We start from the raw sequence: 144,179 nt of genomic DNA, 5'->3' as shown, positions 1-144,179 counted from the left end.
CCTTGCTACAGTCCTCTGAGGCTATTTAAGCCATCCCCCACGGAAACTAGCCGTTAGAGACCTTTTTCTGCCCGTTCTGCACACTCTGCACAACCTGACAATATGTCCGTTGGTGGGTCGGAGTCGACTCGCGCGATCAGGAGTCGACTCGGCTGTAGCAGGAGTCGACTCAAGCTTTTCTGGAGTCGACTCGGCAACTGTTCCGGATTTGAATTAAAGTAGCCTCTTCGACTGGGAGTCGACTCGCCAACTTCTGGAGCTGACTTGGCTTTTTCGGAGTCGGCTCATCCCATGAAGTCCGTGGATCTATTTTTGAATTTGGTCCACTCGAGTCGACTCGACAATCCTGGGAGTCGACTCGGCGCTCAGAGCCCGAACTCCCGATCTACTGTCTTTTGGCTCGTCCAGTCTTGGAGTCGACTCGAACTGTTCCGGAGTCGACTCGGCTCTCAGTTTCCGAAACTTAGTCTTCTGTGTTTTTAGTGAAGCGCTGCCTTGGAGTCGACTTGAGCTGTCTGGGAGTCGACTCGAATATCAGAGACAGCAAATTGGTCTTCTGTCTTCTTTGGGGTCGCGGTGTCTCGGAGTCGACTCGTGCAATGCGGGAGTCGACTCGAATCTCAGAGTCCAAAAACTGTCCTCTGACTTTTTCTTTGTGTACCGCTGAGAGTCGACTCTCGCTTTCTTTGGAGTCGACCTGCCAATCCTTGGAGTCGACTCGCGTTCCACAGGAGTCGACTCGAATCTCAGGGTCGAAAACCGCTCTCTGACTTTTCTGCTTGTAACTCCTTGGAGTCGACTCATACTTCTCCGGAGTCGACTCGGTAAACATCGGAGTCGACTCGCGCACTTCAGGAGTCGACTCGCTGACAGGTTTTAAGTTGATTCCTTCTGTCTGTCTGTCTGTTCTCAGTCGGAGTCGACTCATAATGATCCGGAGTCGACTCGAGCCCGTGCCAGTGATCCTGATACGCTTGGAGTCGACTCGTAATATCCTGGAGTCGACTCGAGTCTCAGACTTTGGTTCAAACTGACTTCTTAACTTATCCAAAATATCTTGAACCAAGTCTAGAGACACTTAGACAAGATTTTCACTGAAACACTCAATTGAATTCATTAGTAGACAAAAGATATACTCAAATGCTTTGAGCTCATCAAAATCAAATAGGGTTTTAATCAATCACTCCACAATCTCCCCCTTTTTGATGATGACAAAACATTGAGTATATGTAAAGTGAATTGCTCAATAAACAAGGAAATAAAATCCATAAATGAATTCAAATGTCTGGTAATTTAATTTATCCGAGCTTGAAAGGTGTGAAACAGTAAATTTTGGAGTTAAAGCACTCCCTTTCATTTGGAATTATATAAGCCTTCATATCATTCAATCAATTGTTTGGCTTATATATAATTAATGATTTAGCTTTCTTAAAAATTCAGATTCTTCCCCTCAACATATGCATTCTACTATGTTTTGATTCTCTGAATTTCCTTTTGGTATATTGAAGTTTTTGAATTTTAAATTTTGGTATTTAGAGGGAAAATCTGTCAATTTGTTCTTGATTTGGATTCAGCTAATCTCCGAATATCCCTTGAATAGATTCTGGAGATTACTCCATTAGGAGCCCCAACAGAGAGATAATGAGCCTCGAGGTACCAAATCTACTAAGAACAAATGTTTGTGTGTTTTTTAAAATTTTTTTTTCTTTTTAATGATTTTCATTGATTCCTTTTACATATTTTATACATATTTCTCTCCCTTTTTGTCATCGTATCAAAAAAAGGAGGTAAGCAGAACATACAATCAATCATAAATCAAATTGCACAGAAATGAAGATAAGATGTCTACTCATTGTATTGATGTGGATGTGAATACATTTGAGAATACAATAAGTAAAGCAAAACAGTACATGTCAAAATAAAATACAAAAAGCAGCTACGGTCTCCTCGAGGATGTAGCTCCTCCTCTCGAGGATGTGGCTCCCCCTCTCGAGGATGTATCTCCTCCTCTCGAGGATGTATCTCCTCCTCTCGAGGATGTGGCTCCCCGAGGCATGCGCTCCACGAGTGATTGGACCGCATTGGTGACGTTCTCTAACTGACGAATGATGGCCTGGATGGCCCTGCTCTGTGTCGTATCGAGCTCGATCACCGACTTCTGCAGTTGGTCCAGCTTGTCGATGAGCACATTCGACAAGCGCTCGGCCCCCTCGGTAGTGGTGTGCATGTCACGTCCTATGTCATCCCGCATCTGTCGAGTGGTGCTCGTGACCTCACTCATGCTATGGAACTGGGCCTGGATCAAGGTCCTCATGTTGTAGATCTCTTCCCGCACATGAGCCGTCATGTCAGTCACGGCCGTCAGGGAAGGGACCAACGCTGAAGATGGAGCGGGAGAGGGAGCAGGCACTGAACCTCGGAGCTCCCGAAGCAGATCCTCTCGCAGGTCTCTAACAATCTCCTGCCGCAACTTCCGGAGCTGCTCAGGAGCGATGCGGACCTCCATGGGTGGTGGAGCTGAGGAGGAGGGTCCGGCTGAGGTGGTAGGAGCAGAGGTGAAGGGAATGTCAGGGTAGTCAGAATCTGGCTCTGGACTGGAGGAAGGTCTGGTGGTATGTGTGGAGGTGGAAGACTTCCTAACCCATGTCCCCGCTACTTTCCGAAACCCCATCCTGTGTAGGGTCCCCACTCGCATGCGATCTGTCCATCGCAATACCTTAGAGGGTTCCCCCTCAGGAATGGGAATCTCGTACTCCCTAAACAAAAGAGTGAATAACATGCCGTATGGGAGAGTGAGCCTAGGTCTATCTAGGGGCTCACACAGATACCTATACATCATCTTGGGAAAGTTGATTGGGGTATCCTGGAGAATGTAGAACATGAGAGCTAGGTCTCTCTCATTTACAAAATCAAATCTCCCTGTCTTAGGGAACAAGGACCTAGACAGAATGCTCAGGAGGATCCGCACCTCAACTGGAAGTGAGCTAGCGGAAACCTCGTCTAAGGGGGACTGAGGAGGATAACCTAGTATGGCCATAAGGGCCTCAGTCCTATCCTCGGGGTGTGTGGGAGCCACCCCGACTTGTGGTAGATGGAGGATGTGGGCAATGATATCCTCCGAAATAAACAATGGGACACCGGCTACCGTGCCCTCGATACCCCCATCTCCCCTATGGACGGTACCGTAAAACTCTCTAATAAGGCCTGGGTATGTGGGGAGATCTAAAGTGAGGAAATACTCTAAGCCCTGGACACGCAATCTCTCACCTATGGTGAAGCCCTCCCGGGAGAGATAGTCGAAATCGACGTATCTCTCGGTGGAGACCGCCTTCCCGGCGCACGGCCTCGCGGGAACCGCCCTTGGCGGGGAACGAGCCGGAGGTTGTGGCCTCGCGGGATCGTGCCGAGCCTTGGAACGCCTCTCGGGACCGGCCTCGGGTCGGGACCTCTTCCGGACAACAGCTTTACGAGGCATAGTGACCTAGAATGGGGAAAATCCCTAATGGACGGTGAAAGATCGATGGAAAAGGCTTGGGGACGACCGGGGACGACCTAGGAGTCGGCTCTAGGGCTTGTGAACAGTGGCGACGGAGAATAGAAATGTTTTCGAAACGACGAAGTTAGGGTTAAAAAGTCGGATCCCGACTGCGAGTCGACTCCTCTGAGTCGCGAGTCGACTCGACCTCGAGTCGACTCCAAAGTATGCGCGAGTCGACTCCCCCTTACGAGCCGACTCTAAAACTTACTCGAGTCGTCTCGAACTTTGGCACGCACCTAAAAATCATGCTATGTTCGTGCCGAATGAGGGAAAATCACTAACTTATGATCTGATTTGATGATCATTGTAAAGATATTCTATATTAACCACAATCTAATCATCAAAATCAATGAACTAGTGGAAAATACCACTAGGATGGATCAATCACTCCTAATCCCCTCCTAAGCACACTAAATCTCTCTTCACTTAGGGGTTTTGTAAAAATGTCAGCTAATTGATCATCAGTGCAAACAAATTGTAGTGTCACATCACCATTCAGTACATGATCTCTTATGAAGTGATGTCTTATCTCAATATGTTTGGTTCTTGAATGCTGAATTAGATTTTTAGTTAGATTAATGGCACTTGTATTATCACAATTAATGGGTATTTTATCTTGTTTAATGCCATAATCTTCTAATTGTTGTTTGATCCATAAGATTTGAGCACAACAACTCCCGGCTGCAACATATTCAGCTTCAGCAGTAGATAATGCAACCGAGTTTTGTTTCTTGCTAAACCATGAGATTAAGTTTTCACCTAGAAATTGACAAGACCCGCTGGTGCTTTTTCTATCAAGTTTACATCCAGCAAAGTCTGAATCTGTGTATCCTATTAAGTTTAGGCTAGATTCTTTAGAATACCATAACCCTATATTCTTTGTTCCTATTAGGTATTTAAAGATTCTCTTTACTGCAATTAGATGTGATTCCTTAGGATTAGCCTGATATCTAGCACACACGCAAACACTAAACATGATATCAGGTCTACTTGCAGTAAGATACAATAAAGATCCTATCATACCTCTATATAGTTTCTGATCTACAGATTTACCTGATTCATCTTGGTCTAATTTGCATGATGAGCTCATGGGGGTGCTGATTGACTTGTTTCCCTCCATATCAAACTTCTTGAGCATCTCCTTGATATATTTGGCTTGATTGATGAAGATGCCTCCTTCAGACTGTTTGATTTGAAGCCCGAGGAAGTAGTTTAGCTCTCCCATCATGCTCATCTCAAATTCACTCTGCATCAAATCAGCAAATTCTTCGCAGAGGCGATTGTTAGTAGCACCGAAAATGATATCATCAACATAAATCTGTACTAATAGCATATCTTGGTTTTTCTTCTTTAGAAACAGTGTTGTATCTACATTTCCCCTAGAAAACTCATGTTCTAATAGAAATTTGCTAAGCCTCTCATACCATGCTCTTGGTGCTTGTTTCAAACCATAAAGTGCTTTGTTCAATTTATAAACATGATTAGGGTATTGATGATTTTCAAAACCAGAAGGTTGTTCTACATATACCTCCTCATTAATATACCCATTTAAAAATGCACTTTTTACATCCATTTGAAATAATTTGAAGTCCTTAGAGCATGCAAATGCTAGCAAAAGTCTAATTGCTTCAAGTCTAGCTACCGGGGCAAAGGTTTCATCAAAATCTATACCTTCTTCTTGATTATAACCCTTTGCTACTAATCTAGCCTTATTCCTTATTACAGTACCATTTTCATCAAGTTTATTTTTATAAATCCATTTGGTACCTATAATTGAATATTCAGTAGGTCTTTCAACTAGATTCCATACTTTGTTTCTAGTAAATTGGTTTAATTCTTCTTGCATTGCATTTATCCAATTTACATCTTTTTCAGCTTCTTCTATGTGTTTGGGCTCAAAATGAGAAACAAAAGCTAGATGATTATTTAAGTTCCTAAGGGATGCCCTAGTCCTAATAGGTTGAGATGGATCATCTAGAATTAATTCCTTAGGATGCCCGTGAGCATACCTCCAAGCTTTAGTTAGTCCATGATCCACAATAGCCTCTTGGCTTGATGATGCACCTTCAATTAATTTTTGATTATCATCTTGTAATGTCATCTCATCTATCTTTTCTTCAAGAATTTCAGCATCATCATCAAAATTAACTCTCTTGCTAGAAGAGATGTCACTAGAATCATCAAATACAACATGTATAGATTCTTCTATAACTAGGGTTCTTTTATTAAAGACTCTATAGGCTTTACTAGTTGTAGAGTAACCTAAGAATATGCCCTCATCAGATTTAGAGTCAAATTTACCTAGATTATCTTTTCCATTGTTATGAACAAAACACCTACATCCAAAAACATGAAAGTAGTTTACCTTTGGTTTTCTGTTTTTTCAAAGTTCATAAGGTGTTTTCTTTATAATGGGTCTCAATAGAACTCTATTTAATATATGACAAGAAGTATTAATGGCTTCTCCCCAAAAGTATTTAGGGAGGTTACTTTCACATAACATAGTTCTAGCCATTTCCTCTAGAGTTCTATTTTTCCTCTCCACAACTCCATTTTGTTGTGGTGTCCTAGGTGCAGAGAAATTATGGGTTATCCCCTTTTTACTACAAAACTCATCAAATAACTGATTTTCAAATTCAGTTCCATGGTCACTTCTAATGGCTATGACTGAAGAATCTCTAGCATTTGTTACTTCCTTATGGAACTTTCTAAAAACTGAAAAAGCTTGATCTTTATGTGCTAGGAACATAACCCATGTGTATCTAGAATAATCATCTACAATGACTAGACCATATTTATTTCCACCTAGACTAGTGGTTCTAGTTGGTCCAAATAGGTCCATGTGTAGTAGTTCTAGAGGTCTAGAGGTAGAGACACACTTTATAGATTTAAATGAGTTCCTAGATTGTTTGCCAAATTGACATGCTTCACATATTTTATTCTTTTCAAATTTTAATTTTGGCAAACCTATCACGGAATCTCTTTTAACTAGTTTGGTTATTGTGTCCATGCTTGCATGACCTAACTTACGGTGCCATAACCAACTAGCATCATTATCCTTAGTTTCATTAACAACTAAACATTGGTTATGTTTGGCAAGAGCTTCAAGGTCTACAACATACACATTCCCACGTCTAATTCCTTTAAAAACTAAACTATTGTCATTTGGGTTTGTTATAATGCATAGTGATGGTTTAAACATAACATCATAACCTTTATCACATAATTGACTAATGCTTAATAAGTTATGCTTAAGACCATCAACATATCTAACATTATCAATAAAAGTAGAAGGGATAATTTGAACTTTACCAATACCAATGATGTGACCTTGGTTGTTGTCTCCAAAAGTCACAGCACCTCCCTTCTTAGCTTCAAGGGTGAAAAATTGATCCTTGTCACCCGTCATGTGCCTTGAGCAGCCACTATCCAAGTACCAGCAATTTTTGTTGACCTTGGCTGCAAGACACTCCTACACAAGCAGATCATATAATCTTAGGTACCCAAGTTTTCTTGGGTCCTTCATGGTTAGTCATATTGGTTCCTTTTGGAACCCATACCTTTTTAATTTTTCTTTTAGTTTTCCTTTTCCTATAGTTAAATACATTTGCCTTATGTCCTACAGTTCCACAACAAAAGCAGATTACTTTCTTAGTTTTGCTTTCTCCAGCTTTAACAAAAGAGTTACTAAGAAGTTTTTGCTTATTTTTAGGTTTATATCCTAAACCCGCTCTATTCAATACCGCTCGTTGACTATTAAGTATCATATTCAATTTTTCTGAACTATATGTAAATTTTTCAACCAAAGGTTTGTATTTTTCAAGTTCTTTAGTTAGTGTTTGATTTTCTGCTTTTAGATCATTTAGTTCTTTTGTGAGATCCTTGTTTAAGATTTGTTTATGTTTTTTAGGTTCTAATGTTTCTTTATTCAGCCTTTCATTTTCTTTAGTTAAGGTATTAGTCTTTTGAGTTAAAAGTTGGTTGCTTGTCTTAAGTTCTATATTTTCTTTGGTGATTAATTCCTTATCCTTAACTAATTTATCGTATTTATGTAGGTATGATTGATTAGCTATTTTTAGTTCTTTATTCTTAAGATTTATGGCCTTATATTCTATCATTAATTCATTAAATGCATCATAAAGTTCATCAAATGTAAAATCTAGATGCGATTCGGACGTTACCTCATTTTCATTGGCCATGAAGCAGAGATTGGCCTTTTCTTCTTGTTCATCATCCGATGATGATGATGATGAGTCCGAGTCCGATAGGGTGGTGACGAGAGCTTTCTTCTTCTTGTATTTGCTCCCTTTCTTTAGTAAGGGAAACTCAGCTCGAATGTGCCCCGGTTTCTTGCACTCATAACACCCAATCCCCTCACTTTCCCTTTCCTTACCTTTATCCTTGCGGTAGGAATTTGAGGGGCCTCTCCTTTGATGATAGGACTTCTTGTGGTTGATGAATTTTCTGAACTTGCGCACAAGAAGAGCCTCACCATCATCTCCCTCAAGCTCTTCTTCTTCACTGCTGCTGCTGCAAGACAAGTCTTTGTTAGATGAAGTAGATTTAAGAGCTATTACCTTTTTCTTATGGGAGGACTCTTCTTTGCTGTGCTGCTTCATTGTTAGCTCGTGGGTCATTAGGGATCCAAGGAGCTCTTCAAGTGGAAGCTTGTTCAAGTCCTTAGCTTCTTGGATTGCCGTCACCTTGGCTTCCCATGACCTTGGTAGACAGCGAAGAATTTTCCTGACAAGATCACTGTTAGTATAATTTTTGCCAAGGCTTTTTAGGCCATTGACAATGTCAGTAAACCTAGTGAACATGCATGTGATTGTTTCATTAGAATCCATTTTAAATAGTTCATACTTATGAACCAAAATATTTATTTTGGATTCTTTGACTTGATTCGTGCCCTCATGGGTCACTTCAAGTCTGTCCCAAATCTCTTTTGCAGAATTGCAAGTTGAGACCCTATTGAATTCATTTCTATCTAAGGCACAGTAAAGCACATTCATAGCTTTAGAATTTAGTTGTGCCTTTCTCATGTCATGCTCATCCCAATCCTTTTCTAGTTTGGGTACAGTGACACCCTCTACATATATGGATGGGATGTATGGCCCATTTACTACAATGGTCCACATCTCATAATCTTGGGCTTGGATGAATATTCTCATCCTAGCCTTCCAATATGAGTAGTCGGATCCATTAAAGAATGGGGGTCTTTGGGTGGACTGACCCTCAATGTGGAAAGATCCAAATGGGGTTGTCATTTTGATCTTTGACTCTTAGGGTAGAAGAGTTTAGGCTCTGATACCACTTGTTACCCAGATAGACAACCCAAGAGGGGGGGGGGGGGGGGTGAATTGGGTTTTAAAAGAATTTAGCTATTTAAAACGTTGTGGATGACTAATTAATGCTTTACCCAGATGATTAATTAATTGCTATGTGCTGTGAATGAAATGAGAGTAAAGGAAAGAGACAAACAATCACAAACACAAGGATTTTATAGTGGTTCGGAGCTAATCCTTGCTCCTACGTCCACTCCCCAAGTCTCACTTGGGAATTCACTATAACCCCTTGGATTACAGCCGGTTGTTTTACAAGCTCACAACCAAACTTGTTGTTTTACGAGCTCACAACGAACTCGGTCGGTTTTTCCAGGCTCACCGACTAGAACCACCCCGATTGTTTTCCTGAGATCACAATCGAACCCTTACACACGTTGGTTTTACACTCGGCTCACCAACCAACCTCAAGACTCTTGATTCAATCCCCCGATTGAATCAAGCAAAGACAAGTTGTAAATAAAAGGGACAAACAGAAAACAAAGCTTCTCAAAAGCAGATAAGCAACAATATAAACAGAAGAGAAGTTAGAAGCCCTCAAACACGTTTGAGTTGGAGTTGAGTAGGGCTTCTCGAACTTCGGGTCTCCTCTTGAATGTGTGATCGACTTGAATGCAGGAGGAGGCTTCCTTAAATGCTGGGAAGAGGAAGTTGGATGGAGTTAATGTCGCTCTTCCCTCTTTTCCGTTGAAGAACAGGTTGCAGAGATTGAATGCTTGATTTCTTTGAGTGGAATCGTTGTTCTCTGCCTTGCTACAGTCCTCTGAGGCTATTTAAGCCATCCCCCACGAAAACTAGCCGTTAGAGACCTTTTTCTGCCCGTTCTGCACACTCTGCACAACCTGACAATATGTCCGTTGGTGGGTCGGAGTCGACTCGCGCGATCAGGAGTCGACTCGGCTGTAGCAGGAGTCGACTCAAGCTTTTCTAGAGTCGACTCGGCAACTGTTCCGGATTTGAATTAAAGTAGCCTCTTCGACTGGGAGTCGACTCGACTTGTCCCGGAGTCGACTCGCCAACTTCTGGAGCTGACTTGGCTTTTTCGGAGTCGGCTCATCCCATGAAGTCCGTGGATCTATTTTTGAATTTGGTCCACTCGAGTCGACTCGACAATCCTGGGAGTCGACTCGACAATTCTGGGAGTCGACTCGGCGCTCAGAGCCCGAACTCCCGATCTACTGTCTTTTGGCTCGTCTAGTCTTGGAGTCGACTTGAACTGTTCCGGAGTCGACTCGGCTCTCAGTTTCCGAAACTTAGTCTTCTATGTTTTTAGTGAAGCGCTGCCTTGGAGTCGACTCGAGCTGTCTGGGAGTCGACTCGAATCTCAGAGACAGCGAATTGGTCTTCTGTCTTCTTTGGGGTCGCGGTGTCTCGGAGTCGACTCGTGCAATGCGGGAGTCGACTCGAATCTCAGAGTCCAAAAACTGCCCTCTGACTTTTTCTTTGTGTACCGCTGAGAGTCGACTCTCGCTTTCTTTGGAGTCGACCTGCCAATCCTTGGAGTCGACTCGCGTTTCCACAGGAGTCGACTCGAATCTCAGGGTTGAAAACCGCTCTCTGACTTTTCTGCCTGTAACTCCTTGGAGTCGACTCATACTTCTCCGGAGTCGACTCGGTAAACATCGGAGTCGACTCGCGCACTTCAGGAGTCGACTCGCTGACAGGTTTTAGGTTGATTCCTTCTGTCTGTCTGTCTGTTCTCAGTCGGAGTCGACTCATAATGATCCGGAGTCGACTCGAGCCCGTGCCAGTGATCCTGATACGCTTGGAGTCGACTCGTAATATCCTGGAGTCGACTCGAGTCTCAGACTTTGGTTCAAACTGACTTCTTCACTTATCCAAAATATCTTAAACCAAGTCTAGAGACACTTAGACAAGATTTTTACTGAAACACTCAATTGAATTCATTAGTAGACAAAAGATATACTCAAATGCTTTGAGCTCATCAAAATCAAATAGGGTTTTAATCAATCACTCCACAGAAAGGGTAAAATTTTCATTGCTCCATCTATTTTTATAGAAAATGTCTTATTAGTTAAGGGTTTGAAACATAACCTTCTTAGTATAAGTCAATTTTGTGATAAAGGGTTTAAAGTTACATTTGAAGCATCCGTATGCATAATCACTAATCCTAAAGATAATAGCATTGTACTTGTAGGACAAAGGCAAAGAAATATTTACTTAGTAGATCTTCATGAGTTAGGCAGGAAAAATGGTTTATGCTTAATTACTAATGAAGAAAAGAAAAATGAAACTAGTTGGCTTTGGCATCGAAGATTAGGACATGCTAGTATGGAATTAATATCAAAACTAGTTAAGAAGGAATTAATAAAAGATGTGCCAAAATTGATCTTTGAAAAGGACAAAATATATGGACCATGTTCATTGGGAAAAACAAACTAAATCATCTTTCAAATCGAAGAATGTAGTATCAACAACTAGACCATTTGAACTCATACACATGGATTTATTTGGACCTACTAGAACTACAAGTCTAGGAGGGAAGAAATATGGACTAGTTATTGTTGATGATTTTTCAAGGTATACATGGGTTTCATTTTTGGCACATAAGAATGAAGCATTTTCAGAATTTTTGAAACTATATAATAATATCATAAATGAAAAGAAACTCACCTTAGTAGCAATTCGAAGTGATCATGGTACGGAATTTGAAAATCAACACTTTGAAGAATTTTACACTAAAAATGGAATATCACATCAATTTTCAGCACCTAGAACGCCTCAACAAAATGGGGTTGTTGAAAGAAAAAATAGGACATTGGCAGAAATGGCACGCACAATGTTGTGTGAATCAAATCTTCCAAAGTACTTTTGGGCTGAAGCTATAAACACTGCTTGCCATATTCTAAATCGAGTTTTAATACGACCTATAACCAAGAAAACTCCTTATGAACTCTGGAAGAATAAGAAACCAACTGCTAAATATCTTAAAGTTTTTGGATGTAGATGTTTCATCTTAAACAATGGCAAGGAGGATCTAAGTAAATTTGATGCCAAGTCAGATGAAGGTATCTTCTTAGGATACTCCACATCTAGCAGGGCATACAGAGTATTCAATAAAAGAACCTTAGTAGTGGAAGAGTCAGTCAATATCATATTTGATGAGTCTGATAGTGAGTCTGCTAGGAAAGAAAATATTGTTGATGATGATACAGGAATTATCGACTTTGAAAAGTTGAATATTGATGACGTGCCAAATCAAGATAAGGGAGATGATAGCGTGCCACCACAATCCCAAAACTTGCCAAAGGAATGGAGGTATGCATATGGACATCCTAAAGACTTATTCATTGGTGATCCATCTCAAGGGGTAAGAACTCGATCATCTCTTAGGAATTTAAATGATTATCTTGCTTTCGTTTCACAATTAGAACCTAAGACTTATGAAGAAACTGAAAAAGATACTAACTGGATAAATGCCATGCAAGAAGAATTAAATCAATTCAAAAGAAGTAATGTATGGACATTAACTGAAAGACCAAAGCATAATTCAGTAATTGGAACAAAATGGATATTTAGAAATAAATTAGATGAAAATGGATTAGTTATAAGAAATAAGGCTAGACTTGTAGCTAAGGAATACAATCAAGAAGAAGGAATAGATTTTGATGAGACATTTGCTCCTGTAGCTAGATTAGAGGCTATTAGATTACTTCTAGCATTTGCATGTTTCATGGATTTCAAATTATATCAAATGGATGTGAAGAGTGCATTCTTAAATGGTTTTATTGAGGAGGAAGTATATGTAGAACAACCTCCAGGTTTTGAGAATCATGAATTGCCAAATCATGTCTTTAAACTACATAAGGCATTATATGGATTAAAGCAAGCACCTAGGGCTTGGTATGATCGATTAAGCAAATTTCTGCTTAATAATGACTTTAGTAGAGGAAATGTAGATAAAACTCTATTTCTCAAAAGAAAGGACAAAAATCTATTAGTGGTACAAATATATATAGATGACATAATCTTTGGTGCCACAAATGATACTCTTTGCAAAGAATTTGCTGATTTAATGCATGGAGAATTTGAAATGAGTTTGATGGGAGAACTAAGCTTCTTTCTAGGATTACAAATCAAACAAACTAAAGAAGGCATTTTCATTCATCAAACTAAGTATACAAAGGAAATACTAAAGAAGTTTGGGAATGAAAATCATAAGGGAGTAGGCACTCCAATGAATCCTACTAGCAAGCTAGACAAGGATGAAAAAGGGAAGAGTATTGATATCAAGCTCTATAGAAGACTAATTGGATCCTTGCTCTATCTTACTGCTAGTAGACCCAACATCGTATTTAGTGTAGGAATATGTGCTAGATACCAATCGGATCCTAAGGAGTCATATTTAAGTGCTGTTAAGAGAATCCTTAGATATTTAAGAGGAACTACCAATATAGGGCTATGGTACTCAAGGGACTCCTGTCTAAATTTGCTTGCGTATTCAGATGCTGATTTTGCCGGATGCAAATTAGATAGGAAGAGCACAAGTAGCACATGTCAATTCTTAGGAAATAATTTAGTATCATGGTTTAGCAAAAAGCAGAATTCAGTGGCACTGTCCACAGCTGAAGCTGAATATATAGCTGCTGGTAGTTGTTGTGCTCAAGTATTATGGCTTAAGCAACAACTAGAGGACTATGGAGTTAAACTAGATAATATTCCTATTAAGTGTGATAATACTAGTGCCATCAATCTTACTAAAAATCCAGTTCAGCACTCTAAAGCCAAACACATAGAAATAAGGTACCATTTTATTAGGGATCATGTGCAAAATGGAAATATATGTATTGAGCATATATGCACTGAAAAACAATTAGCCGACATATTTACGAAACCATTGAGTGAAGATAGATTCTGCATGCTAAGGAGGGAATTAGGCATATGTGATCCTTTTTATTGAAGAAATATAAAAGGGAGCTAGTAGTCTCATGATAGATTCTTCCAATTTCTAAAATCCCATGAAACATGAGTCAAATTTGTTATCAAGAGATTCCTTACTCATGTATCATTGTCCCATAAAGAGTTTATAAGGATTGGAAGCAAGAAAAATTCTTAGAAGCAAAAAGAAAGAGAAAAGAAAAAATTCTGCACTTGGATCGACCCAACCCAGAATAGGGTCGACCCAACGTTGAGTCGACCCAACGTCGGGACCCCACTGTTAAAAGGGGACCCGAGAGCATTGTTAGGGCACTGTTTGCCCTTGTCCTCTTCTGAATACTCTAATCCCCACTCTCCAAACTCCTCCAAACTCCTCCAAACAGTAGATTACCTTGAGATCTTAGAGAAATGGGACCCAAAAGAGCCGTAGCCAAGAGATCCGGAAGAGTCACACGGATCCAACGGGAGGAAAGGCAACCTACGGAGCCATCTACCGTGTCTCCACGACGTGAGGCACGTGCGGAGGCCCCTTCTCCTCCTTCCCCCTCAGTGATACTTGCAAGATTTGCGGGGAGACCGGTTACAACGAGGAGAAGGATCCATTCCGAGTTCTTTGATCAAGAAGGGTTTCGGTTGAGGGAATGGATCCAAAGGCAAGGTTGGGAGTATCTTTGCTCCCTAGACGTGATGATCTACCCCGGATTGGTTCAGGAGTTCTATGCCTTCCTCAAAACTGGTATGGGAGGGCTTGTTTCGGAAGTTCGAGGGGTTCGAGTTCGAGTTTCCGAGGAGAGCTTGAGTGAGCTACTTCATCTACCCTGCGTAGGAGCCACTCCGGAAAAGCCTGAAAACAAAATGAGAGCTCTACAGTTGATCATGGAAAATGAGAACTTCGACTTTTCCGCGAAGGTAATAGCTAGTTCTTTTACTGCTGAAATGAGATTACTGCTCAGTATAATAAATAGAATCTTATTTCCAAAGACCGGGAGATTCGATCTCATCACAGAGCGAGATCTAGCAGTGATGGAGTGTATGATTCAGGGGATTCCCCTAAATCTTCCGGCCATGATACTGAGACAGATGAGGAAGGTGATGTGCAACTCCAGGGTATCACTACCTTATGGTATGATACTCACCTTGATTTTTCGACAGCACGGTTTAGCTCTCGAGGAGGAGGCATCCAAGAGTCTGCATCATACTGACACATACACTGCACGGACACTTATACGCATGGGATATGAGAAAGTGAACGGGCAGTGGATTCACACTGGAGCAGGCATTCAGGGTGAGGCACCAGAGGGAGATGCACCAGAGGATGAGGATGAGGAGCATATGGATCATCCTACTGCACCTTCAGAGGCTGGACCATCATCATCCGTTCCTCCGAGAGATACGGATGAGTTCTGGAGCAGGATGACTGAGCTCATGTCAGCTCAGGCGAGGACTATCACTGACGGGCTGACGAGCCGATTGGACGCCCGATTGGACGTCATGTCTGCTGAGATCAGTGATCTGAGGCAACAGATAGGAGCACTCCGGAGAGAGAGAGACCCATGGACCATCTGTGCCACAGGCTGCTGAGTCAGAGATTTCGGCACAGAGTCATCCAGCTCGTCGTGCTCCACGCCAGACACAGTTCACCAGGCTCGACCTCCCCTCGCCACGTACACTAGGAGGATGAGGACTAGATCCCAGCTGTTAGAGTCTCCCTAGGCTGATCTTAGCATCTATGTTTAGAGCCTAGGCTAGATATATAGTTCTCATATGTATTTTGCTTTTATCATGTATCTTTAAACTTTGATTCAGGAACATTGTATCTGTTTTTGTTTTTGGCATGAATGTATGAAAATGTTCCCGTTTTGATCAATGAAGTTTGAAGTTTGGTATTTATTGCATCTTTTCCATGTATCTTTTTGATGATAACAAAAAGGGGGAGAAGTAAAGAAAGAGTATTTATTTTAGGAGAAGTAAAGATCTCAGGGAAGAAGTAAAGATATTGTTTAGAGTAAATAAAGTAACAAAAAGGGGAGAACTAAAGATATCTTTAGAGTAAGTAAAGAAAGAATAATAAGAGCAAAAGTAAAGAAAGTTAAAGAAAGGAGAAGTAAAGAAAAAGAAATAAGAAGTTATGTAAAGAAAGAGAAATAAGAACTTATGCAAGAAAAGAGAAATAATTGGGCAAACAAATTGAAAATCATATAAGAAAGCTTATACATCTAAGGGGGAGCAATTTGTAACAATGAAAATCATCAAATCAAAAATTTCTATCAAGTTTCAGAATTTGGCACATATAATTTCAGAATTTGGCACGCACCTCTTGCACCCCGATACATAATCTGAAACTCATATTTTATCTCAAATTTTTGAAGTTTCATCGTTAATGAATTATAAATGAAAGGGGGAGCAATTCAAAAAGTCAAATTGGCAACATTTAAATGAAATAGGGGGGGATTTCACTCTTATATATGAAAAGCTGAAATTCAGCAAGTTAAGCCCTTTCAAAAACTGATCTTAAAGACAAGTATCAATGGGCTCATACTCTTTATTTTGTAATCATCAAAAAGGGGAAGATTGAGGATGATAGTGTTATTTTGATGATTAACAAGCAATTATCTAGAGTATGTTATAAGTTAAATTGATACTTCATTTATAAGACTATTACTCTCAGGATATTTGTATAAATTGATATAGATACATTTCATTGTTTATTTAAATGAATCTAACCTTGAGATGCAGCAAAGTGTGGATTGAGTCGACCCAAAGGATGATTGGGTCGACCCCGGCACATCAAGAAATCATTTGGCACACTTCTGCAAAAATGGCACAGATGAACAGTGAGTTGGGTCGACCCAAGGAAAGCATGAGTCGACCCAAACATCAAGATCCTCAAAACAAGACAGAACAATGGTTCTCTGGATTCACTGAGAGGGTCGACCCAAGAAGTAGTTGAGTCGACCCAAGCTTGAGTCGACCCAAATCCTGAGAGGGTCGACCCAAAGGCAAGACAGAAAAGAAGACAGAAAATGGTTCTCTGGAATTACTGAGAGGGTCGACCCAAGAAGAAGTTGAGTCGACCCAAGTGAACTTTGAGTCGACCCAAAGAATGGTTGGGTCGACCCAAGGAAAGGAAGGCTGAATTTCAAGTTTCTGTGTTTTCTGAGAGGGTCGACCCAAGGAATGTTTGAGTCGACCCAAGTGAAAGTTGGGTCGACCCAAGAACAGGTTGAGCCGACCCAAACACGGGCTGAAGCATAACGGCTAGTTCTGCAGATGTACTTTTTGTCCTTCCCAAAGTCAGTAACGGCTAGTTTTTGAATTCTAACCATTGGGGCTTGTCCAATGGATGTAGGAGACTATTTAAAGTGGCACTATTCATCAGATAGAACAACTTTTGAATGGAATATCAAAGAGTACACAAGAAAACAAAAGTGCCCTAATCTTCTTCATCCAAGTGCTTCATTCAAGAATCAAAGAAAGGGGTTGAGCAGATTCAAAGAGTCATCAAGAGCTCCATCCTCCCTTGTAGAGTGAAGCATCCTTGACAAAGAAGAGAGAAGCCACTTCAAAGCGATAAATATTTTCTATACTCTTCTTTGTAGTTTATATTGTTTCATTTGCTCATTTAGGAGTTTAAATCTTCTTTCTTTATTTGTTAAACAACTTGTAAAGGTTGGTTGGTGAGCCCGGAAAACCAACGGAGTAGGTTGATTGGTGAACCCGGAAAACCAATTGTAAAGGTTCGTTGGTGAGCCCGTAAAACCAACAAAGGTTTTTGGTGAACCCGAAAAACCAAAGTGTAAAGGTTCGTTGGTGAGCCCGTAAAACCAACAAAGATTTTTGGATTGTGAGCCCGGAAAACAATCCAACTGTAATCCGCAAGATTATAGTGAATTTCCAAGGGGTCGCTTGGGGAGTGGACGTAGGTGCTAAGGAGAGCACCGAACCACTATACTTTGTGTTGTTTGTGTTGTGATTTGCTTTAGCTTACTAACCATCCATTTGACTTGAGTAAGATAGTTTAAATTTAAAAGAAACCAATTCACCCCCCCCTCTTGGCTTGTCACCTTGGGCAACACGGAGGTTGGATCGGTTGGGCGGATCGCGGAAGGGAGGCGCGGACTTCCTTCTTTGGGCCATGGATGCGGGATCCCGGGAGGAGAATCAAGAGCGGTGGGGACTCGCTGAAATGGAAGATGCCACGATATGCTATGGCGTTGATCACGGAAGATGAGGACGTGCGGACGGCTGTGAGTCGGGCATTGCTGGGATCATGAAAGAGGGAAGTCATCCGGGATCTTTGCTGGGAGGAGCCGTGGAGGAGATGGACGCATTGATACTGGGAATCCGAAAAAGGGTGGAGCCAAATGCGTCATGGACAACGGGTGGCTGAGATGCTGATCTGGTGCGGTTTCTTGATGGCGAGAATTGGAAGAAATGAAGGCCTGCGAGATCGCTGGGAGCGTGATCGACGGGGTGACTTGCTGGCACGGTGGCTGGCACGGATGCGGGACCACCGGGATCACGAAAGAGTTGGGGTGCTCGAGGACTCGTTGACGGCTTGCTGGAAATCACGCCTTGCTGGTTGCTTCCTTCACGGATGGCTGGAAGATGAAGAGGATGGCTGGATTATGGGGAGGCTGATTCGGGAAGGGAGCTTGGATCAAGATGTGCTGATTTTCTTCTTCTCGGAAAACAGGATCATGGCTTGATCGTTGGGAGGAATGCATGGATGCTGGGATGGATTGCTTGCGGAAGGAAGGAGGCGCTCGGATGCTTCACAGGCGTGGGAGCTTGATCTGATCACGAGATGGACGACTGTGATGACGGCGTGATCCGTGGGATGCTAGGAGGGCTCGTTGACGATGCGGACGGAGTGGATTTATTTGGGATGTTGATGATTGGCTGGGCAGATGGCCGAGAAGAAAATGATCGCGGGGCCTTGATGCGGGACTGATTTGGTAGGTGACCTGATGGACGGCGCAGGATTTCATGCTTGCATGGCAGCTGGGGAATTTGTTGAGCTCGAGCTGCCGGGCATTGGGCTCAAACCCAATGTTATTCGGTCTCTTGGACTCCTTGCACTCAAACACAAATACAATGTTAATTAATTAATTTTATCATTAAGAATTAACTATAATACTAATTAAGGTGGTACGATGATTGCACTTTTGTGCTCTCATCACACCTCCCCAACTAGCTTATTGCTAGTCTCTAGCAATTTAGTGCGAAAATGATAAAAGTGCAAAAGTGTTATTTATTATATAAATATACTAAGATAAATACTCACTTTCGTAGAGCATTACGATTGCACTTAGCACGTGCAACAAGCCGTTAAACTCCTAGGTTACCCTAGTGGACGAGTGTTGTCTCGTGAGGGTTTGCAAAGAAGCTACCCACAAACTTCATTAGTTAGGGATTTCCAAATTTTAACTCAAAATTTGAACAAGTATTATTGTATGAAACTAGAATTGCAAGGACAATAAAGACTTAGAGCTATCATATTTAAGCAGACTTTAACTCAAGTTTCATTACACCCCATCTATCTGCTAACAAGTCAAGAATGTAGTGAGGTGCAAGATAGTATCATATAAATGAGTGGCTTTCACTTACTTCCAACATGATCACTCCAATTTTCAAGACTTTCTAGAGTTAAATGGTAATGAACACCCCGGATTTATTTATTTATTTATTTATTTTTTCATTAGACTGAATGCTAAGAAGAATGACGTGTGCAATATTTAGCCTTATTAAGCTTTCTAGCTAACCCATGTAGCGAGTGTTAGGCCAATGACTCCCGATCCAGATGGCTCAGGGCACTAGGTGTAGAGACACCCCAACAGGCTTAATAACTCAAGTTAACTAGGCTTCAAGGCCAAATTAGTCACTCAGAGTTTAATCTCAATCATCCTCACCTTTTTACGCGAACACTCGCTGCTTGCCAGGCAAGAGGCCCGGTTACTCAGTGAGAAGACTTAAATTAAACTCATTATTTTATTTTATTTTATTTCTTTTTATTTCTTTTTTTTCTTTTTTTGATTAGGGTGTTCATCACACATATAACTTTAAATTATTCCGAAGATTAAAAGTATTCATATTAGTCGTAAGTTTACATACCCCACTATTCATGTGCTTACGTGTAGGTGCTAACTCATCTTGTACCATGTTAGCAGAAGATAGGTAGGACGAAAATTCAAGCTAGAACTGCTATTATATTACTTAACTCAGCTATTGTCAAAGCAATTCCTAGTTTGTACAGTCAAAAAGAATAGAGTTTGAGTTAAAAATTTGAAATCCCTCTTTTTTTTTCTTTTTTTAAATTTTAATTTAATTGCATAAAAAAATTAAAAATATTTTCTCCCCCATACCTAAATCTAACATTGTCCTCAATGTTAAAGAAAATTTAAAGCAGTAATAGGATAAAGGAGAAGTTACCTGATATGGGTGGGTAAAGTGACAATAGGGACAAACCTGCATTTTTTTTTGCATAAAAATATTTACATGTTGGGTTGCCTCCCAAGAGCGCTAAGTTTTATGTCTTCAGTCAGACAATTATAATTCATTCATGATAGACAGGGTCGGTCAGAAGTGTCTCCTCGACTTCTGGACTCAGATACTCAAGGTATGGTTTTAAACGATGTCCATTGACTTGAAATGACCTACCATCCTTAGTATTGCATATTTCTACCGCACCATGCGGATGCACTTTCTCTACCGTGTATGGGCCAGTCCAGCGAGATTTAAGTTTTTCAGGGAATAGATGTAATCGAGAATCATATAAAAGAACTTTTTGTCCTTGGTGAAACTCTTTACGAGTAATCATTTTATCATGCATGACTTTCATGCGATTCTTGTACTTCTTAACACACTCGTGAGCATCGTTTCTAATTTCTTCAAGCTCGTCGAGCTGTAGCTTTCTATGTTCTCCTGCCTTGTCGAGATCGAAATTTAGGCGTTTAATTGCCCAATAGGCCTTGTGTTCTAACTCGACAGGTAAATGGCAAGCCTTGCCATAGACAATCCTATATGGGGACATTCCAATTGGTGTTTTGTAGGCCGTTCAATATGCCCACAATGCATCTGTTAACCTAAGGGACCAATCCTTTCGAGATGGGTTGATAGTTTTTTTCAAGGATGGTCTTGATTTCTCTATTGGAAATCTCAACTTGTCAACTCGTTAGTGGATGATATGGTGTACCGACCTTGTGGGTGATGCTGTACTTCCTAGCAAGGGCTTTAAAAATTCTATTGCAAAAATGTTTCCCCCCATCACTAATGATAGCACGAGGGGTGCCAAAGCGAGCGAAGACAGACTCCTTAAGAAACTTGATCACTACTTTGTGATCATTGGTCTTACATGCGATAACCTCAATCCACTTAGATACATAGTCAACAGCTAGGAGTATGTACTGGTGCCCAAATGACATAGGAAAAGGACCCATAAAATCAATACCCCAAATATCAAATATTTCTACAATTAAGATTGGGTTTAGGGGCATCTCATTTTTTCTTGAAATTTTTCCTAGTCTTTGACATCGGTCACATGCTTTATAATACTCGTGTGAGTCATGAAATAGTGTGGGCCAATAGAATCCGCACTGCAAAACCTTTGCAGCCATCTTTTTACCACTGAAATGACCACCACAAGGGTCATGACAAAAGGAAAGGACTTTCCTTTGTTCGTATTCAGGGATACACCGTCGGATGATCTGAACAGGGCAATATTTAAATAGGTATGGTTCATCCCAGAAATACCACTTCACACGAGCTAGGAAGCGAAATTGCTCCTGTTTGGTCCAAGAGCTGGGCATTTGTTCAGTAACGAGATAGTTGACTATGTGAGCATACCATGGAACATTGGTATGGGAAATCATCATTAGTTGTTCATCCGGAAAAGTTTCTGATACAGGTAAGGATTCTGCAGATGACTCAACAATCAATCTAGACAAGTGGTCAGCTACTACATCTTCAGATCCCTTTTTATCTCGAATTTCGAGATCAAATTCCTGGAGCAATAGGATCCAACGAATGAGCCTTGCCTTAGCATCCTTCTTTGTGAGAAGGTACTTAAGGGTGGCATGATCGGAATAAACAAGGACCTTAGATCCTATCAGGTAGGGATAAAATTTATCTAGGGCAAAAACAACTGCCAACAATTCTTTTTCAGTGGTGAAATAGTTGAGTTGGGCGTCATTCAGAGTTTTGCTCGCATAATGAATAACATGGGGAAGCTTCTCTACTCGCTGACCTAAGACAGCACCTATGGCATAATCGGATGCATCACACATGATTTTAAAAGGACGACTCCAATCAGAACACCTTATGATGGGTGCTGAAGTCAATTCAGACTTCAGTCTTTTGAAAGTAGTTACACAAGTTGGTGAAAAATTGAAAACAGTATCTTTGGCCAACAAATCACATAAGGGTTTTGATATTTTGCTAAAATCCTTGATAAAGCGGCGGTAAAAACCCGCATGCCCTAAAAATGATTGAATTTTTCTAATAGTCTTAGGAGGTGGCAATTTAGCAATTAATTCTACTTTGGCCTTATCCACCTCAATTTCCCTTTGCGACACAATGTGTCCTAAAACAATACCTGATTTTACCATGAAATGACACTTCTCCCAGTTAAGAACTAAGTTTTTCTCTTTACAGCGTTCTACAACAAGTGTCAAGTGGTGCAGACATTCATCAAAATTGGATCCAAATACAGAAAAATCATCCATGAAAACTTCTAAAAATTTCTCCACCATGTCGGAGAAAATACTCATCATACACCGTTGGAATGTAGCTGGTGCATTGCATAGCCCAAAAGGCATGCGACAATAGGCAAAAGTGCCATAAGGACAGGTGAATGTGGTTTTCTCTTGATCCTCACGTGCGATAGGGACTTGGTTATATCCAGAATAACCATCGAGGAAACAGTAATGGGAGTGGCCAGCTAGCCGTTCTAGCATTTGATCGATGAAGGGTAGAGGAAAATGGTCTTTCCTAGTCATGGCATTAAGCTTCCTATAGTCGATGCATACTCGCCATCCCGTTTGGACTCGAGTAGGAACTAACTCATTGTGATCATTTTTCACCACAGTGATGCCAGACTTTTTAGGTACGACTTGAACTAGGCTTACCCACTGACTATCAGAAATAGGATATATAATCCCTGCATCTAAAAGCTTGATGACCTCGGCTCGAACTACGTCCTTCATGATTGGATTAAGTCGCCTTTGTGGTTCTCTAGAGATTTTTGCATCTTCTTCTAGATGGATTTTATGTTGGACCACAGAAGGACTAATCCCCTTAATATCAGCTATAGACCAACTGATAGCTTCCTAATTCTTCCGAAGGATACTTAACAGCTTCTCTTCCTGTTCTTTAGTTAGATTCGATGCAATTATAACAGGTAAGATCTTGTTTTCTCCAAGAAATGCATACTTCAAGTTTTCGGAAAGGCCTTTAAGTTCTAGTTGTGGAGGTTTGACATTGGATGGCACTAGCTGGATTCCGAAACAGGCAATGATTCAAACTTGGTGGCCCATCTGCTAGTATCCATCACAGGAATGGAATCTAACAATGCATTAACCTCTTGACTTGACTCACAATCTTGACCAAAATTAGCCAAACATCTTTCTAATGGGTCAGAATAACTCGACTCTTCAAAAGAACTGCTAATTATGTTCTCAATCATGTGAATTTCTTCCAAATCGTCCATCTCAGTTGACTGACTACTACTATGAAAAATATTGAGCTGGACAGTCATGTTCCCAAAGGCTAGAGTCATTATTCCATTTCGGCAACTAATCACAGCATTTGAAGTGGCCAAAAATGGTCTACCTAGGATCACCGGGATGTAAATTTCTGAATTTTTTACTGGTTCAGTTTCAAGGACTACAAAATCCACAGGGTAGTAGAATTCATTAACTTTTACAATCACATCCTCCACAATTCCTTTGGGATACTTCACAGTCCTATCTGCTAATGACAAAGTAATGTTTGTGGGCTTTAATTCCTCCAAACCTAGTTCGGTGTAGACAAAATAGGGTAATAGGTTTACACTTGCTCTTAAGTCTAATAGGGCTCTCCGAATGATGGTTTCTCCTATTTTAATTTCAACAGTGGGGCAACCAGGGTCCTTGTATTTTGGGGCAATCTGTTGTTGAATAAGAGATGAGGCTTGTGCCGCCATCACAGCTTGCCTAGAAATACTGGTTTTTCTTTTCACCGTGGTTAGGTCTTTTAAGAATTTTGTATAGGAGGGGATCTGTCTGATGGCATCTAGGAAGGGTAAATTTATTTGAACATTTTTAAAGACTTTCATGATTTCATCGTACTGAGATTTTTTCTTTGAGTCTTGTAGTCTACTAGGAAAGGGAGCCTTGGGTGTGTACGTCTCTATTGGTTTCTCCTCTATTCCTTGGGTTCCCTGTTCTTGTGCCTTTTTCTGGGTGGGGTTTGGTTCATGCTTTTCTTCTTTTTCTTGCACAGGAAGTTGGACTTTGTTGTCCACTTGCTTGCCAGACCGTAAAGTGGTAATTGTCTGGACTTCATGGGTAGGGTTTCCATTAGAATCAATCTGAAACTGGCCTCTCGGCCCTTGATTTTGTTGCCTACTAGGGTTAGGCACTGGCTGACTAGGCAATTCACCTCTCTTCCTATCCCCTAGAGAGTTAGCTATTTGGCTCAAACTAACCTCAAGTTTTGCAATCGCTTGCGCATGGAATTGGTTAGTCTGGGTTTGAGCCATGTTGGTCTATTGTTGTTGTTGGATGAAGTCTTGTTGCTGCTTCATCATGTTAGCCATTATGGCTTCCAATGATGTAGTTTGCTGAGGGATAGGGGCACTATAAGTAGGAATAGGTGGAGCCAATGATTAGTTTATTTGTGATGGACCTATCCTGAAAAAATTCTTCTGAAAACTTGGTGGACCACCTTAATGCTGAATAGGTTCATTTTGCTTGTATGAGAAATTTGGGTGGAACCTATTATCAGGGTGGTAGACTGGGCTGAATGAATTGGGAGTGGGCTTCTTGAAGGCACTATATGAGTTTAGAGCATTTGCCTGCTCAGCCTTAATGTTGGATAAACTAGGACAACACTCCACTAGATGCTCAGAACTGTTACACAAGATACATAAACTTTGTGACTCGTGATCCACTTTCATGATGGGATTTAACTCTTTTTATGAACTTGAGCTAGTGGAAACAGTGAAAGCATAAAACTTTTTGCTTAAGTTGTTCATTCCAGTCACCAGATTGGACATGACATTTTTTTAGTTCTGGGTTTGCTTTCATTTCATAATTGCCTGGTTTTCTAGATCCGAACTCATCTCTATTTACTTCCTCACCATAGCTACTCCAATTTTGGGCGTTCTCGGCTAAGTCAACAAGAAATTCATAGGCTCGATCCGGGGTTTGGTTCATGAACCTACCTTTGTGCATGGACTCGATCATGTTTCTATGTGCCGGAGGTAATCCTTTGTAAAAGAAATGTACTAGATTAGTCTTGTCAAGCCCATGGTGCGGGCACTTGACCAAAAGATCATGGAATCTTTTCCAAAGTTGGAAAAATTTCTCTTCAGATTTTCCTCTAAAAGTTCTGACGGCATCCTTAATTTTTCATTTTTTACCATGGGATAGAACTTAGCCATGAACTTTCTAGATAGTTTTTCCCATGATGTGATGAAATTAGAAGCAAGAGAATACAGCCATGCAGCGGCACGATTCTCTAAAGTCATGGGAAACAACCTTAATTTAATACCCTCTTCATCTAAGTTTTGATTTCTAAATGTTTGACAGATTGTCAAAAATTTGTTTAGATGAATGTAGGGTTGTTCACTCTCGAACCCATGAAACTTGGGTAACATGTTTATTGTTGTAGCCCGAATCTCGAATTGGGCTGCATTATTAATTGGTAATACTATGCAAGTAGGGGGACTAACAGATGCGGGTGCAAACAACTCATTCAAAGTTCTGATATATCCACCCATTGTAGAGATTGACGGTTGGTTTACAGTTCGCAGGTTGTGATGAAAAGTTCTGTCAATCTCAGGATCAAATAGGGTTAACTTATCCCTTAATGACCTTCTACCATGCATACATTATCAACAATTCATTAGATTTGACTCCTAAAATAAACAAAATCCTAAGAGAAGAGAAGGGCTAGACACAGATGACCACAAACAACACCACACAACAATTTGACCCTATTAGTCATAGAATTAAGTGAGGTTTAGTAGCTTCTTAAATCTAGTTGCACAGAGATTTATCAGGTTAAAAAATTTCTGAAATTCTCTCCTAGATTAGACAGCTCCTAATCTCCCTTTCAGATTAAGCTTGAGCTTACCAGTTAAGCGATCCAGTAACCAGTGACCAGAAAAGTCCCAGGGTGTGTGATGGTGCCAGAAGGGATACACCAATACCACAATACCCGTAACAGTTCTCACTGTTGTAAAACTTTTCTAGACATCACAAATTACTAAATTCTCACTAGAGTGGCTTTCAGCCGCTTCTTTCTAAGAGCCTAATTGAGCTCGAAAATCCTAAAGCCAACGTCTAATTTGATTTTAATTTAATTTGGCTTAGGATAAGTATGCAAGGTGGTGATTTTTGGGCTAAGGACAGGTAATGACTTCCCGACCTTATCTTTTTAATGGGTTTTGCCCTTAAATTCTTTTATGCAAATGCTTAATACTAAATGCAGCAAATATTCAATGATTTTTTTAAAATTTATGCAATGTCATTAGGTTGTACTGATTAAATGAACAAGAAATTTTTTTTTTATACTATTTTTTTTATTATTTTTTTATATAGCAATAACTTGAATGTAAACTAAACACAATCCTTATGTGTCAGTCAATCTCCGAATGCCCGTTGAATAAGCTCTGGAGATTACTCCGTAAGGAGCCCCAATAGAGGTATGATAACCTCGGCAGATTGCACCCTATCAATTACTAGCAATAATAATAATTTTTTTTAATAATTTTTTTTTGATTTAATTTTTTAATTTAAATTTCAAATTTCGAATCTCAGAATTCAAATAATTTTTTAATAATAATTTTTTTAATTTATTTTTTTTGAATTTTTGAATTTTGGAATTTTTTTTTTAATTTTAGTTTTTTTTGAATTTTAGATTTCGAATTTCAAAATTCAGAATTTAATAACTACGAAATTATTAACTAGAATTATCAAAATAAGAAAAATTAATAAAAATAAAAATAAAAACTTACTACCGGAGTGCGTTCACTCCGGACATCCAAAATTCGATTTGATCTTTGTGATCGTTCTTGCTTCTCGATTTGCCTCCCCGGCAACGGCGCCAAAATTTTGTTCGTCCTTTCCTATCTAACTAAAAATTATGCTAAACAGATCGTTGTTAGAACCGACAAACAAAGTTTAAATTAATTTAACTCTTACCTGTTCTACTCGAAGAATAGCAGTTGTAAGAGGTCGATCCACAGGAAGACGATTGGAGTTGCATAAAAATTAAGACGTTCACTCGGATTTGAAATCGATTTTTTTTAATGATAAAAGAAAAACATTACGTTGGAGATGTGGAATGATTTTTAACTTGAAATTAACGGAAAGACAGTTACTTAAATTCGAAAAGCATTTATATATTTAATGGAAAAGAAAAGCCTTGGCATAATTTAAAATGAATGAAAAACAGTGCTAAGAAGATCAAAAACCTAGAACATAAATTGCATAAAAGAAAATTTAATATATTGCATCAAAGAAGAATTAAAAGATTGCAAAAAAAACGAAAATTAAACTGAACCTAGAACAAGAATTTCATAAAAGAATATTGATGGATTTCATAAAAAGAAAACTGATTACAAATAAAAATGGCAAATAGAGACCTAATACTCCTTCTACTTTGCAAATAAAATAAAGAAAATAAAACAAAAACAAATCTCTTCTCTCTCTCTCTCCCACGGTGGAAAATACTAATCCCCTCTTCTTCTTTTTTTTTTCTTTCTTCTTCCCAAAAGAAACAGAGTACTCCCCTGTTCCCTCTCCTTTGAACCAGCCGAGCCCTCTCCTCTCTTGGCCTCCACCCCCAACCGAGCTCTCCCCTCTTTGTTTCTCCTCCCCTCTTCTTATAGGCCCTTGGAGATGCGGTAGAGGCTGGATCAGCTCCGGAAGAGACGCGGACGGCTGACAATACGCGGAGGTTGGATCGGTTGGGCGGATCGCGGAAGGGAGGCGCGGACTTCCTTCTTTGGGCCACGGATGCGGGATCCTGGGAGGAGAATCAAGAGCGGTGGGGACTCGCTGAAATGGAAGATGTCACGGTATGCTATGGCATTGATCACGGAAGATGAGGACGTGCGGACGGCTGTGAGTCGGGCGTTGCTGTGAGTCGTGCACTGCACCGTCGAAAATACTTCTCTGTCTTTTTCTGTTGGAGTCGGTTCGAGCTATCTAGAAGTCGACTCGGGCATTGCACCGTCAAAAATACTTCTCTGTCTTTTTCTATTGGAGTCGGCTCGCTCTATCTAGGAGTCGACTCGCTCTATCTAGGAGTCGACTTGGGCACTGTCGTGTTGAAAACACTTCTCTGTCTTTTTCTGTGGGAGTCGGCTCACGCTATCTGGGAGTCGACTCGAGGATGTGCCAGTCAACAAATTTGCCAGAGATGTCTCGTGAATAGTAGGAGACGACTCGAGTGCAGACCAAAGATAAAAATGGTTCCAACACAAGGAAAAACAAGTCTTAAGGTCCTTAAACTATTTTCTAATGAATCTCTTTCAATTCTAATAGTATTTATGCCTGTAATACTCACTTGAATTCATTAGTACAATAAGAAGTATACTCATGTGTTTTGGGCTCATCAAAATCAAATAAGGAATCAACAATAATATTATGTTGATATTATATATTATGTTAATGATATATATTATATTATAATATATTACTAATTATATTATTATCATATTATTATTGAAGGATAATTTTAAATTATAGTAGAAATATATCTTTATATTTTGTATTTATATAATAAAATATTTAATATATTACTCCTATTTACCTTATTTTTCTAATCAAAATAATTATTAGTATTAAAAAAGTCTATTATAAGTATAAATAAAAATATTAATTCTATAATGAAAAATAACAAATTTTTATAAGATTAATAATTTGTAGGAGTAATAAATATATTTTTACAGAATATATTAATAATTAATATATTGATAAATATATTAATATTTTATTATAATATATTTTATATGATTAATAAATATATGATAAGGGATACTAAAAGTAGAATATGTGACAAAATTATGGAGCTATTATAGAAATTAGCATATTGACTTACATTTTTTATTCATAAGAATCAAAAACACATAAAAAATCTATCTAAGATATATTAAGGGTATTTATGGTATTATGTGGTCGGTGATCTTGGATCTCCGTACCATACCAAACAAGTTACTCATGGATATCCAAAGATTTTTAATCACTGGACCATGGCTTACCAAATACATTGATCTTAGATCACTGGGATCAAATCATCCCAGCATTCGAATCACCAAGAATCTTAAATCACCGTAGTGATCCTGTTGGCATTACCAAACACTCCCTAATAAAACTGATAAATCAAGAGACTGGTGAGAGTAATGTTACAGCAAATTCAAGAAAGATTCTCTTGCCACATGGCCTAAAGGAATTGGCGTCACTCATTTATTTAACATACGCATGGTTTGACAATTATTAATTTGCCAAATCTCCATTTATTAGCTTGATGGACTTACAAGCGTCTAAGAAGCATTTTCCTATTTCTAATGAAACAAAATTTAAACTTGACCAAACTGCAAAGGAATATTGGCCTATATATTACATGTCTTACATTTAATGCAAAGCTCATTCATAAATATTGTTGAATTCCTGGTTTTCAAAGTTGAATGACTGATTCTATATTTGTTACTTTATGTAACAATAGAAAATTTGGTATAGTTTATTCTAAATATACTTAATTCTTATTCATATATAAAAATAGGTCAATCAAAAGAGAAAGAAGTCTAGCGAGCACATGACTTTATTAAAGAAAAGAAGGGAAGGGGAAGAAATGTCCAAATTTAAATTCGTAATTGCATAACTAATATGTTCAAACCCTTTCAAGGAAAAGAAATATTATAAAGATAAACTGAGGTAAATAAGAGCCATAAACTAGAAAATAATAAGAGTCACAAGATGGTGGTGGTTCCATAGCAAGCGTGCATGCCAGAAAAGCTTGTTGGGCCCTCAAAAGGTAAATTACAAGTCAGTTGGATTCTGTGATCGCACGAGAAAGCCACCAGTATTGGATAACTGGAAGGAAGATAAAAGCATGGGTTAGGCATCTTGACTTTCAAGGCTCGTTACTATGACACCGTCGGAAGAGGAGAAGGCAGGGTGTGGCCACGCTACGAGTTACTCTACTACTGTTGATAAAGTAGAGCTTATTTGTTTGTTTGTTTAAAAGATAAAATTTGTTTGTTTGATAGAGGAGAAAAGGTAAATTTTTGTTTGTTTGCTATTGATAAAAGTAAGAATAAAATTTGTTTATTGATTGGTGAAAAAAGAGCTCTCTGATTAGATTGTGTTCTATTATTTATACAATACAACTCTAAAACTATCAAATAATCGCTAATAACCAGAGTTGCAATTTGATAGAGGGAAAAATGGATCGTCCAGCCCACAACTAAAAGGCCGTCCAATTTCGGCCCAGTAAACATCAATGACGATCGGCTGAATCTTCACTTCGGCCCAGGGCCAGCTCGTCCTCGGAACTCCGCCGAAAGCTCCATCAACTCCAGACATTCGCCGACTCCCCTGACCAAGCTCGGGGTACCTCCAGACAATCGCCGACCCGCCCCGACCAAGCTCGGGGCGCCAACCCCAACGATACGCTCCGACTCTCGAGCTCGGGGCGCTCCATCGAGCACATCTCGAAATCTAGGGAAGCCGAGCTACTCCCAACACCCACCAAGCTGACCTCGTCAATCGCATAACGCGACTACTTAACGAGCTCGGCCTCGCCAACGACCACACCCATGTGCGGGCCTACGCCCATCTACGTGGCCGTACTCCACCACACTACCGTGTCATGTCTCCATAACCGGCCAACAATAGTCAGACGGCACCTTGACTACTCCGGCCATACCCTACCGTGACATTCAACATCCTATCGTTTTCGAGAACGGGCTGTACCGCACGTCACCAGCCAGCCTGAGCTGCGCGTCATCCAGCTCAGAGCCACGCCCCCTCTGCCACCTGAGCCACTCCACCGAGGCTATAAATAGCTCAGTTAGGTAATTTCTAAGAGACTTTTGGCTGGACCAACTTTACCCCACTCTAGCTTGATCATCGGAGGGCCCTCACCAGAAACACCGGTGAGGCTTTGTGCAGGTCCGCAGCCGTCGCGTAGGAGGTGGCTCCCGTCTTTCCCTTTCAAGCACCGACAGCTCCCTCGGCTCCACCGACGTGGTCACCCTCGGGCCAAATTTGAAACCACAACATTTTTGGTGCTAGAGGAAGGGATAGAGTCGTGATCACAAGGATAATGAGCCAAGGGGCCCCAAACGCGTCGAGCAGCTGGGAATCAGTGCCGGACTACTCTCTCTAAAGTCCACCTCCTACATCGCACGTCCCTACAGAACAAACCTCTCAAATCCAGCCAGAGCAGTTTTACCTGCTCGCCCAACAAGTCCAAACCCTGGCCGTGGTTATTCAAACCCTTCATCCGGTCGGAGTTTCATCAACTACTGAACTCGACAGGAAGGTCGAGGAAGCAGGGCGACAAATCCAAATGCTTTAGGATCAGGTCGCGGAACTCCGTGAGGAGTGTCATCGATCAAGGAGCAGGTCCCCTCGAAAGTCTAGGAGATATCTCTCCCACCGAAGTTTTGAGAAGTATACTCCTCAAACGTCCTCCCGGGCCGAAATCCTCACGAAAATCGAGGGTTGCGGCTACCTCCAATCTCCTCCGAAGATGTGACCATCCAAGTCACGAAAGCGTTTAGGCAAATACTGCTGCTTCCATAGAGATCACGGCCACGACACAGAGGATTGCTATCAGCTCTGTGATAAGATCGAAGTGATCGTCCGCCAAGGCCATCTGAGCCGGTTCGTTGGCGGGTCAGCCGATAGAGCGAAGCTTGATGGGAAAACTTTGGGACCATCTGACGGACCCGACGACGGACGCCCCAGTGCGGACACTACCAATACCCTGCCTATGAGTCTCACGTTGATGCCGCCCTGGCCCCAAGGGGTCGAGAAGAGGCCACGCTCACCGGCCCGAGGCTGGTGACCCCAAATGTAAATTACTCTCCCAAGGAAGGACCTTAGCATCCTTCAGGTTAGGGCTTTCTCCCTTAGACCGTAATCTAATGAAGTTATTTTCTGAAATTTTTCCTAGGCATCTCTGAAGTATCCTAGGAAGCTCGACGTACGTTTGGCATCCTGGCAGCGCGAGTTGTATGCCGACGACTTTATAAAGTCGCCCCCGGAGCTTGCCTCGGGGCGCCCTACAGGACTTAGCAAGGGCCCAGGGGTCTCGCAACTGTAGATTCCATCTACAAAGTCACCCTTTGAGCTCGGCTCGGGATGTCCTGCGGCATCAACGGGGAGCCGAGGAAGAGCACTCCCGTCCGCAGGATTCTATGAGTCCGCCCCTAATCTGAGTGGGGGGCATTTACAAAGTCACCCTTTGAGCTCGGCTCGGGGTGCCGTGCGACGTCAACGAGGAGCCGAGGAAGAGCACCCCTATCCACAGAATTTTACAAGTCCGCCTCTGATCTGAGTGGGGGCATCTACAAAGTCATCCTTTGAGCTCAGCTCGGGATGCCTTGTGGCATCAACGGGGGAGCCGAGGAAGAGCACCCCCCGTCTGCAAGACATTCGGATAGATATTTATCCCCGAGCCTATTATTTCCGAGGTGGCTTCGGCTCTCGAGTGGATTTCTAAGTCTTGGGTTGGCCTCGGCCCTCGAGTGGATTTTTACACTCAGGTAGATGTTTATCCTCGAGCTTATTATTTCCGAGGTGGCTTCGGCTCTCGGGTGGATTTCTAAGTCTCGAGTTGGCCTCAGCCCTCGAGTGAATTTCTACACTCGGGTAGATGTTTATCTCCGAGCCTATTATTTCGAGGTGGCCTCGGCTCATGGGTGGATTTCTAAGTCTCGAGTTGGCCTCGGCCCTCGAGTGGATTTTTGCACTCGGGTAGATGTTTATCCCTGAGCTTATTATTCCCAAGTCGGCTTCGGCCCTCAGGTGAATATCTACTCTCAGGTGAATGCTTATCCCCGAACTCGCCTATGCTCCTGAGTTAACAAGAGCCCTCGGGCGGGCTTCTATCCTTAAGATAATTTACGATTGTTTGTCTTTTGCTCTTCCGGGCAAGGCTTAAAGCGGCCTGCACTATTAATAAAGAGCTACGAGCTCGCCTCACATAAGGTTTATTTTCAAATTAGGGGTGTACCGAACCCGAAGATCCCTGCAAGTATTAAACGCAACCCTGTTATGGCGAGATGGGCCCGGATCTGGGTCACATAATTGATAGTCCCTAGACTCTACCACAAGTGCATGGGTCGTGACAAGTAGAACAGGGTAAAAAGAGTATCGTTTCCACAAGGAGGTGATTCAAGTACCAATTTAAAATTTTCCCTAAATTATTTAGATGACCCCAAATTGATGTGACTGACTGCAATTTTTTAACCAGAAAAATCAAATATGAAAGGTTCCTAGGGCTTGGATTTCATCAATTGAATTCCTTTAATAAATTTAAATCTGATTGTTAATATTGTGCTAATTACAATGTTCGAATCCCTTTTTTTTATGTGATATCCTCTTTCAAGGCATAACACCTATACCTATATTAATCCTATGTCTACTTTCGTGATCATAGAAATAAATATAAATTCATTATGATCTATGAAATTCTTGAATGTAGGTCACAAGGGTGTGCATTTATTTCTAAACTACACCGCCAATGTTTGATAAATTCACCAACTAATATTGAACTTCAACTTTCGTTACTTCATTCAACATCTTAAGCATGCAATTCATGGCCAGTAAATTGCAAGAATGAAAACTGAAATCATCAAATTGAAATTAACAAAAGATATTCAATACAACCATACTCAATTCATATCAAAAATTCAATGACTACGTCCTAGCCCTAGGATAAGAAAACTAGCAAATCATAACTAATAAATCAATCCAATTATTTCTCAAATATAAATTCGCATTCAACATCCTTAATAACAATTCTTCAAATAAAAAAAATATCAGAGAAAAGAAAAGAACTCTGTATTTGCAAAAATCCTTCGTTCCGTTCTTTCTCCCAGAATTTCAGCTTTTTCTTCCTAAAATTCCTGGCTTTTCTTCCTCTCGGAATTCCAGATTCTCTGAGTTTTTTATCTGTTGGCTGAAATCCAGAATTCTAGGCTGATTTTATGACTCGACTTCCAGCTAGATTTAGAGCACCAAAACAATAAATCTGGAGTCATACCCTTCATGAAAGTTTTATATCTAGTTCTTAGCTTTCCACGCACCTGGGTTTGCTTTATTCTGACTTATAGAACTCAGATATAAGCTGAAAACCGAAATAGGGTCTGGGCCGCAGTAAAATTCTGGACAGATTCGGACTTCTCCGTTTCGGCTAAGTTTTGGACTTAAAACGGCAGAACTTGGTTTTGTGATCTTCATAAAAGTTTTAGGTCATCTTATCTTTCCAGCAAGCTAAACAACATAAAACGGAGGTCTGTAGCTCAGTTAGAACCCAAAAACCAAACAGTGTTCTGGGTTGACTAGACCAGCCCAATTTCAACCAATTCAATAATTAAACACCTGCAAAATACCAAGAATTTTCAAGAATTAAATAAATAAAAGACACCTAAATTCTAGACAAATGAGCTAAGAACATACAAAACACTCTAAAACAAAATAATTAAGACTAAGAAAATGTGTGAAATAAATTCCCACATCAAATACCCCCAAACTTGAATGTTTGCTTGTCCTCAAGCAAAAGAAAAACCATAAAAACAAAGGACAATAACCATAGTCAGGCTCAACTCATCACACCCAAAGGACCTATCATGCAAACATCAAATCTTCAACTTAGTACATAAACAATAGCAAATAAAGGAAAACTAAGCATACTCACATTCTCTAGATCAAATATCCATATATAATTCCAAACTCAATCATATTTATCATGCGACCAACACAATTGAATCATGTAACAACTCAACCTGCAATCACCCCTTCTCACTACTACAAACAAGGTAGCAAACTAGAGAGTTTTTTTTTTTTTTTGACAATTATTCTTTGTCTTTAAGTTGTCACTTGCCTTTTGACGCGAATACAAGCATTTGTGATGGATGCACCCGGTTACTCAACAAGTCACATACTTAAAGTACTTTTGCATACTTCATATTTCAAGTTGTTTGACATAAAAGTAAACATCGGTAATGAATACCCCTAGTTACTAAGTAACTCAAAATATTGGAGTAGAAGAACTTTGACACATATATTTTATTCGACTGTCTAATCATTATCACTTCTATTTACTTAAACCCTGTTTAGGACTAGATCAAAGGGGATAATCACAAGAAAAGCATCACACTCATCTTTTATGCATAATCACACAACTCATACAACTTTGCAAGAAAGATGTACTTCAATAATCCCAAAGAAAACAAATATGCTTACTCTTGCTTTATAAGATATTGCCTATCCTAAATCAAAATTCAATGCTTAAACACAAAAGAACCCAAAAGTGTAATGTTGATCCTAGATAAGTCTCACACAAGTGCAAATGCATGTTCATTTCTCCTAATCTTTCACATAAAAATTTGGTTTGGAAGACATAGATATGATCACCAATTAACTTGCATGAAAGTGAACAAACCAGAATTTCGAAAAAAAATTTCTTTCTCAAACAAATAACCAACACTAGCATTCAGCATAATCAAATATCCACTCCCCCAAACTTAATTTTCACATTGTCCTCAATGTGAAAGCAAAGAAAAATGGAAGACTAATACTCCCCTTTTAGCAAGGCTGAACACAATGAATGTCCGACTGAATTGAACATGAACTAGCTTCTTGCTTGATTTTTCCAAACCTACACAACACAACCAAAAAGAAAGGGGTCACAACAATAATTATTCAAAAGACTTAATAAAAAAACAACAAATTAACACATATAACAAAAGACAAAAGAAAGGAATTTTTTTTTTTTTGTGTGGGTTGCCTCCCAAGAAGCGCGCTTGTTTTACAGTCATCATAGCTTGACTTCCACACCATCAACCATAGGTAGGATTCTTCAAAGAGTAAATCACTCCTTTAGAACCACATTACTTAGCAAGATAAGGCTTCAAACGCTGCCCATTAACCTTGAATGCACCAGTGACCTCACTACGCACCTCAACAGCACCATATGATACACTTTTGTTACCGTGAATGGGCCAGACACCTAGAACGAAGCTTGCCTGGAAATAACTTAAGTCTTGAGTTGAAGAAGTAATACTTGCTGCCCAATTTCGAAGTTTCTAATTCTGAAGATGTTTGTCATGCCAATGCTTTGTCTTTTCCTTGTAAATCCGAGTATTTTCATAAGCCATCCAACCTAAACTCCTCCAACTCACTCAACTGTAACAATCTCTTTTCCCCGCAGCTTTCAAATCCATGTTCAACTCCTTGATTGCCCAATAGGCCCTGTGTTCCAATTCCACTGGTAAGTGACAAGACTTTCCAAAGACAAGTCTGTAAGGAGACATACCCAAAGGTGTCTTGAAAGCTGTCTCTATGCCCAAAGTGCATCATCTAACTTATTCGCCCAATCCTTTCTTGAACTGCTCACAGTTTTCTCCAAAATTTGCTTCAATTCCCTATTTGCAAGTTCCACTTGCCCATTTGTTTGGGGATGATAGCAAGTGCCACCTTATGAGTAACCCCATATTTTCTTCAAACAAACCTCAAATGACCGATTACAAAAAATGGGAGCCTTCATCACTAATAATAAGCTCTCGGCACACCAAATCTTAAAAAAATATTTTCCTTCACAAATCTCATCACCATCTGAGAGTCATTAGTCTGAGTTGCAGTAGCTTCAACCCATTTAGACACATAATCCACTGCTACCAGAATGTACTGATTGTTGAAGGAAGAAGGAAATGGGCCCATTGAAATCAATTTCCATAAATCAAACAGTTCAACCTCCAGGATATTGGTCAAGGGCATCTCATTCTTTTTGAAATGTTGCCAACCCTCTGACATCTATCACACATGCTCACATATTGTCTAGTATCTTGATACATGGTCGGCCAGTAAAAACCAGACTGCCATACCTTTGCAACTGTCTTAGAGGTACTGAAATGTCCACCACACTCCAAGGAATGGCAATGGTCAAGTATATCCTGCATCTCATCTTGGGGCATACATCTTCTAATCATCATCTGCATAGTGTTTATAGAGTAGCGGTTCTTCCCAAAATAATGCTTCACATCCCAAAAAACTTTTTTCTTCTGATGATAGCTCAAATCAGGGGAACAATGCCACTCACCAAATAGTTCACCAAATCAGCATACCAGGGGATGACTGAAACTGCCAACAACTACTCATCTAGAAAGCTTTCATTAATGGCACCTCATCTGCTTTGACTGCCCCTCTAATCTAGGACAAGTGATCTGCCACACATTTCTCCATGCCTCTCTTGTCTCGAATCTCAAGATCAAATTCTTGAACAACAGCACCCACCGAATCAAGCGCGGTTTGGCATCTTTCTTTTTCAGCAAGTACTTGATTGCTGAATGGTCCGTATATACGACACCTTGGAACCTACAAGATAAGATCGAAACTTGTCAAAAGCAAACACAACAGCAAGCAATTCTTTTTCAGTAGTTGCATAATTCAACAATGCATATTTAAAACTCTACTAGCATAATATATAACATGCAACTTCCTGTCTTTTCTGGCCGAGAACAGCACCAAAGCAAAATCACTAGCATCACACATTAGCTCAAAAGGCAAACTCCAATCTAGGGCTGCCATAATGGTGCTGACACCAACTCTTGCTTCAACCTGTTAAAAGCATTCAAACAGTCCTTATCAAAATAAACAAACATCCTTATTCAACAGATTATAAAGAGGTTTAGAAATTTTAGAGAAATCCTTAATAAAATGCCGGTAAAATCCTGTGTGACCAAGAAAACTTCTAACTCCCTTAACATTTGTAGGTGGTGGCAATTTTTCAATAATTTCTATTTTTGCTCGGTCCACTTCAAGGCCTCTTGCTGAAATTTTGTGGCCTAAAACAATACCTTCCTGCACCATAAAATGACATTTCTCCCAATTCAAGACCAAATTGGTCTCCTCACAGCGCTGTAAAACTCGAGACAAATTATCTAAACAACTTATCAAAAGAAGATCCAAAAACAGAAAAATCATCCATGAAAAACCTCCATGATCTTTTCAACAAAATCAGAGAAAATAGCCATCATGCAACGTTGGAATGTAGCAGGTGCATTCACAAACCAAAAGGCATTCCTACGAATGCAAAAGTACCATAAGGACAAGTGAAGGTAGTCTTTTCTTGATCTTCGGAGGATATAGAAATCTGTTATACCCTGAATAACCATCTAAAAACAGTAATACGCATACCCAGCAAGTCTCTCAAGCACCTGATCAAGAAAAGGTAAAGAAAATGATCCTTGGGTAACACTATTAAGTTTCCTATAATCTATGCCAGACTCCACCCAGTTACTGTCCTAGTGGGAATTAATTCATTATTTTCATTATGCACACAGTCATCCCACCCTTTTTAGTACTACCTGCATGGGACTAATCCATGAACTATCAGATATAGGATAAATAATCCCTGCATCTAACCATTTAAGAACTTCAGCCCTAACTACTTCTTTCATGTTAGGATTTAACCGTCTCTGATTTTCAATATAGGTTTATGGTTATCCTCCATTAAAATTCTATGCATACACAATGAAGGGCTAATTCCTCTAAGTCTATAGTCCATTTATCTGATATAGTCCATCCTATGGCTTTTTTTCTCAATCTCAAAATACGTATCAATTTGTCAAGTTACTCATCAGACAAAGAAAGCACTCACAATCACAGGCAAAGTATTATTCTCACCTAAAAATGCATACATGAGATGTGAGGGCAATGGCTTCAACTCCAGAACTGGTGCTTGCACATTAGAAGGGAGGAGGGTGGCTTACCTTTGCCGATATCCTCAAAATGAATACCTCTCTTCTTCGGCTTAGGACATGTAGCCTCTAATGCACACGCCACTTTAGCAACCTCTAGATTATCATCTTTATGTCCCTGCACTCACTAAACAAGTCTCAAGAGTTCTTTAGTATTTTTCAGCCCTAAAAAACCTCTCTGGTCGACTCATCTACAACATCAACTCGAAAAACATGATCAGTAAAAGAAGGATATTTAGTAGCTTCAAATAAATTAAACTCTACCTCTTCTTCACCAACCTTCAAGTCAACCTACCATTCTTAACATCTATTATAGCTCCAGCTGTGGCTAGAAAGGGCCGGCCTAAAATGATAGGATCTCGGTGTTTTCTTCTTATCTCCAAAACAATAAAATCAACTGAATGATAAACTTCTTACCTTGATCAGCACATTCTCAAGAACACCCAAAGGATATTTGACCGATCGATCAGCTAGCTGCAAGAGATGGTAGTAGGCTTCAACTCCTTCAATCCAAGCTTCCTAGACACAGATAAAGGCATAGTGAAACACTAGCACCTAAATCACACAAAGCTCTAGAAAAATCAACATCACCTATAGTACAAGGAATAGAAAAACTTTCCCTGGTCTCTTAGCTTTGTGGAACTAGATAATGGCACTGCATTCCTCCATCAAGACAATGGTCTCGAATCTTCCAATTTTCTCTTCTTAGACATGTTCTCCTTTAAAAATTTTGTATATGCAGGAATTTGTGCTAAGGCATCTACAAAAGGAATATTAATGGCATAATTGTAGATCTGTTGAATTGGCAAAGGCAAATGAAAAATTTTGGTATTTTGATGTGACTTAAATGGGGTTTGGTTGGCTGAGACGTTAGATTTGAGACAGAGAGGGAGAGGAGGTCTCAGGCGTGAAGGAAGGAAGAAGAAGAAGGAAAAAGAAGAAGAAAGAAGAAGAAGAAGTGTCGGTCTCCTTTCCCTCGGTGCAAGAACCCAATCCTCCGAAGAACAAGAGGTAAATACCCATCCCTACCGAGTCCCCTAATAGAATTGAGGCTGTAAGAGGTTAGATAGGGGTTTTAGAGGTGGTTAAAAGAGAGGAATCGGAATTCAACAAGGTTCTTCCGAGACTGCGGAAAATCTATGTCGAAGTCCTGACTTTAGCGAATTGTTTTGGGGGCCAAACGACCTCCGATAGTAATGCATTTTACCTCTTTGGAATCTCCATGAGTGTAAAATGTTAGGTAAAAATTTCATAAAATTTGGAGTTTGAAAAGTGGATCAAACCCAGGATGAAGTGACCGGCTGTCGGTACAGGTTACTGTTCATCCAGGAGGGGAAAATAAGGGATTTCATGCCATAATAGGGTATTAAGCCTAGATTAGGCTAAGAGGGACCTTGTACTCATGCAAGGGAGTCCCTAATACACATAAATGGTGATTTAATTAATAGAAAAAAAAGAGGATTTAGAGAAGAGGGAGTTAGACTTCAACAAAGTTTTTCGAGACTGCGGAAAAACTGTGTCGAAGTTCTAACTTCGGTGAATTATTTCAGGGGTCAATCGGCCTCCGATGATGATATATCTTTATTTTGGAAACCCCTATGAGTGTAGAACTTTGGGTATAAATTTCATGAAAATTGGAGTTTGGTATGAGATTCAAATCCGGGATGAAGTAACCAGAGGTCAGCCCGGGTTACTGTTTATCCGGATGAAGAAAGATGAAAAAAATGGTGTTAGGTCAACTCAAAGTAAGCCGGAGTCGACTCAGGGCTGGTGGGGTCGACTCTCTTAGGAAAATTCTAGAGAATGGGGATTTTCGGCTCTGTGCTTGGGGTCGACTCGGGGTAAGCTGGGGTCGACCTAAACGGGGGTCGACCCAAGGTTTAGTAAAATTTTGGATTAGAAGAGATTTGATCCTTTCGCACACCTTGACCATATGGCATTGGTCCAAGGTATGTATGGGATACTCTTGCATCATGATTTATATAAGTTGAAGACTTATTTAATAAGAATAAAGGGAAAAAGAAAATATGTTAATTAAGGGGGGGAGTTGTGTCAACAGAAACTTTTATGTTTATGATTGATATATAGATAATAGGCCCTTGATACAAGACTAAGAGCATGATTAATATATGTTTCAGTAGGCAAGAGGCTAGGAAACAAGAGAAAGAAGTTCCCTACTGCCTACTGTAGATTTTTGAAGGCGTATCGAGGTCGTGCCGGATTGACAGGTGAGTGGGAGTTTGTACTTTGCACCATGAGCACATTCCTTATTCATTTTCATGAATGTTGCCAAGTGTGACTTGATTCCACCTGAGCTTATTGATTAATTATTGTGGTAGATTTCTATGTTTTGTTCTCCATGCTTGATTATTCTGTACATGCATTTGAGGAAACATTAAGAGGAATTACGAGGGATAGATGAGTAATTAAATTGTTCCGAATTGTGAAATGACTTCTTTTGTAAATTGATTTCATTTTCTCTATTTCAAAGACTTGTAGAGCCCTTCTTATGGTATATTGAGTTGCATTGTACTCTCATGATTCCTCACTCCCAACCCTGATATTAGTTATGATTGGGTCGTGGTCTAGTGAGTGGTAGTCTTGATTATACTCCTTTTTAGCAGAGTATTGGGAGGGTGCATTATGGCATTTATGTATTGCTTGGCAGTATCTACAAGACACCTATAGTCGATGGGGTTAGACATCGGCCTGTGTGCACATAATAGCCTTCTGGGTGGGTGGAGCCCAGTCCCTTCCTAGGAGGACACGGCCCTAGGCGTAGGATCAGCCGGTCCTACGACTTATATTCTGCTTGCCGCCGGGCATAGTAAGACCCCGCGAGGTGCAGTATGGCTTTCCGCGGATGTAGAATTTCCGCGAGGTGCCGTTTAGTATATAGATGTGAGATGTTTCTATGGATTTCTGATCTGGATACTGGCCAGCATTTACATGATCAGTGTGGTGTCTTATCCTGCATATGCATGTGACAGTGGGGAGTTGTTATGGTTCGCTTGGAGCGTAAGACCCACCTCCCGACAGCTGTCTAGTGATAACTTCGCATATTGACATCCTAATTTATATATTGGTGTGGTGTCATATTCTATACATGCATATGGCAGTAGGAAGTTGTTGTGGTTCGCCTGGGGCATAAGACCCACCTCCCGATAGCTATTTATCAATGTTTCAGCATATTGACACCCGTTTTGTATGTTCCATTATTATGATCTGTCGACATATTCATGATAGCATATATGTTTACTTGATTATTCCATATGTGCTCCAGTTGAGTTAATTGTGATTATGGTGATATTGATGATTTACTCCATATTCTCCATGTTGAGTTATTGTTCATCTTGTTATTGATCTTGAGATTTCATCTCGAGCCATGATTATATTCTGTCTCATATGCATTAGTACTCACTACTCCACTCACTGAGTATTCATATACTCACTCTCCAGTTTGGTGTTTTTGGATTGCAGGGCAGGTATTGTATAGAGAGGAGCAGGATTAGTGATTGCCTGCTAGCTGTGCCGCTCCATAGTATAGTATAATGTAGATAGAAGTTTATACATTTTGGTGTATTATAAACCTTCTGTTACACATAGTGTATAGTTACAGTCATAGATCCTGTTGTGGATATGGGTTTGACCATGGATGGAATGGAAACCAGATTTTATACAGATGAGTTATATGCTGTGATGATGTATTGATATATATTGTCCAGGTTCATTATATGACAGATTATGTGATTGCTGCTCTGACATGTAGTGTTGTTGTATGTATTGAGATAATCCTGACGGGTCATCATAGGAAAGGTGATCATTTTGTGCATGCATCATGCCAAAAAATTTTAGAATTTATTGATGATTGATAGGTAGTAGGGTTCTACGTGGTGGCTGGTGGCCTTATGCCTACCCGCACCCTAGGACCGTCGCGGCGGCCCGTCGAAAACGGGGCGAGGGTCGTGATAGAAGTGGTATCAGAGCAAAGGTTAAGAAGAGTCCTATCAGAGCAATAGGGTGAGTCAGGATTAAGTATAGGATTATACTATGGAGCATAGGGTTTTTTTTGTATATTATTTTATGAGTCATTTACAATTCAGTAAGATATATTTGGGGATAAGACTTAAGAGTTCTTTTTTTGGCTCTACTTGAGATAAAATTTTATATCATTCAGTTTACAATCAAGATTTGTATTTTGATAGAAAGTCAATTAATAAATTCGGAGAATATTGATCAGAGTTGTACAGCGAAAGTATAGTGGATCGAGTCAATTTAAATTGGTCAAAAATATTGACTGTGATGGGAGACTAGATTTTTCAATAATGAAGATTTGTGTTAATAAAAGAAGGTGAATATTGTAGATTCTCAGATTAATTATGATATGACTATGTGATCTCTCTGATAATTTTTGCTATTTTTGCTATGTTAAGAAATAATTTATGTAAACTCATTATAATTCTTGACTGCTGAGGTAGCCCGTGAACAATATGGAGGATGAAGAGAATAAGGGCACCTTCCCCCGGACCCTGATACGCCAATCAATTTCACAAACTACTCCACACTCCATAGCAACCCAGGCAGACCCTGGCAGGAGTGTACCCAGTTAATGGCTACATACTGCTTGAGCAACAGCAGCAGATGCAGTTGGCTGCCCAACCTGTACAGCCGATGGATTCCTATTACGAGGGTTCCGTAGGCTGAATCCACTAATGTTTGATGGTGGATCAATCCCATGACAGCTGAGACCTGGATCAGGGAAATGGAGAAGATGTAATGAGTTACTATCTCCAATTTTCCGAGGAGGTAAAAGTCAAATTAGCTACCTCTATGCTAAGGGGGATGCTGATTATTGGTGGACTGCTATGAAGACAGCATATGAGGTCGACGGAATGAACCTGGGAAGATTTTAAGAGGGTATTTTATGCTAAGTATTTTTTCGGACTCAATCAGGCAAATAAAACAGAATGAGTTTTTATCGCTGTCTCAGTCCGAACATATGACTGTCCTAGATTATGCAAATAGGTTCGAGGAGCTGAGTCGATTTTGCCCCAGTTTATGGAGGACGATATGAGTAGAGCCAACCGGTTCGAACAAGGGCTTAGATACAGGATCAGGTCCCGAACATTCTTTACAGATAATTTTCTAGCTATAAGGATATTTTGGACAGAGCTTTTGAAAGTGGAGGCTGAATTAAAAAGATCTGATAGAGAAAGGGCTCACCTGATGAGATATAGATCAGCTAGAAGTCAGAGTGGCAAGCCATGGGATTTCAGGGGCATTTCAATTCAAAAGAAGCCCAGGGCCCGCACTTACTCTAGCAGATTCCATAGTGGGCCCTATATGAGGAGAGCGAGGGCATGTTATAGTTGTGGGCGGACTGGACACCTGCACGTGATTGCCCGTACAAGAGGAGGAATGAGCTCGGCCCTCCTGTACCTAGTGACCAGAGGCCAAGGAAGCAATGCTCGAGTTTTGCACTGACCCACCAAGGTGCTAGTGCCAATGACTGGGTGGTAACAGGTATATTACCAGTCAGCTTGATTGATCCCTCTATTTTGTTCGATTCTGGCACTATGCATTCCTTTATTTCAGTTAGTTTTTCTAAATAATTACACTGCATATTTGAGAAACTAGAAGAACTATTATATGTTCCTACACCCTATAGAAAACAGTAATTGTTGACATTAGTGCAAGAATTGCATAATTCAAATAGGGGTAGGAGAGTTAGCGACAAATCTTATATAACTTGACATGCAAAACTTTGGCATCATTTTAGGAATAGGCTGGATGTCTCGGTACCACACTCATATTGACTGCTACAGTAAAAGAGTGATATTCTAGATACTTGAAGAACTAGGGTTCTTCTTTCAAAGCCATGCACCCGTGTAATGTAATTCATCATTACATTAATTTCTGCCCTGAAAGCTATGAAGGCATTAGGAAAGGAGTATAAGACTTATTTAGCATGTGTAATAGATACCTGAAAGGAGACCAAATTGGAGGATATTCTAGTAATGAATGAATACCCTGATGTTTTTCCAGAAGATCTTCCTGGTTTGCCACCAGAGAGCGATTGGATTTGCAATTGATTTGATTCCCAATACCACACCAATCTTCAAAAAAAAAAAAAAAACCCCATAGAATGGCTCCAACTGAAATAAAAGAATTAAAGGAAAAGTTACAAGATCTGCTTGATAAAGGCTTCATTCGACTTAATGTGTCCCCTTGGGAAGCTCTAGTATTGTTTGTAAAGAAGGAAGATGGAGGTTTGAGGTTATGTATTGGTTATCGAGGATTGGACAAGGTAACAATAAAGAACAAATATCTTCGGCCCCGGATTGATGAATCTTGTAAGATGATTGGAATTGATAAAAATTATGCCTTGTCTATACACTACTCTCCAGAAAAAGCTAATGTTGAGGTAGATACACCGAGCAGAAAAACTTCTGATAGTATTGTTACTCTACTCACCTCATTGAGTAATCAGGTAATTTACTTTTTTAAATTCGAGGACGAATTTTATATAAGGGGAGAGGATGTAATAACCCCCCAAATTTTTTTTATATAAAGAAGGATAGAATAGTCCTTAAAAATTGATATAAGGGGTAAAATTGGAAGGAATCAAAAGTTAATGGCATAACAGTAGATGCGTTGAAGTGTTAGGGGCAAAATGGGAAGGAATCAAAAATTAATGACATAATTGTAGATCCATTGAAGTAGCAAGGGCAAAATAGAAAATTTTGGTGTTTTGATGTGACTTAAATGGGGTTTGGTTGGCTGAGACGTTGGATTTGAGACAGAGAGGGAGAGGAGGTCTCAGGCGTGAAGGAAGAAGAAGAAGAAGAAGAAGAAAGAAGAAGAAGAAGTATCGGTCTCCTTTTCCTCGGTGCAAGAACCCAATCCTCCGAAGAGAAAGAGGTAAATACCCATCCCTACCTAGTCCCCTAATAGAATTGAGGCTGTAAAGAGGTTAGATAGGGGTTTTAGAGGTGGTTAAAAGAGAGGAAATCGGAATTCGACAAGGTTCTTCCGAGACTGCGGAAATCTGTGTCGAAGTCCTGACTTCAGCGAATTGTTTCGGGGGTCAAACGGCCTTCGATAGTAATGTATGTTACCTCTTTGGAATCCTCCATGAGTGTAGAATGTTAGGTAAAAATTTCATTAAATTTGAAGTTTGAAAAGTGGATCAAACCCGGGATGAAGTGACCGGTTATCGGTACAGGTTACTGTTCATCCAGGAGGGGAAATAAGGGATTTCATGCCATAATAGGGTATTAAGCCTAGATTAGGCTAAGAGGAACCTTATACTTATGCAAGGGAGTCCCTAATACACATAAATGGTGATTTAATTAATAGAAAAAAAAAGAGAAAGGATTTAGAGAAGAGGGAGTTGGACTTCAACAAAGTTTTTCCGAGACTGCAGAAAAACTATGTCGAAGTCCCAACTTCGGTGAATTATTTCGAGGGTCAATCGGCCTCCGATGATGATATATCTTACTATTTTGGAAACCCCTATGAGTGTAGAACTTTGGGTATAAATTTCATGAAAATTGGAGTTTGGTATGAGGTTCAAATCCGGGATGAAGTAACCAGAGGTCAGCCCAGGTTACTGTTTATCCGGATGAAGAAAGATAAAAAAAAAATGGTGTTGGGTCAACTCAAAGTAAGCCGAAGTCGACTCAGGGCTGGTGGGGTCGACTCTCTTAGGAAAATTCCTGAGAATGGAGATTTTCGGCTCTGTACTTGGGGTCGACTCGGGGTAAGCTGGGGCCGACCTAAGCGGGGGTCGACCCAAGGTTTAGTAAAATTTTGGATTAGAAGGGATTTGATCCTTTTGCACACCTTGACCCTATGGCATTGGTCCAAGGTGTGTGTGGGATACTCTTGCATCATGATTTATATAAGTTGAAGACTTATTTAATAAGAATAAAGGGAAAAAGAAAAGATGTTAATTAAGGGGGGGAGTTGTGTCAACTAAAACTTTTATGTTTATGATTGATACATAGACAATAGGCCCTTGATACAAGACTAAGAGCATGATTAATGTATGTTTCAGTAGGCAAGAAGCTAGGGAACAAGAGAAAGAAGTCCCCTACTGCCTACTGTAGATTTTTGAAGGCGTATCGAGGCCGTGCCGGATTGACAGGTGAGTGGAAGTTTGTACTTTGCACCATGAGCACATTCCTTATTCATTTTCATGAATGTTGTTAAGTGTGACTTGATTCCACCTGAGCTTATTGATTAATTGTTGTGGTAGATTCCTCTATGTTTTGTTCTCCATGCTTGATTATTTTGTACATGCATTTGAGGAAAAATTGAGAGGAATTACGAGGGGTAGATGAGTAATTAAATTGGTTCCAAATTGTGAAATGACTTCTTTTGTAAATTGATTTCATTTTTTCTATTTCAAAAACTTGTAGAGCCCTTCTCATGGTATATTGAGTTGCATTGTACTCCCATGATTCCTCACTCCCAACCCTGATGTTAGTTATGATTGGGTCATGGTCTAGTGAGTGCTAGTCTTGATTATACTCCTTTTTAGTAGAGTATTGGAAGGGTGCATTATGGCATTTATGCATGACTTGGCAGTATCTACAGGACACCTATAGTCGATAGGGTTAGACATCGGCCTGTGTGCACATAGTAGCCTTCTGGGTGGGCGAAGCCCAGTCCTTTTCTAGGGAGGACACGGCCCTAGGCATAGGATCGGCCGGTCCTACGACTTATATTCTGCTTACCGTCGGGCATAGTAAGACCCTGCGAGGTGCAGTATGGCCTTCCGCGGATGTAGAATTCCTGCGAGGTGCCGTTTACTATATAGATGTGAGATGTTTCTATGGATTTCTGTTCTGGATATTGGCCAGTATTTACATGATCAATGTGGTGTCTTATCTTGCATATGCATGTGACAGTAGGGAGTTGTTGTGGTTCGTCTGGGGCGTAAGACCCACCTCCCGACAGCTGTCTAATGATGACTTCGCATATTGACACCCTGATTTACATATTGGTGTAGTGTCATATTCTATGCATGCATATGGCAGTAGAAAGTTGTTGTGGTTCGCCTGGGGCGTAAGACCCACCTTCCGATAGCTATTTATCAATGTTTCAGTATATTGATACCCGTTTTGTATGTTCCATCATTGTGATTTATCGAGCATATTCATGAGTAGCATCATTATGATCTATCGAGCATATTCATGAGTAACATATATGTTTACTTGATTATTCCATATGTGCTCCAGTTGAGTTAATTGTGATTGTGGTGATATTGATGATTTACTCCATATTCTCTATGTTGAGTTCTTGTTCATCTTGTTATTGAACTTGAGATTTCATCTCGAGCCATGATTATATTCTGTCTCATATGCATAGTACTCACTACTCCACTCACTGAGTATTCATATACTCACTTCCCAGTTTGGTGTTTTCGATTGCAGGGCAGGTATCGTATAGAGAGGAGCAGGATTAGTGGTTGTCTGCTTGCTATGCCGCTCCATAGTATAGTATAATGTAGATAGAGGTTTATACCTTTTGGTGTATTATAAACCTTCTGTTATACATAGTGTATAGTTACAGTCATAGATCCTGTTGTGGATATGGGTTTGGCCATGGATGGAATGGGAACCAGATTTTTATACAGATGAGTTATATGCCTGTGATGATGTATTGATATATATTATCCAAGTTCATTATGTGACAGATTATGTGATTGCTGCTCTGACAGGTAGTGTTGTTGTATGTATTGAGATAATCCTGACGGGTCACCATAGGAAAAGTGATCATTTTGTGCATGCATCATACCAAAATTTTTCAGAATTTATTGATGATTGATAGGTAGTAGGGTTCTACGTGGTGGCTGGTGGCCTTATGCCTACCCGCACCCTAGGACCGTCGTGGCGGCCCGCCGGGAACGGGACAGGGGTCGTGATAGCAAATTACCTTTTCCATGAGAATTGATGGAATTGGCTAACTGCCCCAATTGCATCTCCACATTTCTATTGGAACTCGTCAACTGGTCAACCTTTGCTTCCAGTCTCTCAAATCTCTCTGAACTGGCAATGGCTAACTTCTCAATAGAAATCTCCCAAGACTGCTTACTTTCTGGTTGGGATGGTCTTGGTTGGAAATCAGGAGGATGGAGAGGTCTAGAACTGCTACCTTAGTTACCTTGATCTTTCAATGAAAAGTTGGGATGATTCCTCCAGCCTAAGTTGTATGTGTTGGAGTAAGGGCTGTTCTGCTACTGCTGCCTATTATAATTAGACACAATTGAACCTGCATACAATCAGAACTCATGTGAGCTCCTCCACAGCAATCACAACTCAATACGGGACTAGAAACAGAATTCACATTACCCAGCTTACCAAACATTTTTACCAGAGAATCAACCTTGGCATTCAACATGTTTATGCCATCTACATCATACATACCTAAAACTTTCTTAGGCATACCTCTTTCATTAGACCACAAATAATTGTTAGAGGTCATTTCTTCTAACAACTCATATGCCTCTTCGGTTGACTTACTCATTAAAGTACCTCCTGCAGTTGCATCTATGGTAATCCTGACTGAATGTGTTAATCCATTATAGAAAGTATGTACAATCAGCCAGTTTGTAAGACCATGATGTGGACACTTCCTCTGCAAATCCTTAAACCTCTCCCAGGCTTCATACAAAGATTCACCATCAAACTGAGCAAAACTGGTAATATCATTTCTAAATTTGGTGGTCTTACCTGGGGGAAAATACTTACTCAGAAAAGCTTGTGACAAGGCATTCCAGGTGGTGAAAGAGTTAGGCATTTTGGAATTCAACCAGGCTTTGGCTTTATCCTTTAGAGAAAATGAAAAAAGTCAGAGTCGAATAGCATCATCACTAACTCCATTCATCTTGATTGTATCACAAATCTCCAAAAAATTGGCAAGGTGTGCATGTGGATCCTCAGCAGGTCCTCCACCAAACTGCTCCTACTGCAACATTTGGATGAGACCAGGCTTAATCTCAAAATTATTAGCATTGACTGTAGGTCTCACAATACTAGGTTCAGCACCATTGACATTCGGCACGGCATAGTCACTCAACAACCTTTTATTCTGGTTATCTTGGTTATCTGTCATGGCTACTGCTTGTTTTTGCTTTAGCTCTAATTTTTGTTGTTTTCTTAATGCTCGTAGGGTTCTTTCAATTTCTGGATCAAAAGGCTCAATTAGCTCACAGTTTCATGGCATACACTAAATATAGAAAACGTAAACTAACAAAAAGAACAAAACAGTCTAAATTAATGCAGAAAATTATTTATATTGATATTAAAAACAATCTTCCCCGGCAACGGCGCCAAAAACTTGATAGTTCCTAGACTCTACCACAAGTGCATGTGTCATGACAAGTAGAACAGGATAAAAAGAGTATCGTTTCCACAAGGAGATGATTCAAGTACCAATTTAAAAATTTTCTACATTATTTAGACAACCCCAAATCGATGTGACTGACTGCAATTTCTTAACCTGAAAAATCAAATATGAAAGGTTCCTAGGGCTTGGATTTCATCAATTGAATTCCTTTAATGAATTTAAATCTAATTATTAATATTGTGCTAATTACAATGACCGAATCCCTTTTTTTTTATGTGATATCCTCTTTCAAGGCATAACACCTATACCTATATTAATCCTATGTCTACTTTCGTGATCATAGAAATTAATATAAATTCATTATGATCTGTGAAATTCTTGAATGTAGGTCACAAGGGTGTGCATTTATTTCTAAACTACACCGCCAATGTTTGATAAATTCACCAACTAATATTGAACTTCAACTTTCGTTACTTCATTCAACATCTTAAGCATCCAATTCATGGCCAGTAAATTGCAAGAATGAAAACCGAAATCATCAAATTGAAATTAACAAAAGATATTCAATACAACCATACTCAATTCATATAAAAAATTCAATGACTACGTTCTAGCCCTAGGATAAGAAAACTAGCAAATCATAACTAATAAATGAATCCAATTATTTCTCAAACATAAATTCGCATTCAACATCCTTAATAACAATTCAGCAAATAAATAAAAAATATCAGAGAAAGGAAAAGAACTCTGTATTTGCAAAAATCCTCCATTCTGTTCTTTCTCCCAGAATTCCAGCTTTTTCTTCCTAGAATTTCCGGCTTTTCTTCCTCTCGAAATTCCAGATTCTCTGAGTTTTTTCTTCCTTATCTCCTTCCATTCTCGTCGTATCTACTGGCCCTCCTCTTCTCCCAACCGATTCTCCTTTTTTTTGAATTTTGAAATAGATTTGCCCCATTTCTGTTGGCTGAAATCCAGAATTCTAGGCTGATTTTATGACTCGACTTACAGCTAGATTTTGAGTACCAAAACGATAAATCTGGAGTCATACCCTTCATGAAAGTTTTAGATCTAGTTCTCAGCTTTCCAACGCACCTGGGTTTGCTTTATTCTGACTTATAGAACTCTAGATACAAGCTAAATACCGAAACAGGGTTTGGGCTGCAGTAAAATTCTGGACAGATTCGGACTTCTCCGATTCGGCTAAGTTTTGGACTTCAAAACGGAAGAACTTGGTTTTGTGATATTCATAAAAGTTTTAGGTATACGTCTTATCTTTCCATCAAGCTAAATAACACATGAAACGGAGGTCTGTAACTCCAGTTAGAACCCAAAAACCGAACAGTATTTTGGGTTGACTAGACCAGCCCAATTTCAACCGATTCAATAATTAAACACCTGCAAAATACCAAGAATTTTCAAGAATTAAATAAATATAAAAGACACCTAAATTCTAGACAAATGAGCTAAGAACATACAAAACACTCTAAAACAAAATAATTAAGACTAAGAAAATGTGTGAAATAAATTCCCACATCAATAATTTGGATCTTGATATCCGAGCATGGAGCCGAACAAACTCAAATACTCGTTGAAAGAAAAGAAATGTTATTGATATAAAAAAGCCGAAGGCCGAATACAAGGGTACCTGACCTCGTGGTCAGAAGAATTACAAAGGGCCTAAACGGCCAGCCTTACAAGAATAAGGATAAAAATTAATCGACATGGACGACATCCACATTAGTGTCGGCTACGGCTTTCGGCTCGGTTGCGACCTCGGGAGCACCGTCCCCTCCTGCTTCAGTGGCTTCATCCCCAGCGCCGGTGTCAGAAACGACTGATGATACCACCCTGTTGGCAACTTCGAGGGCAATCTCCGGCTTAGCCTCGCCAATGGCTTAGACAGCGTCCTCTTCCACCTCAGCAGCCCCATTTAGGTTTGGTTCAAGGCCACTGAGGTAGACTCCAGGGCAGAACTGCTAGACTTGAAGACGACAATTGTCGAAACCTAGGACCATAGTAGCAGCAGCCCCTTCTGCCAGTTCGGCGAGATACTCCTCTGACTGATGAAACTTCTCGACGGCCTCACGGGCATACAATTCCACCAGGACCTCGAGCCGCCAAATCTTTAGCTCCCGCTCTTCCACCTCGCCCTGAAGGCAGGCCAGAGCGGCTTCGAGCTCGAAAATACGGCTCGCCGAGGAGGAGCGAGCTCGGGAATGCTCGGCCTCCATGGCGTGGATCTGAGCTAGTTTATCTTTTATTACGGCCTCAGAAGCACGCACCTTCTTCTTGGTCTTCCAAAGCAGCTGTGCAGTGGCAGCAGCTCTCTCTTCGGCTTCACGCCGCTGCCGCTCAACGGCTGCCGCCCGATCTTCGACCTCCTGTCGACGCTGTGCAGCAGACGCCGCTCGGCCTTCAACCTCATGTCCTTGGAGCTCGGCACGCTCCGTTCTCAACCGGAGCGCCTTCACCTCCTCCCGGTCGGCGAGTATGTTGGACGTCAACACGTCGATCACGTGAAGAGACTGGCATGGAAAGAGAAGAATCAACAAAAGTTAAACATCTACAAAAGAAACAAACGAGGGACAGAAGGACGACATTACTTATCCGTACACTCGCCGAGTAGACATGATGGATGAGGTCGCCAAGGTCGTCCTCCATCAATGCGCGGTCGCACGGAAGCATGATGCTGCGCACAAGCCCGCGAGCAACCTTTTTCGATCCAAGGGCCGAATCACCCTTAGGTACGCGCCATGATGGTTCTCCGCCGGACTCGGGAAACATTGGCTCAATCCTCGCCAAGGCTGGAGCTTCGGAGAAGGTTGCAGCCTCGGCGCATAATGAGACCGTGGGGGGATTGAAGTCCTGGGCCCACGCCTCAGCTCAGAATCCGGCCCGGATGGCTGGGTTATCGCAGCGATTTCTGGGCCTTGGTCGGTAGGTGCGACCGCCGCTTGGATGGGAGGATCTTTCCCAATCGTCGACTGGGGCACCTCGGCCTCTTCTACGAGCCCCCGGCTAGGTTCGACCATAGAAGGGGCGACAACCTCGGACTCTCCCTGCTCGACCTCGAGGCTGGAAGCGACTCTTGCCTTCTTTGGCCTCCCCTCAAGACGGACCCCTTCGTAGGGCTGTTAATGAACCGAGTTGCTCGGGCTCAGCTCGATAAAAGCTTGGCTCGGGCTCGGCTCGTTAGTCAAACGAGCCCGAGCCCAATATGAGGCTCGTTTACACCCGAGCCCGAGCAGTTCACGAGCCCAAACAAGCTCTAGTCTCCCACTGAAAAATCTTATTTCAGTACCATAATTCATAAAAATCTGACCACATAGAGAAAAATAGCCTGTTATCGAGCCCGAGCCCGAGCTCGAGCCCGATTATGAGCCCGAGGTCGGGCTCGTTCTGAAGCTCGTAATTGAAACAAGCTTTACGAGCTCAAGCCCGAGCCTTTGCTTTGTCAAGCAAGCCCGAGCTCGAGCCCAATACAGAGCTCGTTACCGAGCCCGAGCCCGAGCTTCTGTGAAACGAGCCGAGCCGAGCTCTCCCAGGCTCGGGTTCGGCTCGGCTCATTAACAGCCCTACCCCTTCGGGGGCAACCTGTTAGATGTATGCCCTAGAAGCCAATCTGGCGGACACATTATTAATTCTGGGACATAAATTTGTACTTGACTTTATTATTATTGAATAATAAATGGGCATCTTTTCATTCATATTGTTTATGTGTCTATGAATCGTCCAAAAAATTAATAAGATGATGATACATATTCTCAAGAGTTGAGAATTTGAGCTATATATCATTGGTGATTAATTCTAAATGCTCCTGATCAATGGATCATCACGAGGACGGTGATCGATCCGATCAGTGCATAGATCGCTTTCCTTATGGATGGATGAGACTCGAGTCCATAGTGTAGGGACACTGAAATGATAGTGCAGGTGCTTGTTAGAGAACAAGGGTACTGAGCGTGACCAAAACAAGAAATCACTTGGATGTCTATCCACTCGTCAGTGACTTGCTTGATGTTGCAGTAGTGTGACTGGTCCTTTGACCTGTGGTGCTCCGGCTATTCACAGTAAGGTTATTGTAGTTTGACTGCACATATACATGGTCTCTAGTCATATGGGTCCTTGTTGTGTAGATTGGCTGCAGTAGGTTCACTGTAGGAGTAGGGTATGCACTTACATGGAATCTATCGATCTTGATAGATGAGGAGAGATCCTATGTGATTTATAAGACTAAGTTCTAAGACCTTGGCCAGAGCAGAATATATAGTGGAAAAGAGTTTTCTACTCTCGAACTCAAGTCGAATAAATCTAGACATATGACAGACGACGGAGTTTGACGAGTTATCCATGACCTCCGGTCTGTAGGGATCCACGATAGAAGGACTGTATCATACGATAACTGCACCTAGAGGTTCATCATTCTATTCTGCTGGGTGGCCACTACATACTGCTAGGTGTCACTGGTGGATGGTGAGACTCACAGGGATCATCTTGATGGTCGATAATCCCTGGTGAGTTGAGTTGAAATTGTTTCTACCCATTGAAAGGAGTTTTCAATAATATTGTGATAGAGATCGCAATATATCTCACTACCAGTCAGAATAGAACCTATGGGGTCACACACATTAGAGGTATTGACCGATCCAATGGTTGAATGTAATTAGAAATCACAAATAATCAATTAGATTGATAAATGGATAACCCGCTAAGAGTTAGTGGTTGGAAAAAGGAACAATTGCAATCGGATTGCAATTTAATTTAATTAATTGGATTAATTAATTGAACTTGATCATGAGTTCTACTTGGAGTAGGATCCTTGGAGTCCTAATTGGATTAGGATTTCAAATTAAATTAGAGTCCTACTAGGAGTAGGATTTCTTAAGTCCTAACTGTCTTAGGGCTGAAATTTGAACAAGTCCTGATTAAATTAGGATTTTCTTAAGTCCTAATTAATTTTAAATTTAATCTAATTAATTTCATGACTCCTAATTGGATTAGGATTGAAGAGTTCAATAGAGTCATTGTTCAATTAAATCCTAATTAGATAGGATAAGGAGGAAATTGAAATGGGTTCATAAAAATCCTATTTTGAATAGGATTGGACTCATGAAATGAACCCAAATTAAATCACCCTTTAATTTGATTAAATGGTGGATTTAATTGGACTTGAGGGAGGGGTCCACGCCCCTCCCCTTGATTCTTGCGCGAGAAGAAAAGGAGGGGGCTATGCCCCTCCTTGCTTGCCACCTAAAGGGATAAGAATGAGTTCCTTAAAAATAGGAACTCATCTTTATCCCTTAAGGCATTAAAAGAGCATGGGAATTTCGGCCACTATTCAAGGTTTTTCCTCCTCATTCCAGCCGTGAGCATCCTCCTCCATCTTCCTCCTTTGAGCCGCAATCAAGAGAAGAAAAAGGAAAGCCTAGGACGCCCTCTTTCTTCTTCATCTTAGTTCAAAAAGAAGGAAAAGAAAAAAAGGCTGCGCAAAGGCATTCAATCTTCTTCCTTGGTTCTTCCTTCTTACTATTCCTCTCAAGCCAATCAAAGGTTGATTCAAAGGAGAGGACTTTAGCCATCAATAGCCTTCTCTGCAAGGGAGCTAGCACCCCGGGAAGATCCAAAGGCTTCGATCGACTCATTATTTCGTGTGGATACCCGTAGAGGCCGGACGCGTGTGCGGCTTCCACTGAGCCTTGATCAAATACCACGTAAATCAGATTTGCGGAGACCATCTACCCGCACAAGATGAAGATCTGATCTTCTTAATGATTTTAAAATGGTTTAAAATAATTTAATTTTAATATATCTACAAACGAAAGGTTTTAAAACACGTTCATGCAATGAACGGATCCCGCATATGTTTTTCCGCTGCAATCTGAAAATTATTTCAAAATTTTCATGGCATATGAGGGATGCTAACACAACCCTCTTCTTCTTATATATGGCCATCAGCGTCTTGGTGTTGAAGATCATCCCTGCAATATCTGTAGACAAAAATTCTTATCAACATCCCTGACATAAAAGGAAAAGAATGAAAAGTCAAACTATTCTTACCCTCGGGACGAGCCGAGCTCAGGCCAAGATTTACTAGGGCCTCCTCACTGAGCAGGTCGGGGAGCCGAGGAGTTTCTTTCAGCCCGAGCAAACTATCCAAGGTCTTCTGCTCGGACTGCGACAACTGCGGGAGCCTATTGTTTACTGAGGCCAACGGAAAGCTCCAGGTCGGATTAAATCCCTATGACCGCTCGGAGGAGATATAAAAGAAATTATCCTTCCACCCGTAGATGGAAGTAGGCAGGCCCCCAAATAGCTTACGGCCTCCTCGAGGGAAAAAGTACCACCGCCATTTATCTACAAGGTTGTCTTTTAATATAAAGCTACTCCTGAAGACATTCACCAAGGGGGGAGCCGTGTGCCAGGCAGAGGGTGAGGAAGTCGATGATTAGCCTCCATGAATTCGGGGCAAACTGCGCAGGCACCAGACCGTACGCCGTCAAAAGCTCACCCACAAACCCATGCAGAGGAAATCTCAGCCCTGCTAGGAGTGTATCTACGTACACTTGACCCAACCGCTAGGTGGGTTGGTGACTCGGCCTTCGAGGTCCGGAAGTTCAAGCACGAACTCCGGAGGAATGAAGAATCGGTCTCGGGGCTTGAACCGAGCCCAGATTCTTGTCGGTCATGAGCGAACCTGTTTCGTACGGGCTTGGGCCCACCTCAAGTTCAACCTCTTCCACCTCGAAAGAGGCTGGAGCTCGTGATGGACCTACATCGAACATCGATGCCCTCGTCGGCGAGTCCATTGCTCTGGTCTTAATTATAGAAAAAAGGAGGGAGAAGACGAAAGACTCTCCGAGCGACCGAAAGAAGGAATAAAATGCCTACCCGAAAGCTCACTAGAAAGGGATGGACAGGCGGAGAAGGAGAATGACTCTCGGAAGAGGAAATCAACAAGTGGCGCAAAAGCTAGCAGAGGGCTCCTAAGAATACCCGGAAGAAAGCTCCAACACCTCGGCAACAACGGATGAAGAAAGAAGATCAGGAGCAGGGGGAGGGTCAAGCAACGACCCTACGACCCCTTTTTCAGGCCTTATATAAGCCACTGCATTGGCTCTGATCGGGCAACCTAAATGATCATACGGCCCAGGATTCGCCACGTGGTGAGCTATAAGACGACCTCAACAAATCTCTCCAAATCACCTCACTAAATACTGATCATTATGGGGGACGCTTCGAAGCTCGAAATATTGATGATTGACCTCCCACCTTCCGCCGGATGAGACATTTCAGAGAAAGGAGCATTAATGGCCGACTCCTCATGTTCCGCCAGATGGAATGCTTCGGGGGACGGAAAATTAATGGTCGAAACCCTCCTCATCCCAATCCAACAACTCTCCAGAAAGGAACGCCCACGTGGAACCCTAAAAAATTTTCATGGCGAATTCCATCCCAGAAAATCTAGTAGCTCAGATGTCCCAAGTCCGACGTTGAGCTCTCGGCCAAGAAGTGCGCCGAAGCATATCCAGTTCAGTACGTGCCTCTTTTTGCTTATGTAACTAAAGCACTAGACGATCAGGAGTCTGACTACTTCCATCGTCCGAGCAACAAGGCAACTCGACCTCAAAAGTGGGGGGCAAATGATAGAGGAAAAAATGGATCGTCCAGCCCACAACTAAAAGGCCGCCTAGTTTCGGCCCAATAAACATCAATGACGATCGGCTGAATCTTCACTTCGGCCTAGGACCAGCTCATCCTCGGAACTCCACCGAAAGCTCCACCAACTCCAGACATTTGCCGACTCCCCCGACCAAGCTCGGGGTACCTCCAGACAATCGCCAACCCGCCCCGACCAAGCTCGGGTGCCAACCCCAGCAATACACTCCGACTCTCGAGCTCGGGGCGCTCCACCGAGCACATCTCGAAGTTTGGGAAGCCAAGCTACTCCCAACACCCGCCAAGCGGACCTCGTCAATCGCATAACGCGACTACTTAACGAGCTCGGCCTCGCCAACGACCACACCCATGTGCAGGCCTACGCCCACCTACGTGGCCGTACTCCACCACACTACCGTGTCATGTCTCCATAACCGGCCAAAAACAGTTGGTGCTTTCGAAAAATTGCTCTCCCAAGTGCAGGAGATTCGCACAAGTAATATAACTCGGGAGTCCGAGGTCGATTCCTCAGGGAACGATCTAAAGATTATTAGCGTAATTTTTAGATGTAATTTTCAGTTGATTTTCAAAAGTTAAAAGCAGAGGATTAATAGATAATTAAACAAAGTTCAAGAATATAGAGAAGGCTAGGGATCCGGAATCCTCCTTAACAATATTACTTTCAATAAATAAACTCGGTGATTCTTGATTAAAGATTAATAAGATAGAGTAGTTCTAATCATGGAGTATACAATCTGAAAACATGAATTCAACATCTAAGTATTTGTCGTGCTGGTTACGTCTACGACAAATCAAAAATCGAAACAATCCATGCATCAATACATATATAAACCATAAAAGATCTATCAAATAAATAAATATTCAAGAATTCAAAACATACCAATAGATATAAAACAATTAGAATAAAAGATTAGAGTATACTTGATGAAAGCAACATGACAAGGATTCATCCATCACCCTTTGCCAAAGGAATTAGCAAGCCATTACAAACATCAACATCCCTCCCTTTCTCACTCTCTATTTTTTCTTCTTTTTATTTTCGAAAACAGGGCATCCCCTGTTTCCTTTCTTTTTTTCTTTTTTTTTTCGTTTGAAACCAATAGGCCCGCAGCCCGACACCCCCCTGTTCTTCTTCTTCAATGGCTTCCCTCCTTCTTCCTCTAATCGGAGCTCCCCCTTTCAGATCAAAGGCCTCCTCATATAGGCTAGGATTCCCCTGATCGCGCGTGGAGGAGATTGCGGGCGGATCCGGCGTTGAGAACGGACGCCGAGGATCGTGCAAGGGAGGCTGAGGTCTGGGAGATTCAAATGGATGAGAGCTGCGGCAGGATCTTCGAATGCTGGGAGGCGTGTGAAACGGGAGGAAGAAGGGGCGTTGATCGGGATGCTGGAGATGGAAATGGTTGCATCCCTGGGGAGAAGCTCGGACGGACGCCATGGATCACTCGCAGGAGGCTGATCGCGGGCTGAAATCACGGAAGAGGTGGAGGACTGCTGGGAGGAGGCACTGATCGCTGGCTCGGGCGGACGCTGTGGGATTGCTGAGAAGATGCCGCGAGATCGACGGGAGAGAGGCTCAAGATGATGGCGCGATCGTGGGAGGCTTGGTCGCGGGCGGATGCTGCTGGAACGGAGGAAGAGCAGATCATGGATGCAGAGGTGATCGCGGGGGCTTCACGGACGCTTGAGATGCTGCTCCTCGGACGTGAATCTGGGTATAAGCTGATCCGGAGACTGAAGATTTGCTGGGAACGAAGGCTGGCTTGATTCGCGGAGAGGATTGGGCGCGGAAGGAAACGGACGGGATGAAGATGGATCCATCGTGGGACGCTGGAGGTTGAGCCCTGTTTTGAGAAAGTTAAAAAAACGTGTGGATTCGGTTGGAAGCGATGAGCCGTGAGCTGAGCTGGGATTAGCTTGGACCGTGGACGCGGGATTGGGTTGATCACGGGAGATGGAATATGGGATTTGGACGTTGAAGCGCGAGCTCCTTCAAATGGACGCCTGAGATTGTGCACGGGAGCCGGGATGCGTGGATGCGGCCGGATTGGGGCTTGTACGCTCGGGCTCGCTGAATAAGAGTCATGTACTCTATTCTGCAGTTGGGAAGATGCATTCTTTTTAGTTGAATTTATCTAAAATAATGATAAAAATTACAATAAGTGCTAAGGATAATATTTAATCGTGCAAATGTTAACACCTATTATTTATCATTATTTTGCTAGTATTAAGTTAAGTTAAATGGTACTTAGATCGCACTTTTGTGCTCTCATCATACCCCCCAACTAGCTTATTGCTAGTCTCTAGCAATTCAGAGTAATTAATAACATGAGAGTACAAAAAGTGTCGGTTGACCCTTTGATGTTTTATTAGAACTAATTGTATAAAATTAAGTTAAGTACTCACTTTCGTAGGAATCACGATTGCACTTAGCACGTGCAACAAGCCGTTAAACCCCTAGGTTACCCTAGTGGACGAGTGTTGTCTCGTGAGGGTTTGCAGTGATGTTACCCACAAACATAATTCATAAAATGCTATATAATGAAATCTAAGTTAATACACACGTGATATATATATTTTTCTCAAGCTTGGCAACTATCAAAGCAAGGGGAATACTAAAGTGTAGTATGCATAAACAGAATGACTTTCTTAGAGCACTAATACCTCCACCACAACATGGTACCGCTTGAATTTTAGGTGCACTACTCAAGTTCGCAAGTGTTTACTACAGTTTATTAGAACCTGATCTATCAAATTTTCAGAATATCACATGTTGTCTAAATTCGTCAAGAATGGTTCGTATGTAAAGAAAGAGCTATCAATCCCAACTAAATATCCAAAGTACACAAAGGTCCAATACAATGGAGTCAAACCAGCCATTACCACATGTCACTGGGTTCAGCCCGACCAACCCTATTCATGCTTTTTTTTATATATATATATTGGAAACACATATGGTGATTACAATAGTCCAACCCCCTTAGGCTCTAGCAAGGTCCATGTAGCGAGTTTTCGGCCAATGACTCTTGATCCAGTTGGCTCAAGGCATTAGGTGTAAACACCCCTCGGGCTTAATTACTCAAACCAAACTACGCCACGAGGTTAGACTTGTCATCTCCTCATTTATTTATTTATTTAATTTTTTTTTTTCAAAATAGAGAAGGTAAACTGAACCATATAATGTGACTGCAACGTGACTATAGGTCAACCAAGATCGGAACATAAGGCACTTAGATGATCTAGCCGGGGTATTCAACCTCGATCTTTATGTGAAAACCAAATCAAGAATCTTATAGTACGGACAAGGATACTCGTACTTCTTTTACAGATATAGCTTAATAAAAATGCATTAAACAAATGTGAACTCCTGAGGCCTTCCTATAATCATTAAATACATGTGCGGGGATCTAATAATAGGTCTCTAATCAGTCATAGTACGCATGTATTCCTTGCCTTAATAGTTGCACAAACTCAATATGAAAATACATGTGCATTTGCTAAAAAAAAAAGAATGCAAAAACTTTTTTTTTTTTTTTTTTTTTGCAAAATACTTCCCTCCCCCCAACTTAAACATCGCATTGTCCTCAATGTAATAGATACAAGAAAATTATAATGAAAGACAGTAGAGAAAATAACATTGGATTCCTCCTTGAGCTGTTGATATCCAGAAAATGAAACCTACAAAACTAGAAAAATAATCCTAACTAATATACACATACCTTTGCCTTCATGTTCAGTCATAAGAACGCTCCCCCAAGAAAAAGGAGTCTTCTTCATCTGCAAAATTCTCAAGAAAAGGTTTAAGTCTGTGTCCATTTACCTTAAAAATTCTACCATCCCGTGGATTCTCAATCTCAACCGCCCCATGTGGAAAAACAGTTTTTATAATGTAAGGACCTGTCCATCTCGATCGCAACTTACCAGAAAACAGATGTAAGCGGGAATCATATAAAAGAACTTTTTGCAAAGGTTCAAAAGATTTTTTTAAAATTGATTTATCATGTAAGATCTTCATTCGTTCTTTGCAAATTTTAGCATTGTCATAAGCATCTCTGCGAATCTCATTAAGCTCGTTTAATTGCAATTTTCTAGCTAGACCGGCATCTTGTAAATCAAAATTCAATTTTCTAATTGCCCAATACGATTTATGTTCTATTTCTACGGGCAAATGACACGCTTTTCCGTAGACTAGCCGGTAGGGAGACATGCCAAGATTGGTTTTGTATGCAGTACGATAAGCCCATAATGCATCTGATAGTTTCAAGGACCAATCTTTCCGTGATGGGTTCACCGTTTTCTCTAAAATACGTTTGATCTCTCGATTGGCTAACTCTACCTGGCCACTGGTTTGCGGATGATATGGGGTAGCAATTCTATGGGTGACACCATATTTTTTCAATAAGATTTCGAAAGGCTTATTACAAAAGTGTTTTCCACCGTCACTAATTATGATTTTAGGCATCCCAAATCGTGAAAAAATATTTTCTTTTAAAAACTTCAGGACATGTTTGTAATCATTGGTCTTACAAGCAACAGCTTCTACTCATTTGGACACATATTCGACACCGACTAAAATGTAATCATATCCAAAAGATGGTGGGAATGGGCCCATAAAATCGATGCCCCAACAATCGAAAATTTCGATTAATGGATTGAAGAGGCATCATTTGCCTACGAGTTAGACTTCCAATACGTTGACATGGATCACATGTTCTGCAGAACTTGTGGGCATCTTTGAACATAGTAGGCCTATAGAAACCACATTGCAAGACCTTTGCAACAGTTTTCTTAGAGGCAAAGTGTCCACCACAAGCATCAGTATGGCAGAAAGAGAGTACGCTTTGTATATCATGATCCGATATGCATCGTCTAAAGATTTGATCATTGCAATATTTAAATAAATAGGGTTCGTCATAGTAATAATTCTTTACTTCGCGCAAGAAAATTTTTCTATCTGTCGACCCCCAATGCTCCGGCATCCGGCTTGTAACAAGAAAATTTACAATATCTGCATACCATGGTATACTAGAAAGTACAAACAACTGCTCTTCAGGGAATGAGTCCTTGATGAAAAATTGTGGCACTAAATCATGAAAAACTAATCGTGATAAATGGTCAGCAACTACATTCTCTACTCCTTTTTTATCTTTGATAGTGATGTCAAATTCTTGGAGTAGAAGTATCCATCGTATTAAGCGTGGTTTGGCCTCTTTCTTATCCAACAAATATTTTAGTGCCGCATGGTCCGTGAAGATAATAATAGGAGCACCAAGGATATAAGAGCGAAATTTATCTAAGGCAAATACTACTGCAAGCAATTCCTTTTCGGTGGTAGTGTAATTCATTTGAGCATCGTTTAAGGTTTTGCTTGCATAGTAAATGACATATGGCTTATTATCCTTGCGTTGTCCTAAGACAGCTCCTATTGCATAGTCGCTAGCGTCGCACATAATCTCAAAAGGTAATGACCAATCGGGTGGTCGAACGATGGGTGCAGTGCTAAGCATAGACTTTAACTTCTCGAATGCATCTTGGCAAGTTTCAGTCCAATTGAACGGTGTATCAAGGGATAGGAGATTACATAATGGTCGAGATATGACACTAAAGTCCTTGATGAATCTCCTATAAAATCCGGCGTGACCCAAAAATGATCTAACATCTCTAACCATCTTGGGTGCAGGTAGCTTAGCAATTAAATCAGTCTTAGCTCTATCTACTTCCATGCCCTTCGATGAAACAATATATCCTAAGACAATTCCCTTTGGCACCATGAAGTGGCATTTCTCCCAATTCAGTATCAAATTCTTTTCCATACATCGAGCTAAGACAGCTTGTAAATGTGACAAGCAATCATCAAATGTGTCGCCAAAAATGGAGAAGTCGTCCATGAACACTTCCAAAAATTTCTCGTTCATATCTTCAAAGATGCTGAGCATGCATCTTTGGAATGTTGCAGATGCATTACACAACCCGAATGGCATTCGTCGGAAAGCAAATGTGCCAAAAGGACAAGTGAAGGTAGTCTTCTCTTGATCTTCTGGTGAAATTTCAATTTGATAATATCCCGAATAGCCATCGAGAAAATAATAGAAATCATGCCCTGCAACTCTCTCCAACACCTGGTCTAGGAAGGGTAGAGGAAAGTGATCCTTTCGTGTGACCAAATTCAGCTTTCGGTAGTCAACACACATGCGCCAACTCGTCGGGACACGAGTTGGAACTAGTTCACCTTGTTCATTTTCTACTACCGTCAAACCCGATTTCTTAGGAACGACTTGAGTAGGGCTTACCCACTTACTGTCGGAAATTGGGTAAATAATACCCACGTCAAGCAACTTGAGGACTTCTGCCTTAACCACATCTCTCATTGTAGGATTTAACCTTCGTTGCATTTGCCTTGTGGTTTTGGCATTATCCTCCAAATATATCCGGTGCGTGCAAATTAAGGGGCTAATTCCCTTCAAATCGGCACTAGACCACCCTAAGGCTCCTTTATGATTCTTTAAAACATCAATTAATTTTTCTTCTTGGTTATGATCAAGTCCAGACGAGATGATTACAGGAAAAGTATCTTCGGGTCCAAGAAAAGCATACTTAAGTTCCTTTGGTAAGGGTTTCAATTCGAGCTTGGGTGCTTGCTCATGGGATGGTTCTATTTTCACCTCTCGAGGCGACAATCTCTCAAATTCTCCTTCTTTTGGTCTCCACCCATTGACCATCTTGATATCTAGATTATCCACAATAGGTGTGACTGACAAATTATTACCATTGGTTCCATTAGGACACCAATCAATTAAGCTATCATTGAATGGGTCGTTAATTGCTTTAGCTAACAAATAATCTTCTGCGATGGTTTCAACCCAATCAACCTCCTTACTCTCTTCGGAATCATTGGGTTGTTTGCACACATTAAAAATGTTCAGTTCTAAGGTCATATTACCGAAAGAAAGCTTCATGACGCCATTCCTACAATTAATCAATACATTAGAAGTTGCAAGGAATGGACGTCCTAAAATGACCGGAATCTGAGACTGTGAGTTCGAAGCCAGATGTGTGTCCAATACAATAAAATCGACGGGAAAGTAGAACTTGTCTACTTGGACTAATACATCCTCGATAATCCCCCTTGGAATTTTAACTGACCTGTCAGCTAATTGCAAAGTGACGGAGGTTGGCTTCAACTCACCTAAACCAAGTTGCTCATATACAGAATATGGCAATAAATTCACACTCGCCCCTAAATCTAACAATGCTCGCTCTATCCTAAAGTCACCTATGATGCATGAGATGGTTGGGCAACCTGGATTTTTATATTTAGGAAGAATGTTGTGCTGCAAAATAGCACTCACATTTTCAGTTAAAAATGCCTTCTTCTTAATATTTAATCGGCGTTTGACAGTACACAAGTCCTTCAAAAATTTGGCATATAAGGGTACTTGTTTGATTGCATCAAGAAGAGGTATGTTGATCTTTACTTGTTTAAAAAGTTCAAGAATTTCAGAATTAGGTTCGAGCTTTTGCAACGGCTTTAACCATTGTGGAAAAGGTGGAGGAAAAGGACATTCAACTTTCTTAGTAGAAGTTGGGACCTCAACTTCTTCTTTGTCCCTTTCATCAACTTTGGGAGCATCAGAATTAGAAGTGACCTGCGGTCTCAATGGGACGGTTTGATCAATGACTTTCCCATTACGCAAAGTCATGATGCTTTTTGCATGTTCTGTATGCGAACTAGAGGGAGCCGTATTATTACTACCGTGCACTTGTGGGTTAGGTTGGGGTTGAGCTGGAAGCTTACCCTTCTCTTGGGTACTTAGGACGGTAGTCAACATTGACAATTGGTTCCTTATGTCTTCAAAATTTCGAGTATTTTGAGCATTGATATTAGCTTGACCTTGTAGAAAAGTTTGTATGCATTGCAAGGTATCCTCGATATTTGGCTTTTGAGAAGGTGATGGTGCATAAGTAGGATGTGCAGGTGGAGGAGCTGAATGGTGTGACTGTTGAGGATGATCGTTTCTCCACCTAAAGTTTGGATGATTCTTCCAACCAGGGTTATAGGTATTCGAGTATGGATCGTTATAAGACTTTTGGTAGGAGTTCATAGCATTTGCTTGATCGTGCAAGGCTTCTTTGAATGCCGGTATGGTGGGACAATCAGTAGTAGTATGACCCGACATATCGCAGATACCACAACACTCGTTTCTAAGCTCTATAGTCTTGACAGGCTCAACCTTCCTAAGCTCAATTTCTTCTACCTTCCTAGTGAGGGCTGCCATTTTAGCGTGAAGATCATCCTCAGTTCTGAGGTTGTAAAGGCCTCCATGTACAGAGCTAGTAGGCTTAGGCAAAGACTTGTTGTTTCTATCCCCGTTATCCCAAAGTTGGGCAGTCTCAGCAAGGGAATCCAAATACTCCCATGCCTCATCAGATTGTTTTTCTAAAAATCTACCATTGCACATGGTCTCTACAAATTGTTTCAACTATGGAGATAAACCTTCATAAAAGAAGCTAATGGTTCTCCAAGTTTCGAATCCGTGATGAGGGCATGAGAGAAGAAGGTCTTTAAATCTTTCCCAACATTCATAAAATGTTTCATTATCTTTTTGTTGGAAATTGCTGATATGTCTTTTCAAAAAGTTAGTCCTTTGTGTGGGGAAGAACTTCTTTAAAAATTCTCTCTGCATATCTTGCCAATTTCTTATTGATCTAGGTCGCAAAGAGTTTAGCCATGTTTTGGCCTTATCCTTTAGAGAGAAAGGAAACAATGTCAACTTGAGGACATCCTCGGTGACATTTGGCACTCTAAATGTAATGCTCAATTCTTCAAAAACCTTTAAATGAATATACGGACTCTCGGACTCTAACCCGTGGAACTTGGGCAGCAATTGGATTACCCCGGATTTGATGTCAAAATGTCCTACATTATCAGGAAAAATTATGCATGAAGGCTGACTAGTCCTAGCCGGTTGTAGGTATTGTCTTAGAGTCATAACATGGGGTTCTCGTTCTCGATTGTGGTGACTCCCCGCATCTTCATTTAAATCAGCCATCTCACAAGGTGTGAGATACTGCGAAGAAATTTCAGGGGTATGTCCTAAGGGATGATCTAAAGTTGTACGACTTAATCGACCGGTGTCGTCCCTATTCCACTTTAGCATGCAAAATATTTTCCCTCTTTTTTTTTCTTTTTTTTTAAAAAAATAAAAGAAAATAAAAAATAAATATAAGTACCAACTAAAGTTACCCTAAAACGATATCCTAAAACAAAAATTTTATTCACAATCAAACATGCAACAAAACATTACACCTCAATTTCCAATGTTTTTCTTAAATTTCTAGACAGCTCCTAACTGGTTTGAAGAGGACACCTAAGCCTCCAATCCGGTCTAATGAACCGAGTTGACCAGGTAAGCTCCCAGGTAAGTGGAGGGGTCACGATGCGTTCGCAAAGGTCCCACTTAAAACCCACTTGCCTCGAACAGATGAACTGTCTTCCTTATAGGGACAAAGCTTGCCTAGACATCAACTAAGCCACAGAGCGAAATTGGTGCAACTTTCGGTGGTCTTCGTCCTATTGAGCTCGAATGTCCTTAGGGGCCAACGTCTAGTTGATTTTAGTTAAGCTTAGGATATTTATGCACTGGGGTGATTTTTGGGCTAAGGACGAGTGATGAAATTCCGACCTTATCTTTTTAAATGGGTTCAGCCCTTAGAATATTTTATGCTGATGCCTTATACTATATGCAACAATCAAGAGATTTTTTTTTTAATGTTTTATGACATGACATTAAATTTCATTGAATAGGTGATCAAGCAAATTAATTATTTTTTTTTTAAATTTTATGAGTTGACGTTTGAAATTTGAATTCTAAAATTTGAAATTTGAAATTTGAAATTTGAGGTTTTTTTTTTCTTTTCTTTTTTTTTAGTTTTGAATAATCACCCTTTATCTTTTCTTAAAGTTTTTTTTTCTTAAATTTTCAATTAGCAACAAGGGTTAATGAGATATGATAACGATAAAATTCTGATTCTAAAAAAAATAAATGCAGAAAATTTAAAGTAGAAAGCAGCAAGGTTTCGTATTAATCTGATGATCTTAAAAATGTCAGAATGTCAATCAGACCGTTCCGATTATCTAACAATGTGTCTTGCACTAGCTGACCAAATTTGAGTCAAATCAGACGGCTAATTTCTATGATATCAGAGTTTGATGCAAATTGTGCAGGGAATTAAAAATAGTAGTAAAGATGCAATTTTTTTTTTTCAAAAGAAAAATACTAACTACTAAGGTAAAAATTAAATCTAAAATTATACTAATAACTCAGCCGTTCTCCGGCAACGGCGCCAAAAACTTTGTGCTTTCGAAAAATTGCTCTCCCAAGTGCAGGAGATTCGCACAAGTAGTATAACTCGGGAGTCCGAGGTCGATTTCTCAGGGAACGATCTAAAGATTATTAGCGTAATTTTTAGATGTAATTTTCAGTTGATTTTCAAAAGTTAAAAGCAGAGGATTAATAGATAATTAAACAAAGTTCAAGAATATAGAGAAGGCTAGGGATCCGGAATCCTCCTTAACAATATTACTTTCAATAAATAAACTCGGTGATTCTTGATTAAAGATTAATAAGATAGAGTAGTTCTAATCATGGAGTATACAATCTGAAAACATGAATTCAACATCTAAGTATTTATCGTGCCGGTTACGTCTACGACAAATCAAAAATCGAAACAATCCATGCATCAATACATATATAAACCATAAAAGATCTATCAAATAAATAAATATTCAAGAATTCAAAACATACCAATAGATATAAAACAATTAGAATAAAAGATTAGAGTATACTTGATGAAAGCAACATGACAAGGATTCATCCATCACCCTTTGCCAAAGAAATTAGCAAGCCATTACAAACATCAACATCCCTCCCTTTCTCACTCTCTATTTTTTCTTCTTTTTATTTTCGAAAACAGGGCATCCCCTGTTTCCTTTCTTTTTTTCTTTTTTTTTTCGTTTGAAACCAATAGGCCCGCAGCCCGACACCCCCCTGTTCTTCTTCTTCAATGGCTTCCCTCCTTCTTCCTCTAATCGGAGCTCCCCCTTTCAGATCAAAGGCCTCCTCATATAGGCTAGGATTCCCCTGATCGCGCGTGGAGGAGATTGCGGGCGGATCCGGCGTTGAGAACGGACGCCGAGGATCGTGCAAGGGAGGCTGAGGTCTGGGAGATTCAAATGGATGAGAGCTGCGGCAGGATCTTCGAATGCTGGGAGGCGTGTGAAACGGGAGGAAGAAGGGGCGTTGATCGGGATGCTGGAGATGGAAATGGTTGCATCCCTGGGGAGAAGCTTGGACGGACGCCATGGATCACTCGCAGGAGGCTGATCGCGGGCTGAAATCACGGAAGAGGTGGAGGACTGCTGGGAGGAGGCACTGATCGCTGGCTCGGGCGGACGCTGTGGGATTGCTGAGAAGACGCCGCGAGATCGACGGGAGAGAGGCTCAAGATGATGGCGTGATCGTGGGAGGCTTGGTCGCGGGCGGATGCTGCTGGAACGGAGGAAGAGCAGATCATGGATGCAGAGGTGATCGCGGGGGCTTCACGGACACTTGAGATGCTGCTCCTCGGACGTGAATCTGGGTATAAGCTAATCCGGAGGCTGAAGATTTGCTGGGAACGAAGGCTGGCTTGATTCGCGGAGAGGATTGGGCGCGGAAGGAAACGGACGGGATGAAGATGGATCCATCGTGGGACGCTGGAGGTTGAGCCCTGTTTTGAGAAAGTTAAAAAAACGTGTGGATTCGGTTGGAAGCGATGAGCCGTGAGCTGAGCTGGGATTGGCTTGGACCGTGGACGCGGGATTGGGTTGATCACGGGAGATGGAATATGGGATTTGGACGTTGAAGCGCGAGCTCCTTCAAATGGACGCCTGAGATTGTGCACGGGAGCCGGGATGCGTGGATGCGGCCGGATTGGGGCTTGTACGCTCGAGCTCGCTGAATAAGAGTCATGTACTCTATTCTGCAGTTGGGAAGATGCATTCTTTTTAGTTGAATTTATCTAAAATAATGATAAAAATTACAATAAGTGCTAAGGATAATATTTAATCGTGCAAATGTTAACACCTATTATTTATCATTATTTTGCTAGCATTAAGTTAAGTTAAATGGTACTTAGATCGCACTTTTGTGCTCTCATCAACAGTCATACGACACCTTGACTACTTCGGCCATACCCTACCATGACTGTCAACACCCTACCGTTTTCGAGAATGGGTTGTACTACACGTCACCAGCCAGCCTGAGCTGCACGTCTCCAGCTCAGAGCCACGCCCCCTCATGATGAGGGCTGACAGTACCTCCGCCACCTGGACCACTCTACCGAGGCTATAAATAGCTCGATTAGGTAATTTCTAAGGAACTTTTAGCTGGACCAACTTTACCCCACTCTAACTTGATCGTCAGAGGGCCATCACCGGAAACACCGGTGAAGCTTTGTGCAGGTCTGCGGCCGTCCTATAGGAGGTGGTTGCCGTCTTCCCCTTTCAAGCACCGGCGGCTCCCTCGACTCCACTGGCGTGGTCACCCTCGGGCCAAATTTGAACCACAAACACAACCATTGCACATTGGTGCACTATCATCCCCAGCAATTTCTGGCCATTTCGCTCCACAAATCCACATATCTTCTATTCTTCGTAACTGCAAGTCGGAACTTAATATCCTTTAACCTACCCCTCTGCACCTCTTATGATCACTCATTTTGTCATATCCTAATTCCATTTGGGTCTAGCATGGAGCACTACTCCAACTTGTCTTGGTCCTTACCCTTATCCATAGGACACCCACTTAAAGCAGAAAATTCAGCTATTAATTCTTGATAAACGAAAATTTAGAATTCCTAACTTTTCCTAAAAATAACTTAATTACTTATATTTTTAAAAAGTTATTATAAGAATATATTGTTAAATAATAAATATATTTTAAACGACTTATATTAAGCATCGGACTATTTCTAGTTGTTAAGCATTATTAACTTTGAGAAGAAGTAAACTATAAATAAATCTTGTTCAAAATATAATAATTTTTTGCTAATATTTATTGGCTTGTACTCTACAACCACCTGAACACAAGTTTTTTACTTTTAAAAGTTATCTAAGAAAAATTCTTTTGATAATAAATTGATGGATGGATAAAGTCTCACGAAGTTGGTCTCAAAATGGATCACATTTGTGAAAGTAATTAAAAAAATAGAACATATGCTTGACTATATTACAAAAGGAATATTTCTCAACTACAACTCATTTATAAAGATTATTCAATTTCTTATTTTCAAAAATTCAATTGATACTATTTTTTATTTTATGTGTAATAATGAAATTTTTACTTGTAATTTTTTTGTTCTAAAAGATATCTTGCTTTAGATTGGATAGACGCTTAAAGAAAAAAGGTAAAGACATGTTCAGATGTAAAAATAAAGTTATTAAAAGAGAAAGAACCTTATAAATATTTATTAAATAGGATATTGAGAAAAATAAAAAAAATGTAACAAAAGAAAAGAACAAATTTTAATTTGATATTATGCAACTTACACTATTATCTTGAGCAAGTTCTTTATCCCCATGAGAAGAGAAATAGATATTATGATAAAAGTTTAAGGTAAATAAGAGTCATAAGATATTATCAGGAAAATAATAACAAGCATGGAGTGGTGGCAGGATTCTCAATTATCATTGATAAGGTAAAACCTAGTATTTATAACTCTTAAAATAATTTAATGATTTACACTTTTAAAATATCAATTTAAGAATAGAAATTATTTATAGTAGTTCAGAATCAACTTTAAAAGTGTACTAAATTATGAGGATATTATATCCAAGATATGACAAACTTTAGCTAACATTGCATGGCTTATATTTTATCTTCACCCCCCAAAAAAAGCTTGAGATTATTTTTTATTTTATTTTATTTTGAGGATAAACCTTTTAGTAACAAATTTATGGTATATAAGATCTTTTGCATTTTTTTCTAAAAAGGACTATTACAATAAAATTAACAAATCAAGATATTTTTACAGAAATAAAACTTATTGCTTGAATAAATTGCAAAAGGGATACTTGTTAATATATATCATGTTCAATAAAATTTTTAGAACTCTTTCATGAATATTCTTGAACTCTTGGTTTCCAAAGTTAAGTAATTGATTCTATAAGTTATTCTATGTGTAACAATGAAAAAATTGCTTATAATATTTATTTTAGTAAAAAGATATCATGCTTTAAATTAGTGTGAAATAAAAAAAAAAAAATCATATTCATATATAAAAGTGGGTCAATTGACAGAAAAAGAAGAGTCTTGCAAATATATATTTATTGATGTATCAAGAAAACTATTGAAAGAAAACATATAAGTTTAATCACACTCACATGTTCATCTTAAATCCCTTCCTTATCTCCATGAGAATGAGGAGATATTATGAAAAGAAGTCAAGGTCAATAAGAGTCATGAGATACTGTCAAGAAATTGATAAAAGTAATGGGATGTTAGAAAGCTTGTAGATTGATCCAATTTCTAATATCTCTAGAAAACAACTTAATAATCTATGTTTTTCAACAAATCATAAATATACCTCTTCAAGAAATGCCCAAAATGTCCTCCTAATGATCATCTTATTGTTGATAATGATCATAATTTTACAAAATTATTACTAAATTTAATAATGGCCTAGAGAAAAGCTAAAATAAAAGATTATCTTGTAGGACAATGATAACTACTATAAAAAAAAACTCATATATGGTTGATTTAACCATGTTTATGCTTGTCAAGTGCATGTATAAATACAACAAATGTATTATTATATTGTTTTAAAAGTTTAATAACTAAAAAGGAAGTCAAATGCTCCTTATTAGAATATAACTTGCCACCAATATACATATATGTATAAGGTGGATTAGGCTCCACTTGAGTGTAGCCAAGCATGGATCTAGTCACCTCTGCCACCATTCAATCGGCGTACATCTGGAAGACTTGAAAACAACCGTCAACAATGGCTCCCCACTATTACAATGCAAATAAAATAAAAAGAGGCAAAGCATTAATAGGATGGGATACTGTTTATACTTTTTTTCTCCTCTCGAGCACAGTACTCATACCTTAATGCGATGGGATGTGATGCGCTGCCCATACCCATGCTCATCCCTTGGGGTGCATCTCTCTCTCCCCTCATGCCCTAGGCTCGATCTTTTTTATTTATTTTCATAAGATTTGGGCTTATTTCTACAGACTAGATGTTCATCATATGGGGTTAGTGTTTATCATGAAGACCTCAATAGTTATTTCTACAGAGTTAGTGTTTATTCCCAACAAGTTAGTATTTATCTTCAAACTCTTGGTATTTACTCTGTTGATCCAATGTATTGATTTTGATGAGTACAAAATATTTGAGTATAATACTAATAATTTTGTATTCTTAGAGTAGTTAATTTGTTTTATAGGGAGCTCAATGAGGTTAAAAGTTTATATAAGCATGGAGATGCTTAGAAGAACGAATCTCAAAGCTGGAGAAGTATTTAAAGTATTTTGGATGCCTTTTATAGTGGATGACTCAACTCTGAAAAATCATGAGTTGACTTCTGTCGAGCACGTCGATTCCAACACAAATCGAGTCAACCCCAAAATTGCCGCAGATAGAGACAGAGATAGTGAAACCAGCTCTTTTATGAGTTGATCCTAGCGGATCACGAGTTGACTCTAGAGAAACTCAAGTCGAGCCCAAAGATTGACGAGTCTACCCCACAATGACGCCATGCAAAAAATAGAGTGCAACAAAACTATGTACATTCTCGAGTCGATCCTTAAAAAAGAAGAGCCGACCTTTAAAGATCACGAGTTGACCCTTTAAGAAGTTGAGTCGACCCATCTATGCTTGACAACAATAACGGCTATTTTTTTACAAAATCAGAATGGTTATTTTCACTCCCAACGGCTATTTTTTTTCTCTCCAACGGCTAGAAATAAATCTCCAACAATTTTTCAAGCTATAAATGCTTCCAAATTGAATTAGAGAAGGTATGCATCAAGGAGATTTTGTGGATGAGGTAAAAAAAAGAAATACAAGTGAATTACCACTTTTAGAGCTTCAATTTGAGTATCAATTTGAAAAATAACTATTCAAAGCCTCCACCCACTTGAAAGAGATCTTTCAAATATCTATAGAGAGAGCTTCAACTTTCAATCATTGAGTTCTACCACAAGGTCAAGAGCAATCTAGGAAAAAAAAATGGAAATGGCTAAATTCATTCACCTCAAGATCCCAACATTCGGTGTAATTAAACTCGAGCTACAATGGCAAAAATCTAACCTTAGTAGAGGTTATTTTGTATCTTTTTCTTTCTTTCTTTTGTGTACAAAATTAGAAAATCTTGTGTGGGATTTTTGATGTGGCTGACACCATAAAAAATCAACTGCCTTGTAAAGTTTGGCTATACCCAACAAACAGCTAGGTTATAGTTGATTGTCCTTAAAAAATGACTATGTTTTGCTAACTTTGGAGTCAGCAAAGAGTTCCTAAATGTTGAAACTTCGGGTTGGTTTAGCTGTACTAGTAAAATAGCTTGGTTTTGGTTGATTTTCAAGAAAAATCAATTGAGTTTGGTTGTGAGCCCGAAAAATAACTGAGATGCAATCTTGGTGATAAATTCCTAAGAAGAAAGCCTGAGGAATGGATGTAGGAGCTGAATTTGTCTCTGACTACTATAAAATCTTTATGTTTGTGTTATTTGTGCTTGTTTTTATCTTGTGCATTTATTTATCACTCATTTTACTATGCTTAATTTAGTTTAGAATAGTTTTACTTAAGCATTATTTAAGTTTATAAAAAGTTTTGAAAAACGCAATTCAGTCTCTCCCTCTTGGGTTGTCATCTTGGGCAACATACTCCTTCAAACTTTCTATTTATCCTCCTCCATCGCTGTTTACTATAACACAACCCTTATCTGATCGAGAGTGGCTAGAGTTTTTTCCTATTTATTTCTACGACATTTGTATTTATTCTCACAGATTAGCTATTTGTCATTTTAGGATTAGTTTTTATCTTGGATAGCTTAGATTTATTTCTGCAGGATGGAGGGAAGAGGGCAGTATGCATCCTGAGGTGGGCACATTCCATCCCATCCAATTAATTATTCCTTTTTTTCTTTTTATGAAATGGACTGGCTATTAACGGCTATTTGGATACTATTTGGATGCCTAAAGATGCATGTTGATCAAATGGTGATAGAGGTGACTGAGTCCAGACTTGGCTACACTCGAGTGTAGCCTAGGTTATCTCTCACTCTCTATATGTACATGTATATATATACATATAGACTTGGCTAACACAAGTATAACCAAAATAAGATCCAGTCGCCTCCCTTCATTGGATCAGCACATATCCTAAAGTAGGGTAATTGTCATTAATAACCCCCATTGTTGCAATAAAAAAGAAGAACATTAATAGGATAGGACATGCCATCCATGCCCATGCCCATTCCTTTATATACTTTGTATAGTGTTTTAGATAGCTGCAATAGTTGACCAACCGAGGGGGAAATTTTCTTCTTCATTTGTTCCTTTTGATGTACTTGAGAGCTCTCCCATTTTTAGGTTTTTTTTTTGTCTTCTCTCAAACCACCTAGATAGAATAATGAAGATTGATTAGTTTCTTGCATGAGAATATTAATAAACATAAGGAAAATCTAAACATTGTAGCTTTGTATAAATAATCACACAAAAATATCAAATAATATTCAGAACCATATACAGAAACAATCACATATAAACAATCATTACAGCAAATGAATTTGGAATCTAGCTAGACAAATATTACATAGAAATATCAAGTTCCTATGGAATGATTTGGAAGGACTGCTTCTTTCTTTCTCTTCTCATTGTGATTCCTCATCATCTTTATCTAGAGGCCTAGATATATCAATTCTTCCTGCTTTGTTCCATCAGTTTTTACATCTGGTTGAAAACATGTGCCTTTCATTTTAATTTTGTTTTTTTTTCATTAGATATCACTTATATCAATCCATGTTCTATCGACTACAATGTTTGGAATGCTTGTCACCATCTAGAAGCCAAACACTAAGAACCTGAATTCCTTTCCACCATATAATTGCATATAGTTTGGGTTGAATAAAAGTTTATGAAATTAAACAAAGCTTTGAGAGTTGGCAACCACAACTTAAATCAATATTTCTACTTTTTTCAAACCCACGTAGGTGAAAGCAGCCTAACTCCCGATCGTCCTTCTAGAGTAGATGACAATTCGCTTTTGCCCATAGTAAGTGGTCAACAATTCCAAAGCAACTCATAAGATGTTAATGGAAGTAATGTTACTTGGCGAGTAAATTACAGAACTCTATGAATACTTTGATGCATAAAAACAAACTCTATATAGATAGGGTACTACTTGCTTATAGAGGTTAAGGTCATTAGACATTAAGGAACCTAGTCAAATTAACAAGACAATGAATGTTCTATTTTGAATAATTAATTCAGAAATATAAATATAAGAATGTAAAAAAATGATAGAACTATTTGAGTATAAAGAACAATTCTGAAATATAAAAGGCAAAATAAAATAAACAACTAAAACACCTACGGAAATTCAAAAGAGGAAGAGGAACATGATGATTCATTACCTCGAGATGATCAAGAAAGTTTTCAATCACTATCAACTAACTCATCCTTTCCTCTTATCAACCGCACACCTCGATCCCTCTACAAAAACCATACATAAACATCTAGAAGGGTTTCTTCCAAGAAAATAAGAGGAGATAAAACCAGAGGCAGATATCTATACAGCATCAAGTGTAGATCAATTACCTCAAGATTCAATAAAAATCTATTGCATCTAGAGAGCGGGAGGTGGACCTTTGCTTAGGAGGCGTGTGAGAGAGAGGGGGGTGGCGAGAGAGAGAGAGAGGGGGAGCTGGAGCAAGAACCAGAGAACAAAGAGAGATTATTGGAGTCAAATAGTGGAAGAAGGAAGAGAGCGAGACGGAGCAGCAGAAGAAGGAAGAGAGAGTCATAATAGCAGAAGAAGGAAGAGAAGGAGGCGAAATATAGGAAGGAGGAAGTGAAAATCTGAGAAAGAGATAGAGAGAAGAGTAGGAACCGGATAGAGAGTGGGCATTGGCTTTGGCATCGGAGCAGCGAAAGAAGAAACCTTCAATGTTAAACTGGGGGAAGAACGAAAAAAAAACAGATAAGAGGCGCTAACTAGAAAAAGAAGAAACCGGCACCTGAGTGAGGAATGTGGCATGTCGGCATGGGTGGTGCATCTCATACTAGTTGTTGCTGGAATTTGGGCCCGGAGGTAACCGCGGATGGAAGAGAAGGAGCTCCAACAAGTGGTGCGGCGGCGGACAGCTTCCTTCAGGGGATCTGCAAGAAGCCAGTGGCCGGAGGCAGGGGCGGTCCAATACATTTGGAGGCCTAAGACGAATCCAATAAATTAAGTCTTTTTTTTAATAATATTTTTTTAATAAATATAAAATATTTAAAAAATAATATGAAAATAGATAGCTATTAAGTATACTATTTCAACAAAGATACATGAATCTAACAAAAATAGACAAAAAAAAAAATTTAATTTAATATAATTGGGAGCACAAAAATGTAATTACCATAAAAGAAGGGCCATGAAACTGATTAAATAACTGAGATAATGCTTGACAATACTGTTTACCCCGTCAAGCAAGAGCAGAATAGGAAAAGGTCATCCCATGGTACTTCATGGCCAAGGTAAAGAAAAGAATTTGTCCGAAAAGGAGCCTCTCCATAAGAGAAAGTAGGGGCATTATGGAAAATTCACTCTATCTAATTAATAAAAGTCCCATCCCACCATCTCCCATTCAAATGAGTACCCAAGCAGCAACTGCAACATCACACAACAGCCATTGAACCGCCTCCCTCCTTTTCCCTCTGTACCACCCAAGAGGGGAGAAGAAACCAAGAGGAGAAAATTAAAAGAATCTCCACCCTCCAAGAAGTCCATTTCCAATCCCCCTTTCTTCCTGATGGCCCAGCTAGGTCACGAGTAATGTAAGGGAAGGAAAACCAAGACCAAAACCAAAAAAGAGAAGGGATGAAAGATAAGAGTGGCTTCAGGCGTGTATCAAGCCAACCAAATCCCTCCTCTCTCTCTCTCTCTCTCTCTCCACCCAAAACAAAACTATTGTCCCCAACTTCCCAAATTGTCCCTCTGCAGGCCAGGAAACTCTCCACCTCCCTTCCATCAAGGGAGAAGACTCGTAGCCAGCTCCTGTTCCAGTTTTGTATGGGGCCTTTGCTTCCTTTTGGTCACGACGCAAGAAACTTTCCTCTCCCTCTCTCTCTCTCAATCTCTTTGCTCCCTTCGCCTCCCACAGGCCTTCCATTGGCCCGAGGCCTTAGGCGACTGCCTCGATCGCCTAAGGCTCGGGCCGGCTCTGGCCGAGGGTTCCGGCGCCGGCCTTCTGATGCTTAAATTAGAGGAGGATTTTTTGTGAAGAAGAGTAATAGAGAGAGCACGTAAGAATGTCCAGAGGAAGGAGAAGAAGGAGCCCCCTTGCCTCGAGATCCCCCCTTTTTATAGAAGAGGGTGCAGGGGTTACCTGTGACTGGATGTGACCGTGTGAATTAATGAGTTACCATAGTGATTGGATGTGATCGTGTGAATTGATGAGTTACCGTAGACGGCTCGAGATTTTGGGCTGGCTGGCAACCTGTTGAGATCCTGTGTATTTAAACGTTGACAGTCGTTGAGGCGGAGATCACGGAATTTGATCCCGGATATGGAGGAGGACTTGATTTTCGATGGAGTGGGGAGGTTTGCTTCTTCCTTTGACTGGGTCTTTCTCGGCTTTGAGGTCGATCGAGCTTAACTCTGCCGAGGTCGAGGTTGTAAGCCCTAGGGCCACGGGTGCCGAGGCCGAGTGCTCCGAGGTTGTCGATGTCGAGACCGAGTGTTCCAAGGTCAGGTGCTCTGAGAGTATACTAGCTATTGTCATGTTCGTCGTCAAGTGCCGGCGATTTGATCGCATGCTTTGTGCGGTCCATTTTTCCCCAACACTATCCTCCGACTTCCGAGCTCAAGCTGTTTACAAGCTCGGGCAAAGGAAGTAATTACTTTCGTCATGCTGGCGAGATCAGGCAGCTTTAAATTGTTCCGTTGTTTTGAGCGTTTTAGGGGCGTCTTCAATGAGAGCACGAGGCGGCAGTCTTTTGGCTTTCCTAGGCGGTTTCGAACCGCGGATTCATGATGAGGCTCCAGTATTCGACGAGACGCCGCTTCGATTCTGCTTTTAAAATGGCGATCCAGGTTGATATGCTGGTTCGATTTTTAAGGTCGGCATGTGGCGTGATCTGGATGGGTGGTGCGGCCTGCCCTTGTCGGTGATGAAGGCTGTCTTCTCCTCATCCTCGGGCGCCATTCGGATCTGATTGTATTCCGAGAAGGTGTCCATGAAGGTCAGCAGCTGGTGTCCCGAGGTAGAATCGACGAGCTGGTCGATCCTGGGGAGAAAAAAAATGTTATTTGGATAGGCTTTGTTCAGGTCGGTGTAGTCCACGCACATGCGCCATTTTTCATTAGCTTTCTTCACGAGGATTACGTTGGCGAGCCAATCTGGGTAGGAGACTTCTCGGATGAAGTCAGTCTCGAGGAGTTTGTCAACCTTCTCGGTCGCCGCTCGCTTCGTTCCGGTGCGAAGCTCCGTTTCTTCTGCCTTACGGGCTTGTAGATTGATTTCACTTGGAGTTGGTGGACCATGACCTCGGAATCTATTTCTGGCATATCGGTAGGTAACCAGGCAAAGACGTCCATGTTGGATTGGAGGAACTCGATCAAGCGATCCCGCTCTCGAGGGCTCAGGCCAGAGCCGATTTGCACGGTCAGCCCCGGACAGTCTTCTCTCAAGGGGATTTGAATGAGGAGCTCGCCGGGTTCCGCCCGTTCCCTTCTAGGCTCGTACCGTACCTCCAGGGTTTCGATGGGTAGCGCCTGGTCCGAAGCTTGGGCTGATACATGAGTTGGTTGTTCTGCTCGGCTTAGAGCTTTGGCTAGCTGCTTTGCTTTGAGGGTCGCCATATAGCATTGCTTGGCTATCACCTAATCCCCACGAACTTCACCGGCTCCTCGCTCGGTAGGGAACCGCACGAACAGATGGTATGTCAAGACTATGGCTCGGAGGGCGTTGAGTCCTGGTCGGCCAAGGATGGCGTTGTAGACCGAAGGCAAACGGACCACAAGGAAGTCCGTCCTCATAGTGCTCTCTCGAGAGGCGAGCCCGGCTATGATAGGTAAGTTGATCACGCCCTCAACCGGGACTAAATCTCCGGTGAACCCGACCAGCGGAGCATTTATTCTTCGGAGCTGGCCCTCTGTCATTCCCATTTTTTGAAAAGCATCATAATATAAAATGTTTGCCGAGCTTTCATTATCAACCAAAATATGTTTTACATCAAATATATTCACGATCATGGAGATAACCACAGCATCATCATGGGGAGTTTCAACTCCTTTTAAGTCCTCGTCCGAGAACTGTTAGGATCTGTCACATGCCGCTGAAAATTCAAAAAAAAATTTAGATAAGCAGCGGAAAGACATGTGCATATCCCGTTCATCGCATGAACGTATTTTAAAACCTTTTGTAGATAGATCAGGATTAATTTCTTATTAAATCATTTTAAAATCATGATTAAGAAGATCAGATCTTCACCTTGTGCGGGTAGATGGTCTCCGCAAATCTGATTTACGTGGTATTTGATGAAGGTTCAGTGGAAGCCGCACACACGTCCGGCCTCTACAGGTATCCACACGAAGTAGTGATTCGATCGAAGCCTTTGGATCTCCCCGGGGTGCTAGCTCCCTTGTAGAGATGGCTTTAGATGGTTGAAGTCCTCTCCTTTGAATCAACCTTTGATTGCCTTGAGAGGAGGAAGAAGAAGGAGGGATCTAGGAAGAAGAAAACAAGGCTCTTCGCAGCCTTTTCTTTTCCTTGCGCTAGAACCAATAGAAGAGGAGGAAGGAGGCCACGCCACCCTTTGTTTTCTTCCCTTGTTCTTGCGGCTGAAAGGAGGAATGGGAGGGGAGGTTTGCTGCCGTGAAAGCCAAGGAAAAACATGAGAGGAGGGGCCGAAATCCCTCCTCCTTTTTAATTCCTTAACAACCTTCACATCGACCTTGTTCACATGCTGCGAAAAGAAGGCGAAGTGAGAGCTAGACTATTATAAGTTTCCCCTAGTATAATAGCTCGGAAACACTGCCTGCAGAGCTGGTTTGCATGCCTCTTGGATCAAAACTTCCCATTTAGTCCCACTTCAGAGTTGCATGTCGGCTGGCAGAATAATTCCTTGACAAAGCTCTCTAGTGACTCGAGGATCTCTGAATGCTGAATCATCAACCTTGACATTCCATCCAGGGATGAAGGTTCTTGACTCGGATAACGTAGCAGGAGTCGAAAGTAGTGAAGAAGAAGATGGAGCTGGTGTAGGAATCGGCCTCAATGGAAAGTTGCACCTTGTATAGAAGAAGGACACGAGACCATGATCAATACCGAGATAGGACCCGAAGTTGGAGCCATGGTCGATGCTGAAGTCGGAACCGTATTCAGATCCATGGTCGGTGCTGAAGTCGGAACCGAAGTTAGAGCCATAGTTGATACTGAAGTTCGAACTGAAGTCAGAGCCATGTGTCGAAATTGAGGTCGAAACAGAAGTTGGAGCTATGGCTAAAGCCAAAGTGGGGATCGAGGATGGGACTAAAGTTGGAGCAGGAAGCAAAGTCGCCTCACCAGCTTTAGATGCCTTGGGCTGAGTCGTTGGTGCATCCAGGCATGTTGTAAGAGTAGAATCAGGGTCAATATCAACAATTTCAGTAGATCCCCTTGTTGCGGGCGCCTACTCCTCGACCTTGGAAGCTGCCTCCGAGCTAACCACCTCAGGAGTCTTGGCGTTCGGAGGTACTTCGGATTGTTTCCTCAACCGCCATCTCTTTTTCTTGCATTACAAAAAAAATAGTCTTTTCTCGGTGCCTTTGAGAGCCTGTATTTATAGCATCAATAATTTTTGTGCTGACACAAAAAAAAGCATCGGTAAAAACCAAAGCTTTGCCGATACTTATAACTGTCAGGCTAGCTTAGGCCTTTGCCGACGCTTATAAGTGTCGGGCTCTCTTCGTTTCCGCCAACTTTAATAAGTGTCGGTCAATAATGGCCTTTGCCGACGCTTATAAGCGTCGGCAAAGGCCCGAGACCTACCGTATCATTTTGCTAATGCTTTGCCATTTCGGTATGGCTGATGCTTTTAAGCATCGGCAATACTAATTCTAACAATGCTTTAAAGCATCATTAGAGTTATTTTTAAAAAAAAATAATTATTTTTTTTTAAATTTTGTATACATTGTTTACCAAATAAATATATAACAAACATCACATAGATAACAAAAGTCATGTCACAAACAAACAGATTATTCAAAATATTCATATTATCACATATGATTATATTTACATTATCAATTTACATTACATATCAAACTTCTAAATAAACAGTCTACGAGGTATTAGGGGTCGATGGCATCATCATCATCATCTTTACGAGTAGATGAAGTATCAGGAATCTATAAGAAAAAAAACTTTAGAAGTTAAGAATATGAAAGTCATTAAGCTCATATAAAAATACGTCATAATTATATAAAATATTCAGATAAATGTAGTTGTTTACCTGAAGAGGGGCAAATCTTTGCAATACAGATGAAATTTGGTCAAGCTGAGCCCTCAAAGATTGTATCTGTGTCTCATGGCTCTGCTTCAACTCCGCAACATCGGTATGATAGCTCTGGCTTATCTGCTTTATTTCTATTTGATGGCTCTGCCTCATCTCCTGCATCGCTTCCTCCATTACTGTTATATGACTACGAACCTCTGCAGTGCTACTACCTTGTCTGGCATTTTGGGTATGTATGCTTATTGTAGACAACTGAGTGGGGGTAAGCCAATGCCATAACCCCTTACTCGACCATAACATTCTGGGCCTATCAATTTGGCAAATATTTTAGCTTCGACGAGACTGGTCGCACCGGATAATGATGACTCTCCAACGCGCTTTGAAATAAGGGATGTATCCCTGTCCTATATCTCTCAAAAAAATAGTCACATATTAATTTTTTAAAAAAACTAAGAAAAAAATCGTTGCACAAATCAAAGATGAATATATACAATTATATCTCTCGACTCCTTCCGGATGAATCTGTCATCTCGGTGGGTGTGAATCATCCTATAGAACTCCACCTCATCCCTCATATTCTCTTCTATCTACAACAAAAAGTATATTGGCAAGCTATATACATGATATATGCTATATGATAGAAGAGTTTCAAAGAAACTTATGAATTCATCTCTACACCTCGCATAACTCTTTGAGCCTAAAGTATGAGGAACTGCCTGAGATGCTCGTGCAGCTCTAACAATGTTTGAATATGTTTGCTAAAAAAAGTAAACAATGAAATATATTCAATGTATATATTTGCAATCTATATTGATAATAAATATAATATAAGATATTGAGAGAGTATACACAACTTATCATCTCTCGAAAAACCAGTAGTTAATAAGCTCTCTCCACTGATGAGGGTATACATCAGGAGGACAAACACGAGCAACTTCCTCTGTCATACTCTAGCGCGTGTAGTCCGTCTTCAACTTCGCATTATATTCTTTCTATTTACAGTTGAGAGACTTTAGCACCCAATTATAGCTATCTGAAGGGAGCACAAACTTACTCTACACCAAGGTAAAGAATGTTATAATAATGCTAAATCAAAAATTAAAATTATGATAGTAAGCAAATTAACATACAATAGGTATCAAATTAACAATATAAAATTCAATTCTTTACCCGTACAACTCTAAGAAGCTCAATCTTATATAAAGGAAGCATATCATTTCACTTCATATAGTTAAGCAGACATAACTGACCCTTACGCGCAACCGATCATAGAAAACCTGATAAAAGATTTCTAGCCCTCTTGATGGGCTGCCCTAATTCGTTGCATTAGATGATGACCTTCTCATCGTCACGAAGCTGCCACACATCCCTTACTCGAGTAGGTGCCCATCTCGTTCCTCACTCTTTCCTGTCCATCTATTAAAATATAATAACATATGCATTAAAATATTATAAGGCAAATGAATTAAAATAATTAGATTGTAACATAACTTAATATATGAATATTAAATCAAATTATCCTGAATCTGCAAGTTATCCATAACAACTTCCTCGCTTGGGTAATCAGCAAGAGGCTCATGTTGGACTAAAACCCATGCTGTTGGGGCTTGTAGGGCTGCTGGACCGTAAGAACTAATTAGAAGAAGATCTCATCTGAGACTGCTGGGACTCTACATCTCTGAATCACTAAATCATTTTTCTTGGAGCATGTTGTTACCTAGTATGCACAAAAAAAATCAATATCAGTTAAATAATAATTCAATGCCAAATGAATAGCTAGTAAAAAAATAATATTTATTAACTAAAGATATAAGATAGCACAATAATTCATTCAATGTATACATCGTAAATTTTTCTTACCATTAAGAAACTATACTCTCTCATTCAACATCTGTTATAACCAAACTCGTAGTATTTAGTTCATCAGTTGGCACAACATTATAAAGCATACACTGAGTATAAATCTCATCATCCTCCTCTTCCAATCCTTTTTCTATATCATACAAGTTCCTAGGTTTAGTCTTAATGACAACAGACTAATCTTTATCTTTTGTCTAGCATTTATCTTTTGTCTTGCACAAAAAATACTTGTCGAGCTTGAGATGAAAAAACGAATGGGTCATCTTTCAATAAGATACCAGTATGTATCAACCTTAAAAAATTTACAAGTGTGAAGCCATTTATGTCTTGCCTTAAATCTCTAGATGAGTTTATATTTACCCAATCACATCGAAATAATAATATCTTAAACTTTCCACAATTTCTCTCCATCATCATTGGTACCTAAGAAAATTATAAAAGTAATGATTAATTTCTCTCAATAGAAATTAAAACCATACTAACCTAATGTATTAAATGTCTAACCTGTTTCAAAAGCCATTCGGGAAATAACTCAACCAGCCATCTTTGCTCAACTCTTGGGGTAGGACGAATGCTATGGTTGACGCTTAGCCGAGCTACTAAAAATTTACTGCACGATCAGAAAATCTTTAGTTAAGAATATTATATCTGACATGACATAAATTTATATTTCTTATAACCATACTAACCTGTGATATTTAGATATTAAGTCATTATGAAGTAAGACATAGCGATGTACCTATGCCAACGATTTTTGGTCAACAACAATACTTTCAACTTTTTTTAAAACTCTTCCACTAGATGAGAACTTGTAAAAATCTGTATTCTCTACAATATCACAATTTCTTTGAGGTTGATTGAAAGCAGTTTCAACACTTTTAAGATATCTCGAACAAAATGTCAAACACTTCTCAATAATATATCTTTCAGCAATTAAGTCCTCGGGATAGGCTCGATTGCGTACATTTTTTAAGCGCACAAGAAACCTTCAATAATAAATTTTTAATATCAATATTAACATCGGTATGATTTTTAAATATTAGAGTTTAGCAAAATCATCTCTCAATAGGATACATCCATCGGTAGTGAATCGGTTCGCCAAGTTTAGCTTCCATTGCTAAGTGAATGAGTAGATGAATTATAATAGGAGTGGTTTTAAAATCATTCCTTGTTTTTGGAGGAATTGTCACGAGGGCATATTTCCTTGTTTTTGGAGTGGTTTTTTAGTTGTCCAGGCGTTGATAGCTTTGAATCCCCGGGATGTCCTTGGAATTGCATCAAAAGAGAGGGTGAGAACAATCCAGTGTGCCGGGCTGTAAAACGTTTACATGAATAAAATCATTCCTTTCCAAGTTTCTAGTTTAATCATGTTGCCATGTTGCCTTTCGATGTGCTTTTATGCCATTTGCTCGGTTGCGGATTTCAGTTTCCACCATTTGCAGACATTGGCTGGCTCTTTTGTTCAGGAGACATGACTGGTGAAAGAATTTGTTCGTGACAATTGGCTCCTTCAAATCCTACCCACTATTAGAATTGAAATATGCCCAAGCCATTTGAAGCTTTCTTTTTGAATGTCCTACCAAAATATATTTAGTGGATCTTTGATATGTTTATACAATCATATAAGCATTAGATATGTGTTTAACATGGGAGCCAGTTCTTTCCTTATAAGGAATTTAAAGGATAAATATATTTAAATGTAAATATTTTGTTCATGGAACAATCAAATTCTCAATCATGAGGTGGGACCATATTATTTCTCAAAGAAAACATTAAAAAGAAACAGAAAAAAGATGTCATCATTCATCACCTTGCACGTATTGATATGCAAAGCATGTCCGTATTGTTTCTTTCACCCTTTAAAGAAAAAAAAAAGAAAGAAAAAAAAAAAGAGTCAAGCTCCACCTACTTCCTTAAGGTAGTTATGTCTATAGTATGTGGCAAAATAAACATTACATATTAAATTTCATTCCTCCTAGGAGTTACTATTATGCATCTGATTCGGCAGATGCTGAATACATTGCATGAAATATATCAAGGACTTTTTCTTCCAGGGCTATGAAGATTCAGATTTCTTTGGATAAAAGGCAACTTCTAGTCGTCCATTGTAGCTTGAATGAGTGAATCACAAATGGTTCAACTGATCTCATCTACACCAAAAGAAAACTCCCATTTTAATTGAGATCACTGCAACTTGACCAGATTTGCGACATTAGCTACTGAAAATTTATCAGCATCCATTTTCCTCCTAACTTCTCTGGATTGGTTTAACTGCTGCCAAGACCACAGCTATCTTGCAAGTGAGAAAGCCTGCAACTCCAATGAATAGTTCGGTTGGTCTCAATTCTAAGCTTGAACCTCCCAACCCATACTTGACTGTTACCACACTTGCAACCACGAACAACGCCAAGCCTAACCATGGCCTCTTAAGTCCACCAAAGGATAGGACAAAGTTTTCCATTTTACCATCTGAAGAAGGCGACATGGGAACCGACAATCCATCAACCGACCTCTGCAATAGCAACAGATAAAGGAAGCCACAGATTCCTCCAAGTAAGTATGACAAGGAAGCTTTCTCACTAGTAGTCAAGATCAAGATAGAGGAACCACTTAATATAAGAATTAGGTCATAAAGTAGCAATGAGAACTTCAGATCTGCATACCCCTTCATGCCATCCTCCATAGAGGTTTTACCATTTGTTAGCGAAGTTGCTGGATGGGACTGCTTATTTAGAAAGGTTGAAAACTCATTCCTGGGTAGTTCGGTAATAAGCAAAGGTCTCAGCTCAGTTATGGACAATCCTCCTCCCTCTCCAAGTAGTATGTTATTAACTTCGAATTTATACTGCAAACCTTCAAACTGGCTTTCACTTGTACACTCAATTGATGTAGACATAGATAGTGGACCAGTTATCACCATTAACTGCATGCCATCCAACCTCCAGGAACCTGACCTTGAAGATGAAAAGCAGAGGACACATGAACTCTCACTTAATCAATGGACATTGGTTTTTGTGATATGTAAGTTTTCTACATGCAACTTTTTAAACTTGACAACATAATATTTAGCTTTCATGTGATTTTAGTGTTGCAGATATGTGCAAGTTTTTATAAATTTAGCACGAGATAAGTGATAATGATGTCAAAACTAGTGTTTTGGACTTACCTGATTCAAGGCCAATCCAAATGGCTTCAATTTTTCCTAGCTTGGGTCCTTTAAAAGTGACAATATCAACTGAATCTCTCTGAAAGTGGATGGCCTCAGAAAAAGTCACGTCATTCTTTTGTTCAGCATGCTGCAATGAAACTGAACAAACCCTCTGTAGTAATGAATCACCATTTACATCTATCAGGCAGAGCAGTATGGCAGCATTTATGTCACTCAAACCAGAGCCAAAGTCTTTGCTTGTGCATAGCTCAAGTATATAGAATGAGCTAGATGTATCCAATTCCAAGGAGGAAATTCTCTCTTCAGAAATGTATTTATATATGATTGCTCCTTTTGCTGGCAGAAGACGGGAAGGCTTTGCAAAACCCTGAAAATCTGAAAATCATATAATCAATGTTTGAAAGTGTTATAGTTCACATAGAGTGATTAGTATTACAAGAAAAAAAGAAAACAAAGGCTTAAAGTTAGATGATCAAGTACTTGTAATAAACATCCAATCCAGGATAAGTCAGACATGGAACCACATAACAAGAAGACAATATTTTCCTGTCAAAGAGTGCAATTCATGTCCAGAAAATGTGCAGGTAACCTTATAAAATAAATGATACAAGCCAACTTGTCCAGAGCCTAAAATTTTACTTCTTCATTTTTGAAAAAATAGGCACACCTAATCAATTTCATTCAGGAATGAAAAAAGATACAACAGAGTGAAAAAAGGAGGCAAAGGCCTAAATGAAAAGTAAAGAAATTGAAGAACAAAGGACCTTCACGTACAACTGCACAGGAAACAGATCTACCTCCCCAAACACTGAAAACAAAGTTATCTAATCAAGCTCTTTAGAAGCAGCGAAAAGACTCCAATCTTTCCCTCAAGAACTTTTCATTTTAATTATCTGGTCCTCATTCCTAAAAATTTGTTTGAAAATGTGCTTTTTCCTCTTCAAGTTTAAAGACCAGCAGGTCACTGCCACCACTCCATCCCAACACTCTCTCTGCTCTTTTGCCACAGAAGGTTGACTCATATCTGTCTAGGACAGATTAATATAATTTGGGAACCAGGGTCGCTCAAACTTCCTTTCCAATGAGCTGAAAAGCTGCAGGAAAGTAATGGGCAGACAATATTTCCCTCTTGTAAGATGCAAAACACACAGTGAGTAGGTGCAGGTCTGCCCCCTCGTCATCAAGTTTCCTACCATCACTTCAGCCATAGGAAGAACCTGAACTTCTAGCGGGCAAGAATTTCCAGAGAATCTTCGCAGCTGGGAAGATTGTTCCACCATGATTTAGAATTCTATAACAATGTTTAACTGAAAACAAACTAAAGTTGTTCCATCTAAAGCAAATATCATCAAGGTCCATTATTTAGAAGGTGAGACAACACTAAGATTTGAAGATAGGGACAGATGCTTCTCTCCAAGTTCTGTAGTACCATATCTGAGATTGTAAGCCCCAGCCTACCTGTTCCTGACTCAAAGCTTTGATATTGTTCCCTTCTTCATAGTACCTATCTCAAATAATCTGTGTAAACAGTCTTTTAGAGGACTCATTCCAGCAAGTTATCATTGAAATGAAGACTTTTTGTCCATTACCCAATTGAAAATTTGCTCCTGGTAGGAAAATGTGCTGTTTCTTTAAGACACTTCTCCCGAAAGGAGCAGTTTCATTCAAAATATTGCTTCCAATAGCATCAGCAATTCTTCTTTTGTAATAACTAGCCAAAATGCACATTCAAATGTTTTTATCAAATGAAAAATATAAATAAAAAATCACGATTTATAATGATTTAATTATAAAATTATCAAAATTATATTAGCATGTCGTATGAGACTTCCATGTTGTAATAGTAGCTTTGGAAATGGAAATGCTTATCATTATTACATTGAATTCTATTGAATGCTACTTCTATTTGAGTGGCTCCCTCTATTTGACCTCAAGGATAGCATCTCCTTTTCAAGTATATAACAGATACTCATATTGGTTTAAAAAACTATACAAAAGATGGTATTTCCATTAAAATCGCAGCAAGAAAATTAAAAAAAAAAAACAAATGGAAAGCAAAACTAACAGAAATTAAATCTAAGGGATAGCTTTAATTGAAGCCCAAACTTATAGATCACTAGTAAATCCCAAACTAAAACTTAAACAATGTTACAAGTAGATTATATGTATTAAGATCAAAGTTGAAGAAAACTATCAAAACTTGATTGACAGCTCATGTAAATCATCATTTGTTTAGCTCCTGCCACCCTATATTTTCTCAAAAAGCTTCCTGCCGATGCATATGAAGGACATGGTGCTTGCTGCAAGATTTTCACACATCTCTAAGCAACTGTTCATGATCACACTGTACGAGTGCTTTAGGCCCAAGACCAACTTCTATTAGCCAATGGAAAGTTAGGGATCATGCCACTTGATGCGGGATTTACACCCCGTCACCAGCAGAGCCCACACACCAGCCGAGCAGCAGAAGAGAGAGTGTCCCCCAGAAGGTATTGTCCGCTTTGGGTCTGATTCGGGGGTCGAGCGTACCCGGAGCCCTCCTCACGGCGCCTCATGGTTTTGCCCCACAAAAGGTGCCTCCTTAGGGAAGGGTGATTGAGCCCCCCATTATATGGCACAGACCTTCCCGCTACACGGCCGATGTGGGACTAAATTCGGGGAACCCCCCGTAACACAGCCCCCCCAGCGGGGAGGTCCTGTGCCCGGGTCGGCTCCTTGCTGGATAGGCGGAGGGCCGAGGCCCTCCTTCTAGCGCCATCTGATGCGGGATTTACACCCCGTCACCAGCAGAGCCCACACACCAGCCGAGCAGCAGAAGAGAGAGTGTCCCCCTGAAGGTATTGTCCGCTTTGGGTCCGATTCGGGGGTCGAGCGTACCCGGAGCCCTCCTCACGGCGCCTCACGGTTTTGCCCCACAAAAGGCGCCTCCTTAGGGAAGGGTGATTGAGCCCCCCATTATATGGCACAGACCTTCCCGCTACACGGCCGATGTGGGACTAAATTCGGGGAACCCCCCGTAACACCACTGATTTGACCACTCTCATGAGCCTATGATTCACAATGCACTCGATGATCTTATAGGATACATTGGGTGAGCAGATGATGGAGAATCCTCTCCAAGTTTCAGGTCCTCAAGGAAAAGACTGGAAGGGAGTCGATTGGTCCTTGAGTAGATAGCCAATATTTATACGAATAGACACTAACCCGCACTTGACACGATCCAGGAGGTCAATAGCATTGTAACATTCCTAATCTTTGTTCGGGAAGATAATGTGCTCGGATAGGAACGAAGCATGGATCTTGACTGCATACTTTTAGTGGATGATTTTGAAACCTGTAATGATTTAAGCTAGGGAAGGACACACCTACACTGTGCATATGGACTTTGTCCACAACTAGATTATCGAGCTAGGGAACTCGATATGTGGCTTCTTGCCACCGTTGGATGAAAGTGTTGAATTAAATTAAATATTTTAAAATTTGAAAACTGCATGCCAAACAAAGCAAGCCACGGCCAACCAAACAATTGATTTGGTCAACAGGCAAGTGGCAAGCATCTGCGTACAAGAAAGGGAGCAAATATGGAAAGATCCCTAAAGAAAGCAGGCCAAGACAAGTGTCATGCATCCACGCGCAAGAGCAAGCATGGAAAGGCCTCCGAAGAAGGAAAGAAGCATGGGTGGCCAAGATGCAACAAGCCGCAGGATCAAAGGAGCAGAAGAAGACACATCATCAATCCGTGAGAGGAAAGTCTGCTTCTTTTGATACGCCTGAGCCTATATAAAAGGCTCTAGGGATCATTTCAAACACAATGAAAAATTTCTCTTCTCCCTCTTGTTCTTATTCTCTTCTCCACATAATTTTAATTATTTTTCTGAGTTTTTTTTGAGCTATCTGCAAGCATAAACGTGCTCTTCTTTCTTTCTTGAAAGCGCACTGACGGAGAAGACGTGGTTCTGTATTGGATCGTCGTATCTCTAGAAATTTATGACAGCGGACCCGTGCGTGGGGGCATAAACTTTTCTGAAACAACGCATCAGCGTGCTTTGATCTACAGGCCATCTTCTTTTATTTCTTCATTTTATTTTTCTATTTTTAAGTAAATAATTTGCTAGTTTATTCTTCTTATTTACTGTTTATGAATATTAGAAACATTCAATTATTGATTTATCAATTATATTTGTGCATCTAGGCTAACAATCCAGAAAAGTTTATGTACTGTTAGCACTAGATTTTAAATTATAATATTTATTATACATTTTGCCACATATTGTATGCACAATCTCGGTATGATATCACAACTGCCACATATTGCATGCACAATCTCGGTATGATATCACAAATCAATCTCCAAAAATCATTGAATCTGATTATCATATTCAAAATTAGTATTTGTATCAAATCATAGTATTTAGTATATTTCAGCTACTACACATTTTTGCTAGCTTCACTTTAGTGCTTATTTTTTCAAACAAAATATTAAATTTTCTAACCTCCAAGAGGTTTATTAATACCTCCATTTGGACTTATCACAGAGTAATTTCCAAATTCCATTCAAACGAAAATTCGAAAATTGGTTAATTCATAGGAGCTAGCTTAATATTGCACTTAGGATAAAATTGAACGTTATCTAGTAAAATTATCCATGGAATAACGGTGTCTAAAAAAATCTTGTCAAAAAGGCCTACGTGCCTAAGAAAGGCCGGTACTTAAGTAAGCCTAGTGCACCACCACCGATCTAGAGCTGATCTGACTGTTATTTTTTGAATTTTTCAACTAGACATCTAAAGTTCAAATTAGATATCAGTGCAATAATTTGACATAAACCTTTTTATTTTCACAGGTATCAAAACTGTGTTAAGCTACAAACCAATCTCTTTCTTCTATTCTAATCAATAGCTTCCACACATCTGAAAATTTTAGTGCTAAACTTGAAAAGTTTGACAATCAAAACTTTAGGAGGTGGCAAAATAAAATGTGGTTCTGGCATGGAAGAAGTTTGATTTTGAATTTGAATTTTTCTCCATACGGCTGATTAGGAACTTATTTCATGCTCACCTTCCCCATTTGATTTTCAGCATGTGCCCCGCATGGAAGAAGTTTGAATTTGAATTTGAATTTTCCCCCATGCGGCTGATTAGGAAGTAGTTTCAATTATCCGACCAACAAGCCATGTATGGCACATGAGTCTTAGGTCTATATAAGGGAGTCCTAGGCCTTTTGTGAGGATATATTTTTTATCATTATATTTGCTCTTTTATGCACTTGAACTTAGTCCCAAAATCAGAACTTAAGAATAATGACAAATGTGAGATATTTGTAGAGGTCAAATTACTTAAAAGACCCTTCCACTCTGTAAGTAAAGATTCTGATCTCCTTGAACTCATACATAGTGATGTATGTGACTCAGGAAGAACCTCAAGGGGTGGAAACAAATATTTTGTAACTTTCATAGATGACCTTTATAGATACTGTCACCTTTATCTTATCAAAGCTAAAAATAAGATCTTAAATAAATTCAAAGTCTATAAAGCAGAGGCTAAAAATTAACTAGATAAAAAGATTAAAACCTTAAGGTCTGATAGACGAGATGAATATACCTCATTTGAGCTGACCAAGTTTTGTGAAGAACATGGAATAATTCATGAAGTGACAGCTCTCTATTCACCCCAATCTAATGGAGTAGCTAAAAGAAAGAACAGAACCTTAATGAATATGGTTAACTCTATGCTAATTAGTTCAGGTGCACCAGAAAATCTTTGGGAAGAGGCACTAGTAACTGCATCTTATATTTTGAACAGAATTTCATTCAAACATAATGATAAAACACCATATCTGGAAACATAGAAAACCTAACTTAAAATACTTAAAAGTGTGGGGGTGCTTAGCTAAAGTAAAAATTTCAGAAAATAAAAGAAAAAAAATTGGACCCAAAACAGCAGAAGCAATATTTATAGGATATGCAATTTAGAGTAATGTTAATAGATTTTTAGTGTTTAACTCTCAAAGAAATGAAATTAATAACACCATAATGGAAGCAAGAGATGCAATCTACTTTGAAAGTATATTTTTCTTAAAAACAAGAATAAATGATCAAATAAATACCAATAATAATCTAAGGACTAGTTCAAGCAGAACCAGATTTAGAGAGGAAGAAGAAAAAGAAACTGAACCTATAAGAAGTAAAAAAATAGAGTTGAAAAGAACTTTCGAGAAGACTACTATACATTCCTAATAGAAGACTCCCCTACATCTTTAGAGGATGCCATGAAATCTTTAGATGCCCCCTTTGGAAAAAAGCTATAGATAATGAAATGCAATCCATAGTTCAAAACCGCACTTGAAAATTGGTAGACCAACCCCTAGAAAGTAAACACATAGGGTGTAAATGGATCTTTAAGAAAAACTTAGGCCAGATGGAACTGTAGATAAATACAAGGCTAGGTTAGTAGCCAAAAATTTTACTCAAAAATTTAGAATTTATTCTTTGATGTTTATGCCCCTGTAGCTAGAATCACTACCATTAGGATCCTTATTGCCTTGTCTTCCATTCATAAGCTGGTTGTACATCAAATGGATGTTAAAACTGCTTTCTTAAGTGGGAACCTAAATGAAGAGATCTACATGGACCAATCCAAAGGTTTCATTATCCCAGTACAAGAGAAAAATGTATGTGGGTTGATTAGATCTCTTTATGGTTTAAAACAAGCCTCCAAACAATAGCACCCTAAATTTGATGAAATAATCCTAACTAATGGATTTAAAATTAATAACACAGATGAATGTGTATGTTATAAAAAGACGAATAACAAAATTATAATCTTATGTCTATATCTAGATGATATCCTAAATTTTGGAACAGACTTAGAAATTATTAATAAAGTAAAACAATTTTTATCTCTAAAATTTGACATCAAAAATTTAGAAGCAGACCTAATCCTAAATACTAAAATCATAAGAAATGAAGATGGAATAACTTTGTCTCAAAGCTACTATGTGGAGAAGATTCTTAAAAAGTTTCACTACTCTGATTGTCATCCTGTATCTACTCCCTATAATCAATCTCTTCATCTAGAGAAGAACTTGTCGGGTTACCCCCGTACGCGTTGCGACGATCGTAGCGGAAAAACACGCGCGGGGTCGTTCATCTCATGAACGTCCTAGGGAACGTAGATTTCAAAAATTTTCTTGAGTTCTCTAACTCAGATTTATGAAAACTAAAGGAAAGATTAAATTAAATACTAGATTAATTTTCAGATCTACTACAATTCTTAATTGTTAAAGATTTATAAAGATCTAATCTTTACCTTTGAGCGGGTAGAACTTCACCGTTATCTGATGATCGTTGGATTTGGTTCGCTTGAAGCCGCACAAGCGTTCGGCCTCTACAGGTATCCATACGAGGTAGATCGTTCCAAGCTCCTTGATCTCACTAGGGTGCTAACTCCCTTGCAAAGATCGCTTTGATGGCTGATTTTCTCTCCCTTTAATCAACTCCTTGATTACTTTGAGAGGAGGACGAAGAAGGACCAAGAGGAGGAAGAATAAGACGCCTCTTCTTCTTTTTTTGCTCACGCCAGGGAGGAGCAGGAAGGGGTGGGCGGCTGAATGAAGGCTCCAATGCTTCTATGCCTCACACCTGGTCTCCTTTTATAGGCATCTCATGCCCATACAAACAAGAAATAATCTCAATGATAAATCACTCCTTGATTCATCCATCCAAAATCTGCTACACCCCTTACTTAATTCTATCACACCCCTTACTTAAAAGAGATTGGAGAAAATCTAAGGGATAAGCTTGCGCCGTGTGGCAATCTATGTGAATAAGGAGGGGCATCTGCCCCTCCACTTGGCATGTGGACCAAAAAGGAAAGGAGGGGCGGACGCCCCAAAGGAGAGGCATCCGCCCCTCCTTTCCTTCTTTGCCTCACACGCATGGAGGAAGGGATCTTTTCCTTCCTTCCATGCATGGGTCTCCTAATCCAATTAGGAATTATATGGTCCCACTTGATCAATTGAATCCTAATCTAATTAGAACCCAATGTGTCCTCCAATTTGATTCATGTGAATCCTAATCCAATTAGGATCCAAATTGGACTTCATGAATTAAGCTCCTTATCTAATAAGGAGTTCTAATTAATTAGGTCTTACCATCCTTATCCAATAAGGTTAAGCCTAATTTAATTAGATCCAATTGAATTAATTAAATTGCAATCCAATTGCAAAACCTTCTTTAACTCACTAACTCTTAGTGGGTTAAACCAATTTGTCAATCAAATTGACAATCTAGATCAATTGCAATTCTAAATCGCAATCCAACCGTTGGCACGATCAAAACCTCTAATGTGTGTGACCCCATAGATTCTATTCTGTCTGGTAGTGAGATATATTATGATCTCTATCATAATATCATTGAAACTCCTTTCAATGGGTTGAAACAATTTCAACTCTTCTCTTAGGATTCACTGATCACCAAGTGAATGCCTTCGAGTCTCACAATCCACTAGTGACACCTAGCAACATATAGTGGCAACCCAGCAGAACGGAATGGAACCTCTAGGTGCAGTTAGCATATGATACAATATCTCTATCGTGGATTCCGACATGACGGAGGTTATGGATAACTCGTCAAACACCATCGTCTGTCTTATGTCAAATTTATTTGACTCAAGTTCGAAATTGGAAACTCTTTTTCCAGAACTGCCCTAGCTAAGGTCTTTCGAACTTAGTCTCATAAATCACATAGGATCACTCTTAATCTATCAAAATCGATAGATCCTATCTAGATGCAATCCTAATTCGACAGTAAAGCTACTGCAGCCAATCTGCACCACAAGGACCCTTAGGGCCCATGTCTATGTGTCTGCCAAATTGGCTTCTAGGGCATAATTTTAACATAACTTAGGCGATCCAATCAATCAAAGCATGTATGCCCAGATCATTGGTTCTCTAGGGCTTCTTGCAAATTATACCAGACCTGATATTGCATACCCTATGAACCGACTGAGTAGATATACTCACAATCCTAATAATGATCATTGGACTGCTCTAGAAAGAATTCTCCGGTATTTTAAGGGTACCATATCTCTGGAATTATACTATTGTGGTTATCCTGCTGTTCTCGAAGGCTATAGTGATGCCAACTGAATTAGTGGTACAGTTGACACTAAATTCACCACTAGTTTTGTCTTTCTTTTAGGAGGTGCAGCTGTATAATGAAAGTCTGCTAAACAAACTGTAGTGGCTAGGAGCACAATGGAATCTGAAATGATTGCCCTAGATACCACTAGCATTGAGGGTGAGTGGCTTAGAGATCTACTGGTAGACTTACCTCTTGTAACTTCATAATTACGTTTTATATTTGTTCATTGTAACTGCAGATCTGCTATAGATAAATGCAATCAAGAAAATGCAAATGTGAAAATGAATAGGCACTTGAAAGTGCGCCATAAATCATTGAGATACAAATTAAAGAATTAACTTAATTGCACTAAATTTTCTAACATCCGAAAGAAATCTAGCTGATCAGCTTACCAAAAGATTATCTAGAATCATAGTTCTAGAGTTGTCGAATACAATAAAATTTTTTTCTCCCTCTTGTTCTTATTCTCTTATCCACATAATTTTAATTATTTTTTTGAGTTTCTTTTAAGCTATCTACAAGTGTGAACGTGCTCTCCTTTTTTCCTTGGAGGCGCACTGACAGAGAAGACATGGTTCTGTATTAGGTCATCGTATCTCTAGAAATATGTGCCAGCGGACCCGTGTGGGGGGGCATAAACTTTTTTGGGACAGTGCATCAGCGTGCTTCGATCCATAGGCTATTTTCTTTCTTCATTTTATTATTCTATTTTCAAGTAAATAATTTGCTAGTTTATTTTTTCTTATTTACTGTTTATGAATATTAGAAACATTCAATTATTGATTTATCAATTATATTTGTGCATCTAGGCTAACAGAAAGCAATATAAATTTATTATTTCTAAAATAGTTAGTTTCTTCCTTTTTAATAATTGATATTTATCTAAACGGTTGAAAATTTAGGGTTGCAACTTTGGGCATTGGCAAAGATTTCTTATTCCCTAAGAACCAAATCAGGTGCTACAACAAGAGCAAGTGGACTATCAATTTAATCGACGACATGTAATCTCTCTCCAACATGTTTGAAGGGAAAAGAAGTAAGATTTATTTCTAAAGAATTTATAAAATTTAGAGTTTTTAGGTTTTTAAAGTGATAACTCATTTAACTGAAAATTGCATCTGATCTACTAGCTATATCTCATGGAAATAGCCACTCCGCATGCGGGGGTTATAGGCTATGTACTTGACCCTTCCCAGAATCTGCAGTGGCGGGATCCTTGTGAACTAGGATGCCTTTTTATCTAGCAGCTATATCTAGTCCCAAACATAGTTTATGGAGCCCACAATAGTGACGACCACATAGGCCTTTAGTGATTCATTGTGTACTCTTTCACCCCCACAAAGCACATCATGTGGGACCATGAGAAGAGGGCAGATTGCCAAACTCAAGGTTTGGCAATTTCTGAGGATCCTTCTAAGGAGGTGACTACATGCATGACAAAGAAATCCCGGACAAGTAGTCATGCAAGGTTAACCAGCATTGACACACTAATACTTATGGAATTTACGAATTCTAGTACCAAGATCTTCAGATGGGCAACATTCAGAGATATCACGAAGCCACTAGGAAATGTACAATTTTGCAAACATAAAGCTAGTGGTTCAGAGATCACAAGAAATAAGTGACATATAAAAGATTGTTACCTATCTTCAAGTTTTTTAGGATGTTTGTGAGTATTTTATATGTTTTCTTTTTACTTTGAAACTATGTCCGAAAGTAATGAAGATAAATAAAACATAAAAAGTTCTCAGATTTTAAAATGTCTCATAAATTTTTATTTTATTGTAGCTTAATTAAGTGCTTTAAGTCTTCTATAATCAAATCTCTATCAAACTACCCAAGTGAAATTGGAAGGCAAGCAAAGTTTTCAAAAAACAATGGTCTATAGGTGCACAACAATGAATTAATCTCCATTAAATTTGTTATCAGGCTAGACATGCAAGTAATATTAAGCCACACGTACATCTTCAAAATCGGAAGTTGGTCGGTCCAAGCCATTTCCATTTGGTCCTTAACTCACTCACTTCGATATGAACTTGTGGCATTCTCATAAGCAAGTCACTTAGGCAAATGGCTTCTTTAATCCCCTTAGCTTCTAGTTTCGACCACCTCATGCATTGATCCCCAAGGATTTAGCTCATCCTCAACATGCAATCTGAAGCTTCAAAACACCAAGCACCATACAAAACTTGAGGCTTGGACTGATCACTTCATATACGAAGAAATTTCTTTGCAACATAAAATTCTTTGAAGTGATTGACCTTCAAATTGTTTCAGTGAATTGATGTATTGCACGCAATACAACCATTCTTGAGACCATCATTGTAATGTATTTCAGTTCATGTGTAGTTCTGACCATTAAGGTCAACCATTTATGAGGCATGAACTTGGTAGAAGAATTTGGATATTCAATGATGGACTACATCAAGCCACTACATAAGCTTCTTGGCCTCGCTGTCTTGCAGTTACACCACCATTTGCATCCCTGATTTGCCACACAAGTGGTTCAAGGGTTGAATCCTAGGGTGAAGACCAATAAGTGCTTTGGAGGATTAATATTCTCATCTTTTGCACACTATGCGAAATGTTCATTTTGGCATTGGACAATAGGATTGACCTTTGCCTTTCTTGACTTGGTGAAGGCTAATCAATGCACAACTACACCCTTCATTCTAAGAAAGACCTTCAGAAAAAATTTTAAACCAACCTCAAAAACCTATTGAGGTTAGACTCTTCTTATCCATATGAATTATTTCGGCATTGCCTTCCTTACCAAATCCTTGGTTTCCAAAATTTGTAATCAAGATCCTAAAATGACCTTTGCTCTCTTTTCTTGTAGATTTGCCTCATGGAGCATTTTTAAATTGCGGCTTATGATATGCGGATGGGACAAAACGAGGGTCACATCATCCTATTGCTCTTGACTCAGAACATCACCCTCAAGGTGAAGGTTTATTTAATTAAAAATATGCTTAAGGTTATTTGGAGCACATGCATAATTTATGCTCCTTACGCTCTAAGGTTGCTAAAATCAACTAGTGTTAGTGTTATTAGCAGTCAGCTTACGAACAGGTTATGCAAACAATGTACTTCAAGCATGTTGCAAGCACACAAACCTTAAGAGCAAGGACCATATTGCAATTTGTGGGTTCTTAAACCCCTAGTTCAGGGTTAAGGAACGGGTTGGTCTTTACCCACAAAGTAGTGTCATATGTCACTTGGTTTAATGAAGCCACGAGTTTTTCAAAGTTAAGGTCCTAACATAGAAGGGTCATGCTAAGGAACTTCACGGAACATCATGAGTTGTGACCTTAGCTTCTAGAGTCGCAAGGATTAACTACTATTAGGGAGTCGGCTCGTGCACATGTTATGCAATTGAAGTAATTCAAGAATCAGGTAAAGAGGCCTTAAGAGCAAGAATCATATGGAATAGTGTCGTCTCCTTTGTTTTACTATAGCAAGTATTTTAAGGGTGAACTCTAACACACCCCACTAGACAAGCAAAGATGTTTGAGTACAATTCCAACAATTGTTGGTGAATATTTCCTTTACAATTGTTATACCTCAAAGTGCCTTTAAAGCATCTCTCTAATCTCATGCACCTTCTTCACCTTCAGGATGACATATTGAGAAAAGAAGAAAAGAGATCAAAGAAACCTTGTATGTGTTAAGATTCATATGAGAATTTTGTGCAACGATTGAACATCTCTCCTAGAAAGTAGGGCATAATTGTGCATCAATTTTAGAGGAGCCTCACCAAGTTAGGAAAATGAAGATTCACCATACTTTTACATGTCAAAAAAGAAAATTTCACAAACCATGAACAAGATGAGAACATTCATCCTCCAAAGCCACCATTACTCTTCACTTCAAGCCTACAATCTTCAAACATCTCATAAAGGAAATCATAGAAGCAGAGCGGTGGCATAGTGAATCAAACTCACCAAGCCAACAATGCCAAGAAGCTTAAATAAAAGCTTGATGTCGTCCTTCAATATAAATCCATTTCTTCCACCAAGTCCATGCCTAATAGATGGTTAACCTCCTCAAAGGTTGGAACAACTCATATTTGCCCAAATCATAACATACTATAATGATGGTATAAAATTAGTTTATTGCACAGAACAACTTGTAATTGAATGGCACTTGGTGAAGGTATAACACTTCCAAGAAATTGATGTTCTATAATAAAAGCTTCAAGCTTCATCGATTGCATGCCAGGACAATTTAGAGCCTTGGAGAATATATGAGGTCTAGAAATGCTTGAAGCATTCATGCACATGTTTTAAGAAATGTCAAGACAATTTCAGATGGGATTTGACGAATAGTGACCAAACGAAGATGATTGTCCATTTATCTATTAACTCTAAAGAGTTATATATGTAATGAAAGTATTAATTGTACCGCAAGATTTACCAAATTTGGTTGGCATCAATGTCTGCAAAAACAGTACTAAGAATCATATTGACAAATTATTAGTATACGGTATAGTTGATACGATACACATCGCATACCAAGATAGACTCCCAATGCTTTTCCTCACTCCTAACCATTGGTACCACCCAAAATTGGGTGATATGGTGCGGTTCCACTCAGTTTGAACCGGTATGGACTAATTTAATTCATATATCAAATCAAACCTCGATACAATACCAGTACCTAACCAATATGGTCAATACAGGATGGTATTGTCGTATAGCAAACCTTGATTGACATTGAGTAGTTGCATCACAAGCATCGATTTGCAAACATTATCCTTCCTCCCGGTTTTGCTTGGACATTTTGGACAACTCTTGCTTATAAAAGACTTAAGCACCTGAATAAGCTAAAAAACCAAAAAAATTTATAAACATATTTAAAAGCAAAAGGATCAATTCTTTTCATTATTGTCATAAGTTTTATAGATAATTTGTATTAAAAAATGACATAAGAACACTGATAAGAATCCTAATAAACCCCAAACAACATAAATATTTCTCTTGAGGATGATAGTGTTATTTTGATGATTAACAAACAATTATCCAAAGCATGCTATAAGTTAAATTGATACTTCATTTATAAGTTCATTACTCTCAGTACATATGCTTAATTGAAAATATATATATGGTCTTGTTCATTGGATGGATCTAATCTTGAGAATGCAGCAAAGTGTGAATTGAGTCGACCCATAGGTTGATTGGGTCGACCCCGGGACTTAAAGGAATCATCTGGCACACTCCTGCAAAAACAGCACAAATGAACAGTGAGTTGGGTCGACCCAAGGTAGGCATGAGTCGACCCAACCTCCAAAGAACCTCAAAATGCAAAGGAAAAATGCTCTCTGGATTTACTGAGAGGGTCGACCCACACAGTGGTTGAGTCGACCCAAGCTTGAGTCGACCCAAACCCTGAGAGGGTCGACCCAAAGGCAAGACAGAAAGACAGACAGAAAATGGTTCTCTGGAATTACTGAGAGGGTCGACCCAAGAAGAAGTTGAGTCGACCCAAGTGAACTTTTGAGTCGACCCAAACCCTGAGAGGGTCGACCCAAATGGAAGACAGAAAGACAGACAGAAAATGGCTCTCTGGAATACTGAGAGGGTCGACCCAAGAAGAAGTTGAGTCGACCCAAGTGAACTTCGAGTCGACCCAAAGAATGGTTGCGTCGACCCAAGTGAAGGAAGTTTGAAATTCATGTTTCTGTGTTCTCTGAGAGGGTCGACCCAAGGAATGTTTGAGTCGACCCAAGGCCAAGTTGGGTCGACCCAAGGACAGGTTGAGCCGACCCAAAACACGGGCTGAACAGTAACGGATAGTTCTGCAGATGTACTTTTTGTCCTTCCCAAGGTCAGTAGCGGCTAGTTTTTGAATTCTAACCATTGGGGCTTGACCAAAGAAGGTGGGGAGGCTATTTAAAGGGGCACTATTCATCAGAGAGTAATATCTTTTGAGAGGTCTATCAAAGAATACACAAGAATACAAAAGTGCCCTAATCTTCTTCATCAAGAGGCTTCATTCAAAAATCAAAGAAAGGGATTGAGCAGATTCAAAGAGGCATCAAGAGCTCCTTCCCCCATTGAAGAGTGAAGCTTCCTTGACAAAGAAGAGCCAAGCGACTTCAAAGCGATAATTTCTTTCTAACTCTACTTCATTGCTCATATTGTTCTATATGCTCATTTAGGAGTTTAAATCTTTTCTTTTCATTTGTTTGAATACTTTGTAAAGGTTCGTTGGTGAGCCCGCAAAACCAACAAAGGTTTTTGGTGAACCCGGAAAACCAAAGTTGTAAAGGTTCGTTGGTGAGCCCGCAAAACCAACAAGATTTTTGGTGAACCCGGAAAACCAAAGTTGTATAGGTTCGTTGGTGATCCCGTAAAACCAACAAGGTTTTTGGATTGTGAGCCCGGAAAACAATCCAACTGTAATCCGCGAGATTATAGTGAATTCCCAAGGGTACGCTTGGGGAGTGGACGTAGGTGCTAAGGAGAGCACCGAACCACTATATATTGTTGTGTTTGGATTGTGTTTGTGCTTTCATTCTCTCTTGCTTTACTTTCTATTCTTGCATTAGTTTAACTCACTCTAATAACCTAAGAAAGCATCCATCGCATTTAACTAAGAAAGTTTTAAAAGCACTAAAGTTAAGAAGAAACCAATTCACCCCCCCCTCTTGGCTTGTCACCTTGGGCAACAAGTGGTATCAGAGCAAGGTGCTCTAATAGTACTCATTGATCTAACAATCAAGAGTTAAAGATCATGACAACCCAAGTGGGATGTGCAATGAGTGAGGGACAATCCACAAATAGACCTCCTCTATTTAATGGCACAAACTACACATATTGGAAAGCCAGAATGAGGATATTCATTCAAGCTTCAGATTATGAACTATGGCAAATCATCACTAGAGGACCTCACACACCCACACTTAACATAGAGGGCACTATCATACCCAAACCAGAAATGGATTGGAATGAAAATGATAGAAGATTAGCACAGTTAAATGCAAAAGCTGTAAATATACTTTACTGCTCTTTAGATGTAAATGAATTTAATAGAATATCCACTTGCACCACCGCCAAAGAAATTTGGGATAGACTTGAGGTCACACATGAAGGGACCAATCAAGTTAAGGAGTCTAAGATAAACATATTAGTACACAAGTATGAACTGTTTAAAATGGAATCTACTGAGTCCATAACTGATATGTTTACTCGTTTTACTGATATTATAAATGGGCTTAAGAGTTTAGGAAAGTCTTATTCTAACTCTGATTTGGTGCGTAAAAGTCTCAGGTCTCTACCAAGGAATTGGGAGGCCAAGGTAACCGCTATTCAAGAAGCAAAGGACCTCAACACACTGCAGTTAGAGGAGCTTCTAGGATCACTCATGACCTATGAGTTGACAATGAGGCAAAATTCAGAAGATGAGGTCAAGAGGAGAAAGCCTATTGCCCTAAAGACTACCACCCCTAGACAACAAACTGAATCGGAAGATTCAAATGATGATGAAGATATTGATGAAGAAGGGATGGCAGTGCTTGGGAGAAAATTCAGAAAATTCATGAGAGGTAAGAATAGATTTCCATAAAAAGAAGCCCTTCATTAAAGGTAACTCAAGCAAAGAAAAGGGTAAGGACAAAGAAAAGGAGAAAGAAACTCCCATTTGCTATGAGTGTAACAAACCCGGGCATTATAAGATAGATTGCCCAGATTTGAAGTGGATGGCAAGAAAATTGAAAAAGAAGAATTTTATGGCCGATTGGAGTGAGAGTGAGGAATCAAGTTCGGAGGACTAAGATCATCAAGACACGGCCCAAATATGTCATATGGGCCAATGACGATGAGGTAGATTCTGAACTTGACTGTGATTTTACTGTTGATGAATTACATGATGCATTTTTAGAACTCATGGAAGAACATAAGAAAGTAATTAATAAAAACAAAGCTCTAAAAGAAGAAAATCAATCTCTCATTAAAGATAAGATAAAACTGTCTCATAACTACGAAACATTAAGTAGGAAACTTGAAAATGAAACCAAGAACTTAATTGCTGAAAATATTAAGTTAAAAGAAGATGCTGAAAAATATAAAACTTTGGTAGATAAATTTACTCTTAGTTCTACCAAATTAAATTTGATTCTTGATAGCCAAAAGCTGTATATGATAAGGCCGGTTTAGGATATAAAACAAATAGAAAACAAAAATTATTAAAGAATATTTTTGTAAAAGCTAAAAATGAAAATATTACTTGTTATTATTGCAATAAGTTAGGACATAGAGCATATGAATGTAACTTTAGAAAGTCTAGTCAAAACAAATCAAGTAATAATCAAAAGATAAAATTCAAAAAAGTTTGGGTTCCAAAAGGAACATGGAGTACTAACCCTAAAGGACCCAACTTAGTTTGGGTACCTAAAGTTTCTTCTTGATTTTGATTGCAGGTGTGTCTTGCAGCTGACAAAGTTGAAAAACGTTGGTATCTAGATAGCGGCTGTTCAAGACACATGACTGGTGACGAAGATCAATTTGTCACCTTGGAACCAAAGAATGGTGGAGTAGTAACCTATGGAGACAATGGTAAAGGGTATATCATTGGAAAGGGTAAAATTTTCATTGCTCCATCTGTTTTTATAGAAAATGTCTTATTAGTTAAAGGTTTGAAACATAATCTTCTTAGCATAAGTCAGTTTTGTGATAAAGGATTTTAAAGTTACATTTGAAGCATCTGTATGTATAATCACAAATCCTAAAGATAATAGTATTGTACTTGTAGGACAAAGGCAAAGGAATATTTATTTAGTAGATCTTCAAGAATTAGGCAAGAAAAATGGTTTATGCTTAATTACTAATGAAGAAAAGAAAAATGAAACTAGTTGGCTTTGGCATCGAAGACTAGGACATGCTAGTATGGAATTAATATCAAAACTAGTTAAGAAGGAGTTAATAAAAGATGTGCCAAAATTGACTTTTGAAAAAGACAAAATATGTGGACCATGTTCATTGGGAAAACAAACTAAGTCATCCTTCAAATCGAAAAAATGTAGTCTCAACAACTAGACCATTTGAACTCATACATATAGATTTAATTTGGACCTACTAGAACTACAAGTCTAGGAGGGAAGAAGTATGGACTAGTTATTGTAGATGATTTTTCAAGGTACACATGGGTTTTATTTTTGGCACATAAGAATGAAGCATTTTCAGAATTTTTGAAACTATACAATAAAATCATAAATGAAAAGAAACTCACATTGGTAGCAATTCGAAGTGATCATGGCACGGAATTTGAAAATCAACACTTCGAGGAATTCTGCACTAAAAATAGAATATCACATCAATTTTCAGCACCTAGAACGCCTCAACAAAATGGGGTTGTTGAAAGGAAAAATAGGACATTGGCAGAAATGGCACGCACAATGTTGTGCGAGTCAAATCTTCCAAAGTACTTTTGGGCTGAAGCTATAAACACTTCTTGCCATATTCTAAATCGAGTCTTAATACGACCTATAACTAAGAAAACTCCTTATGAACTTTGGAACAATAGGAAACCAACTGCAAAATATTTTAAAGTATTTGGATGTAGATGTTTTATCTTAAATAATGGCAAGGAGGACTTAAGTAAATTTGATGCCAAGTCAGATGAAGGTATCTTCTTAGGATACTCCACATCTAGCAAGGCATACAGAGTATTCAACAAAAGAACCTTAGTAGTGGAAGAGTCGGTCAATATTATATTTGATTGAGTCTGATAGTGAGTCTGCTAGGAAAGAAAGTATTGTTGATGATGATACAGGAATTATAGACTTTGAAAAGTTGAATATAGATGACGTGCCAAATCAAGATAAGGGAGAAGATTGCGTGCCACCACAACCCCAAGACGTGCCAAAAGAATGGAGGTATGCACATGGACATCCCAAAGACTTAATTATTGGTGATCCATCTCAAGGGTAAGAACTCGATCTTCTCTTAGGAATTTAAATGATTATCTTGCTTTTGTTTCACAATTAGAACCTAAAACTTATGAAGAAGCTGAAAAAGATACTAACTGGATAAATGCCATGCAAGAGGAATTAAATCAATTTAAAAGAAGTAATGTATGGACATTAACTGAAAGACCAAAGCATAATTCAGTAATTAGATGAAAATGGAGTAGTTATAAGAAATAAGGCTAGACTTGTAGCTAAAGGATACAATCAGGAAGAAGGAATAGATTATGATGAGACATTTGCTCCTGTAGCTAGATTAGAAGCTATAAGATTACTTCTAGCATTTGCATGCTTTATGGACTTTAAATTATATCAAATGGATGTGAAGAGTGCATTTTTAAATGGTATTATTGAAGAGGAAGTATATGTAGAACAACCTCCAGGATTTGAAAATCATGAATTACCAAATCATGTGTTTAAATTGCATAAGGCATTATATGGATTAAAGCAAGCACCTAGGGCTTGGTATGATAGACTAAGTAAGTTTTTCATTGATAATGACTTTTGTAGAGGAAATGTAGATAAAACTCTATTTCTCAAAAGAAAGGACAAAAATCTACTAGTGGTACAAATATATGTAGATGACATAATCTTTGGTGCCACTAACGATACTCTATGCAAAGAATTTGCTGATTTAATGCATGGAGAATTTGAGATGAGTTTGATGGGAGAATTAAGCTTCTTTTTAGGATTACAAATCAAACAAACCAAAGAAGGTATTTTCATTCATCAAACTAAGTATACAAGGGAAATACTGAAGAAGTTTGGTAATGAAAATCATAAGGGAATTGGCACTCCAATGAATCCCACTAATAAGCTAGACAAGGATGAAAAAGGGAAAAGTGTAGATATTAAGCTCTATAGAGGACTAATTGGATCCTTGCTCTATCTTACGGCTAGTAGACCCGACATTGTATTTAGTGTAGGGATATGTGCTAGATATCAATCGGATCCTAAGGAGTCACATTTAAGTGCAGTTAAGAGGATCCTTAGATATTTAAGAGGAACCACCACCATTGGATTATGGTACTCGAGAGACTCATGTCTAGATTTGCTTGCATACTCAGATGCAGATTTTGCCGGATGCAAATTAGATAGAAAGAGCACAAGTGGCACATGCCAATTCTTAGGAAACAATTTAGTATCATGGTTTAGTAAAAAGCAGAATTCAGTAGCACTATCCACAGCCGAAGCTGAATACATAGCTGCTGGTAGTTGTTGTGCTCAAGTATTATGGGCTTAAGCAACAACTAGAGGACTATGGTGTTAAACTAGAAAATATTCCTATTAAGTGTGACAATACGAGTGCTATCAATCTCACTAAAAATCCAGTTCAGCACTCTAAGGCCAAACACATAGAAATAAGGTACCATTTCATTAGGGATCATGTGCAAAATGGAAATGTATGCATTGAGCATATATGCACGGAAAAACAATTGGCCGATATATTCACAAAACCACTGAGTGAAGATAGATTCTGTATGCTCAGAAGGGAATTAGGTATATGTGATCCTTTTATTGAATGAATATGAAAGGAAGTTAGTAGTCTCATGATACATTCTTCTAACTTCAAAAATCCCATGAAACATGAGTCAAATTTGTTGTCTATAAATTTCTTACTCATGTATCAATGTCCCATAAGGAGCTTATAAGGATTAAAAGCGAGGAAAACTTTTTAGAAGCAAAAAGGGAGAGAAAACCAAGTTCTGCACTTGGGTCGACCCAACCCAGAACAAGGGTCGACCCAACGTTGAGTCGACCCAAGAAAATTCTTGAGTCGACCCAACGTCGGGACCCCACTGTTAAAAGGGGGCCCGAGAGCTCATCTAGGGGCACTGTTTGCCCTTTGTCTTCTTCCGAAAATCCTTGTCCCCACTCTCCAATCTCCACTAGACTCCTCCAAACAGTAGATTTCTTTAAGATCTTGGAGAAATGGGTCCCAAACGAGCCGTAGCCAAAAGATCCGGAAGAGTGAGCCGAGTCCAACAAGAGGAAAGGCGCCCTACCGAGCCTTCTCCCGTGTCTCCACCACGTGAGGCACGTGCGGAGGTCCCTCCTCCTCCTTCCCCCTCAGTGCTCCTTGCAAGATTTGCGGGGAGGCCGGTTACTACCGGAAGAAGGATCCATTTCGGAGTTTTCAACCAAGAAGGATTTCGAATTTGGAATGGATCCAAAGACAAGGATGGGAGTATCTTTGCTCCCTTGATGTGGTGATATACCCCGGGTTAGTCCAAGAGTTCTACGCCTTCCTCAAGAACTGGTATGGGAGGGCTTGTTTCAGATGTTAGAGGGGTTCGGATCCGTGTATCCGAGGAGAGCTTGAGTGAGCTTCTACACCTACCTTGCACGGGAGCTATTCCGGAAAAGATCAGATAACAAAATGAGAGCTCTTCAGCTGATCATGGAAAATGAGAACTTCGATTTCTCTCAGAAGGTAATAGCTAGTTCTCTTTCCGCCGAGATGAGGTTATTGCTTAATATGATAAATAGAATTTTATTTCCGAAGACCGGGAGATTCGATCTCATCTCAGAACGAGATCTTGCAGTTATGGAGTGCATGATTAGGGGGATTCCCCTAAATCTTCCGGCCATGATATTGAGGCAAATGAGAAAGGTAATAAGCAGCAACAGGGTATCATTGCCTTATGGCATGATACTTACATTGATCTTCCGTCAGCATGGGTTACCTCTCGAGGAGGAAGCATTCAAGAATCTGCAACCCACAGACACGTACACTGCACGGTCACTCATACGCATGGGTTATGAGAAAGTGAACGGGCAGTGGATACATACTGGTGCAGGCATTCAGGGTGAAGCACCAGAGGGAGAGGCACCAGAGGGTGAGGATGAGGAGGCCTATGGATCATCCTACTGCACCCTCAGAGGCTGGACCATCGTCATCTGCTCCTCCGACAGATACGGATGACTTCTGGAGCAGGATGACAGAGCTCATGTCAGCTCAGGCGAGGACTATTACTGACGGGCTCACGAGCCGATTGGACGCCCGCTTGGATGTCATGTCTGCTGATATCAGTGATCTGAGGCAGCAGATTGGAGCACTCAGGAGAGAGAGAGAGACACATGGACCTTCTGTGCCACAGGCTGCTGAGTCAGAGATATCGGCACAGAGTCATCCAGCTCGACGTGCTCCACGCCAGACCCAGTCTCACCAGGCTCGACCTCCCCTCGCCACTTATGCTAGGCGGATGAGGACTAGATCCCAGCCATTAGATTCTCCCTAGGGTGATTTTAGCATTTATGTTTAGAGCCTAGGCTAGAAATCTAGTTCTCGTATGTATCTTGCCTTTTCTTATATGTATCTTGCTTTTTCCCTTATGTATCTTGTCTTTCCCTTATACCTTTAAATCTTGATTGTGGAACATTGTACTTTTCATCGTTTTGAGCATTAATATATGAAAATGTTCCTATTTTGATCAATGAAGTTTGAAGTTTGTTCGTTATTGCATCTTTTCCCATATCTATGTTTTTGATGATGACAAAAAGGGGGAGAAGAGAAGAGAAAGAGTATATAAAAGAAGTTATGAAGAAAGGGTATATAAAGGGAGAAGAGGAAAGAGTATATAAAGGAGAAGAGAAGGAAAGAGTATATAAAGGGGGAGACGAAAAGATAAAGTATTCACTCTAAGAAAAGAAAGAGTATTTCATTTGAGAAGAAAGAGTATTACTTTTGTGAGAAAGAGTGAGTAAAGAAGTTATGAAAAGAAAAGAGAAATAAATGGGCAAACAAATTGAAAATCATATAAGAAAGCTTAATATATCTAAGGGGGAGCAATTTGCAACAATGAAAATCACAAAATCAAAAATTTCTATCAAGTTTCAGAATTTGGCACATATAAATTCAGAATTTGGCACGCTCCTCTCGCACCCCGATACATAAGCTGAAACTCATAAATTTTTGAAGTTTCATTGCTAATGAATTATAAATGAAAGGGGGAGCCATTCAAAAAGTCAAATTGGCAACTTTTGGATGATAAAGGGGGAGATTTCACAAGTATATATGAAAAGCTGAAATTCAGAAATTTAATCCCTCTTATAAACTGATTTTAAAGACAAGTATCAATAGGCTTATACTCTTTATTTGTAATCATCAAAAGGGGGAGATTGAGGATGATAGTGGTTATTTTGATGATTAACAAACAATTATCCAAAGCATGCTATAAGTTAAATTGATACTTCATTTATAAGTTCATTACTGCTCAGTACATATGCTTAATTGAAAATATATATATGGTCTTGTTCATTTGGATGGATCTAATCTTGAGAATGCAGCAAAGTGTGAATTGAGTCGACCCATAGGTTGATTGGGTCGACCCCGGGACTTAAAGGAATCATCTGGCACACTCCTGCAAAAACAGCACAAATGAACAGTGAGTTGGGTCGACCCAAGGTAGGCATGAGTCGACCCAACCTCCAAAGAACCTCAAAATGCAAAGGAAAAATGCTCTCTGGATTTACTGAGAGGGTCGACCCACACAGTGGTTGAGTCGACCCAAGCTTGAGTCGACCCAAACCCTGAGAGGGTCGAGCCCAAAGGCAAGACAGAAAGACAGAAAATGGTTCTCTGGAATTACTGAGAGGGTCGACCCAAGAAGAAGTTGAGTCGACCCAAGTGAACTTTGAGTCGACCCAAACCCTGAGAGGGTCGACCCAAATGGAAGACAGAAAGACAGACAGAAAATGGCTCTCTGGAATTACTGAGAGGGGTCGACCCCAAGAAGAAGTTGAGTCGACCCAAGTGAACTTTGAGTCGACCCAAAGAATGGTTGGGTCGACCCAAGTGAAGGAAGTTTGAAATTCATGTTTCTGTGTTCTCTGAGAGGGTCGACCCCAAGGAATGTTTGAGTCGACCCAAGGCCAAGTTGGGTCGACCCAAGGACAGGTTGAGCCGACCCAAACACGGGCTGAACAGTAACGGATAGTTCTGCAGATGTACTTTTTGTCCTTCCCAAGGTCAGTAACGGCTAGTTTTAATTCTAACCATTGGGGCTTGACCAAAGAAGGTGGGAGGCTATTTAAAGGGCACTATTCATCAGAGAGTAATATCTTTTGAGAGGTCTATCAAAGAATACACAAGAATACAAAAGTGCCCTAATCTTCTTCATCAAGAGCTTCATTCAAAAATCAAAGAAAGGGATTGAGCAGATTCAAAGAGGCATCAAGAGCTCCTTCCCCCATTGAAGAGTGAAGCTTCCTTGACAAAGAAGAGCCAAGCGACTTCAAAGCGATAATTTCTTTCTAACTCTTCTTCATTGCTCATATTGTTCTATATGCTCATTTAGGAGTTTAAATCTTTTCTTTTCATTTGTTTGAATACTTTGTAAAGGTTCGTTGGTGAGCTCGCAAAAACCAACAAAGGTTTTTGGTGAACCCGGAAACCAAAGTTGTAAAGGTTCGTTGGTGAGCCCGCAAAACCAACAAGGTTTTTGGTGAACCCGGGAAAACCAAAGTTGTATAGGTTCGTTGGTGATCCCGTAAAACCAACAAGGTTTTTGGATTGTGAGCCCGGAAAACAATCCAACTGTAATCCGCGAGATTATAGTGAATTCCCAAGGGTACGCTTGGGGAGTGGACGTAGGTGCTAAGGAGAGCACCGAACCACTATATATTGTTGTGTTTGGATTGTGTTTGTGCTTTCATTCTCTCTTGCTTTACTTTCTATTCTTGCATTAGTTTAACTCACTCTAATAACCTAAGAAAGCATCCATCGCATTTAACTAAGAAAGTTTTAAAAGCACTAAAGTTAAGAAGAAACCAATTCACCCCTCCCCTCTTGGCTTGTCACCTTGGGCAACACTCTTCTTCACCTATACATCCTCACCCCTAGCTTTCATTGGCCTCCACCCTTCATGAGACATATTTGGAGTGGGCTCCTTTTAGACTCTGCCTCTTCCTTTCCCATTCTATATGGACATACCATTTGCTATGTACATTCTTCTTTGCCCTATTACTTGTAAAATGATTAAGTGAACAAATAAAAATTTCTCAGAGTAAAAGAGTAATATTATCATACAATGTGATCGCGGGTAATGACAGCACATCGAATGGTTCTCTAAAATAAATCATATGCACCATCCATGAAAAATACTAGTGTTATATAATTATTGTAATGTTAAAAAATTTACAATATAACATATTATCAATTAATTTATCTTATTCATTAAATATGAATAATGCTATAATATACCATATTTATATATATATATATGAATATTAATTATATTAGCATAATAAATACTTATAGCTCTTAATAATGTGCATTAACATAGAATGTAATTATATTTATTATATATGATTAAAAATATGATTATATTATATGACATGGAATTATCAAAGATTAGATATTATAATATAATACCTATCAATAATATTATAATTCTACTATAATATTATATTTTAACATTATAACATATATCGTGGCATAGAGTTATTATGTCATTACTAATATATTATATTAAAAACTCATTAGATGATATATTTATGCAAATTGGAATATGCTAGAAGGTTTGCTTCATTCACTTGAGATTACTTGGAATTATCTTAAGTGTCGGAATCAGATTCAACCGTTCCCTTTAACTCCCAATAATGGATATCCTAAGAATGGAATGTTTACATTCTTGACAACCAAACACGACCTTTGCTAATCACTAGGAAATGAAATTAAAAAAAACATCATATATAATAGAAATGAATTCTACAAAAATCCATATAGCTACATAGATTTACCATCTACTTAACTTGATCTCTACCATGCAGGATACTGAGTCTTGTTTCTATTTATTAGCTATAATAGAAAGTCATAGGATTGGCAAGGTCAATATTCTGTGAAAGTACAACAAAATTGAAAATCTGGTTATTACCTTGAAACCTAGATCTTTTCGACCATGGAATGATGCGGAGAATGGGCTTATCTTCTTGTGGAACTCCCCTTTCGATCAATGGAACTCGTACATGTACTTCTGACAAATTGCTGCTCAAGTGCCATCTTGTAGGAAAATTAGAACATATCGATGTATTAATTGCTTCACAAAGACAGCCAGCATTTCTGTGATATTATTATGATGTTACAAGAATTATCATCTTCAACAGATGAAATTATGGAAGAGAGTATATGAATGAAGAAAGAACCTAAAATGCATCAACAGATTATGAATATAATTACGCAGACTTCATGTCCAGAGTCACATTCAGGTTCAAAAGTTGTTCTCAAAATGCGAGATAAGAGAAAGACATCTTCCTCCAGAAAAAATAACATGCAAAGAGAAAATGAAGAATGACAGAGAGGTATGAGATTCGACATACAGAGAATGCCATTCAGTTGAACAATTACCTAAAAGACACAGAACAAAGTATTTTATTCCCATAACCAACAAGCTTTTACCATCTTCTGTTTACTACATTCAAGAACTGGAGATAAGCTTTGGAAAGTCCTAATTTTGACAAAAGTTTCCTGAATCTTACTCTTCCTACTCTCTTTTTTTCTTTTGTTTTTTTTTTGCTAGAAAAAAGGGGAAGGGGGGAGGAAGGGACAAGCTCGCCCCCATGTAGCAGCCCCCACTGGGCCTCCGCCCCATCAGGAGAATATTCGATGCAGGCAGAAATGGCCGCGTGTTGGGCACCCCGACCGGTTTACTTATACCCTTCCCATCCATGGGCCCAGCTCAGCTACCCCTCTGGGCTCTGGCTCGAGTCCCACGTGTGAGTACGTCACACCTGGCACCACCCTGGCTACTAGAGGTCTAAGAAGCATTCCTATGCCTCATGTCCAAGCAGTGGCCGAAGCCACATTTTAATCAACGCCGCAGCGACTTGAACTTGGGGCCATGATGATAGAAATTACGCCCAGTACCACTAGGCTACCACCTTGGTGGCCCTCTTCCTACTCTCTTCTGCATGATTTCTAGCCCTCTATTTGGAAAATAAATTTGAAATTTTATTCTTGAAACTATATAACCAAGTGTATGGCTTAAACTAAAACACACTATGGGTGCATGTATAAACCATGGAATAGAGAATAATTCGTACTCAAATTCCAGGCACACAAAAGAATTTATGAATAGATAAAGGTGAACTTAATACTTGGTCCTTCACTTGCCTACAATTTTACATTTAGCCCATAGATGGTTAGCATTTCAAGCTTGTATTTGCACACAATTAGGCCCGATTTTATACAAAATCATCTCTATTTTGTACATATGTACAAGCAAGCCAGGGATTAAACATAATATGGCCATTGGAATCTAGGACTCAATATAAATAGGAATTAAATGTAAAATTGCAGTCAATCTGGGGGCCAAACCTCAATTGACCCACATTTAAATTAATTTCCAAAATTTTAATCTCCCTCAACTCTAAATATAGAAAGATCTAAACGACACTAAATCATAATTGTTACAAACAAAGACTTTCCTAAGCTAACCTATTAACTAAGGGTGCGAGGGTTTCGGTTAAAGTTGAGAATTGAAGCAATGGCAACCTCATTGGATCAATCTGGTTTGAATTTTAGCACATATTGTTCCAGTTCTATTTGGAGGAAAAGGATTCATATAGCCGACACCAACTAGTTTCGGATTACGACTTAGCTGAGTTGAGCTAAGCTGTATTGGTCCGATTCTGTTCTGGTTTTGAACAATCCTATCGGCACGGTTCGCAATCTCTTTATTGGACCACATACCAATACCATCTTGGTAGTATAGGGGTCAGTTCGATATATCAACACTTGGTATGCCTCCATCACACAAACTGCTTCAATACTGGTACAATATACTTAGTACGAATTAGTATGGACCGCTATGGCTTACCATGCTATCAAGTCAGGTTGATTTTTAGGTATTTTGCTTACATACCCTCCTAAATATTAGAATTTAGGTAAATATCCTCCCAAAATTGATATTTGCACGTATACCCTCATAAAACACTTGTTTTGTATGTATACCCTTCTTTTTTCTTCTTTTTTTTTGTGCATATGTACCTATGCCATCTAATGTTATTTAGAAATTAGCAATTTAAAATTGGAATGACTAAAATACCCTTAATGGGTAGACATGCAAAAAGAAATATTTATAAGAGTATACATGCAAATAGTAACTTTGCGAGCATATTCACGCAATTTCAAATATTTTAAGAGAGTATACACAAAAAAATCTTAATTTTATTATCTACTCCTTTATATTTTCTTTGAAAAAATTGCTCAGAAAAAAGATAGATTCGACGATTAGGTAAAAAAGAGAGTTATGAAAGTTATTTCACTAATCATGAGATTGTTTCTACTTCTTTATTCTTCATTTATAACAACTATTACATCTTATTTCATCAAAACCCAGCTTGTAATTTTTATTGTTATAGATGCATGTATGAGGGTATGATTAGAATCTAGAAAAGAATTAGAATCTCCTAAAGGCACACGATATATTGCAATAATCGAGCTTTCTTATTATTGTTGTGCTTATGGGTGGAAGAACAACATCAATCATTTCCGAGCAAAGCCATTGAAGGACTTCAAAACCCTTCAGACTCACTAACAAGCTCCGTGCCTATATGATAGAAGGCTATTCCTTATGTTAGGTATCTTAAGCCACTTTTCTTTATAGCTTCAATTTTCTAGAAGAAGAAAAAAATTTAGTGTGTGGGGCCTATCTTGTTACAACGATTTTAAATCAGCCACCTACATGTACACGAGAAGTTTTCTAGCTCTAAAAGATAAACATTGCAAATCTCACACACTAAAGGATAAATGTTGCAAATCTCTCATAATATTTTTTTTGAAATAATCCATAAAGCTACAGGCAGGACTTGACCATCTTTATGTAAAAAAGAATACAATGAAAGAAGAACTCCAATGGCAATGAGAGGGAATTGGAATTCGGTGGCGAGAACTCCAATAAAGAGATGAGAGGGAAAAGTGTTGCCGATGGTGAAGGAAGTCGAGAGAATGGTTTTGTTTTGGACAAGGAAATGAAAGACAAGGATCAAGAGAGATCGAAAATGTCTTTGAGAAGGTAGAGGGATTAGGGTGATCTTGAGCAGAAGAGGGCAATCGCATGGGAAGAGGGTAAGTTCAATGGGTCGGATAAGTTTCCAGCAGATCCATTAACTTGTTATCCGCTTCAAGAAAAAAAGATAATTTCATAATTTTAATTAATTTTTATTTTAAAAAAATATTTTCGCTAATGGCGTCAGCTAAGTCATTATACTAAAGGTATTCATATAAAAATAGTATTTTGTGAGAGTATGTAATGCAAATATCAATTTTGGAAGAGTATTCATGCAAATTCTAATATGTAGGCAGATGTTCACATAAAAATTCATAAATTTTTTTGCATATATACCCTCCTAAATATAAAAAATTGTATAAATACACTTGCAAAATTGCTATTTACATACATACTTTATAAATATTTCCTTTTGCATGTTTGTCGGTTAAAGGTATTTTAGTCATTTTAATTTTAAACCGCTGCTTTCTTAATAGTGTTAAATGGCTTGCGTGCATATGCAAAAAAAAAAGGGTATACACGTAAAATAAGTGTTTTATGAGGGTATATAGTAGATATCAATTTGGGAGGTATTCATGTAAATTTCAATATTTAGAAGAGTATGTATCCAAAAGAACCCTTAATTTCTTTAGATCAAGAGGTCAGGCGACCTGATCAAACGCAGAAAAACAACCCACCTACATAATATAATGTTATATGTACAATGTTTATGTTATAACATACATATGACCTCATGGTTTACTCTATCATATACTCCTAGTATATGATAGCCTTCATCTTTATATATAATGTTTATAATATAACACACATTGTTGTGGCATGATATTTATAAAATTTATTATTTTTAAGTTTGTTATTATAATACCATTTAACAGATTATTTGTTGGTTAATATTGCTCACTAATTGTTCTAAATGGATATCTTGAATACATCTAATAAATTTTGATCCTAAAAATTATTTTCCTTTTTTTATAATGGGTAACTAGAGAACCAACCCATATGTTCGCTTATTGGTTTGATCAAGTTCCAACTTTAACTCACTTGATTCTAATTCTAAAAAATTGAAAATCAACTAGATTTGGTTTAGTTCTAGGCTGACTCCTAACCTCGAAGCAAACTCACATGCACCCCTCCTAGTACCTAAGACATTCATTTAGTAAACGTCTAATACAAGACACTAATGTTGGGAATTGTATCCTAAATGTCAATCGTCAGCATATTGATGATTGAATTTTGTAAATGAATTGACAAATTAATAAAGTATTATTTGGCATTATTCGTCATTTCATCTTCAAATGAACTCTTATATGATGAAGTCCTTAGGACTTATGTTATGATAAAGGAGGATTTATCTTTGAGTCCTTAAACTTGTTCGCGACCAAATGATATGTTGTTACTAGGACGACAACATTATCGAGATTAGGTCGTTGTGTGACATATACGTTGGTTGTCCTCTTAACCAAGGAGTGTGGAGACACTGGTATGCCATACAGGTAAAGTGTAGGAGTACATTTCACTGAACGTGACCAATTCCGGAATGCTCTACTGTCGAGAGATGTTCCGAGTGGATATGGGTATAAGTTTGGCCCTCTGACCTGAGATCGCAACCTGTAACTAGCAAGCAACTCACTATACTTTGGTACCGGACTACCTGAATTTCTAATTCAGTGACGGAAGGTCACTGGGTGCAGTCAAGTACTTGTGTAGTCAGTTGTGAGTCGAGATGGAATTGACGCCTCCTGGAAACAGAAGATAATGTCTTGTGATTAATTTAGCAAAACCTTGGCCAGGGTTATCCCAGTGAGGAGTCACGGAATATCTAAAGTTAATCACATAATGGATGTACTAATTATAGGGTTGACAGTGAGCTCTAAGTCATCCTGGCATTAGGAGTCAAAGGGATTGAATTATACAGTAACCATAGTCCAGGATTCCAGAATATTTGCTACGCATATATTCGGCCTATCCGGACGTCGGGTACCATTGCTAGATGGTCACATCGATTAATATAGGAAGACATTCCTATACTACCGGCTTAGGTTCGAAACTATGAGGTCATACGCATAGAAGTTTCTAGGTTGATCAAATGGCTAATTGATGATTAAGAATCATTCAGGGGTAATTTGGTCAATTCCATTGGCAAATTATCCTAAGCAAAAGTTGCATTAAAATAATTATTGAATTATTTGAGGATTAATTAGCAATTAGATTGCTAATGAACTCAATTTGATTGAGTAATTAAGCTTAGGTTGAGCCAAATTGAATAGAATTCAATTTGGGCTGCATCAGGATTTGACCTAATTGGATTGGGTTCAACCCAAGTAGATTGAGCTTGACCCAATTGATGGAACTTGACCCAATTGGATTGGGCTTGATCCAAATCAATTAGAAGACCTTATTTGATAAGGATTATGAGTCCAAATAATCAGAATTGGATAAGGAGAAGAATCCCTAAATTTTATGAATCCATCCTTATCTTCTTGGAGAAAAATGACACCTTAATTTATCCCCAATATTTTCTACACTTATCCTCTTTATTTTTGGCCAAAAATTGGCGTGAGAAGAGAGGAGGCGTGGGGCTATATTTCCTATAAAAATGGTGCCTTAAATCTTTCTAGAAAGATTTAGATGAATTTCCTAATTTGTAGGAATTGCATGGTGCATGAAATAGGGTGGTCTGCGGCTGAACTTTGGATGCATGAATTCCTATCTTTTAGGGATTCAAAATGCATGAAATTTGGATATGTTTATCTCCTCTTAGCTGCCAAACCACCAGAATTTTTTGGAAATTTTATCAGCCAAATTAGTTGGCTAAATTAGGTGTGAGGCGTGGGGTGGTCTTTTGGCTATAAAAGACCCCCATGCCTTGGGTTCAAGATATACCATATTTAGATGTTTCAAAAAATTCTGAAAAAATTCTCTGAGGGCCTCCATCCCTTCTTCTCCTTCTTCCTCACGTCCATCCTCCATCTCCTTGAAGAACAATCAAAGGTTGAGTGTTTAGAAGGAGAAAGCTTCAGCCATTGCTGCGTTCCTGCGCGAGCTAGCACTCCCGCGGAAGACGATCTACCTAGGGCTTTGCGTGTACTTCTCATAGAGGCCATTCGTGTGCGTGGCTGCGAAGTCAAGGATCAGATCCATAAGTTTCTTCCATCATAAAAGGTATTAATCCCCATCAATATTTTATTTTGGAGTCAGGGTCTAGGTCTGATTCCCCGAGGTTTTACCCTCCTTTGGGGCTCCTCACGGAGTTATCTCCAGAATCCATTCGATGGATATTCGGAAATTAATCGGAATAGAGTTCTTAAGTTTCAGATCTGATAGTTAATAATGCATAAAAGTTTTAGCATAATTGTTTAAACGATTCCGACATAATCCTATGTATTCTTAAGGTGCTGATTTCTAGATTTGATCTTGTAAGCATGCATGAATTAAATTGTTTGATTCGGTTTTTCCGCTGCGTTTTAAAACTTAAAAAGAACTACGTATGGCTTGATCCCCCTTATGAAGGGGTACGTAGGCAACCCGATCAGGTTCAGCCATGGTTTAAAAAAAAAAAAATTCAGCATGCTTAATACCGAAAAACTTAGGATTCACTTTCAGTGGTATCAGAGCAAAGGTCCAAGAGTTGTGACCGATCTCCGGGAACTCTCACGCGTGATCGTGTGACGAAGCGTGGCTCTCCGTCCGGAGGCGTATAGAGATGCATGCTCTGATAGGTATACATGGGTGTCACCCTATTTTTAATAGGACCGAACCCATGTAGGAGTGGAGACTCCCCCCATCAGTGGTATCAGAGCTAGGTTCATGTTTAAACTTTTATGTTTTAATTTTTGCAATTAAATCTGAAATCATGAGCATGCTTAGATTAGATCTAAAGTATTTTTTTATGATTGATTTAATTGCTGATTATGCATGATTAACTAGACCTGAAATTTTGAATGCATATGATGCATATTTGTGTTAAGATTTGTATCATAAATAAATCTGAAATCATAATATTGTTTGGATTAGATCTAAATAAAATTTATGATTCATATGATCTCTGATTTTAATGAACAAATCAGATCTGAAAATAAAAGTGAAAAAACAAATACATAAGATGTATGTTGTTTGTATTAATTCATGTTGTTATGTATATGTGATGCATGAACATTAAATATAATGACTTAAACATGAATTAAATCTGATTACATGTGATTAATTACAAAAACTCAGATCTGAAAATATGTTTTAAGAACTGAAAGATTGTAATTAATATGTAATTAAAAAGAAATATGCAATGATCAAAACTTTCATAAGTCTAAACTTAATTGAGAATTAAGTGTTATGAAATAGAATTGTAACTCAATTAATTGACATTGCATAATTATTTGGGCATATGGGTTAGCTTGAATCAAGTTTCTAGTATTGGGTTAGACCTAAGGTTAGAATCATACATGGACAAATAGAATTAATTGATCAAATCTAATTAAGTAGTAATTAGATTAGGTCAAGAAAATTCTAGGTCAATTTACAATAGTTGTAGATGGATCAAGTCCATGTCTTTGATTAGACCAAGATGGAACTTGATTTAGGCTCAGAGGTGTAGCCCGAGTCATTTGAGTAATCAAATCGAAATTGATTAACCAGTCAGTGTCTAAGGTAAGTTTGGCAGTTTTGACCGGTGGTTTTTAATTGGGAGCTACTCGCACTGATTCGTCTTTGTCGAGTTAATGGCATATCCCTTCCACCGATCTCACTTACCTGGCCGACATGGTCAATCATATTTTGATTGGATCACTTAATGATTCGAGTTAGCCCATGCCTATAAGGAAAATCAGTTTGACTGATTTAGGTGCCTCCTTAACCGGTTTGAGTCTAATCTGATTTGGTGAAGTCAGTGGGAGAAATTAGACTAACCGGATCTTCTTATCTATCCTAATTAAGAAATCATCTAAAATTATTAGGTCCTTAAAATGAAATGGTTATGGGGATAACTAGGTCATAGCCTCCCATTAAGTTGGGTGATAATGGGTCCAATGTTTTGATAATTATTGGAGGCGCGACACACCTGGTACTTATCAAGCATTGGAGTTGTCATTCAATATATGATGAGTTAAGTGTACCTTCAATAGGCGGTCAGGTGAGCCGAGCCACACTCGGGCTTGGTCGTCTATTAGTTGATTAGACTTAACCCTATCATTTAATGGTTGGACCTAACTAGGGTATTCGGTGGAGGCGCCACACGCCTGCCGAAGAACCTAGGGCAAAATTATCACTAGAAGTTGCTTGGTGAAGCAACTGGTTTAGAACCTACCAATAGGTGCATATGGGTTAACCGAGCCACACTCGGGCCTATATGCGATCTATTGGGTTCTAGTGCCCACTAAAGAATTAGGAGTAATCTTTCGAATTGGAGGTAGAGGCTACCAATTTGTATAAAATAGTGGGAGTATCTTTAGACTAAAGTCCAAGTCTACTGTGTTTAGTCAATTCATATACTAATAACCAAATTTTCTTTTATGTAGAAATGGCCACAAGTTTGTCACTTCGCTCATTATTGGATAATGACAAGTTGACTGGTCCCAGCTTCAATAATTGGTATAGAAAGCTGAAAACTCAGCATAGTCAGACCAAAAGGATTAAGGATGACCAAAGTCGGGCAGAATGCTTCTATTGTAAGAAGCAGGGGCATTGGAAGAGGAATTGTCCTCAGTACCTTACCTCACTTGACCCGAACAGGCTAAGCAAGAGAAAAGGTCAATCAGTTGCTGATCAAGGTATTTATATGATAACACCTTGTAATTTCTCTATATGTGATAATTCGACCTGGGTATTAGATATTGGAAGTCCGTTTAATATATGCAATTCGTTGCAAGGACTTCAGGTCAATGAGAGATTTGAAAACAGCGAGAGATTCCTGAATGTTGGAGATGGAAGATCTGTTCCAGTTCTAGCTTTAGAAAATCTCAAACTTGTTTTCAATTCTCATGTAGTTGTCTTGAGTGATTGTCGCTATTGTCCTACATTCTTATTGAATGTAATTTCCGTAGGCCTTTTGGCCATGAACGGTTATGAAATTTCAATAAAGAAATGTTCTTGTGATATCATTATGAATGGTGTTATTGTAATGAATGGACAATTGAGCAATGGCATCTACTTGTTATCACAACCTGTTAATGTAATGTACACGTCAAGTAAGCGTCCTAGAATAGATAATGTCACGGATGTCTACCTTTGGCATCATAGGCTAGGTCATATTAACAAGAACAGGATGAACAGGTTAAGTAAAGAGGGAATCCTCAATGTTAATGATTGTGAATCATTGACAACCTGTGAGTCATGTCTTCTTGGTAAGATGACCAAATCACTTTTTACCGGAAAAGATGAACGAGCCAGTGATTTATTGACCCTTGTACATTCTGATGTATGTGGGCCAATGAGCACAGATGCTAGAGATGGGTATTCATATTTCATTACGTTTACAGACGACCTTTCAAGGTATGGTTATGTCTATTTAATGAGACATAAATCTGAAGCATTTGAAATGTTCAAACTGTATCGTAATGAAGTAGAAAAACAAACTGGAAGAAGTATTAAAACTCTTCGATCAGATCGAGGAGGCGAATACCTTTCCAATAAGTTTTTGAAATATCTAGGAGAGAATGGGATTCTCTCCCAATGGACTCCTCCTGGTACACCACAGTATAACGGTGTATCAGAAAGGAGAAATCGAACTCTGTTAGACATGGTTCGATCCAAGATGGAGTTTGCGAGTCTGCACATATCCTTTTGGGGATATGCACTTGAGTCAGCCTGCTACATTCTAAATAAGGTTCCAAGTAAGTCTGTAAATAAAACACCACATGAGATGTGGACTGGACGTAAGCCAATGCTCTCTCACCTTAGGGTTTGGGGGTGTCCGGCATATGTCAAACGTTTGAAAACAGACAAACTTGAACCCAAGTCTGACAGATGTTTCTTTGTTGGTTATCCTAAAGAAACTAAAGGATATTACTTCTACTTTGCTGAAGAACAAAAGTTGTTCGTAAGCAATAGAGCTGTTTTCTTGGAGAAAGAATTTCTTAGTGAAGGAACTAAAAGCTCTAATGTTGAGCTTAGGGGAAGTTCAACATGTAGAAGACCCGACACCATCCACTAAACCAATTGAGTCGGATTTGATTAGATCAGATCCAGAACCCATCTTAAATGCACCATTAAGGCAATCAGGTAGAGTACCACGTCAGCCGGACAGATACTACGGTTTCTTGGTCCGGGACGGGGATCCTGTCGAACTTGATGAAAATGATGAGGATCCGATCACCTATATGGATGCTATGCAGAGGCATGACTCTGATGCATGGCTTGGAGCCATGCAATCCGAAATGGAATCCATGAAGGTCAATGATGTATGGACATTAGTTGACCCACCCGAAGGGATTAAACCCATAGGGTGTAAGTGGATTTTAAAAAAAAACGAGGCGCAGACGGAAAGGTAGAGACCTGTAAAGCCCGTCTAGTTGCCAAGAGATATCGTCAACGTTATGGTATTGACTATGACGAGACGTTTTCTCCTGTGGCAATGCTCAAATCCATTCGGATTATGCTAGCGATAGCAGCACACTTAGATTATGAGATCTGACAGATGGATGTTAAAGCCGCTTTTTTAAATGGAGATTTAGAAGAGGAGGTGTATATGATGCAACCTGAAGGTTTTATATCCGCAGATGAGTCTAAGGTGTGCAAACTTCAAAAATTCATTTATGGATTAAAGCAAGCTTCACGGAGTTGGAACATACGATTTGATAAGGTGATCAAATTATATGGCTTTATTAAGAATGAAGAGGAACCTTGCATTTATAAATGGGCAAATAGTTCAGTTATCATATTTCTTGTTTTGTATGTGGATGACATTCTTTTAATCGGGAATGACATTCCTGCATTACAAGGAATAAAGGTTTGGCTATCATCTCAATTTGCCATGAAGGATTTGGGAGAAGCATCTTACATCCTAGGGATGAAGATCTATAGAGATAGATCTAGAAGATTGCTTGAATTATCCCAATCCACATACATTGATACTATACTGAAGAGGTTCAGTATGATTAATTCTAAGAAAGGCTATCTTCCGATGGGCCATGGAATGAACCTCTCTAAAAGGGATTGTCCGACAACCTCTCAAGAAAGAGAGAGTATGGATAGAATTCCATATGCTTAGGCAGTGGGATCTATAATGTATGCCATGACATGTACTAGACCAGACGTGGCATACTCACTAGGAGTAGTGAGCAGATATCAGTCTGATCCAGGTAGCAACCACTGGAAGGTTGTAAAAACCATCCTTAAGTATTTGAGAAATACTAATGATCAGTGGCTTGTCTACGGTGATTCTGACTTAAAACTTGAGGGATATACCGATTCAAGTTTTCAGTCAGATCAAGATGATAGCAAGAGCGTGTCGGGATATATCTTCACTCTTAAGGGTGGGGCTATCTGCTGGAAGAGTTTCAAGCAGCATACAGTGGCAAATTCTATATGTGAAGCAGAATACATCGCAGCATCTGATGCAGCCAAGGAAGCCGTATGGTTGCGCAAGTTCATCACCGAGCTGGGAGTGGCACCTTCCATTGATGGTCCAGTTCCTATATTTTGTGATAACACTGGAGCCATAGCTCAGGCAAAGGAACCTAAAGCACATCAGCAGACCAAGCATATTCTGCGATGCTATCACCTGGTTCGAGAGATTATAGAACGAGAGGATATTGATCTTCAGAAGATTGACACAAAAAAAAATCTGGCTGACCCATTTACCAAAGTCCTCGGCATCAAAGAGTTCAACGAACACAAGTCGAAGATGGGTATTAGATACTGTGCCGATTGGCTTTAGGCTAAGTGGGAGTTGTTGGGAATTGTATCCTAAATGTCAATCGTCAGCATATTGATGATTGAATTTTGTAAATGAATTGACAAATTAATAAAGTATTATTTGGCATTATTCATCATTTCATCTTCAAATGAACTCTTATATGATGAAGTCCTTAGGACTATGTTATGATAAAGGAGGATTTATCTTTGAGTCCTTAAACTTATTCGCGACCAAATGATATGTTGTTACTAGGACGACAACATTATCGAGATTAGGTCGTTGTGTGACATATACGTTGGTTGTCCTCTTAACCAAGGAGTGTGGAGACACTGGTATGCCATACAGGTGAAGTGTAGGAGTACATTTTACTGAACGTGACCAATTCCGGAATGCTCTACTGTCGAGAGATGTTCCGAGTGGATATGGGTATAAGTTTGGCCCTCTGACCTGAGATCGCAACCTGTGACTAGCAAGCAACTCACTGTACTTTGGTACCGGACTACCTGAATTTCTAATTCAGTGACGGAAAGTCACTAGGTGCAGTCAAGTACTTGCGTAGTCAGTTGTGAGTCGAGATGGAATTGACGCCTCCTGGAAACAGAAGATAATGTCTTGTGATTAATTTAGCAAAACCTTGGCCAGGGTTATCCCAGTGAGGAGTCACGGAATATCTAAAGTTAATCACATAATGGATGTACTAATTATAGGGTTGACAGTGAGCTCTAAGTCATCCTGGCATTAGGAGTCAAAGGGATTGAATTATACAGTAACCATAGTCCAGGATTCCAGAATATTTGCTTCGTATATATTCGGTCTATCCGGACGTCGAATACCATTGCTAGATGGTCACATCGATTAGTATAGGAAGACGTTCCTATACTACCGGCTTAGGTTCGAACCTATGAGGTCACACGCATAGAAGTTTCTAGGTTGATCAAATGGCTGATTGATGATTAAGAATCATTCAGGGGTAATTTGGTCAATTCGATTGACAAATTATCCTAAGCAAAAGTTGCATTAAAATAATTATTGAATTATTGGAGGATTAATTAGCAATTAGATTGCTAATGAACTCAATTTGATTGAGTAATTGGGCTTAGGTTGAGCCAAATTGAATAGGATTCAATTTGGGCTGCATCAGGGTTTGACCTAATTGGATTGGGTTCAACCCAAGTAGATTGAGCTTGACCCAATTGATGGAACTTGACCCAATTGGATTGGGCTTGATACAAATCAATTAGAAGACCTTATTGGATGAGGATTATGAGTCTAAATAATCAGAATTGGATAAGGAGAAGAATTCCTAAATTTTAGGAACCCATCCTTATCTTCTTGGAGAAGAATGACACCTTAATTTATCCCCAATATTTTCTACGCCTATCCTCTTTATTTTTGGCCAAAAATTGGCGTGAGAAGAGAGGAGGCGTGGGGCTATATTTCCTATAAAAATGGCGCCTTAAATCTTTCTAGAAAGATTTAGATGAATTTCCTAATTTGTAGGGATTGCATGGTGCATGAAATAGGGTGGTCTGCAGCTGAACTTTGGATGCATGAATTCCTATCTTTTAGGGATTCAAAATGCACGAAATTTGGATATGTTTATCTCCTCTTAGCTGCCAAACCACCAGAATTTTTTGGGAATTTTATCAGCCAAATTAGTTGGCTAAATTAGGTGTGAGGCGTGGGGTGGTCTTTTGGCTATAAAAGACCCCCATGCCTTGGGTTCAAGATATACCATATTTAGAGGTTTCAAAAAATTCTGAAAAAATTCTCTGAGGGCCTCCATCCCTTCTTCTCCTTCTTCCTCACGTCCATCCTCCATCTCCTTGAAGAACAATCAAAGGTTGAGTGTTTAGAAGGAGAAAGCTTCAGCCATTGCTGCGTTCCTGCGCGAGCTAGCACTCCCGCGGAAGACGATCTACCTAGGGCTTTGCGTGTACTTCTCATAGAGGTCATTCGTGTGCGTGGCTGCGAAGTCAAGGATCAGATCCATAAGTTTCTTCCATCATAAAAGGTATTAATCCCACATCAATATTTTATTTTGGAGTCAGGGTCTAGGTCTGATTCTCCGAGGTTTTACCCTCCTTTGGGGCTCCTCACGGAGTTATCTCCAGAATCCATTCGATGGATATTCGGAGATTAATCGGAATAGAGTTCTTAAGTTTCAAATCTGATAGTTAATCATGCATGAAAGTTTTAGCATAATTGTTTAAACGATTCCGGCATAATCCTATGTGTTCTTAAGGTGCTGATTTCTAGATTTGATCTTGTAAGCATGCATGAATTAAATTGTTTGATTCGGTTTTTTCACTGCGTTTTAAAACTTAAAAAGAACTACGTATGGCTTGATCCCCCTTATGAAGGGGTACGTAGGCAACCCGATCAGGTTCAGCCATGGTTTAAAAAAAAAAAATTCAGCATGCTTAATACCGAAAAACTTAGGATCCACTTTCAACTAAATCATACTAAATATTGAGTTTGGTAATCAAAATTATTTGCCATTCATCTAATATTGAAGCTCCTTATTCTAAAGAGTTTTAAACATACATATGCTCCCTAAGAACCTTTTTTAGGAAATTACTAGCCACTAAGATAACCTACATCAATTCATTTCCATAACATGGATTCTTCCCGAGATCACATCAAGAAATAATAATTTTATACTCCTTGCCAAATTTCCAAGATTTAATGGTTAAGAACAACATTGAGCCCTTGTGCTGATCATATTGTCCCTTTATCTCAATTTTTGATGTTGATGTGTTTGGTCAACCATTTGAGAATGCAAGATGATATATCCTTCTCATGTGAACTCATTGTTGTAAATGTAACACATGATCGCAACAGGTAATCCCAATGACTTCATCAATCAACTCTTCTTTATGAGTCACCTTCATGATTCTCCTTATGTTAGAGGGGGCCATATAAACTTGGGTGCTAGCTTCTCTCTCTTTAGGATTACTTAATTCTGAACTCCATTGGCTGAAATTGCTGCATTCTCAGGGTATCTTACTTTTAACAAGATCCTCTCTAAGGTATCATCTATCCTCTTTACCGAGCAATCAAACTTGGCATCTGCTCCTGCAATTTGATCCCTCACATTCCATTTTTCTGCATCATCTATCCTCTTTACCGAGCAATCAAACTTGGCATCTGCTCCTGCAATTTGATCCCTCACATTCCATTTTTCTGCATCATCTATTTAGACAACCCCATACACCTGGAACTATCACATAGATGAACTGCTTGAACATGCCCAACAAGGTTTCTATATATTTAAACATGGTAGGCATACCTGATGGACGTCTAATAATGACTATTTATTTAAGACCATGGCCAAAGCAGGTAATCTAGAAAAAATCATCAGATATCTTGATCGTCATTTAATAAAACGATCGATGAAATATAATGTTTAGTCTAAACATATGATAACCCCTCTATAACCAGTGATCTTTGAAGTCTTTTTCTGCTGCAGAATACAATTGTATTCAAAATCTTACGGACTCCCAGAAAAATGCCCAAAATTGCAAGCTAACTTGGAACCTTGAGTTATTATTATTATTATTATTAATTTAAGAGAGAGAGAGAGAGAGAAGAGGTGGGGAAGGGGGGGTGATGGGGAGTTCCCATTAATTTATTTCATAAGGGATTGAATGAAGAACAAAGAGGTGAGCAAAATCAACCTCCAAAAAAAAAAAAAGCAAGAAAGAGGAAAACTAGGACAGAGGAGCATCTTCAAACACGACACCTTAACGTTTCATCAACAAATCAAGCATTAACGTGCCTTAAATTGCAGCTACTAAAGCTCCCGATCCAGGGTGATATGAAAGTGTTCCGATCTTTCTCACAAAGAAAGGAAAAAAAAAGAAAGAAAGAAAGAAAGAAAGAACGAAAGAGGGTATTGTAACGTTTACATATTGGATTCAATAATCAAGAGCAACGGAAAATAAGCTGGAAATAATACGCTATTGCAACAATCAAGGAAGACCAGTCGGACAAGAAAAGATATCTACACGGCTGGATGCATACCTTTCCACTCTTTCGGCTATCTGCCGAGGCGTTGCGGGTGAAACCTTGCAATTGGGTAATCTTGTGGCGTTAAAAACACGTCCGTGGGCACGGGGCTGCTGGACGCGTCGCGAGGTCTCTCTTCTGACACGTGGAGAACTTATCACAATCTCAAAATGCCCCGAAACCCTTAGCAATCCTGCTCCGAAAAACTTTATGGGCTCGTTTGGTTCGCGGGAAGGATTTTCCCTCCTAGGAATCATATTCCTAGGAAGAGAATACCTAGAAAAGTATTTTTGGCATGTTTGGTTAACCATTGGAAAATGACAAATTTCCAAAGTGCTTATGTTTGGTTGACCATCCACTTTCCTAGGAAAGTTATGTATAATTCCTATTATGCCCCTAATAAAAATTAGTTCTTTAATGCCTCTTTAATGCTTCTTTAATGTTGAAGGGTCTTTTTGGGAAAAAATAAAAAAGGAGTGATTCCCACCTCATGGGAAAGTAACTTTCCCATGTTTCTCATGGGAAAAACTTTCCCATGAAATGTGGGAATCATATTCCCATGGGAATACAACTTTTCCATCTCTCTCCTTTGAAAACTCCAACCAAACAAGAGGCATTTCATTACTTTCCCGTTGACCACACTTTTCCCCCTCCTTTTCCTGCGAACCAAACGAGCCCTATAAGGATACCTCGCACCGCCCCGTCCCTCCCCCTTACCCGAGGGGAGAGGTGGCGCGGAGGCCCGGGAAAGGAAAAGGGAGGCCGGAGGAGTTTTCTTCTTTTTCTTTCATTTTCTGATTATTTTTTTTTAATTCGAGTAGACACGCTGTTACGGGATATAAATTCTTCGAGCATCGTTCTAGACAACACTGTACAAAAAATATATAATTTTTCACTATTTTCTATTATAACAGATCCTTATAATACAAATAACTATCATGATTTTTACTTGTACTTTCTTTTAGGCAGAGCAACGAGAATGATATGTGCGCTCCGAAGGAAAAGATAATACAATTGTAAACATCAGTTTATGGAATGAAGATTAAGAAACCTGCATGATGGAAAAGATATCAAAGGTTTAGACAGAATGCATTCAACAATTGCTTGAACATTGATAGAAATAATATTTATAGAAATTTATTTAACATTTATAGAAAAAAATTATAGAAAAAATTGATACATCTGATTAAGTTGACACAGCTGATTAACTTAAATAAAAAAAAATATTATAGAAAAAAAATATTTAACATAATAAGTAAATGCTTATAGTAAGTGAAGTAACTGTCTGTTTATGTTGACACGTCTGATTCATATCGTTTTATTGCTTTAGGTTTCCTCATTGAAATTGAGTTGTTGGAGTTGTTTTGGTTGGATGCTGAAGTAGTTAAATATCTGGTTATTTCAACCCATTTCAATATAGTGTCAGCGGTGCAAGGGGCTTGCACCGCGGATACTTAATTGTATAAGAAGTCTTAGATTCGATGGAGATAGCCCTAAAAATTAATGCTCTAATGGTGATCAAAATCGATATGAAGAGGACTTATGATAGAATGAAGTAGTCCTACCTAGTTGCAATTCTTAAGCACTTTGGATTCCATGGTAGATTTATTCAATAGGTAAGTGCTTGTAGTTTTCACCCTAAGCCTTGTTAATGACTCTCCACCAACATGGTTTAATCTACTCTACAACTTCAGTAGATCTGTCCTCTTTCACTCTTCTTATTTGTGCTCTGCTTTGATATGTTGACTAAGACTTTACCGGGGGATGTGGAGAGAGGTGACTGTAGAACCTTCGTAATGGGTAGGGATGGTCCTCAAATCTCTCATCCGTTGTTTTCAGACGATCTTCTATTAATAGAAGTGTGTAATGCTGCTATCTTAAAGAATATTATGATCTCCTGTTTCCATCAATTGGACTAGATGTTAATGTTGCCTCTCTGGCCGTCTATTGCAAACCTTGTGCTTAACTACGGTTCCTTGTGGGTTAAGGTTGTTTCATCCAAACGTGGCTTCCAAGGATCGTGGGATAACTACCATTGTGGGAGGAAAACTTCCAAAATTTGGAAAAAAAAATTGGTAGCAACTTCAGTTGTGTAGTATGCCTTCCATTAGCAGATTGGGAATGGTAATAGTATTATCATCCTTAACAATGCTTGGCTTAGCAATGTTCCTGTTTACATTATATCTGATGGGAGGCAAAATGGATCATCCTATTCTGATATGGACTCACCCAATTCCGGCCGAGTAGGCCGAAGAAGTATAATGGTGTCCTGGTCCAAGCTCCGGGGCACCCTGCAGTGTAGACAATGAGCCCAAATGCTCCCTCGACCACAAGCAGACCTCAGCCAGAGCCTAGAGCCGACCTCGGCCAAAGAGCAGAGCCGACCTCCACCAGAGGCCAGAGCCGACCTCAGCTAGAGACCAGAGCCGGCCCCACCAGAGGCTAGAGCCGACCTCAGCTCGCCAGAGGCTAGAGCCGACCTCAGCTAGAGGCTCGAGCCGACCTCGCCAAGCACATGTTGCGGCCTCCAAGCCTGCCCGACCTCGCCAATAGCCGTATCGGGCCACGCCATGATGCGTTAACCAAGGGCCACCCCCTGTCACATCTGGCAAGGGTCATACCCTACCACGTCTGCCAAGGGTCATATCCTATCGAACCCGCCGACACGCCATCTCTAGCTATTGGCTAGCTGATCACATCTCAGCCCGAGATTTTAGGTAACAACCGTCATCCTCACCCTATAAAAAGGGATAGGGAATGGCCCTCGATAAGTTTTTACAAGCTTCACAAGCTTTTACAAGCTTCACAAGCTTTTACAGGCATTCTAAGCTTCTACAAGCTAGTTTGAGCTATAAGAGTCCATGAGAGGCACTCAGACAGCTCTCCTCTCCACATAAAAAAGGCCCGGCTAACTTAGCCATCAAAGGGCCTTTGTCAGAAACCCCGACCAAGGCTCTATGCAGGTATCACGGAGCGCAGGGAGGTCGCTCATCATGCTCCTTTCCGGCCGGCGCCATCTCAGAGGCACCCTAGAGCACCGGAGGCAGCCCTCTTTCTCCATCTCGGTGGGCATCTCTTTAGCTCCTTTCCGGCGTGGTCATCCTCAGGCTGAATTCCAACCACAACATTTGGTGCTAGAGGAAGGGCCTGACTCGTGATCATGGGGTTGAGGAGTCGATGAGCTTCTAGTCCACCGAGCCGCCGGGTACCAACCTCCGACAACTCGGTTTAAAGCCCACCACTTGCGGCACCGGCAGACCAAGTTTCTTAGGTCCTGCTAAAGCAGTACAGTCTGCTTCTCCAGCAGGTCCAGACACTCACTGCGATTGTTTAAGGCCTGCAACAGGCAGAAGCCTAGCCTGTGCCCCCTCCTCACGGGCGTGAGTTCATAAGAGCGCTCGCAATGCAATTCCCCGGCCAAGCAAGGCACGAGAATCCACGAAAGGGAACATCACCACTACCAAATCGCCCCAAGCCGAGCTCAACCCAAAAAAAGGAGAGGCTTCTGGAAGGCCTCGGATCTTACATTTTGATGGCTCCTCAACTTCGGGGGGCAATAGCGTAAGCCTCGCCCTTGCCAACCCAGAAGGAACCTGTGCGAGCCACCAAAGCTACAATGACGCCCCTTGAGCCGGGCTTGGGGCGCCCTGCAGTGTCGACGGCGAGCCCAAGGGCTCCCTTGACGCCCTTTGAGCCGAGCTCGGGGCGCCCTGCAGTGTCGACCACGAGTCCAGGAGCTCCCTCGACTACAGGTATCTACAACAATGAAAGCTACAATGACGCCTCTTGAGCCAGGCTTGGGGCGCCTAGCATTGTCGACCGCGAGCCCAAGGGCTCTCTCGACCGCAGGTATTTACAACGATGAAAACTACAATGATGCCCCTTGAGCCAGGCTCGAGGCGCCCTGCAGTGTCGACAGCAAGCCCAAAGGCTCCCTCGACCGCAAGTATCTACAATGATGAAAGCCACAATGACGCCCCTTAAGCCGGGCTCGGGGCGCCCTACAGTGTCTACCGCAAGCCCAAGGACTCCCTCGACCGCAAGTCTGCAATGATGAAAGCTACAATGACGCCCCTTGAGCTGGGCTTGAGGCGCCCTGAAGTGTCGACCGCGAGCCGAAGGGCTCCCTCGATTGCAAGTATCTACAATGATGAAAGCTACAATGACGCCCCTAGAGCCGAGCTCGGGGCGTCCTGAAGTGTCGACCACGAGCCCAAGGGCTCTCTCGACTGCAGGTATCAACGACAATGGTATCTACAATGATGCTTCTGGAGCCGAGCTCGGGGTGCCCTGCAGTGTCTACCGCGAGCCCAAGGGCTCCCTCGACCACAGGTATCAATGACGATGGTATCTACAATGATGTTCCTGGAGCCGAGCTCAAGGCGCCCTACAGTGTCAACCGTGAGCCAAAAAGGGCCCCCTCGACCTCAAAAAAAACTTAAGGGCGCCTCGACCTCAGTCCGTGCGCCCAAGTTAAAGCCTAAAAGGATCTACAAGGTCAAAAGGCATGACGATTTTCTACCAAAAAGAGACCCTACCAAACTACAGTGCGAAAGTTAAACAAGGTCCCAAGCTTAAAGGCCCAAAGCAGAACTGATGTCCGACCTCGATGCTTAAAGTGCGCTAGTGGACGAGCTCAGAAGTAGTGAGCTCTTCATCGATTTTGCAAGACTATTCTTAGTCCAAGTTAGAAGTAAATGCCAAGCGTAAAAATCCAACACAAGACGCAAAGTAAGACGAGCTCAAACACTTGCCAAAATTTTAGAACAAAGTGCCAAGAAAAAGTGCATTTTATTGATGTTAAAAGGCCGAAGGCCGAGTACAAAAGATACCGACCTTGAGGTCAGATTGAATACAAAAAAGGTCAATTACAAAAAGGCCTAAGTGTTAGATGTATGCCCTAGAAGCCAATCTGGCGGACACATTATTAATTCTAGGACATAAATTTGTACTTGACTTTATTATTATTGAATAATAAATAGGCATCTTTTTCATTCATATTGTTTATGTGTCTATGAATCGTCCAAGAAATTAATAAGATGATACATATTCTCAAGAGTTGAGAATTTGAGCCATGTATCATTGGTGATTAATTTCTAAATGCTCCTGATCAATGGATCATCACGAGGACGGTGATCGATCCGATCAGTGCACAGATCACTTTTCTTCTGAATGGACGAGACTCGAGTCCACAGTGTAGGGACACTGAAGTGATAGTGCAGGTGCTTGTTAGAGAACAAGGATACTGAGCGTGACCAAGACAAGAAGTCACTTGGATGTCTATCCACTCGTCAGTGACTTGCTTGATGTTGCAGTAGTATGACTGGTCCTTTGACCTGCGGTGCTTCGGCTACTCACAGTGAGGTTATTGTAGTTTGACTACACGTATACATGGTCTCTAGCCATATGGGTCCTTGTAGTATAGATTGGCTGCAGTAAGTTCACTGTAGGAGTAGGGTATGCACTTACATGGAATCTATCGACCTTGATAGAAGAGGAGTGATCCTATGTGATTTGTTAGACTGAGTTCTAAGACCTTGGCCAGGGCAGAAATATAAAGTGGAAAAAGAGTTTTTCACTATCGAACTCAAGTCAAATAAATCTAGACATATGACAGACGACGGGGTTTGACGAGTTATCCATGACCTCCGGTCTGTAGGGATCCACGATAGAAGGACTGTATCATACGATAACTGCACCTAGAGGTTCATCATTCTATTCTGCTGGGTGGCCACTACATACTGCTAGGTGTCACTGGTGGATGGTGAGACTCACAGGGATCATCTTGATGGTCGATAAACCCTGATGAGTTGAGTTGAAATTGTTTCAACCCATTGAAAGAAGTTTTCAATGATATTGTGATAGAGATCACAATATATCTCACTACCAGTCAGAATGGAACCTATGGGGTCATACACATTAGAGGTAATGACCGATCCGATGGTTGAATGTGATTAGGAATCACAAATAATCAATTAGATTGATAAATGAAAACCCGCTAAGAGTTAGTGGCTAGAAGAAGGAATAATTGCAATCGGATTGCAATTTAATTTAATTAATTGGATTTAATTAATTGGACTTGATCATGAGTCCTACTTGGAGTGGGAATTATGGAGTCCTAATTGGATTAGGATTTTAAATTAAATTAGAATCCTATTTGGAATAGGATTTCTAAAGTCCAAATTGTCTTAGGGCTGAAAATTGAACAAGTCCTGATTAGATTAGGATTTTCTTAAGTCCTAATTAATTTTAAATTTAATCTAATTAATTTCATGACTCCTAATTGGATTAGGATTGAAGAGTTCAATAGAGTCATGGCTCAATTAAATTCTAATTGGATTAGGAATTGGAAGAAATTGAAATGGGTTCATAAAAATCCTATTTTGACTAGGATTGGACTCATGCAATGGACCCAAATTAAAACCCCCTTTAATTTATTTAAATAGCAGATTTAAATGAACTTGAGGGAGGGGCCCACGCCCCTCCCTTTGGGGTGTGCGTGGGAGAAAGAGGAGGGGCGCACGCCCCTCCTTGTTAGCCAAAAAGAAGAGATAAAGATGAGTTCCTAAAAAATAGGAACTCATCCTTATCTCTTAACTAATTAAAAGGGAAGGGGATTTCGGCCAGCATTTTGATGGTTTTTCCTTGGCTTTCACGGCAGAAAACCTCCTCTCCCATTCCTCCTTCCATCCGCAAGCAACAAGGGAAGAAATCAAGTGTGATGTAATCTCCTTCCCTTTCTTCTTTTGGTTCTAGCGCAAGGAAAAGAAAAAGGCTGCAGAGAGCCTTTATTTCTTCTTCCTTGGCACTTCCTTCTTCTTCCTCCTCTCAAGCCAATAAAAGGTTGATTCAAAGGAGAGGACTTCAGCTATCCATAGCCATCTCTGCAAGGGAGCTAGCACCCCGGGGAGATACGTAGGCTTCGATCGAATCATTACCTCGTGTGGATACCCGTAGAGGCCGGACGCGTGTGCGGCTTCCATCGAACCTTCTACAAATCCACGTGAATCAGATTTGCGGAGACCATCTACCCACACAAGGTGAAGATCTGATCTTCTTAATGATTTTAAAATAGTTTAAAATAATTTAATTCTAATCTATCTATAAACGAATGGTTTTAAAATATGTTCATGCGATGAACAGATCCCGCATAGTTTTTCCGCTGCAATCTGAAAATTATTTCGAATTTTCATGGCATATGTGGGATGCTAACAGTGGTATCAGAGCCATGGTTATGTAGATTAAGATTAGAATTAAATTTTTCAAGGCATTTTAGATCTAAAATTTAAGGGATTATGCTTGCTGAAAATTAAGTATGCAGAATTTTCAGCTTGCTGTTTTTTCTGCATACTAATTAATAGATGCTTAGATTAATGATTCTAATGCATTAATAATGTGATTACAAATATTTAGAGTCAAATCTAGCATGATCAGCAAGTCATGAGATGGAATAATCAATTAAATTGCAGATCTAAAAATAATTTTTTATACATGTGATGCGTATGGTGATGATCATGGATGGACCCTTTGAATGTGCTGAAATATTCTGCGATGTTCTGTGATGCATGTAATTTTAATTTTCAGATGCCTGCGTGCATCTTAAATTTATGTATTAGAGACCTGCGTGTCTCAATGAAAAGGGTTGTAATTTTATTTTTATGTTTATTTAATTTTTAAAGCAATCTGGGATATAATCTGTGATGTGTGTTGCACGTCGATGGTTGATCGATATGTACATCAACAAGCTCAACATGCGCGGATCAAGATCAAGGGTTGATTGAAGATGGATCAAGGAGTTGATCACAATTGGACCTAGAGGATCAAGATCGAGTCAAGAGTTGAAGACGATCAAACCAATTGACGTGCATGTGCTTGTAAAATGACCCCATCTTGGATCCATGATCATCACCATTTAATTTTATTTTTGATAAATGCCTGGATGTTTAATGCTTATGATTATGCGGATAGACTTATATTTGCATGAGATGTGAATACGCGATCGAGTGAGACCTAAATCGAAACCTCCCTAATCAGTCGAGGGTGAACCAACATGAGTTAGTCATATTAGATTAATTGATCTAATTGGTGTCTAGGCAAGCCTATAAGGTGGTTACTTAATTAGGACCTTACTCTCTGAGTAAGGGGAGCCTCCCACCTGCTTACCTGGCCAATTGTTCGATTACCTCTTATGAAGAACTCAAGTTGCAAAACTAAGACTTGATTATGCAATATTAAGTCTATAGGTTTTCCACCGTAGTAGAGCTACTAAGGTCTTTCCGGCGTTGATTTGTCTCGGCTGGACACAGTGGGCAAGTTGCATCGGGGGACTGGACCTCTCTATTAGACATGAGATGTTGTGGGGTAAAGGTGGGGTTGGGCATCAATAACTGTTAGGTGAGGATCCAATGACGACTTTATTTCTGCGGTTATATGGTGGGTCTGACTTAACTAAGTAATGGGGCCAATAACTATTAGGTGAGGTCTTCATAACTTAGAGACCAAGTACCACTGCAATTTGCTTGAGAAGTATTGTACAAGAGTTATACACTCATCCATTTATATGTCACCAATAACTGTTAGGTGAGGCGGCATGTAAATCGGTGAGACCGCAGTACCCACTAAAAATCCTAGTCGCGTAGGGTTTTCGTTTCTCCATCAGGGGAGTATGAGGGATTCGAGAAAATAGTGGAAGCATATTTATTTTAAAAGTCCCTAGAACAAATTAAGTTCAAGTACAAAGTATAACTAGAATCTTTACTCTCTACAGATCACAATGTCAGCTTCAAACCCTTTGACCCGAATCCTTGAGACCAACAGACTGACCGGAACCAACTATAAAGACTGGCTTAGGAACCTGAAAATTGTTTTGAATTATGAGAAAATAGGGTATGTGCTCGAGAATGATATCCCTAGGCTACCAGCACGTCCTACTGATGATCAGCGTGAGACGCATCAGAAGTGGACTGATGACGACATTAGGGTCAAGTGCTACATCATGGCATCCATGACTAACGAACTTCAATGCCAGCATGAGAACATAAAGACTGCTAGGGAAATACTGGCTTATCTGCAAGAGTTGTATGGTGAGCAGAGCCGCACAGCACGCTTTGAAGTGTCCAAGAGGCTCTTCAAGGCAAAGATGCGCGAGGGGCAGTCTGTCCATGATCATTGTCTGACTATGATCAAGGACCTCGAGGAGCTTGAGAAGCTCAGTATGTCCATGCATAAAGAACTGCAGATAGATCTGATCCTGCAATTCCTTACTGATTCATTTGGTCAGTTTATAGTAAACTACCATATGAATAAAATTGAATGCACGAAGACCGAGTTGTTGAACATGTTGGTAACTGCTGAAGGAGCCTTGAAAGGTTCAAGGGGCTCTGTTCTGGCTGCTGAGCTGACTTCTGGTTCCAAGAGAAAGTCTACTTGGAAGAAAAAGAAGTCTGCAAAGAAGCACAAGAAAGACAAAAAGCCTAAGAAGAAAGTTCATAAGAAAAAGGCCAATGACAAGGAAAAATGTTTCCACTGCAATGTCGACGGCCACTGGAAAAGGAACTGCCCTTCATACCTCGAGAGCCTGAAGAACAAAAAAGACACACCTTCTGAAGGTATGTTAGACTTGCTCGTAATTGAAACTAATCTTACGGTTTCTTCTACTTCTAGTTGGGTTATAGATTCTGGTTCTAGTGCTCATTTATGTACTACTATACAGGGTCTAAAGGAAAGTAGGAGGCTGACAGAAGGTGCAGTGACCCTTCGGGTTGGCAACGGAGCAAGAGTTGCTGCTGTGGCTGTAGGCACCTACCCTCTGCGATTACCGTCTGGATTTAGTTTATTGCTCAAAGACTGTTATTATGTCCCTGCTGCTAGCAAAAATTTGATTTCTATTTCATGTTTAGCACAGGATGGTCATGTTTTGTCATTTGACAAAGACTGCTGTTCTATTTATTTCAGAAATAAATTAGTTGCACGTGGTTTCATGATTGACAGTCTTTATCACTTGCATATTGATGTATCTGTGAATGTGTCTGAGCAAGTAGTGGATGCTGTTGGGAACCCGCCCATGCCGCTGATATTTCAAAAAATTTCAGATGGCAGCGGAATCGGCATGCACGGGTTCGACGTTCATCGCATGAACGCTTGTTTCGAGACCTTTCGTAATTAGGTAAGAATTAAAACTTTTAGAACTAATAGGAAGATCAAATCTTCACCTTGCGCGGGTAGATGATCACCGCGAATCTGAATTCGTGGTTTTGGAAGAGGGTTCGTTTGAAGCCGTTCAAACGTCCGGCCTCTACGGGTATCCACACGAAGTAGAGAACCGATCAAAGCTTTCTTGTCTTCCCGGGGTGCTAGCTCCCTTGCAAAGACTCCTTTGATGGCTGATCTCTTCTCTTTCTTTCAACTCTTGAAAGTGCTTGAGAGGAGGAAGAAGAAGAAGGAACTCAAGGAAGAAGAACACAGCTTCTGCAGCCTTCTTTCTTTTCCCTGCGTTGGAAGAAGGATTGGAGGAAGAGGAAGACGCCAACGCTTGGACCTTGCTCTTCCTTTGCTTGCGGCTGAACCAAGAGAGGAGAGGGGAGGGTGGCGGCAGCAAGAGGAGGATGAAAAGCTCTCTTAGGGCGCCGGCCTCTAGTCCTCTTTAAAAAGGGATTGGAGCTCCTAACTTTTAGGAGTTCCAATGACAACCTACCAAATAAGAAGGGGGCGCCGGCCCTAGCTCCTCTCTTCTTGTCGCCCCAAGCATTTGGAGAGGGGCTGATGCCCCTCTTAGTTGGTTAACCTAATCCTCTTCCAAAGAGGATTAGGTGCCTCTCTCATGGTTTCATCCTAATCTAATTAGGATTGGCCAAATTGGGTTCAATCTATGCTAGTCCTAATCCAATTAGGACTTGAATGAACCATGACTCAATTGAACTCTTCAATCCTAATCCAATTAGGAGTCATGTTGATTCATTAGATTAATAATTAATTTAGACTTAAGGAATCCTAATCCAATTAGGATTTGTTTAATTTTAGTCCTAATCTAATTAGGACTCTATTTGAATCCGAAGTCCTAATCCTATTAGGATTTCTAGGAATCCTACTCCAAGTAGGAATCCAATTTTAATTCAAAACTCCTAATCTCATTAGGATTGAGGAATCCTATTCCAAGTAGGAATCCCAGTTCTAATCCAATTAGAACTCTAGGTATCCTACCCGAAGTAGGATTCTTGTTTCAAGTCCAATTAATTAATTCCCTTTGTTCTTCTTCAACTTCTTATCAATCAAATTGATTTCTTGTGATTCCTAATCACGATTTCAACCATCGGATCGGTCAATACTTCTAGTGTGTGTGACCCCATAGGTTCTATTCTGACTGGTAGTGAGATATATTGTGATCTTTATCACTATATCATTGAAAACTCCTTTCAATGGGTTGGAACGATTCCAACTCAACTCATTAGGGTTTATCGATCATCAACATAATCCCTATGAGTCCCACCATCCACCAGTGACACCTAGCAGCATGTAGTGGCTACCCAGCAGAATAGAATGATGAACCTCTAGGTGCAGTTAAACATGTGATACAGTCCTACTATCGTGGATCCCTACAGGACGGAGGTCATGGACAACTCGTCAAACCCCATCGTCTGTGATATGTCAAGATTTATTCGACTCGAGTTCGATAGTGAAAAACTCTTTCTCCACTGTGCATACTGCCCCGGCCGAGGTCTTACGAACTCAGTCTTATAAATCACATAGGATCTCTCCTTATCTATCAAGGTCGATAGATTCCATATAGGTGCATACCCTACTCCTACAGTGAACTTACTGCAGCCAATCTACACTGCATGGACCCATATGGCTAGAGACCATGTATGTGTGCAGTCAAACTACAATAACCTCACTGTGAGTAGCCGAAGCACCGCAGGTCAAAGGACCAGTCACACTACTGCAACATCAAGCAAGTCACTGACGAGTGGATAGACATCCAAGTGACTTCTTGTATTGGTCACGCTCAGTACCCTTGTTCTCTAACAAGCACCTGCACTATCACTTCAGTGTCCCTACACTGTGGACTCAAGTCTCGTCCATCCAGAAGGAGAGTGATCTGTGCACTGATCGGATCGATCACCGTCCTTGTGATGATCCTTTGATCAGGAGCATTTAGAAATTAATCACCAATGATACATGGCTCAAATTCTCAACTCTTGAGAATATGTATCATCATCTTATTAATTTCTTGGACGATTCATAGACACATAAACAATATGAATGAAAAAGATGCCTTTTATTTATTCAATAATAAATAGTCAAGTACAAAATTATGTCCCTAGAATCAACAATGTGTCAGCCAAATTGGCTTCTAGGGCATACATCTAACAGATGCCATAGGATCTAAAAGATCGAGAGATGAGATAAACTAGAAGTATTTGTGGCACCTCAGGCTTGGCCATATTGGAGAGGACAGAATGAACAAATTGGAGAAAGATGGGCTTCTCGGCCCATTGACTTCTAAGTCATATCCAGTTTGTGAGTCCTGTCTTCAAGGAAAAATGGCTAGATTACCTTTTGTAGGACATGGGGAGAGGACCGCTGAAATACTTACCCTGGTTCATACTGATGTATGTGGCCCATTTGATGTGTCAGCCAGGGGTCGTTATTCATAGTTCATTACCTTTACCGATGACTATTCACGATATGGGTATGTGTATCTTATGAGATACAAATCTGAGTCTTTTGAAAAGTTCAAAGAGTTCAGAAATGAAGTAGAAAAACAGACAGGAAAAACCCTTAAGGTTCTTCAATCAGATCGAGGAGGAGAATACCTTAGTGGAGAATTCCAAGACTATCTCAAGGAGAATGGCATAGTCTCACAATGGACACCTCCGGGTACACCTCAACTCAATGGGGTGTCAGAAAGGAGGAATCGGACTCTATTGGATATGGTCCGATCCATGATGAGCTTCACAGATCTGCCTATGTTTCTTTGGGGAAATGCCTTATTATCCGCGATTTATTTATTGAATAGAGTTTCCTCTAAATTCGTTCCTACCACACCGTATGAGATATGGCATGGTAAGAAGCCGAGTCTTAGTTATCTCAAGATTTGGGGATGTCCGGCCCATGTCAAAAGAATGCAGGCGGACAAGTTAGAGCCTAGGACCATAAGTGCTCGTTTCATTGGATATCCTAAAGAGTCATTAGGATACAATTTTTACGTCTCAGAGGATCACAATGTGTTTGTAAGCCGACATGCCGTCTTCTTGGAAAAACAGTTTATCCTTGATAGAGGCAGTGGGAGGAAAATTGAGCTTGAAGAGAGAGTCTCTGAAAAGCAACAAGTAATGGATCCTATAGAACCTATTCACATAGAGCCAGTACATGTTGTACCTCCTCCACTTCGTAGATCAAGTAGGGTCTCCCATCCTTCCGATAGATACTTAGGTATACTAGTAGAGGATACAGAGGAAATGTTCCTCATGTGAGATAGGGAACATATACAAGATCCCAATACCTACAACGAGGCGATATCTGATATCGATTCCGAAAAATGGCTGGAAGCCATGAAGTCAGAGATAGACTCCATGTATTCCAACCAAGTTTGGACCTTAGTAGATTCACCAGAAGGTATAGTACCTATTGGATGTAAATGGATCTATAAAAGGAAGATAGGTTCAGATGGAAAGGTAGAGACCTATAAGGCAAGGCTAGTAGCGAAAGGGTATAGTCAGCGCGAAGGCATTGACTATCAGGAGACCTTTTCACCTGTAGCCATGCTGAAATCCATTCGAACATTGCTTGCCATTGCAGCATTTTATGATTATGAAATATGGCAGATGGATGTGAAAACTGCTTTTCTGAATGGATATCTTGATGAAGATATCTATATGGAGCAGCCTTTGGGTTTCACTTCCAGTGATGGTGATCACAAGGTCTGCAAGCTGCAAAGGTCCATCTATGGACTAAAGCAAGCATCTCGGAGTTGGAACACTCGTTTTAATGATGCGATCAAATCGTTTGAGTTCATCAAGAACGAAGAGGAACCGTGTGTTTATAAGAAGGTTAGTTGGAGTGCTGTCGTGTTCCTCGTACTGTACGTGGATGACATCCTCCTGATAGGAAATGATATTCCTATGCTAACCTCGGTCAAGGTCTGGTTATCAAAAGAGTTCTCCATGAAAGACCTTGGGGAAGCATCCTACATTTTGGGGATAAAGGTCTATAGGGATAGATCTAAAAGGATGCTTGGCCTATCATAGAAAATGTACATAGAGGAGGTACTGAAGAGGTTCAGTATGGAAAACTCCAAGAGGGGTCTATTACCCCTAAGACATGGAATTCATCTCTCCAAAAAGATGCGCCCCAACACATCTGAAGAGATTCAACGCATGAGCAGGATTTCTTATGCTTCTGCAATAGGAAGCCTC

The 144,179-nt window shown here is 39.7% G+C and overlaps 2 protein-coding genes and 2 non-coding genes across 6 annotated transcripts; 2 read left to right on the top strand and 2 right to left on the bottom strand.

Annotated features, from left to right (window-relative positions):
• The first annotated feature begins 49,601 nt into the window (after positions 1–49,601).
• LOC113461394 lies at positions 49,602–49,708 on the top strand. The gene has a single exon (XR_003383643.1). It is a non-coding gene; the product is annotated as a small nucleolar RNA R71 (small nucleolar RNA).
• A 12,130-nt stretch (positions 49,709–61,838) lies between these two features.
• On the bottom strand, positions 61,839–70,692 carry LOC120104806 (the record flags this gene model as incomplete). Its single annotated transcript, XM_039116597.1, has 5 exons — positions 70,624–70,692; positions 65,677–66,474; positions 65,362–65,538; positions 62,862–64,428; positions 61,839–62,362 (listed from the first exon to the last, which is right to left on the bottom strand). Coding segments are annotated over exons 1-5 (3,135 nt in total), but the record flags the coding sequence as incomplete, so codon positions are not given.
• On the top strand, positions 66,542–66,650 carry LOC120104810. Its single transcript, XR_005507174.1, has one exon. It is a non-coding gene; the product is annotated as a small nucleolar RNA R71 (small nucleolar RNA).
• A 15,657-nt stretch (positions 70,693–86,349) lies between the features above and the next one.
• LOC103697441 lies at positions 86,350–113,959 on the bottom strand. Of its 3 annotated transcripts, XM_039116605.1 has the most exons (5): positions 113,775–113,913; positions 101,637–101,757; positions 87,788–88,165; positions 87,285–87,570; positions 86,350–87,133 (listed from the first exon to the last, which is right to left on the bottom strand). In XM_039116605.1, exons 2-5 carry the CDS (start codon positions 101,668–101,670, stop codon positions 87,034–87,036), a joined length of 798 nt encoding a protein of 265 aa, XP_038972533.1. In that variant the 5' UTR covers positions 101,671–101,757; positions 113,775–113,913; the 3' UTR covers positions 86,350–87,033. The 3 variants fall into 3 exon arrangements, with proteins under 3 accessions (XP_038972533.1, XP_026657042.2, XP_008777517.2); XM_026801241.2 differs by having other exon boundaries at positions 86,350–87,570; positions 87,788–88,157; positions 113,775–113,959; XM_008779295.4 differs by having other exon boundaries at positions 86,350–87,570.
• Between the last annotated feature and the right edge of the window lie 30,220 nt (positions 113,960–144,179).

This window comes from Phoenix dactylifera, unplaced genomic scaffold (assembly GCF_009389715.1).
Source record: "Phoenix dactylifera cultivar Barhee BC4 unplaced genomic scaffold, palm_55x_up_171113_PBpolish2nd_filt_p 000113F, whole genome shotgun sequence".
Taxonomy (NCBI): domain Eukaryota; kingdom Viridiplantae; phylum Streptophyta; class Magnoliopsida; order Arecales; family Arecaceae; genus Phoenix; species Phoenix dactylifera.
Note: the sequence above shows the minus strand (reverse complement) of the source record. Positions and strands in the feature narration are given on the sequence as shown.

What these genes read in the sequence shown, in the direction of transcription:
- LOC103697441 (XM_008779295.4), bottom strand. Translation starts at nt 101,670, where the DNA reads ATGCTTGTGATGCAACTACTCAATGTCAATCAAG. An exon ending in ACTACTCAATGTCAATCAAG is followed by an intron (nt 88,166 to 101,636) that starts GTTTGCTATACG and finishes TATGATTTTCAG; the next exon opens with ATTTTCAGGGTTTTGCAAAG. An exon ending in TTGGATTGGCCTTGAATCAG is followed by an intron (nt 87,571 to 87,787) that starts GTAAGTCCAAAA and finishes CTTCAAGGTCAG; the next exon opens with GTTCCTGGAGGTTGGATGGC.